Below are 144179 nucleotides of genomic sequence, written 5' to 3'. Positions count from 1 at the left end.
ACGGGGAAGCCAGAAGGCTGCTGAGATGTGGTTTCTCTCGGGAGTGGTTGCTAAAGACGGAGATCTGGACTGACGGGAAGGGAGAAAGGCAGCGGAGAATCCTAGGAGAAGGAGAAACGGTAACCGACGCAATCAGTTCGCCTCCACCATCAAAGGAAATAACTCTCGTGATTATGTGGATTAAGTGGCAAAAGACTGGCCACGCCCGCCTACCACGGCCCGGCCGGCGGCGGCGGCGACGCGCGCGTGTGGCATGCTTTTGTTCTTTTCTCAACTTCTCAATTTAGATGAATAATTTCCAATCATATAAGCTGAGTCAACGTTCAATCAAAATCTCGTATGATATTAAACCATACAACACTTAATATTACGTACCATAGAGTTTTATTTAATTTATTAAATATTATATGGGCTAAGCCCGTATTATATCCAACATCGTACGCATCGTCCTCCTACAGGTTGTACCACGCTGCCCCATGCGGTCTACAAGGGACCCTCTCCGGTCTGCGGCCGGCGATTTGGTCGCACCTGTCTCGACGGCTCCGTACCACCGTCCGCGTAAGCAGAGGCGTAGGGCATGCCGCGAACGCCAAACTGGATAAGGCCATGTTTAGTTCCCCCATTTTCCAGAATTTGGCACTATGCAAAAAGAAGATTCCCCGTCACATCAAACTTGCGGTACATGCATGGAGTACTAAATGTTGACAAAATCAAAAACTAATTGCACAGTTTGGTTGTACTCTACGAGACGAACGTTTTGAGCCTAATTAGTCAATGATTGGACAATTATTACCAAATAAAAACAAAACGCTACAGTGCATGAACAGTGCCGCCGAATCCGCCGGCGCCGAATCGGCCTCCAACTAAACACGGCCTAAACCCATCCTATGAATAATAATCGTTGTGTCACCATTGTCACGTATGAATAATAATTGTACTTCATGTTTAATGCTTGATGACTTGTTTCATATTGCTTGCCGTATGTATTCACAAAGGGAGAAAAAAAACTAACACATTGTTGTTACATATGTATATATATTATAGGGCGTGACAGGTTCATGAATGAACCCATCCTAGCTCGTATCTAGGGGCTAGGCTCTCCGTAGCATGGCTCAGTGCATGATATGGTGTTTGATTGTTTGCACAAAGTTAGGCTGCCTCTAAAAAGTTGTTTGGTTGCTTGCTCGGAGACGGGCCCACTGAAATAAAACGAATCTATTACCACCTAAAAAAATACAAAGGTATTTCATCAACCATATCTTGGTGTGCGCGCCTCCACCAAAAAAATTCCCAGTCTGCGGCCTTGTTTAGTTGGGTGAAGTTTGAGATTTTAGCTACTGTAGCACTTTCGTTTTTATTTGACAATTAGTATTTAATCATGGACTAATTATGTTCAAAACGTTCGTCTCGCGATTTTCAACTAAACTGTACAATTAGTTTTTTTTCGTCTACGTTTAATACTCCATGCACGTATCGCAAGATTCGATGTAATGGCTACTATAGCACCTTTTGGGAAAAATTTTTAGAGCTAAACATAACCTGATACGAGTTGTTACCGGTATCGTACGAAACTGCAGGCCCCATGGCCCCACCACTGATCTGTTTCCTGTCGCGCAGGTGCTCTCGGCAATCCCGCGCGAAACAAGACCGTGTGGCTGCTGCTCGTTTGTGCCAAAATACACGTCATTCTCGTTGTTCGAGAAGTCAATTTTTATTAACTTTGACTAATTATATATTAAAGAATATTAATATTTATAATATATAATTCGTATCATTAGATAGGTCGTTGAATATACTTTTATAATAAACTTAATTGGAGATATAAATATTACACGTATTTTTTATAAAACTAGTTAAAATTAAGAAAGTTTGGTCTACACTATTCCATAACGACTTCTATTTTGAGACGTGGGAGTACGTCTGCATGCTCACATGCAAGGGCAAGGCATATACCGTTTCCAAATCCAGTGGTGATCAGCTCACCCGGGCCAGGTCACGTAGATCAAACCTGGCTCCCTGCAGGCACCCATAGTACTGCCGTGTGCCGCCTCGCCGTCGATGCTGCTGACGCCTGGACGTGGAGTTCCGAGTGCACGCCGATGTGCCGTCGTCGAACCAAAACAGGTACCGCGTGAGGCCGCCACGATGGCCCACCGAACGCGATGTCGATGTTGACGTCGGTGTCAGAAAAGATTTGTGTCCCCGTGCAGCGCACATGTATATATCTAGTATATAAACAATTATCATCATAAAATTTTCGTGCAACCATTATTTTGTTGCTCTTAATTTATCTTATTACTCTTAATATTAATAAAAAATATGTTAATATCATTTAATGGCTCCGTTCGCTTGTCTTAAATTTGGCTTGTTCGGCTTGTTTTTTCAGCCGGAACAGTGTTTTTTTTTCACAACAATTCAGCCGGAACAGTGTTTTTCAGCCAGTTTCAGCCAAAGTTCAGACCAGCGAACGGGGCTAATATGTGCTAATAATGCATAAATAACATCATCAGATGACTAATTACTCGCATCCCACAAGCCTAGCATGAGAGAAACGGCTACTATCCTCGGACCCTTTTTGCGGTTGAAAGCCAAGCCCAAAGTGATAGTACAGCAAACCAAACAAACAAAAGTCACATCCCGTAGACGTAGCCAAGAAAAATCCAAGCAACCAATCATGCCGTATTTTCCTTTTTTTAGATAAAAAAAGACTTCCATTCAACACGGTGTCCATGCAAATCATTGGACACAAGAACAACTACATGATGTGGTACCTGGTCCATCCACATTACAGTTCATACCCAGGGTTACTAAAGAGAGTGCTACTGAATTACATTCCCATGGCTGCTGAGGCAATCACACCCTACTATTTTGATGTTGAACGACACCGACATGCTGCAGAACAGAACTGAACATTACAGCAAACAATTTGTACGGATCTAGATAACACTCTACAGTTGCAAGCATCATACATAGCCACATAGGTTAGGGTCATCTAAAAAGAAACATTGTTACGGAGCGGCAAAACTGTGAGCAACATAAAACCAATAACTATGTCCTGAAAGCAACATAAAACCAATAACTATGTCCTCGGCAGTCGTTTAGTGTTCAGTATTGCTTCCTCTTTCAGCTAGTACCGAGGCACAAAGTCACACAATATGGAGGCAGGTTAATGGGGAGGCCATAGAGTTTCAGATTGTTTGACAATACAAGTTGAATAGCAAATTAGCAATGCACCGACAACAGTTACATACAATGAATCTACCTGACTCCATTTTCCAGAGCTCAAATACTGGGAACAAGCTACATACTACATTGCTACAAACAGTACACTTTATGCCGGTTAAATTGAAAGGAAACCATGGACATGTTGAGCATCAGGCTATTAACATCCTAAACTCTAGGCTTAGTAACTTTGCTTTAGCTACAATTCACAGCCAATGGGCACAGCCAAATACACACAGAACTACGTCAACTAATGAGTTTAACTTGATACAGGAGAGATCTAGCATGGAAGAGTCTTGAAGCATTAGGATCAGCAAGGAACTAGTTTTTGACGACGGTCAGGGTGAGAACTCCACCCATAAGGCAAACCTGAAAGAGAAACAAGTTGGTTAGGGGTGTGGTAAGCACAAAACAGGCGCTGAGTTCACAGCTGGTTCCACAAGAGTGCACACAAGTAATCTTGTAATTTTGGGGGCCTAACACAAGCAGGACAAAAGAAAACCCTTGCATTCAATAAACAATAAATTCAGAGGTGTACAGTCTTATTAAAATAATCAACTATGCATTTCTCCATTTTAGTATCCATTTTTATAGATGAAAGTTTCAGATTCGGAATGATAAAACATAGACCTAGCAGTCTACCATTGGAAAACAAGGGCATACTTGTATTATTGAGCTTCATTGTGGCATCAACATTATTTTGATTGTTCAAATGGTGCACGCACAAATAGCTGCCCATGGAGGGTGACAACTGCAGAGGTTTGGTGAGGATCAATGCGGGAAGGCAAACTAATGACCTGCAAAGGATGCACAAGTTTCAGTAAGGAGTATATCATTAAAAGCGAAAAACATCCATCAGGATACAATTCAAAGAGCTCACAGACCTTCTTGAATGGAGTGACACCCCATGGGTTATCCAATTGCTCAGGCTCTCCAGTAACTATCAAACGACCAGCAGGGTCAGATTGAACATGTACCTGCATCAAAACATGCATCAGCGACTCCAACTTTTGCAACACATAGAGGAGATCATGATTGAAGGACAATAACCAACCATTATAAAAGATTTGCATTTACTTACCTCTTCCCGCAGAAGGCCAGGAACCAACGCATAGACTTCATAGCAATCTTTCTGAAAGAAACAAAATTGAATGAAAATAAATAAATTAACCAAAATATAATCTCTTTCACGAAATGCCCTCAAGTGATCATAGTTTCACTGATTCCTGGCTAGCCTATATTCTTTACGAAAATTTCCATAATAACCACAAGACCTAACTGAGATATATGTATTTCATAAAGAATCAGTGTCACACGTTCACTAGCACAATTTCAATGCTTCAAAATTTCCTTCAGGAATTAATGGAACTGAGAACTATGAGGAAGCAACAAACAAATAAGCAGCAGCATAAAGCTATAATAAGATTTAACAACAGATAAAGGTGAGATACAGATACTCACGGTTTTCCTAACGTTTATTTTCACCCAATCAGCGGGAGGGCCCATGTCAATGACCATCGAGTCATTTCTGCCAGATAGCAATATTTCATCCAATCAATCAAAGTCCAAGGAGGAAGGAGGAAAAAGGACTAGTGCCATGCCAAACCTAAATAGTTATTCAAATGGATATTATGCCCTGTAGGACTATTATTATCCATGCAAAAGAACAGAATGAAGCTAATTGTGTGAAGCCGTGTTGCAATTCTTACTGATTTTTTTGACAGCAATAGATAGGAAAATGGAATGCAGGATTTGCGTGAATATTAAGTGCTCAGGGGATTTACTGTAGCTTATCAGACTTATAAGGTATCACCCTGTCATCTTCCAGGGATGGTGTCCTTTTCCTCTTGGCAGAACCTACACAAATCCAACGATTAGTAAGTTTTTTTTTCTCAAACAATGCATGAGAGCTGCAATTCATTTCATTAAGAAGAAAAATATAGTACAAGGAGAGATCAAGAGGCCTGTCCAAGACCCAATCCACTCACAACAATTAGTAAGTAATGGCATAACGGAAGTAAAATGAAACAGAATGCAGAAAGGTACCACTGCTTTTAGGAGTTTTATCCTTCTTTAAGACAATTGGCCCTTTATCCTAGGGGAAAAAAATTATTATTATACAACAAAATGAAGATCGCTAGTAACCCTTGATTTGAAAGCAACAAATACCTTAATTACAGGATCAGTGATTTCACCATTGCCTAGTAGGCGCTGAGAATGCCAACCTTGCATTGCACGAGTTGCAGATTCTCTTCTGGCTCTTCCAGAACCAGATACATGGCTTCCACCCACCTGGGCAAACATACAGTGATACAACCTGAACTTTAGTCTCCTTGCGCATCTTTCCCATGTTTTAGCACAACTGCTTGAGCATCCTGTCAGCACTTAGAAGTACTCTCTCCGTCCCGAAATACAAGGTGTGCACATATCTCAAACTCAAAATTTGTTATCTTCGACCAACAATTAGTCTAATCATATGAAAAAGCTCTTAAAGAGTAAAGTCCACTGGCTGTCCTTAAACTTGTTAAGTTGTATCATCCCGGTCCCTAAACTCACAAATCGTGCATTTAGGTCCTCAAACTTATTCAGTTGTATCATCCCGGTCCCTAAACTTACAAATCACCCGTTGAGGTTCTCAAACTTGTTCAGCTATCATCTTGATCCCTAAACTCGCAAATCACCCATTTAGATCGGAACAGAGATTGAGAGCCTAAATAGGCGGTTAGCGAGTTTAGGGGCCAGGATGACATAGCTAAACAAGTTTAAGAACCTAAACATGCAATTTGCGAGTTTAGGGACCGGGATGACACAGACGAATAAGTTTAAGGACCTAAACGGGTCATTTACAAGTTTAGGGACTGGGATGACACAGCCGAACAAGTTTGAGGACCGCCGGTGGACTTTACTCTTAAATCTTAAACTACAAAAGTTGTTACAATGGATTTGTATTTAGAAATACTCTCTAATGACCAAACTTTTGTTGCCACAAATTAAACTATATTATAAGAGTGATCTTGAAAACCGCACCAAGTCAAATTGTGCCTTATATTTTGAGATGGAGGGAGTACATGGAAATATCACAGATCTTTATTCAAAATGAATTTCATCACATTGAAACTAGCTTGTGCTAAGTTATATACTAGGCCACATAAAACTGTACCTGGCTCTCAGAACCAATCCGATCTGGTAGAGCAGATGAAGCTACTTGGAAGTCTCCTGTTTCGATTTTGTGTTTCTCATATTCAAGGAGTGCCTGTAAAAGAGAGGAAAAGAAAGATAAAAAGGCCAGTATCTCGCACTACAAATTCTACCACTAAGAAATCCACAATATAACCTTAAATTTAATCAGCTCTGTACCAATTAAGGAGATTAGATTAGATTTAGGGTATAATCCTATGTTAACAGCTTGGTAAAACTTCTAAATAATGGCATGTACTTGAGCTGGCAAGACTCAATTGACATGCTCACGAAGAATGTGCTTAAATGAAAAGTTTTTTCTATTCAACAAACTGCCATGGTAGGTATCACATGGCAACACTCAAGTGCTAAAACAGCGCTGAAACTAGAAGCTATAAAGGCTGAACAGGTATCCCAGGAACCATGAATGTAAAATTACCTTCTCATAGAAGTTACGGAAAGTCCATGAAACAGTTGTGCATGTCCTGCATAAAAACATGCAAGTCACATCATGGGATAGAGTACAGAAAGAAGAGCTTATGTGAACTATGTCCCAGTTTCTGTTAAAATGACAATTGAGGATCATCAATTGAGTTGCAGACTATTAAAGTCATACTTTGGAGGTTTGAATGACTCTCCCACTTGACGCCACAGCTTGCATGATGTCACCTGTTCAGTGTTGATGCAATTAGTTAGCAAGCATAGCAAGCATATGAGGCAAAATATCTCTCTTCCTCCCCCTCCCCCATACAGCAAAGTTAATCAACCAAAACCACTTTCCAGGAAACAGGGGGAAAATAGTCACGACCACAAATCAACAGATATATTTCAGAGTCACACAAAGAAATAAAATAAATTAAATGTCAAATTGGCGCAGGGAAAAGTTATGTCATCAATTTGGTAGAGAATATCAACACAGAGAGAACTTTCCCACTTAAGCAAACCATATTTGCTAGTTTATGTCTACAAACACACCATGGTTACATTTAATCACTAAAAGTTACTAGCAGTATAGCTATTTAATCTGCAAATGGTGCTTTTATTATATAGCGTTCTGTGTAAAGTGTAAATTATACATTTAAATAAAAAAAACAGTGCCAACCAGGGTAACAAGAGCAGGGATGGTGCATCACTGACTCTCAGAGTCAGACAGGAGCACTAGCGTTTCATAGGCAGGCTACACAGTAGTCTTTTTGAACATCGACTAGAAGATTTTAACATGGACACGAACTGCTACAAACAAGGTGAATGGCTAAACATATTACATGCCAAAGAAAGATAACAGCATCAATGTTTTGAATCGTCTAATCGACCCTAGTCCCCATGGCACCGATTAGCCCGACTAATCGTAATTAATCGGGACTAATAGTAACTAATCGTAGTGCATAACTGATCACCCGACTAATCGCAATTAGTCGAACGACTTGATAACCGTGAACAGAACTCATAATTCAACCATTCCCATACGAATAGAATCATTTGTGTTTTCTTCAACAAACCTAAAAGGCATAATATTGAAGACGAGTACCTGATCATAGCCACCCAATCCAGTAACTTGTCTCCACAATCTAATGACAATAAAGATACAATTACTTAATTCAGCGTGGTCATAGGACAATGAGTAATTACAGAAAAAAAAAGGTTTTGTGGTTTGTGTGCTTACTTGAGGCAATTCAATCCTTCACCATAAAACTTTGGGGGCTTGAACTCCAACATTTTCTCCCTGTGGAAACGCTCGAGCTCCTTCATGAAGGCAGCCTGCTCCTCCTCAGGCCCCGAGTCATCACCACCAGTGGTGTAATCGAACATGAAGGAATTATTTGAGATCTTGGTCAATGCCAGATCCTCCTCAGCCGACACCAGCACAAGCTGGTTCACAATAGGCTGATTCTGACCAACCAGGCCCTTATCATCACCGCCATCTCTGGCTCCACCCTCATCCGCCGAGCCACCCACCGTCACGGGCCCATCCCCGTTCTCCAGTTTCACAACCTCGCCAACCAAATCCGCCGTCGGGCCACCATTCAGCTCCTCCCCCTCCCCCTCCTCCGCGCCCTCTGCTTCGGGCTTCACTGAAGCCTTGACGGAATCAACGGCGTCGGTGGCCCCGTCTGCACCGCCCTCCCCCTCCCCCATGACGGGTTCCTCCTCCTCATCCTCCGCCGCCGCGGCCTCGCTCATGGGGACATCGGCGGCCGGCTGTGCCTCGCCTTCCGCCTGCGGCGGCGGCTCCTCCACACCTTGCTCTTGCGGCATCCTTGGTCCCGGCAGCAGCGGAGGCGAGGTAGACGTCGGACGCGGTGGTAAGGGCAAACCCTAGCCGGAGATGGGGAGACGACGAGAGAGAGGGAGCGGAGGGAGAGGACAGGAGGAGCAACAGTGGAGAATGGTTTTGAACTGAGACCGTGCTTACGTGGGCTAGCGGGCTACTCCCCATTTTACCATTTGTGTGGTTTTCCAAGTTCCAACTGTCTGAGGGCGTAAAAAATTACCCAGTGGTGGACATCCAACGGTCAGAAAATCAGGCGTCTAGTAGCTAAGAGCACTTTTGGATGATGCAAGCTACTAGGTTTGTGGATTGTTGATATTACCTTTTTTCTATAAAAATGTGAATTGTTAAAAGTTTTTCTCTTCTTTTCAACGTAGTATATGACATACTTGGATTCAACAATGTCAAATTTCAAAGCTTTTCAACCATCACTGGTTTCACCCGTATAAAAAATTATCTTTATAGCCAAGCCGGTGATCCAACGGTTATAAAATCAAGTGCCCTCATCTCAAGTTGAGTCCGTGGATTCTAAAAGCTAGATCTCAACCTATGTAGTTTGGATCAAAAGCTAGATTGTAATGCTCCAAATAAGACGTCCGGAACGGAAGGACGCCTCACTCGCTCACTCCCGCACCCAGTCCCTCGCTTCCTCCTCCCTTCCGCGCTCACGCCCCGCGCCTACCCCGACGCGCGGCCATGGCTGCCTCACTCGCCGGCCCCACCCCGGCGTCCTCCTCCCCACCCCGGCGGCCTCCTCCCCCACCCTGGCAGCCCCTTCCCCCACCCTGGCGTCCTCACCCACCGGAACCGCCCTACGTCCGCGGATCCAGTGTCCCTCTCCCCACACTCCGGCGAGATCTATGGAGCAAGAGCGAGATCCATGGAGGTGGTGCGGCGGTGTTGCAGGGGAGTGGGCGGCTCTGCCCCACCCCGGCAGGTGCCCTCCCCACTCCCGGGAGCGCCCTCTCTCACCCTGGCGACCGAGCTCCCCCCCCCCCCCACACACACACCGGTGGCTGGAATCGACCGGCCCAGCCTCCCCCTCCCCTATATTGCATATGTATGTTTCAAGTGTTTCGAGCGTTTCAGATGTATGTTGTATTTGCTTCATATGGATGTTGCAAAAGTAGATCGGAGGATATTACAAAAGTAGATAGGGGGATGTTGCACATGTTGCATTTGTTTCAGAGGCATGTTGCAAGCGTCTGTTTTGAGTGTTTTAGATATTTCAAAGGTATGTTTCATCTATGTTTTACGAACACATGTTGCAAGTGTGTTTATCTGGATGTTGCATACGTTGCATGTGTTTTATTTGGATGTTGTGTATGGTTGCAATGGTTTTCAAGTGTGTTTCAGGTGTTTTTTCAAGTGTTCCAGAAGCATGTGCCTTCAGATATATGTTGCAACTGTTATATTTAGATGTTTCAAAAGTAGATCGGGTGTTGCATCTCTTCTCCCCACCTTCTGCTTCATCGTCTCTCCCGGTGCTGACAGGGCATCCATATGACACGCGGTCGGGTCCTTCCAAATCAGAGGCGCCGCGCGCCCTTCCCCTCTTGTCGCTCAGGCGTCGTGGGCCGCGCGTGAAGCGCGAAACAAAGTGCAGCGCGCAAGCGTATGTTTGGACGTCCAAGCGCTAGCACTACCATTCTATAATTTGGATGGATCTAATTAGGGCCTCGGTGCTTCTTTGGTTTGACCAAACCTTTGTCACATTTTGCCATATTTAGGCCCCCTTTGAAATGAAGGAAAAATATAGGAATTTTGAAGGATCTAAATTCTATAGGAAAAATTCCTACGAGGCCCTTTAGATTTTAAAATAGTATCTCCTTTTTTAAAAAAAATGGGGTCTAGAGGTCAGGGGTTTGATACAACTGAGTGGAGCATAGCAAAATGGTAATATTAACTATCTAATTTAGGTTGTTTTTTAGGTCAATGGGGGGATAGGGTCCCTACTCTGATTCATTTCGTAGTGGCTCAAAACGACCCCTAAGTCACGGCAAAGGTTATAGTTGTTGATTTTTGAACCAAAACTATTACTACAGTTTTACATTGCCGATTGGAACAAGGGGCACCATTTGTCAGCTATTTCACGACTCTTCTTTGGCAATCTTTGCTTCTAGAGATTTGTTTCTTGTGTTGCATGCTATTAGCACCTGCTGCAATGTTGCTACTTCATTTCTGAATACCACCACGTTTCTTCCTTTTCCATAGCTGCCAAAAGCACAAGATAATGAGGGTGCCAAAAAAAAGGTATGTGCATTGCACAGTCAATGTTGTAAAGATCCTCCATGCGAGTTAAGGCCATATCAATCCCTTATAAGTTGTCCAAAACTAGGAGGAGAATGTGTGCGCCTATAGATGATGTGCGTGGCAGTTTCAACCTCCTGACCGCAGATATCACATGCTATGTTGTCCACGATTTTCTTCCAGAACAGGATGGCTTTGCACTAAATCCTTTCTTGCAGCGTTAGCTAATTAAACGAAGAGTCGCACTCTAGGCGGCACCGTATTTTTTCAAACAAACTCTGTTGTTGGTGTTGGAGAAGCTCTCTTTGATTGTAGTAGTTTGTATATAAGCATGAAGAATTCAACTTTCCTGGTTCAATGCAAAAGGTCCCTTCCTTCGGTCGATCTTGTTGGACAGCGAGGAAGCTGCAATGACTCCTTGTATCTCGACATTTCTGCCTATGCTTGGTTCTACAAGTGGGGACGAGGTTGACCCAGAGTCCACCACTTGTCGAACAATGCTCCGTTGATTTCTGCAGTGCGTGAGGAGGGTGGGGAAGTGATCGGCAAGGGTGTCGTCCCTAGTCCAAACATCAAACCATAATGACGTGTCCATCCATCTCCAATCGCCACCATGGTGATGGCCTGGTAGAGAGGAAGCGGTGACCTGAGTACTTCCAGTGTTGCCCAAACAACTTTCCCTCCAATGTTGCAATGTAGGCTTGTTGATTCGCCCACATGGCCCAAGCCGAGCTCTCGCCACAATGTAACCAATGAATTAGTTTCAAGAGCAAGCAAATATTCCGAATACCTAAATTCTTGATGCCAAGCCCACCTAGGTGCTTTGTTAAACATACTCTGCCCCACGCCACTAGGCACTGAGAGGGAAACACTTTGTCTTCTACCCACATGAAAGATCTCTGACGCCTATCCATTTTCATGATGATTACAGGTATTTAGTAGTGAGCAACTCTTCCAAGACAACTCTTCCAATGGTATTTAGTAGTGAGGCTTACCCCCTATCAAATGGTGATCGGTATTTTGTATATACGGTAGGAAGCCAGACATCGGTAGCTTGGTGATGGAGAGTGGCATCCCGAGGTATGTTTGTGAGAAACCTTCCCACCGATAGGCATTGTGATGCATTGCAAGATCACATTTTCAGACATGCAGATCGGCACGACCGTGCTCTTGAAGTAGTTGATAGACAACCCTGTGCAACAGTGAATTGGACCAACATGATTTTGAGCTCTGTGACATCTTCCACCTCCCCGCTGACCACAATCAATGTGCCATCTACGTATTGGAGAACTGGGCAAGGGGAATTCTCATCCATTGGGTGTTTGATGGTAGACCGTTTTTTGCTTGATCGGGCTTTGCAAAGTGTCTGTGGGTAGGAGGAATAGGTATGGCGAGAGAGGGTCACCTTGCCATAGCCCCCGCGGACAGGTGATCCATGGTCCTGGGCAGCTGTTCACCAAAACCGCAGATCGCGAGGAGGACAGGATTTGGCACATCCACTAGCACCATGTACTGTTCAAGCCCCGTTCCTGTAGGATTGTAAGCAGACCATCCCAATTCACAGTATCAAAGGCCTCGGCGAAATGTACCTTGATCACCATTGAAGGAAGTTTCCGCGCTTGTGGCAGCATCGCACCATTTCGATCGCATAGACGAAGCTTTCTGATATTGATCTCCCTCGTAAGAACCCACTTTGTTGCAAGTCAATCAACTTGTTGATCTCACGCTAAAGTCATCTTGTGAGTATTTTTGCTAAGATTTTAACATTGCAGTTTTGTAGGCATATTTATTGGTCAAAAAGCGTCGACTGCAGGTGACCATTTTTTTGGAAGTAGTACCATGTAAGTGTCGATGTTTTACCACCGATAGCCTGCCACAGGGGTACCCGGGACAGTTGTTTGGGCTTCGACGGGTGCGGAACTCAACGGTGAACGCAAGAGACAGTTGGTGATGTAGACTAGGCCCGATCTTCCGAAAGGTATGATAGCATCGATTGGTGGAGACTTGACGTTCACGATCTAGGCTTCGAACCAAGATTGATTTGGACCCCCGCAACCGTTACACCACTGCTCCGTTGATTATCAACCACGCGAACGCGATGGACCTCGCCGAGAAGGCTTTCCTGCAAGTGAATCGAGAACACAAGCAAGAACGGGATGAACGTAATCTGAAATTGCAAATAAATATGAGGCTTATGAAATCAAGAAGGAGTTCAAGTCTTTATTCGAAAGGACTAATCGCCACAGGCGAACAAGATCAAGAACTGGGGCCCTGGTTCACAGCAAGCGGCCTTGGCGGCGACAGTTGCAGCAAAACGATGTCTGTTTCACGAGGAAATCAAGAACTAAACAAAACTCAAACCCTAATGAGAGCGACGGCTGGTATTTATAGAGTCTTGGGCGTCACCCCCCCTGGGCGCGGCCCCTAATGGGCCCAAACACGATACACGGTCCAACGGACCAAAAGACGGTGTCGTAGCACCCTGACAGATTCTGGACGCTGACTTGTTTCGACGATTCCCGTTGATTCCGAAGGCCTTTTGATGTGAAACCAATTGGGTTGGTTTCCTTATCCAATTAGCTTTCCATCCATATGTGGATCGTCGAAAACGGAGTCCGGATACGTCCTGGGTGACCAGTTTAAGGCAGACTGGTCCTGGAGCCCGAACCGGACTCGAACTTGAGTTGGACTCGGCTTCCACCACGAAAAAGATGAATTGGACGCCCATGCTGGACCTCCTCCTCTACTTGGCTTGTATGCGATGAAGTAGTGATGTCCTCATCAGTCGGTTTATACCGGTTCAAGCCCTCGTGATCGAGTAATAGTCTTTACGTCCAGTCGGTTGGATGGGTTGTGTATCAAGATCCGTTACAGGGGTGCCCTCAGCCTCTCTTTATATCGGTAGAGAAGGCTGAGGTACTGTTACAATCCTAGTCAGATCCACAGAAGGTGTCCTGAATTAGTTACAGAAGGTACTTTCCTATAGGAGTCCGGCTAGTCTGGTCTATTCTACTCGGATTCGGTGTCATTGTATCCACACCTCTTCTTGCTCGGTCCGTAGGCCAGGCCAGGGCCCACGGCTCATAGTCATATCGCTGGGGAACCCTGTGGGTCCCGCATCGACAAGCCCCCGAGCGTTTTATGGTTGAACTCGAAAGCCTCCTTGTTTTCTCTGGTCTTGCCTGGTGAAACAAGCTTGGTCTAGGTTCTTTCGAAGAGAAGCCTTGAGGTGGTCCTTTTTAAAGAAATCTCTTGAGTGGTGTGCGCTTTTTCGGAGAAAAAGGGCACTCACTGAATATAGCTCCCGAGCCTCTTGCTGTTTGGAACAAAAAGTTGGAGGGTTTTGAATCTTCAGAGCTGAAAAAACTAAAAATCTTTCCTGGGGATATGTACATGCAGCCCCTGAACCTCTATTCGGGTTCTTTTGTTCAGAAAGAACTCGGACAGAGGGTCCATTCGTCGTATTCTCATGTAGTCTGTCGGAGGTCGGTGGTAGTTGGCCGCTGTGTGGTGAATGCAGCATGGTTATGGGTCGCACAGTGTTGGAATATTCCTTTGGATATGCTGTCCCGGTGTACTGTAGCTTTCACATGTGGTCACTTTTTCTGACTTGCTTTCACTGCCTCATACTTTATGTTTGTTTCCTTTCTTGAGGAGTTCTTTGGTACCCTGTAGGCCGTCGTCGACGCCTTCCAGCAACCCCTAGCTGAGTGCTTCGCTGGAGGTAAGGCCCCGTTGGTTTGGAGGAATCTGAATGAATTTGGAGGAATTAAGGAGAGAAAAATACTTATCCTGTTCGTTTGGCTGTGGCTTGTAAACGATCGTAAATTTTCAGCCGGAACAGTATTTTTCTCTCACACAAACCAGTCAGCTGTACTTCTTCACGAACCAGCAACGATACGAACCAGCCAACCGAACAGGCTGACTGTTTCAGATGAAAAAAAGTGGATCAAGTCGGGTTTAAGGACATGCGAACGGGGCCCAACCCTCTTCCGCTCACCGGGTCCCTAGACTCAGAGCGGACGGTTAGTGAGGCGGCGGTGGGAGAGGTGGCGTCCCAAGAGGCTGTGACTTCAGTCGACCAACCTGCCGTGGAGTCCACCCATCTTGAAGAGGCCGTGACCATGGTGGAGCGCTCAGCTGTGGACACAGCTGGTGCTTCTGCCGTGCTGGATATGGCTTTGGTATTGGCGTCGACTTCTTCGCCGTCTCCCTCCCTAGCTGGTCAATTTTCAAATCGTCTGGCGGAGGATGTGGTGTTGGAGTTTGATGCCACCCATCGACTATCCCAATTGTCCACGGCGTGGGAGATCCTGGCGGCTGGGACAGCTTCCTTTAGTGAAAAGCTTCAGGTAAGCGTTCTTTCTTCTTCTTTCTTGTTTTGGTTCTGTGCTTTCCGAGTTCTTTTTTCTTATCTTTTTTCTTCTCTTTGTGAAAAAGGCTTTCTCTCGGGATCAGTCTAGCTTCTTTGGCTCGGGCGAGGTCGAGAAGAAGCTTTTTGAGGTGAGTCAGCTGAAGGCAGAACTGGCTTGCAAGCATGTTGAGTTGGAAACGGAGCGCTAGGGACGCCGAACAACTGAAGAGGCCCTCCGTGCTAAAATTGGTGAATCGGAGCAGAGGAAGGAGGACGCCCTAGCTACTTTGAAGGAGGTGGCCGAGAAGTCTGAAGGTATCCGAGTTCTTCTACGTTCTTTCTTTCCTTCTTTGCTTTCTATCTTTCTGACTTGTATTTCTGTTATAATCAGCTCTTCAGAAGAGCAACAAGAAGCTCTCGGATGACCTCGAGGCCATGAAGTTGACGGTCCAGGCTGAATACAACCGGGTGGAAGAGGTAACTGAGCGTGCCGAGGAAGAGCTTGCTCTTGCTAGGTTGATTAGACGCGGAACTGATCGGGATCTTGTGCAGGCCAAGAAAACTATCAAAGATCTGACTGGCAAGCTGGCGACGGCTATGCAGAACTGGAATGCCTTGTGGCAATCCTTCCGTTCGGTGGCCGACTTCCTCTGAACTCCGACGGACGACGGGCAATCTTGGGCTCAATTTATCCCCCTGGTGCCGACTCGTTTCTAGGAGTTCGTCAAGAAGTGCACCCAACTCTGCACTAGGAACGTCTTGGCCCAGGTCTGGGTTCTCGCTCTGGAGGTCCCTTTGGCGAAGATTGCGGAGGAAGCCGAGAGCCAAGAGTACCTGGACGCCATCGAAAAAGCGGAGCCTGAAGTCGATGAGCTGGCCGGGAAGATTGCTGAGAATCTGAATATCAACATTTCTTCTCCCGATGATGGTGCTTGACTTGGTTGTAATCAACTTTTGTACTCCGGCTCTTTGTAAAGAACAATATACTCTGCTGCCTTCTATATATGAAGATTTTATGTCTTTCGATGCAGCTTCCTCTTGATTTTCTGTGTGGATGTCTTCGCCTTGTTTTGTTCTTCAGACGAATTATCCGAGTAATCAATCTTAGATTTTGCACGTATTCATAGTGCCATATAAGATTTGTGACTTGAGTTTTGGCTTAGCATCCTTATCCAAAGTTGAATAACTCCGATGTTGGAAACAACCTGGGACAGGGCGAGCGTCAGTACTCTCATCTAAGTTAAAAAAAACTTAGGATAGGGCAAGCATCAATACTCTCATCCAAGTTTGAAAAAACTTGGGATAGAGCGAGCGTCGGTACTCTCATCCAAGTTTGAAAAAACTTTGGATAGGGCGAGTGTTGGCTAATTAGCCTTCTTACTCTCATCCGGCGTTGGAAACAACCCGGGACAGGGTGAGCATCAGTACTCTCATCTAAGTTAAAAACTTAGGATAGGGCGAGCGCTCTTTGGCTCTCATCCGTGTTGTGAAAACAACTCGGGATAGGTCGAGTGTTGGCTTAGCAGCCTTCTTACTCTCATTCAAGTTTGAAAAAACTTGGGATCTCTGATTTGCAAATCAAGAGTTGATGCTAAACATAATCTTTATTATATGAACCATGAACCTTGATTACATAAGATTTTTGAGAATAAATCTATCTTTGCATCTTTTAAGCGTAGAATCTCCACAATTGGTTGATGTGCCATGAGTTTCTGACTGGTATATCGTCTTCGGTCATCAACTCATATGATCCTAGCCCGGTGACCTTGGCAATGATAAAAGGACCTTCCCACGGGCTGAGTAGTTTGTGGCGTCCATTTGTTTTTTGGATTCGTCGGAGTACCAGATCTCCAACTTGGACGGTGTGAGGTTGCGTGTTTTTATCATAGTGGCATCTTAGACCTTGGAGATAGCGAGCGGATTATAGAGTAGCATTGACTCTAACTTCTTCTGTACTGTCTAGCTTTAGTCTTCGAGTATGTTCAGCTTCTCCTTCATCATACTGCTCTATCTTTGGTGATGTCCAGATCAAGTCTGCTGGCCGTACTGCTTCTGACCCATATACCAGGAAGAAAGGCGAGTATCTAGTAGCTCTGCTTACTTGAGTCTGTAGCCCCCATACTACTTTTGTAACTCTTCGATCCACTTGGAACCATAGTCTTCTAATTCTTCATATAATCTGGGCTTTAAATCGGCTAGTATGAGACCGTTAGCTCTTTCCACTTGCCCATTAGCTTCAGGGTGGGCAACTGATGCGTAATCGATGCTGATACCATAGTCTTGTGCCCAACTTCTGAATTCAATGGCTGTGAAAGGAGAGCCCAAATCGGTGATGACCCTGTTGGGCATACCAAAACGATGCATAATGTCTTGGATGAACTCAACTGCCTTGGTTGCGCTAAACTTGACGAGTGGTTTGTATACGATCCATTTGGTGAACTTGTCAATTGCCACATAAATGTACTCGAAACCACCCTTAGCGTTCTTAAGAGGTCCTACCTAATCTAGCCCCCAGTAGGAGAACAGCCAAGCGGGCGGGATGCAGATAAGATTGTGAGCTGGGACGTGAGCCTATCTTGCAAACATTTGGTAGCCTTTGCACTTTCTGACGAGTTCTTCCACGTCTTTTAAAGCAGTCGGCCAATAGAATCCGGAACGGAAAGCTTTGCCAATTAGAGTTCTAGAGGTGGCATGATTACCATAACATCTTGAGTGGATTTCTCCTAGAATCTCTTTGCCTTTTTTCTGATGAGACGCATTTGAGTAGTACTCCTGATGATGCGGCTCTTCTGTAGAGTTTATCTCCCACTAGAACATAGTTCTTGCTTCTTCAAATTATCTGGGTAGCTTCTTCTTTGTTTGCTGGCAACTTGTTTTCTTTGATGTAATCGGTGAAAGCCTGAGTCCATGATGGAGTAATTAGCAAGATTTGGGTGCCAGGAGCTGGGAGTTCAGGGGTTATCTCACTGGGTTGTTTGATAGAAGGAGCTGACAACTCCTCTATGAACACACCGGGTGGGACCTTCGCCCTATCCGTTCTAAGCTTGGCAAGGACGTCTGCTGCAATGTTTGAATCGCGCAGAACATGTAGGATTTTGAATCCTTGAAAATGCTTTTTGAGCTTGCGTACTTCTGTGCAGTAAGCGTCCATGTTGTCTTTGGTGCAATCCCAATCTTTGTTGACTTGGTTGATGACTACTGCTGAATCGCCGTAGACGAGTAGTCATTTGATTCCAAGAGTGATAGCTACTCGGAGTTCGTGGATAAGTGCTTCATATTCTGCTTCATTGTTTGTAGCTTGCCAAAGGATTTGAATAACATATTTGAGTTGTTTTTCGTCTAGGGATATGAAGAGGACACCAGCACCAGCTCCTCCTAGCTTGAGTGATCCATCAAAGTACATTTTCCAATGATCGAGGATAGCATCTGGTGTTGGTTGTTGGATCTCAGTCCACTCGGCTACAAAATCCGCGAGTGCTTGAGATTTGATTGCTTTATGAGGAGTGAAATCTATGTTGAGTGCCCCAAGTTCGACAACCCACTTGGATATGCGTCCAGTCATGTTCCGATTGCGCAAGATGTCTCCAAGTGGAAAATCAGTTACACCGTGATCTTGTGACCATCGAAGTAGTGTCGAAGCTTGCGGGAGGTGATCAGGAGGGCGTAGAGTAGTTTTTGTACATGTAGATACCGGAATTGAGAGTCTGACAGTACCTCGCTAATGTAGTAGACAGGTCGTTGTACCTTGTATACGTGGTCGTTTTCTCTCTCTATGACAATCGCTGCACTGACCACCATGGTAGTTGTTGCTATGTATAGCATCATTGCTTCATGCTTCTTTGGGGGTGTCAGAACAGGCGAGGAGGTGAGGTATGCCTTAAGCCTTTTGAAAGACTCCTTGGCTTCCTCTGTCCACCTTGTAATGAAAATGGACCCTAGGCCCATTTACTTTGGATTTTGGTGTTTGATGACCAACACAACCAAATTGGACTAATGAATTTGTAAGTGTTTGTTTTGTAGTTCAATAGGGTGCAAGGTGTGACTTGGATGAAGGCGACGTGATGATCCGAGGATCAACACCACAAGCAAGACCTTAGGAGCACAAGAGAAGACCCAAGATATCAAGCAAAGTCCAAGCATGAAGATAGGAACCAAGCCGTACATAAGATCACTAAGAAACGAGCTCACAGAAGTGACCGGACGCTCCAATCAGTGGCTCGGCATTAGCAAGCAGCGACCAGACGCTGAACAAGTGAATCGACCAGATGCACCGATGGCACTGTTCATCAGCCCGACAACACACTCAGCAAGTGACTGGACGCTAGCGGCAAAACCGACCGGACGTAGGATAGCAGCGTCCAATCGAGTACAGAGAGGTTCCAGAGCGACGAACTTATGACCGGACATGTCCGGTGGCAAGTGACCGGACGCTGGCAGCGTCCGATCAGTTGTTCGCGGCTCCAACGGTTGGGACGACCGGACACATCCGATCAGGACGACTCCAGCGTCCGGTTAGTAGCAGAAAAGCGGGATTTCGTCCCCAATGGCTACTTTCTCAGTGGGGCTTATAAATACAACCCCCAACTGGTCATTTGAGTATGGTGGAGCTGAGGAAACATACCAAGGGTATTGATACACCATTTTAGTGATCTCCACTTGCATAGTGCTTAGTATTTTATTAGGTGATTAGCGTAGGTGCTTTGCGAAGTGCTTAGGTTGATTAGACCACCGCTTATGCGCTTGCTCTAGGTTTAGGCCTAGTGTTTAGTGAGGTTTGCATACCTCTTACCACTCGGTGCTTGCGCGCACCATTGTTGTACATCGGAGGGGCTTGTAGTCTTGCGAGATCACATCAACCGCGTTTGTGGTGTGGCTGCCACCGTGTACTGGAGGGAACAAGGCCCGCGACGTTTCGGCCAAAAGCTTGATAGTGAAGACAGCGGGGAGCATCCGGGAGAGGCTTGCCGGAAGGCACGTCAAAGACCCACTTGCGCATGGGGAAGCCCCGAGGCTATCCACGGAGTTACCCAACCAGGAGTTTGGCCCTTGCGAGAGATTCCTTGTGAGCGGCTCCAACGAGGACTAGGGGAAGCTTGCGCGCTTCTCGATACCTCGGTAAAAATACCAGAGTCATCGATGGGAGTTTGCATATCTCTACCTTGCTCTTTAGCTTCCGCATTTACATTGATTGCATTACTCCTTTTGTGGTAGAGATAGCAACACATTAGCAAAACTATAGTTGCACATTTAGATAGTTTGTCTTTTGCATAGGTTTTGCTAAGGTTAGAAAAAGAGGCCATAGTTTAGAGTTAGAATTTTAAGTTGCCTAATTCACCCCCCCTCTTAGGCATCATGATTCCCTTCAATGTATCAGAGCCGGTTGGCTCAATTTGGACCTTTGGCTTAACCGCCGTTGAGTCGACGCTATTTAGAGTGGTTGGGATGGATACCTCTAGGCCTCCGCACTTTGACGGCACTAACTTCCCTTATTATAGAGCTAGAATGGCTTGCTATCTTGAGGCGGTTGACTTTGGAGTTTGGAGAGTCACTCGTGACGAGATAAAACCCATTAAGAATCCCAATAAACCCACGAAGAGTGATGAAAAAGAAATTCATTTCAATGCTAGAGCAAAAAATTGCTTGTTTGAATCTTTTAGCATGGATGTGTTTAACCAAGTATTCACCTTAAATACGGCAAATGAAATATGGTTAAAACTCCAAGAGCTCCATGACGGCACAAGTAATGTACGTGGGCAAAAACATTGTCTAGCTAAACAAAATTATGATTCCTTCGAAATGAATGATGATGAGCTTGTTCGTGATATGTATTCTCGTTTGAATCTAATTATCAATGAGCTCCATTCTATAGGATTAACAAAGCTAGATGATGCGGATATCGTGAGGAAGATTATCTCCGTGCTACCACAAAAGAAATATGCAAGCATCATCACCATCCTTCACAACATGGAGGACTTGAGCACCATGACCCTGGCCATAGTCATTGGCAAGATAGTGGCATTTGAAATGTCACGAAAGATGGGTCAAGAAGAAGCTTCTTCATCAAGCAAAGGCAAAGCTCTTGCATGTGATAAGAAGAAGATGAAGAGCAAGCAAGTTGAGACAAGCTCAAGCTCCTCAAGTGAAGAAGAAGAAGATGAGGATGAGGATGATGATGAAGATTCAAGTGATGATGATCAATCTTCCTCCTCCACCTCCGACCTTGATGAAGAATCAATCAAACTAATCAACAAGGTGGAGAAGATGATCCAAAAGCTCAATGTCAAGGGTGTGCCCATCCAAATCTAAGATCTCATTTTCACTAATCAAAGAAATGAGCAAAGAAAGAGAGGATGCTATGGATGCGGCGAGTTGGGGCACTTTGTTGAAGTTTGTCGAAACAAGCCCATACCCAAGACAAAGAAGACATGCAGGAACCAAGCCCTCACATCAATAAGATCATGGGATGATTCTTCAAGTGAAGAAGAACATCATCACAAGAGGCAAGGGCGCAAACACTCATCATCAAGCTCTTCTCGTGTGTGCCTTATGGCACGAGGTAACGAAAGCTCATTCTCTAGTGAGAGTGATAGTGATGATGAAATGCCTTCTTATGAAGAAATTGTGCAACAAAACCTTATTTATGCTAAAGTTTGCACTAGTCAACAAAAGAAGCTCGGGAAAATAAAAGAAAAGCTAGATAGTTCACAAGAAGCATACAAAACTTTGCTTGAACAATATGAGAATTTTGCTAATCTTAATGTTCAACTATCTACTAAAATTGAGCCACTTGAGGCTAGTGCAACAACAAATGCATGCACAATCAATGATGAGCAACTTGTAAAGAAAAATAAAAAATTAAAAGAAAAAATAGCTAGCTCACAAGATGCTTATAAAAGTTTGCTTGCTAAAATAGAAACCATGTGCAAACATTGTGATGAGCTAACTAATAAAGTTGCTAATCTTGAAGCCGTTAGCACAACCCCCACCAAGGCATCTAAAAAGAAAAGTTATATCATTAACATGTCTAAAAATGATGCCTCTACTTCTTGTAATGATTTATTTTTAGACTCACCTCTGTGCAACCAAGTTTGTGTTGAGAAAGTTGTTGTAGATACATGCACACAAGAAGTTGCAAAGGAGAATGAGCAACTCAAGCAAGAAGTAGCTTGCCTCACCAAGGACTTGAGTCAAGTGAAAGGCAAGGTGAAGCAAGCCCAACTTCATCAAGATAACACCATCAAGGGAGTGAAGAAGTTTGATGAAGGACAAACCGTGGTTTGCTACGTGTGCCACAAGGAAGGTCACAAGTCCTATGAGTGCAAGGTGAAGAATCGGGGAGGAGCAAAGAAGAAAGAGAAGAAGCAAATAAGCAAGCTCTCCAACACCTACACCAACAAGGTGGACAAGAAGACCTCCACACCTTATCTCTTGAAGAAAAAGAAAAATGACAAGGTGGTGGCCATCAAGGTGTACAAGCAAGCCAACAATGAGGTCAAACGTTTTTGGGTGCCGAAGCAAATCATTTTCAACATGAAGAGCACCAAGAAGGTTTGGATCTCGAAAGGGAAGTGAGAAGTCCGATGGACAATGGGGAATTTGGAGACTTGGTAAAGTATGGATGCATTTCATGGGGTGCATCATGATGGACAAAATCATTGCCAAGTGGGTTAGTGAATACTATGAACCCAAATTCCCCTTCCTATGTTAGGTAACTAGATTCAATTTACCTCAATTGGTATTAGATTTAAATTTTCCAACAATTGAAATCTTTTAGCATCTAGTCACTCCTCATGCCTAGGTTTGCATTTGCATTCTTATATATTTGGTCATGCATACACTAGGTATTTTATATGGTAGGCTTGCTCGGTTTCATTCTTATTCCTTGGAGCGATCCTACATGGTTTAAAATTGTTTAGGAGCACGGCACATAACTTGTCTTACAATTGTTCATCTAATATGTGCCAAAGTCCAAATTGTAGATAATCTCTCCCGGATATCACCTTCAAAAATGACTCTCACATTCATATGATGTCATCTTTCAAGTGGTATTTTTTATTCTAAAATCAATGTGCATGTTTTCTACAAGTATTCCACACTTGTGTGCACAAATATAGGGGGAGGTTACTATACAAGTTGGATACTTTGAGACTAACACCTTTTCAAGCTTATCATGTGTGTAGTAGTCTCATTGCAAGGAAAATGGAGTCCCCGGAGTTAAGCATCATACTTCAAACATCCACCACCTATTGCAAATGGTAGAAATAAAATTGATTTCCACATATGGTATTTCTAAACCGATATCATTTGGATATTTATATGCTTTCTCCATGCATTATATAGATTAAATTCCCTTGTGCAATACTTTGCCAATTATACATATGCTTTGCCTTCTATCATATGTATGCATATATTTAGGGGGAGCTTAGTCTATATAATGTGAGAGTCAAATTTTGTGATCTATTTCACTCTACACACAAAGGATCACAAAGTTTGACCCTCTCTTGTGCTACTAATGTCTTCCTTTTTAGTGTTTGATTCCAAAGGGGGAGAATGTAGAGGACCAAAAGCAAGCATTAATTTGTAGTAATAGTCTAAGAAATAGAGGATAGTGGATTATGGATTAGCCTATGTGTCGGGTTCATAAACCCAGGGTCCCTCGAGGACCGGCTTCCACGCTAAGGCTCGGCCCGAGCAGACATCACGTAACTCATGGGCCGGCCCAAGAGTCTAAAATGACAAGCCAGAAGGGTGGCCCAGTCACCAACCGGAAGGTCTGGTCGAAGAGGAACAGCGCCCTCTTGTCGGCTGCTTTAGTCTACCTCTCCGACCAGAGCGTTTGCTTCGAATCCAGCCGCCACCGGACGGCCTCTCCGATCAATAGGACTGGTCCAAAACACTACTTCCGACTCCGACCCCGCGTCTCCGACCAGGGATCACAGGAACCCTGCTCACCACTCTTCTCCGACCAGCGCACTCAGAGCGACTGGAGCCATCCGACCGGGGATGCCCGCTCGGTAGGAACCAGAAGACGTGCGGAGAAAAGCAAGGCAAGGCGCACAAGTCAAAACCACTATACCAGGGACCATACCCTGCACGGAACAGTACTCTGCAGCCACCCTGACACAAATAGTATTGTAGGCGCCAACATCTCCCTCTACAGTATTGTAGGGGCCGCTAAAAACTCCCATACGGTAAGGCCCCCCACGTGCCTCTGGGCATCGATAGTGGTATGGGTGCTAGGATTTGCCATACCGGGTCAACATAGCGAGACTCCTCACATGCCTCTAGGCATCAAACAGTATTTGCAGGTACCGACGTCCACCATCCCTGAAAAAGGCAGCACGACCTCCCATATGCATCTGACATTCTACAGTGACATCAACGGTGTTGTAGGCACCTACCATTATCTTGTACCCGTCGGTGTGGGCAACAAGGCTCAGTAGGCATGGGCAACAAGGCTCGGTAGCATACATACCCTCACCCTCTCACTTGTAAAGCCATCCCCTTTATCTATAAAAGGGGACACACCCCCTCCAACAAAAAGGGAGAGCCCTTCTTGAAGATAACAAGCACCGATCAAGTTCACTAGCTCACGACCACAGAACCACCAGGTTTGGACTCCAAGCACACGCTTGAACACTTAGCTCATAGCGTAGCTCCTGTCACTCTTAGCCCTTCCGACCGGAGCTCCTGTACACCCCTTCTTCTTCCTTCTCATTTGTAACCCCACTACAAACTTCAAGCACCTGGGCTCAGGAACTAAGTCACTGACCGACCCAAACTGGACGTAGGGCATGTTGCCTAAACCAATATAAATCATGTGTCATTGAGTGCTAGGCCACCTCCGATCACAACGTACGACAAAACTACAAATATTCACTAGTTGGTCACTTTCTGCACCGACAGTTGGCGCCGTCCGTGGGGAAGACGCTATACGTTCAACACTTTTTTGGTCATCGGATGGCCCACTTTTCCGCCACCCTCGCCGTGGCGGGCTTGGGCGATATGATTCGCTTCGGTTCGCTAGAGTTTCCCGCACTCTCACCCGCTGAGATGCGGGTTCCACCCGTCTTCGAGCCATCCCAGGCCTTCCTCTTCGGAAGCCTAGACTTCATCACCGACCGGCTTGGTGTGCTACACCTCCGTGAGGAGGCTCATGTCCCGGCACCCATCGGAGGGGCGCCCTCCATCAACTCTGGGATGCACGACTTCGACGACGCAGCATCTGCGCTTTTTTCCAAGCAAACTCTCTGCTCAAACCCCGCTGTAAGCAATATGCGTACTGTTATTTACTCTTTGCTTACTGTCTCCCACCGATCACCCAGAGGGACTGTATCACCCACACCACAAACACTGTACAATCGATTCCCCAATGGCCTCGCATCCTCCATAGATGCGTACACTCGGGGGCTCCGAGCGATGCTGGCGTCATACCCCCTCGCATCTGAATTCGTGGGAATGGCAGGTTACGCTCCTGCTGAACTCCCGGATGGCGAGGGTGAGAGCGACGGTTCCAGCATCGATGACATGGCACCCCACCACCATCCGTCCCAGGAGTGCGCTATGGCGGATGCTCTAGGACAGCCACCGGTGGTTGTGGAGTCCGCACAAACTCACACCCCTCTGGACTCGCGTGCAGGGGCCCTCGCGTCTACACAAGCGCACACCGAGGAATTACAACAACGGCGGTAGAGCCAGCGGGTACAGCACGTTGCGCCCCATGCACGTGGCCCGACGGGTGGCGTTCGTGGTCATGCCTGTCAGGTCCAACACAATATCATGAACGAGGGGAATGATCTCCCCAATTCACCTGGGTGAGCCAGAACATCACTGCTGTGGCAATGCTTCTACGCGGCGTTCTCGAGCCCGTCGACCCCCGGGAGCGCGTAGTCCACCAGAACCTCTGGGTTCTAGTAGAAGCCGCCGCCGTCCAATAGGCGGAAAGCTCCGCGTCGTGACTCCGACCCACACCCTCTCCCCCCACCGGGGGAACAGGGACACACCAGACGGATTGATCCATTCGCTCACCGCTATAGCCGTCAGGCGTGGCTCGGAGGGCGGCATCCCCGCCATGGTCTGGCCTGGCGCCTACCCCACATCGATCGCCGGTACCTGAGTGGCCCGATCCACACCAGGACGCTCATAGCATCGTTAGCAACTGGCATCGGGCCCGACACGGTCATGACATCCACCGTACGGCGGTAGGCAACATGGATCCTAGCCGAACCCTCGAGGGGAGCGGTGAAACGCGCCCCAGGCGCGGTCACCGGCCAGATGACTGGAACCCCAGCCCTGAGGGCCCGGGACCATGGGCCTTCAGCCGGCATATCCGAAGAGCACCGTTCCCGCAGCGATTCGGCCAGCCACCAACATAGCCAAATACACTGGGGAGACAAATCTAGGCATTTGGCTCGAAGACTTCTGGCTCGCCTGTCGGGCTGGAGGAGTGGATGATGACTATTTCATGATTCAGTATCTTCCCATTTGTGTGGGGGAACATGTTCAGGCATGGCTTGAATTCCTCCCGCACGACAGCGTCCGCAACTAGGCGGATCTCAATAGGGTTTTCGTCGGGAATTTCTAGCTGACGTATGTCCGTCCTGGAAACTCCTGGGACCTCAAGAGCTGTCAGCAGGAGCCCAGCGAGTCCCTGCGGGATTACATCCATAGGTTCTCCCAATGATGCAACTCCATCCCTGATGTCATCGACACAGACGTCATCAGTGCATTTCTCTCCAGGATGAACTGTGAGTCCCTGATCCACAAGCTTGGTTGCATGAAACCCCGTACCACCTGCGACCTACTCGATGTCGCCACTAACCACACCTCTGGCGAGGAGGCAGTTGGAGCAGTCTTCGGTGGAGGCCGGGACAAAGGCAAGGCCAAGCGCGCGGACCTAGATGAGGGCCCCTCCACACAGAGGGGCAAGAAGAACAAAAAGGATTGGTGCCGATCGGACAACACCACGATGGTAGCCATGGCTGATCGCACGGGCAAGCAGCCCCAACAAGGGTTGCCTGACCACTTCAACAAACTCATGGACAGCTCATGCACCAACCACGCCTACCCTGTCAAACACCTCTATAAGGACTACGAGCTCCTCAAACGTTTCCTCCGACAGACCGGCGGACCAAAGGAGGGAGACGGTAAGGAGGCGGCGGCCAAGAAAGGAGGCACAGCAGGCAAGGACGGGAATGTTTTCCCTGACCTAGACGAATGCATCATGATCTTTGGTGGGTCCGATGCCATCTGGTCCAAGCGACAGCACAAGGTTCGCTATATAGAGGCATACGCCGCCGAGACGGCCATCCCTCCTTCCTCAGCTGGTCGGAATCTCTGATCACCTTTGATCAGAGGGATCTCCCCCCCACGTCACAAGACTAGGACGCTACCCGCTCATCATCGACCCCATTGTCCACAAGAAGCGCCTTACCAAGGTGCTGATGGATGGAGGTAGCGGCCTCAACATCCTATACGTCAACACCCTCGATGCCATGCGCATCCCCCGATCGAAGCTCTGCCTAGCGGGCTCCCCCTTTCATGGGGTAATCCCGGGAGCGTAGGCATACCCATTCGAACAGATCGATCTGCCCGTCACGTTCGGTAGCTAGGCCAACTTCTGCTTGGAGATCCTCACCTTCATGGTGGTGGACTTTCCAGGGTCCTACCATGCCATCTTGGGGCGGCCATGCTACGCAAGATTTATGGCGATCCCCAACTACACCTACCTCAAGCTGAAGATGTCGGGACCAAACAGCGTCATCACCATGAGTATCACCTTTTCGCATGCCCTTGCATGCGACTGCGAGCACTACGAGCTTGCCACCGTGGTTGTCAACTCGTCCGAGCTCCCACAGCTCAGGGAGTCATCGGCTCCGGCAGTCCCAGACTGCAATAAGCCAACTTCCTCGATGGCCTTTCGTCCGCTCGAAGAAGCCAAGGTAGTGGGAATCGACCCCGCCAACCCAACCAAGATGGTTCGGATCGGGACCTAGCTCCCAACCAAATAGGAATGCGAGCTCATCGACTTCCTACGCACCAATCGCGATGTCTTCGCATGGTAGCCCTCTGACATGCTGGGGATACCGTGAGAGGTCGCCGAGCACGCGTTGCGCCTTATCCTGGGCTCAAAGCCCACCAAGCAGCATCTGTGTTGCTTCGACGACGAGAGGCACAGGGCCATAGGTGAAGAGATCACCAAACTCCTGGCAGCAGGATTCATCAGAGAGGTATTCCACTCCGACTGGCTCACCAATCCCGTTCTTGTCAAAAAGAAGATCGGGAAGTGGAAGATGTGTGTTGATTATACTGGGCTCAACAAGGCATGCCCAAAGGATCACTTTCTTTTGCCGCGCATAGACCAGATAGTTGACTCCACCTCAGGTTATGAGATCTTCTCCTTTCTGGATGCCTACTCAGGCTATCACCAGATCGCGTGAAAGAATCCGATCGGCTCGCGACCTTGTTCATCACCCCATATGGTTCGTACTGCTATGTAACCATGCCTTTTGGCCTAAAGAACGCTAGCGCCACCTACCAAATGTGCATGCAGCAATGCTTCACCGACCAAATCGACCCGCTCGATCACCCTGATCAAGACGAACGACCAAAACCAACAATTGTCGTCTATGTTGATGACATAGTGGTCAAAACAGCCAAAGCTTGCCACCTAATCATAGACCTGGCCACGACATTCGTGAACCTCTGAAGGCTCAACATCAAGCTAAACCCCGAGAAATGTGTTTTCAGGGTTCCAAAGGGGAAGCTGCTCGGATACATTGTGTCCGAACGCGGCATCGAGGCCAACCCCGAAAAGATCACGACCATTTCCAACATAGGCCCCATATGCAACGTCAAGGGCGTACAGAGGCTCACCGGCTGTCTGGCTGCCCTGAGCGGCTTCATCTCTCGGCTCAATGAACGGGGGATGCTGCTCTACAAGCTCCTCAAAAAGACAGACGCCTTCATTTGGACTGAGGAAGCCCAGCAGTCTCTGGAAAGCCTCAAAGCGTCCCTGACGTTGGCCCCAATCCTCATCGCTCCCGAACGGGGAGAACCCCTACTCCTATACATCGCGGCAAGCAACCATGTCGTGAGTGCCGCCCTAGTCATCGAAAGGGAGGAACTAGGACACCAGCTCAAAGTTCAGCGACCCGTATACTTCATTGGGGAGGTACTCACCGACCCAAAGGTCCGGTACCCCCAGGTGTAGAAACTGCTATACGCTGTGCTAATGGCGACCAGGAAGCTCCTACACTACTTCACTGACCATGAAGTTACGATCGTCACTTCATACCCACTTGGAGACATCATCTGCAACCACGATGCCATGGGATAAATCTCCAAGTGGGCGCTCGAACTCATGGGCCATGACATCAGATATACCCCTCGCACCGCTATTAAGTCTCAGGCCCTCGTGGATTTTGTCGCCGAATGGACGGAGGTCCAGCTACCGACCCTGGACGTCACCCATGAGTACTGGACAATGTACTTTGACGGGTCTGTAATGGTGCCCGACTCAAAGGCTAGAGTGGTTCTAATCTCTCCGGACGGGAGTAGGCTCCGCTATGCCATCCGCCTCCATTTTTCAGCCTCAAACAATGCCATGGAATATGAGGCCCTTATCAATGGACTGCGCATCGCCATCGAGCTCAGTGCTACATGACTCTACGTTCGCGGTGACTCAGAACTGGTCGTGGATCAAGTCATGAAGGAGTCCTCCTGCAAAAGCCCCCTCATGATAGCATACTGCCAAGAGGTCCACATGCTCGAGGACAAATTCTAGGGGATCAAACTGCATCATGTCCCTCGAAGGGACAACAACGCCGCCGATTTCCTTGCAAAATTGGCCACTAGACGGGATCCATCCCCGAGCGGGGTCTTCATCAACGACATCCATGAGCTGTCCGCCCGCATCCCAGAAAGTTCAATCTAGAAACACCCTGACGCCCAGCCGGCGCTCGGGGGCTCCAATCTCAGTACCTCTATGACGACGTCACCCGCGAACATCGCCATATTGGCACTCGATCAAACCGACAAGCGAGTATAGCTACTCGCCTACCTCCTCGAGGAGGTTCTCCCGCCTGAAAGAACCGAAGCTCGATGGATCGCTCGGCGTGCCAAGACCTTCGTCACGCTCGGTGATGAGCTCTACAAACGGAGTCTGTCAGGGGTACTCATGAAGTGTATCCCCACCACCCAGGGGAGGCAGCTCCTCCTCAAGGTCCATGTCAAGATTTGCGGACATCATGAGGCCCCATGGTCGCTGGTCGGAAAAGCCTTTCGCCAAGGTTTTTACTGGCCCACCGCGCTATGAGATGCAGAGGAGATCGTCCACAAGTGTGAAGGATGCCAGTTCTACGCTCGACAAACACATCTGCCGGCACATGAACTCCAAACCATCCCCATCACTTGGCCATTCGCTGTCTGGGGCCTCGACATGGTGGGACCCCTCAAAAAGGGCCCAGGCAGTTTCACTCACCTACTCGTAGTAGTCGACAAATTCACCAAGTGGATAGAGGCCAAGCCCATCACAAACCTCCGCTCGGAAGAGGCGGTCAAATTCTTCCTCGACATTATCTACCGGTTCGGCGTTCCTAACTGTATCTTCACTGACCATGGAACCAACTTCACCAAAAAGAAGTTCCTAGACTTCAGTGATGGATACGGCATCAGGATCGACTAGGCCTCGGTCGGACATCCACGAACCAACGGTTAGGTCGAGCACGCCAATGGCATGGTCCTCCAAGGACTCAAGTCACGCATCTTTGACAGACTCAACAAATACGCCGGACGATGGGTGGCAGAGGTCCCAACAATCCTTTGGAGCCTAAGAACAACCCCGAACCGATCCACAAGGTTCACGCCTTTCTTCCTGGCTTACGGAGCTGAGGCAGTGCTGCCCTCCGACCTTGACCACGGTGCCCCAAGAGTGAAGGCTTTCGACCGCGACCGAGCCACGAAGGCTCAGCAAGACACAGTCAACCTGCTCGAGGAAGCCCGTGAGACGACCGTCATCCGCTCCGCTCGCTATCAGCAAACTCTCCATAGGTACCACGAAAGAAAGATTAGGGGGAGGATCCTTGAAGTCAGCGACCTCGTACTCTAGAGGACCCAATCAACAAAGGAAAAACACAAACTCTCTCCGCCATGGGAAGGACCCTATACGGTGACTAAAGTAATCCAACTGGGCACCTACCGACTAGAGGACGACAACGGCAACGCTATCACCAACACTTGGAACATTGAACAGCTATGTCGTTTTCCCCTAAAATTTGGTATTACCGCTTTTTTAGTCAACACTTACTCCTAAAAAGCGCCCCGGCCCAAACAGTTTCGGCCCAGGTCGCTCGGGGGCTATATAAGGTCATAATACCAAATATTACCTCTGTGTTTTATTGTCATGTGGTAAACAAAATTTTCCCCGAATGGAAGCACTTTTCCTTTCCTTCAACTATCCTATGTAACTTTGTTCTCACTCCTAACAGAACGCACCCCACCACGACCTACGGCTACGAGCAGCCGAGCCCCGTGGGCCATGCCTAGGCTCTTAAAAAAGCTGCAGCCTACGGAACTAACGGGCAGGTGTGAAAAAGAAAGGACAAAAACAATAGCTACGCCAGGATAAAAAAAGGGGAACGGATAGTGATCCTATCATAGAGAACAGGACTGATGTGTTCATTAATACAAAAACTATTCACATAGGGGCTCACCCACGAATGACGAGCACAGGTCCCGGTCGACCATTTCCGACTGAAGCTCTCCAAACCCCGTCACTCAGGCCATCAAGGTGAGCATGTGTTCATTAATACAAAAATTGTTCACACAGGGGCTCACCCACGAACGACGAGCGCGGGTCCCGGTCGGCCATTTCTGACTAAAGCTCTCCAAACCCCATCACCCAGGCCATCAAGGTGAGCATGTGTTTATTAATACAAAAACTGTTCACACAAGGGCTCACCCACGATTGATGAGCGCAGGTCCCGGTCGGACATTTTGACTGAAGCTCTCCGAACCCCATCACTCAAAGCCATCAAGGTGAGCACTACCAACCCCCTCTATTTCCATACAATCATTTCATACATCCATATGCACATTCATTCCATACGCCCAAACCTCCCGGACGATTCGGGCCCTGAACCGTCCGGGGGCTCGGGAACTAAGCATCGCACGTGCAGCGAAATGCATCACAACATTCCGTGTTGCATCACGAAGCGGCGGTTGCCTCATTCGACATGAGCAACCAACAGAGCCAGGGGAGAAAAACATAGATGAGCCCCATGTGGCCCTCGCCCGGTCAGGCAGACCAGGTCATCTCAACCTTCTCGTTCAATCTTGAACCTCTCACCAAACCCACAGAATCTCCATCGAGAGGAGGCCGTTAGGCCACCCAGGTCGGTCTCTGGAACGACCCAGGCATCTGTCGGGTTGCAGGTAAAGGAGTAGTGGAATGTCACAAGAGGGCTATGCGGACCCCATCATGAACGACGGACCCGGATTCCACTCGATCACACCCGTTAGCGAACTCACCGAGCACGTCACTCGAGCCCGAGCGATCAGGACAAGTAACAAAACTCAGCCCCTCCGGTTGTGAGGAACCAAGGATGGGGTAACGCACACAACTCACACCGACCCCTACTAAGGCCCAACAGGGCTTGGGGGCTCAAGACAAAAAGCCTGGGACTACGACCCCGAACTCGCCCCTTACGACTATGCTCCAAAAACCTGGGTTTACGACCCCGATCTCACCCCATCAAACTATGCTTCCGACTGTGCTCCAAACATCCAGGTTTGCGACCCCGATCTCGCCCCATGACTCTGACTCGCTTGATCCCATGGCGTGCATCGACGCCAGCATCAGTGAACTCTGGCTCATCCAAAACACGACTCTGACTCGCTCGATCCCACGGCGTGCATCGACGCCAGGATCAATGAGCTCTGTCTCGTCCAAACCACGACTCCGACTCGCTCGATCCCATGGCGCGCATCGACGCCAGGATCTAATGGAGACGGGGATCCTGATCTTTCGTCAGGTGATGGTAACTATCGTTCTGGCGGAGAATGACACACCGATCCGGCTTCGGATCGAAAGATCGAACCCTGCAATCTTAGCACCACAGCTCCTCTGGTTATCAACCAAGTCACGGACCAGGTTGACCTTGCCAATAAGGCTAATCCCTACCTACGCAACGAAGAACACAAGCAAGAACAAGAAAGAATGCAACCAAATTGCAGATGAAAGATTAATCTCACGAGTTGGGGTCTCACAAACCGATGAACGGCGAAACTGTTTCTGGACAGAATAATCTAAGCAAAACCCAAACCCTAAAGGAGGGACGGCGGCTGTTTATGAAGACTCTAGGGTCGTGCAAGACCCCTAGATGCGCCCCTAATGGGCCCAAACTCGATACATGGTCCAACGGACCAAAAGACGGTGTCGCAGCACCCTGGCAGATTTTGGATGATGACTTGTTTCGATGATTCCCGTTGATTCCGAACAGCTTTTGACGTGAAACCACTTGGATTGGCTTCCTTATCAAATTAGCTTTCCATCCATATGTGGATCATCGAAAACGGAGTCCGGATGCATCCTGGGCGACCAGTTTAAGGCAGACTAGTCCTGGAGGCCGAGGCAGACTCGAATTCTTGTTGGACTGGACCTCCGACTTGTGTTGGACATCCTTGCTGGTCATCATCACCTCCTCCACGTCCTCTTAGTCCCTCTTGACCCTCTCCAATGTTCCTAAGCAAGATAACATCATTAGGTAGTAGTCTATTCTCAAAAGTATAAAAATGATCGCTTAAGAACGAGCTCACCTGTAAATTGAGTTGACGCATTCGAGCCCGGGTCATTAGACCTTGCATGACGGTTAGAGGATCAGCTAGTACATCCGAAGGAGTGATGTCCTCATCATCCTCCCCCTCTTGAATTAGAGTCGTCCTCGACTCAAGCTCATCTTCTTCTCCCAAATAAGGTTTCAAATCTGCAATGTTAAATGTGGGACTAACCCCGAACTCGGGTGGCAACTCAAGTTTGTATGCATTATCATTTATTTTCTCAATAATCTTATAAGGACCAGCTGCTCTTGGCATTAATTTAGACTTATGTAGCTCAGGAAATCTATCTTTTCTTAAATGTAACCAAACCAAATCACCCGGTTCAAGTTTAATCTCTTTTCTACCTTTACTACCAGTAATTCTATACTTTTCATTCATGCTTTCAATATTTGCTTTAGTTGTTTCATGCAACTTACGAATAAAATTAGCACGCTCTCTAGCATCACTATGTATTCTCTTAGTGGTAGGTAAAGGCAAAAGATCAATAAGAGCACGGGGGTTAAAACCATACACTACCTGAAAAGGACTTACCTTGGTGGTGGAATGTTCCGCCCTGTTATATGCAAACTCCACATGCGGCAAACACTCTTCCCACATCTTCAAATTGTGCTTCAAAATGGCTCTCAATATGGTGGACAATGTTCGATTCACAACCTCAGTTTGCCCATCAGTTTGGGGATGACAGGTTGTAGAAAACAGTAGCTTGGTCCCCAATTTATTCCACAACGTGCGCCAAAAATGACTCAAGAATTTTGCATCGCGATATGAAACAATAGTAGAAGGCATACCATGCAAGCGAACAATTTCTTGAAAGAAAAGGTCAGCAATATGAATAGCATCGTCGCTCTTATGACAAGGAATAAAATGTGTCATCTTAGAAAAACGATCAACCACCACAAAAATACTATCCCTCCCCTTCTTAGTCCTTGGCAATCCCAACACAAAATCCATAGATATATCTGCCCAAGGAGTAGAAGGAACAGGAAAAGGCATATACAAACCATGTGGGTTCAACCACGACTTAGCTTTTTGACATATGGCACACCGAGCCACATATCGCTCTACATCTCGCCTCATCCTTGGCCAAAAGAAGTGTGTGGACAACACCTCCTCCGTCTTCTTGGCACCAAAATGTCCCATCAATCCGCCTCCATGTGCCTCCTGCAACAACAAAAGGCGAACAGAACCAACTGGAATGCATAGGCGGTTAGCTCTAAACAAAAAACCATCGCTGATCATAAACTTATTCCATGTGCGTCCCTCTCTACAATTAAGCAACACATCCTTAAAATCAGGATCAAGCGCATATTGTTCTTTAATGGATTGAAGACCAAAAATCCGGCAATCAAGTTGGGACAGCAATGTATATCTTCTAGACAAAGCATCAGCAATCACATTATCCTTCCCTTTCTTGTGTTTGATAATATAAGGAAAAGATTCAATAAATTCAACCCATTTAGCATGCCTACGATTCAGATTATTTTGAGAGTGAAGATACTTAAGCGATTCATGATCAGAATGAATAACAAATTCTTTAGGCCACAAATAATAACGCCACGTCTCTAAAGAATGAACAAGTGCATACAATTCTTTATCATACGTGGAATAATTAAGAACAGGACCATGCAATTTTTCACTAAAGTAAGCAACAGGTTTACCATCTTGCATCAAAACACCACCAAAGCCAACTCCACTAGCATCATATTCTAGCTCAAAAGTCTTACCAAAATTTGGAAGTTGCAGCAATGGTGCATGTGTAAGCTTGTCCTTCAAAGTGTCAAAGGACTCCTGATGTGCCTCTCCCCAATGAAACACCACTCCTTTCTTCGTCAACTCATGCAATGGGGCAGCAATGGTGCTAAAATCTTTGACGAAGCGGCGGTAGAATCCTGCAAGACCAAGAAAACTCCTCACCTGTGTGACGGTTTGGGGAACCGGCCAGCTCTTTATGGCTTCAATTTTCATCTCGTCCACCTGAATTCCCTGTGGAGTTACAACATAGCCAAGAAAAGAAACTCGATCCGTGCAAAAGATGCACTTCTCAAGGTTACCAAATAAACGTGCATCACGTAAGGCATTAAAAATAGCACGTAAGTGATCCATATGTTCATCAAAAGACTTGCTGTAAATCAATATATCATCAAAGTAAACTACCACAAAATAACCAATAAAAACTCTTAAAACCTCATTCATTAAGCGCATGAAAGTGCTAGGTGCATTTGTCAAACCAAAAGGCATAACTAACCACTCATACAACCAAAATTTGGTTTTAAATGCAGTTTTCCATTCATCTCCAAGTTTCATTCTAATCTGGTGGTAGCCACTTCGCAAGTCAATCTTAGTGAAAATTATAGAACCACACAACTCATCAAGCATGTCGTCTAGCCTAGGAATAGGATGATGATACCGAATAGTAATATTATTGATGGCTCTACAATCAACACACATACGCCAACTTCCATCTTTCTTAGGAACCAAAAGTACATGAACGGCACAAGGACTAAGGCTTTCACGTACATACCCACGGTCCAAAAGGTCTTGGACTTGCCACTGAATTTCCTTAGTCTCCTCAGGATTGGTTCGATATGCAGCTCGGTTGGGCAAGGTCGCTCCCGGAATCAAATCGATTTGATGCTCTATCCCTCTCATAGGTGGCAGCCTCGGGGTATCTCAGCTAGAAAAATGTCCTCATACTCCTGCAAAAGGTTAGTGATAGCAGGAGGTACCGAGCTAACAATATCATCAAGTGAAAACATAGCTCGTTTGCATACCAAAGCATAGCAAATATCATCATCAGAAATTTCAGCAAAGTCACATTTTGTTGCAAGCATAACACCACCCTTCAATTTAATCCCCTCAGCCTTAGAAATAGATGTAGACTTATCCTTTTTAGGTGGGAAAATAGAATTAGCAACTTGCTAATTTTCAGATTGAACATCATTCAAACTAGCAACACGTTCTCTATCAGCTTGTACAATTTGAGCAGGGGTCAAAGGTACCAAAGTAATTTTCTTTCCTTTATGCACAAAAGTGTATTTATTACTTCTACCATGGTGTGTAGCATCATTATCATGTTTCCAAGGACGACCCAATAAGAGTGAACAAGCTTGCATAGGTACCACATGTAACACCCTAGGTGTTTGTCACCAGTTAAGCAATGGGTTTAAACTCAAACATGACATGTTAAGTGGTGATGAAAGTTTCAAGATCAAATCTACAAAATGAGCGACCACTTAAACATTGGACCATGCACCATTGCTTACATGTTGCCCTTTCCAAAAAGTATGCTTGAGTAATGTTGGATCTACTTCTTTCATGTGCCCCACATCAATTTCCACCCACATGGATGATTGGAAAAGTTTCGTGAAGTTTGGAATCAAAAAGTTACATGAAATGATAAGTTATAATCTTTCTTGGATTGCTTTATTAAGTGAATGGAATTATAGATCGTCAACCAAACCTTGCTACCTTGCCCAAACGACTCAAATTGAAATCTACAACAAAAGTCATGAAGGGTTCGTGTTGAGCGGAGGACAAGAAAATACCTCCATCGGTCTAAAACTTGGATTTAAGCTTTACCGCGATGCTACTTTGACCGATGTTGACCAATTGCTTATAGTGCTTGCATGGAGTTACGCCTTAAATAAAAGTTGAAGTTTAAGTCGAATAGAGCCAAATTTGTTTGATGCTCAAGAGCTAGTTCAGTGCATAGCTAGGTCCAATGGAGCTCACAAGATTCAATGAACTGCTGTTTTTGGAACCCTGAAATTTGGCTAAGTGTAGATGACGAACTTTCCGTTTTCAGTTTCAATGTACCCATATTTGGCGACTTTTAGTTTGCAAACCATTTCGAGTTTGGGAAAACTCCTTTAAGGAAAGTTAGAGTACTCTTGTAGCCCTACACAACGATGTAATCGATGGAGCAAATAATCGATCGGTTTAGGAGATATGAGGGGAGGAAAATGGGATTTCAGCTTGTATTTTCACGGTGGAATTGAAATTTTGAAATTTGTTGAACAGTGCCGACACCGTGCATGAGCTGCAGGCCGCGTGTTGCATTGCTCGCACCGCGTGGCCTCCACTGTGCTGCGCCCGTTCGCCAGCTTGCCTCCTTGCTGTGCATAAGTGCAGACCCGAGCTTCCCTGCCCTCTCCACACTCTCCCTCTTCATCCTCTGTTTCTCTTTCTCCTCTGCCATGACCGCGTGAGCTGAAGCTCGGCCGCCGCCGCGTCCTAGTGCTCCACCCCTTCTCCGCCCAAGCCAAGCGCCGCCGTCGCATCCGCCTCGACCTCCTCCATCACAGAGCGCTGCTCGCTGTTCCCAGCTCCGCCCTTGCGCTGCTGCGACTACAGGCACCCGCCATGGCCGCCAGCATGCCTGGAGCTCACGGCCGGGCCGCTGCTCACTGCTGCCGACCGAGCCCGGGGCAGGGCATGGCCGCGGCTGGCCACGTCCAAGGCCGGCGGATCTCTTCCGCTGTCTCAGGTCATCAGCCAGCCGAATTTTCGACGCCCCAAGGCCGGCCCCGGCGGTTCCTCTGCTCTGTTTCGCGTGAGGGGCTGCGTGCAACAATTTGAAGAAAGGGGAGGGCCTAAATGCAATGTCATTGACTCAAGTGAATAGTGCCTCGAGGGACCTATTTGTTGTAAATCGGGTGAAACTTTGGAAATTCATAGTAAATCGTAGAAAATTCGTAAAATAGTAAATGAGGACTTTTTGGAATCCTTGTGAAATTCTCTATGCACTAGATCTATAATATGTCAGGTTTTAGTTTAAAGTTGTAGCTGTAAAAATGGATTTGTGCAGTTAGGGTTTGAATGCTAGTCTTATTTGTTTTTTTTATAACTGCAGTTGTTGTACTCAAATAATTGTGAAATTTTTGTGGAGTGCTACTAAGATGATTGTTGTTGTCTGGTAAAAATTTGATGAGTTTAGGATTTATATTTTAAGAGTTATAAAAATAACAAATGCCCTGTAATGCTTTGCTCCTACTCTGAATAGTTCTGCATGTTTAATTAATTGGCTCAGTTAAGTTATGAATCATGACTTGATGAAAATACATGAGTTGTAGTACTTTTCTTAAGCTTTCCAAAAAGTTAAATATCATGATTTTTGGCTAAGTAAATCTTGAGTTATACTTGCTTAAATCTCTGTGGCTGTTTCTGCCCAAACCCAGACAGGGTTTCCTTGTTCTTACTGTGGGGCCTTCTTACTTGTAGAATTAGCTTTAGGTGTTTACAACAAAGTTGTTTATAATTTGATAAGCTTTCTAAAAAGTCCAGAACCACATTTATTAGACATGTATAACTCCATTTATAGCTGTTTAAAGTGGCATGTTAGTTTCTGTCTATGTTTTGGACAGAGATGCAATTATTGGATTAGTTAACCCTTCTAACTGTAGAATCATCTTAATATGAGAATAAGAAAGTTGTAGGTAACTTCCTAAGCTTTTCAAAAAGTTATGGTTCATGTTTGTTGGGGGTCTAGAACCCCAGTTATGCTTCTCTGATGATGCTATCCGTTTTCTATACCACTGCTGTTGGGTTGGATTTGCAGTTTTGCTTGTGTAATTATTTTCATGGTGTAAATGATGTTTATTGTAGTTTTGGTAAATACACAAGTTGTAGATGATTATCTTATCTTGCTTGTGTTAAATTTTCATGATCCCAGGTCTGATAGTGTAGGAGTTACATGACTTTTAAGTCTTCTAGCAAGTTTTGATTTTATTCTGAGCAGATCGGAAAGATGCTAGTGTTTGATCTAGTTAGGATTTGAATGAGCTTTTCGTGATAATAACAAAGTTGTATATAATTCATGTATCTAGATTCTGTTAAAATTTGGTGGTATTTGGCCAAGTAGTTTGTGAGTTATGCCTGTTTAAAGTTGGGTTACAGAATTGATTACTCTCTGTCTTGTTTAGACCAGTTTCTGTAAATGGGTATATTTGACTTAGTTAACTTGAGAATCATGCTAAGATGATTAAATATGAATTGTAGATAATTTCATAAGCTTTCCAGAATGTCTTCTTGCAAGTCATTTGGATTTGTGTAACTCCAGTTATAGCTAAATCTTGTAGCTGTTGTTTGCACGTCCAGAAATTGATAGATTCCAATTATAGTTGTTTGCTTGTATATTGCTAAGTGTGGCTCATACCTTTGATGATGGTTGAGTTAGAGTACCTGAGATCTTAGGAAACTTGTGTCATGCTTGGTGTTGTCATCTTCTTTGCTATCGTGGCATGATAAATTGTGCGATATTTATAGTAAGCAATGCGAAGTGCTTGTGCATGTTAACGTAACCTTGTGCTTGTCTTACTTACTGCCTGCGATGCATTGTCTATTGCACTTCCATGTATTCATACACATGCATCTTGCATCTCATTTAGGTACGCTAGATGAACCTCGTGAAGGATGTGATGTGGAGTCAAACCCGAAGACGGTGTTTGGTGGATCTATCCCGAAGATGGAAGGACTAAGCAAGTGCTAGGACCGGAGATGTCACCAAGTCGGTACAAGCTAACTGAACTGACTTGTGTCGGATCCCAGGCAAGCCCCAGAGCATTTTAAGTCTCCTAGTATTTTACAAATGATTACTTAAGTACTTATGATTGATGCATTAGGTTATAAGAGTTGAATGGAACCACTTGATGCATATAAATTCCTTGTCCAGATATTACACCTTTAACCGGTATAGGTCCAGGATCGAATATATGCTTGGCCATGCTTAGACCGGTAGAAGTCGGGTGATATCCTGTCACCTGCGAGATATAGGTGGATACCGGAGCACGGTTGGCTATATTTGCTATCGTGGAAAAGAACCATGGGGTAAAAGTAAATCGAGGCCGGGCGGAGTCTATGTCTAGGTTGACTCATGTGATTCCATCTATGTCGATTAAGGACCATACCGTTGTTGGCGCTTCTGACAAGATTGAACGCATGCCTATCACTTAGCTGGCCGGATAACTCGTTTCGACCGCGAAGCCGAGTAGCTCAACTCAGGCCGGGACCCGTTCTGTTGTGCGCTCCTTCCAGGGGACGATCAGACTGAGCCCAAGTGCAGGCTAGGCCTGAACGTCCTGGCATCTGGTGTCCCAGATTGTGCGGCGCGGTACGGACCCGCGAAATGTGTACCTGAGTTGTACCAAAGGTGACCTAAGGTGACCGTTGATCTGGTCTGCCTGGGTTTGTGTTAGGAATAAATTCCCAGCTGGTTGAAATCGATTCGAATCGCCGTCTCTCCCGGATAGTGAGAAACTTGGCTAGTCCCAACATCGTAGTAATTGGATTATGGAATGTGATGGTTCAGATAAACATGGAGTTATTATACCTGCTATGGTTACTATTGTATGCTCTAAAAAGATATACCACATGTTTGGCACAGGATAGTTGCTAATCTAGAGATGGATAGTTCTAATTAACTTGATGACATAATTATAATTGTATAATTGAGTTAATCACTTTTTATGCAAAAGGTTGTCGAGCTATCTCCACTTATAAAGCCTTGCATACTCCTTGGAGTCAATTTTATTTCTGGTTATGACGGGTAAGTCTAGCTGAGTACATTCGAGTACTCAGGGTTTATCCCACCATGTTGCAGGTAAGGTTTTGACCTGCTGAGGATGGTGGCTAACCACCGGTGGGCTCGGTGACTCTATATTTACTTCTCATCTACATGCTTTTGTCTGAGGATGTCACTTATGCTAGCAACGTATTTGGAACTTATATTAATGTAATCATTTGAAAGTTATGTTGTTTTCACTAATCGGTTTTGAAACCCAAACTTGTACTTTTAATTGCGAACTCATTGTAATATTATTTCCACTGCAACTCTATGTATGTGATGTGTATTTGCTTAATCACGCGATCTTGGTTGTGATGTTGATTTACCGAGGTCCTGCGTGACACTCGGCGGACTACCGGGTTTATATAAGTGAGAGTATGCGCGTGTCAACGTGTTAAGCGGGGACATCCATACTTGATCTTGTATAAATTGGGCGGTTCTGTCACACCACATCACAATCAACAGAATCAGCATAAGAACCAATGGAAAATGAAACTCTACAAGTTTGTGTTACCTTTGCTTTACCAGAATCATTTAGCCACTGAATATGATATGGACGTGGGTGTGGGCGTGTGGTCAAGCTAAGCTTCTTGACCAAATTAGAACTCACCAAATTGTTGCAGCTACCTCTATCAATAATGACACGTGCTCGACGGTCGCTGATGACGAAAAAAATCTAGAACAAGTTATGGCGTTGTAGCTTCTCAGGTTGCTGGACTTGTGAGCTGAGCACCCGTTGTACAATGATGCTCCTATAGGACGTCGTGGCCTCGTCACCAAGGACTTTGCCATCATCCTCATCTGCATCTCGGTCTTCTTCATCCTCAATGTCAGAGATGCTGATGTAACCATCTTCTGTAGCAATATATGCCCGCTGACTTGGGCAGTCCTTCTGCACATGGCTAATGCCATGGCAGCGGTGGCACTGAATACCCAAAGTGCGTCCCGTCGATGCAACGGATGAGGCACTTTTGGTAGGCACCTGCAAAGAATTTTTACCTAAATCTGAAGGTCATGCGGGAGGTGCCTTAGGTATAGCGGAAACTCCAGAGGCTGTTGGTCGCTTGCTCGCTGGTGGAGGCGTCCGAAAAGTGGTTGGCTTGGTCAGCCCCGAAGATGGTGCCGAGCGTGGCATGTAGGTGCTGGTGCTGACCTTGCTCTTGCCCTGCTGTTCACGCCCCTGCAATTCCTTTTCTGCAAGCATAGCAAACTAAAACAACTGGTTGATAGTGTTAAATTCTTTATAATCAATAATGTCCTGAATGTCACGCCTCAAACCCGAATAAAAACGACAAATGGCATCTTCGTTTCCCTCCACAACACTACAGCGCATCAATCCCTTTTGGAGCTCACCATAGTAATCCTGTACAAATTTATCTCCTTGTTCTAAACGCATCAATTTCTTACGCAAATCTCTATAATAAGAAGGAGGAACAAAACGATCACGCATAGCTACCTTAAGTTCTTCCCATGTACTAGGTAAAGCATCCTGTGCAGCTAGCCCATTCCACCAAATAATGGCAAAATCCTTAAACTCACTAGTATCTTGTCTAACTCTATGCTTCTCAGGTACAAGGTGGGCACTAAACTTTTGTTCTACCGTCATCTCCCAATCAAGATATCCCTCAGCATCATAATGACCCGAAAAAGATGGTATTGTGAACTTAATTTTAGCATAAGGATCATCGAGCACACGGTGATTATTACCTTGACGGTGGTGGTGGACACCACCCATACCTGTCGTGTTGCGGCGAAGACGTTGTCGTAATCTCTCTTGTCGGACAGCTGCTCGACCTATGTTTCCAGCGGCATCATGCACCGTGTCTTGACCATCGGTGTTGCTACCGGAAACGTCATTGTTGCCCGCCACAAAGGTTTCCAACTCAGTAACCTTGTCGGTTAGCGTGGAAATTCGCTTGTCCAATCTCTCCACGCTATTGCCAATGTTGAGTTCAATGAGTGCGTCAGTGACAGCCTTCCTAACGGCCTCATTCATCCTTTTTTAGGCATCCTCTACAATAGCTTGTAGTTGCTCTTGGCTAACACACTCGTTGAAACCCTTAGGATTGTTATCTTCAGTCTGATCACCTCCTGCCATTGTAAACACAAAAACAGGAACAAACGGTGAAAGTTATCCCTACCAAATGACTACGTGGTTGTAGTGGTGTCACTTTTCACAGCAAGTGGAAGCATCTTACCAAGTTCTTACCAACAAAAGCAGTGGGCGGTACAACCGGCGGCTGGTTCGTGATACCTGTGAGGTAGTGGTACCGAGATTGCAAGACCCTTTGTCTGTACTGATCTGAAGAATTTGTGGAGCTTAGAAGGCAAACAAAGAGTAATATGTATATCTAGCACACAAGTCAGTAACAGAAAGTAATGCTGAATTATAGTCCCAAGTACTTGTTCTCGTTGCTGGTCTAAAGTGTTGCAAGTACCAGGTTGTGAAAAAAGTATGGTGGATAGCAAGGTGATAGGTATGAGAAAAATAAGTATGGTGGATGGAAACAGCAACACAAACAAGGAACCAGACAGCACACGCAAACACAGCTCACTTTGGGCTTCTCTATGTGCTCCTCTAGATATTATTCCTCTTTTGCCCCTCTTTTTTTCTATTTTTTAGGCTGTCGTTGTTTTTTTGGGAAAATTCAACTTTTTTATTTTATTTTTTTGATATTTTTCCTTTACTTAGGAGCACAAAAGAATTAACCACAGAAAATATGAGCTCAAACAAGTGTAAGACGTGGCCTATGGAATTTTCAGAAAACTGGATGAAAATCGACAAAAAAACCTTGTGACCACGAAACGAGGATCTTGTGACCACTTTTTGACCAATCTAAAAATTCCAAACCCCAATAGAATGGGGATGGACGGATCCAAAAAAATTTTCTGATCGATTTGCATATATGGAACGTCGAAAATGGAGTTCGCATGAGAAAACTGGACCAGTTTTAAGAATTGGCTCTGAATTAGAGGACAAAACGGGAACAATGTGTGCAAAATTGGTCACAACAGCCAAGATTTGATGGAAACGATGGGGGAAAACACACGAACTGGACTCTAACATGACCTAACCAACAACAAAACCTTGACTAGGATACAAACTCAATACGACAAACTCTGAAACTGAAATATACAAAGGCTATGGGCGCGGAAGGTTCTAGGATAGGAAAAACGAGTATGGCACTGGACTATGGGACGAATACGAAACACTCAAACTAGGGAATAAAAGTAAACCTGATGGTATACCTTAGCTCTGATACCACTTAATGGAGACGGGGATCCCGATCTTCCGTCAGGTGATGGTAACTATCGTTGTGGTAGAGAATGACACACCGATTCGGCTTCAGATCAAAAGATCGAACCCTGCAATCTTAGCACCATAGCTCCTCTGGTTATCAACCAAGTCACGGACTAGTTTGACCTCGCCAATAAGGCTAATCCCTGCTTGCGCAACGAAGAACACAAGCAAGAACAAGAAAGAACGCAACCAAATTGCAGATGAAAGATTAATCTCACGAGTTGGGGTCTCACAAACCGATGAACGGCGAAACTGTTTCTAGACAGAATAATCTAAGCAAAACCCAAACCCTAATGGAGGGATGGTGGCTGTTTATAAAGACTCTAGGGTCATGCAAGACCCCTAGACGCGCCCCTAATGGGCCCAAACTCGATACATGGTCCAACGGACCAAAAGACGGTGTCGCAGCACCCTGGCATATTCTGGATACTGACTTGTTTCGACGATTCCCATTGATTCCGAATAGATTTTGATGTGAAACCACTTGGATTAGCTTCCTTATCAAATTAGCTTTCCATTCATATGTGGATCATCGAAAACGGAGTCTGGATGTGTCCTGGGCGACCAGTTTAAGGCAGACTGGTCCTGGAGGCCAAGACAGACTCGAATTCTTGTTGGACTGGGACTCCGACTTGTGTTGGACGTCCTTGCTAGTCATCATCACCTCCTCCACGTCCTCTTAGTCCCTCTTGACCCTCTCCAATGTTCCTAAGCAAGATAACATCATTAGGTAGTAGTCTATTCTCAAAAGTATGAAAAGGATAGCTTAAGAACGAGCTCACCTGTAAATTGAGTTGACGCATTCGAGCCCGGGTCATTGGACCTTGCATGACGGTTGGAGGATCAGCTGGTACATCCGAAGGAGTGATGTCCTCATCAGGATCAGTGAGCTCTGTCTCGTCCAAAACATGACTCCGACTCGCTCGATCCTACGGCGCACATCGACGCCAGCATCATTGAGCTCTGTCTCGACCAAGACTGACAACCTCGCTCGATCCCACGGCACGCATCGACGCTAGCATTAGTGAGCTCTGTCTCATCCAAGACTGACTCCCTCGCTCGATCCCACGGCACGCATCAACGCTAGGATCAGTGAGCTCTATCTTGTCCCAAACACGACTCCAACTCGCTCGATCCCACGGCGCGCATCGATGCCAGGACCAGTGAGCTCTGTCTCGTCCAAAACATGACTCTGACTCACTCGATCCCATGACGCGCATTGACGCCAGCATCAGTGAGCTCTATCTCGACCAAGACTGACTCCCTCACTCGATCCCACGGCACACATCGACGTTAGCATCAGTGAGCTCTATCTCGTCCAAGACTGACTCCCTCACTCGATCCCACAGCACGCATCGATGCCAGGATCAGTGAGCTCTGTCTCGTCCAAAACACGACTCCGACTCACTCGATCCCACGATGCGCATCGATGCTAGCATCAGTGAGCTCTATCTCATCCAAGACTGACTCCCTCACTCGATCCCACAGCGCGCATCGATGCTAGGATCAGTGAGCTCTGTCTCGACCAAAACTAACTGCCTCACCTGATCCCATGGCGCGCATCGACGCTAGGATCAGTGAGCTCTGTCTCGACCAAAACTAACTACCTCGCCCGATCCCATGGCGCGCATCGACGCCAGGATCAGTGAGCCCTGTCTCATCCAAAACCCTTGATCGACTCCCTCGCTCGATCCCACGGCGCGCACCGACGCCAGGATCCACAAGCTCCCTCTCACCCAATCTCTCAAAACAAACTAAAAAACCGCCTCGGCTGCACAACGACGCTTTGGGCGACAAAACTCTGTCTCAAAATAAAAACTCCACCATTGGTAACACAGGAAACCCCCTAGACGGTTCTGCCCGAACCGCCCGGGGGCTCAGGGGCTACACCGGCGGGTGCGCTCGCACGCACCCGCCAGCAAGACAAAAATCCCTCGGATGATTCTGCCCGAATCACCCGGGGGCTCAGGGGCTCCTGTCGGGTTCATAACCCCGGGGTCCCTCGGGGACCGGCTTCCATGCCAAGGCTCGCCGCGAGCAGACAGCACGTAACTCATGGGCCGGCCCAAGAGTCTAAAATGACAAGCTGGAAGGGTGGCCCAGTCACTGACCGGAAGGTCTAGCCGAAGAGGAACATCGCCCTCTTGTCGGCTGCTTCGGCCCACCTCTCCGACCGGAGCATTTGCTTTGACTCCAGCCACCACCGGACAGCCTCTCCGATCGGAAGGCCTGGCCCAAAACACTACTTCTGACTCTGACCCCGTGTCTCCGACCGGGGATCGCAGGAACCCTGCTCACCGCTCTTCTCCGACCGGCGCACTCAGAGCCGACCGGAGCCATTTGACTGGGGACGCCCGCTCGGTAGGAACTAGAAGACATGCGGAGAAAAGCAAGGCAAGGCTCACAAGTCAAAACCACTGCACCAGGGACCATACCCTGCACAGAACAGTACTCTGCAGCCACCCTGACACAAACAGTATTGTACGTGCCAACATCTCCCTCTACAGTATTGTAGGGGGCGCTAAAACTCCCATACGATAAGGCCCCCCATGTGCCTCTAGGCATCGATAGCGGTATGGGCGCCAGGATTTACCGTACCGGGTGAACATAGCGAGACTCCTCACATACCTTTAGGCATCAAATAGTATTTGTAGGTACCGACGTCCACCATCCCTGAAAAAGGCAGCACGACCTCCCATAAGCATCTGACATTCTACAGTGACATCAACAGTGTTGTAGGTGCCTACCATTATCTTGTACCCACCGGTGTGGGCAACAAGACTCGGTAGGCGTGGGCAACAAGGCTCGGTAGCATACGTATCCTCACCCTCTCACTTGTAAAGCCATCCCCTTTATCTATAAAAGGGGACACGCCCCTCCAACAAAAAGGGAGAGCCCTTCTTGAAGATAACAAGCACCGATCAAGTTCACTAGCTCATGACCATAGAACCACCGGGTTCGGACTCCAAGCACAAGCTTGAACACTTAGCTCATAGCGTAGCTCCTGACGCTCTTGGCCCTTCCGACCGGAGCCGACCGGACCTCCTGTACACCCCTTCTTCTTCCTTCTCGTTTGTAACCCCACTACAAACTTTGAGCACCTGGGCTCAGGAACAAAGTCACTGACCGACCCAAACTAGACGTAGGGCACATTGCCTGAACTAGTATAAATCCTGTGTCATTGAGTGCTAGGCCACCTCCGATCACAACGTACGGCAAAACTACAAATATTCACTAGTTGGTCACTTTCTGCATCGACACTATGTAATGGGGAGAATTTATTGGAAGCAGGGCTTAAATCCATAATACCAAATGGGGACATTTGCAAGGGCAAGATAAGTTTTTATGTAATCTTACAAGTAGTATCTTTTAGCATCATATAATCTTGCCTCTTGCATTGCATCCTAGCAAGTAGGTAGTTTTTAAAATTTCAAAATTCTATTATTTGCTTGCTTTGGTCGTGTTGTCATCAATCACCAAAAAGGGGAAGATTGTAAGGAAAATGGACCCTAGGCCCATTTACTTTGGATTTTGGTATTTGATGACCAACACAACCAAATTGGACTAATGAATTTGCAAGTGTTTGTTTTGTAGTTCAATAGGGTGCAAGACGTGACTTGGACGGAGGCGACGTGATGATCCGAGGATCAACACCACAAGCAAGACCTTAGGAGCATAAGAGAAGACCCAAGATATCAAGCAAAGTCCAAGCACGAAGATAGAAACCAAGCCATACGCAAGATCACGAAGAAACGAGCTCACATAAGTGACCGGACGCTGGAGAAAAGTGACCGGACGCTCCGACCAGTGGCTCAGCATCAGCAAGCAGCGACCGGACGCTGAACAAGTGAATCGACCGGATGCACCGATGGAACTGTTCATTAGCCCGACAACACACTCAGCAAGTGACCGGACGCTGGCGGCAAAACCGACCGGACGCAGGACAGCAGCGTCCGATTGAGTACAGAGAGGTTCTAGAGCGATGAACTTGCGACCGGACACGTCCGGTGGCAAGTGACCAGACACTGGCAGCGTCCGATCAGTTGTTTGCGGCTCCAACGGTCGGGACGACCGGACGTGTCCGATCAGGACGACTCCAGCGTTCGGTCAGTAGCAGAAAAGCGAGATTTCGTCCCCAACGGCTACTTTCTCAGTGGGGCTTATAAATACAACCCCAACCAGCCATTTGAGTATGGTGGAGCTGAGGAAACATACCAAGGGTATTGATACACCATTTTAGTGATCTCCACTTGCATAGTGCTTAGTATTTTATTAGGTGATTAGCGTAGGTGCTTTGTGAAGTGCTTAGGTTGATTAGATCACCGCTTATGCGCTTACTCTAGGTTTAGGCCTAGTTTTAGTGAGGTTTGCATGCCTCTTACCACTCGGTGCTTGTGCACACCATTGTTGTACATCAAAGGGGCTTGTAGTCTTACGAGATCACACCAACCGCATTTGTGGTGTGGCCGCCACCGTGTACTGGAGGGAACAAGGCCCACGGTGTTTCGGCCGGAAGCTTGATAGTGAAGACAGCGGGGAGCATCTCGGAAGAGGCTTGCCAGAAGGCACGTCAGAGACCCACTTGCGTGTGGGGAAGCCCCGAGGCTATCCACGGAGTTACCCGACTAGGAGCTTGACCCTTGCGAGGGATTCCTTGTGAGGGGCTCCAACGAGGACTAGGGGAAGCTTGCGCGCTTCTCGATACCTCGGTAAAAATACCGGAGTCATCGACGGGAGTTTGCATATCTCTACCTTGTTCTTTAGCTTCCGCATTTACATTGATTACATTACTCCTTTTGTGGTAGAGATAGCAACATATTAGCAAAACCATAGTTGCACATTTAGATAGTTTGTCTTTTGCATAGGTTTTGCTAAGGTTAGAAAAAGTGGACATAGTTTAGAGTTAGAATTTTAAGTTGCCTAATTCACCCCCCCTCTTTGGCATCATGATTCCCTTCACACCTGAACTTACCTGTTTTCTTTAGTAGCTTAAGAAAGGGTAGTCCCTTCTCGCCAAGTCATGAGATAAAGCGATTGAGAGCTACCATGCAACCCGTTAGCTTTTGAACATCCTTGACATAGCGAGGGGGACCCATCTCTATTATAGCTCGAATTTGCTTGGTGCTGGCCTCGATTCCATGATGACTAACCAAGAATCCAAGTAGTTGTCCTGATGGAACACCAAAAACACACTTGTTTGGGTTGAGCTTCCACTTCCACTTCTTTAAGTTCTCGAAGGTTTGCTTTAAGTCTTCAATGTGCATGTCTAGATCTTTTGTCTTTACTACTATGCCATCAACATAGGCTTATGCGTTCTTGCCAATCTACTCACCTAGGCATGTTTGGATGGCTCTCTAATTAGTAGCGCCAGCGTTCTTGAGTCCAAACGACATGGTCTTGTAGCAGTAGGCGCCGAATGGTGTGATGAAAGAGGTCTTGCTTTGATCTTCTTTTCTTAGTGCAATCTGATGGTAGCCTAAGTAACAGTCAAGAAATGATAGCAGAGCAGATCCAGCGGTTGAATCAATAATTTGGTCAATGCACGGTAGCCCAAACAGGTCCTTCGGGCCTGTTGAGGTCTATATAGTCAACGCACATGCGCTACTCTACTGTGTTCTTTTTCTGCACTAAAACTGGATTGGCCAACCAATTTGGATGGAGGATTTCCCTTATGAACCCTGCTGCCATTAATTTCGCAATCTCCTTTTTGATTGCTGCCTTCTTGTCGGGTGAAAATCGTCGTAGCCATTGCTTTACAGGTTTGGAGCCTTCATTGACATCAATTATGTGCTCAGCCAACTCTCTTGGGACACCTGACATGTCGGCCGGCTTCCAAGCGAAGATATCTTTGTTGTCCCAGAGAAATTTGGTGAGCGCAAGTTCCTTTTTGCCGAGAGGTGGGCACTGATGGTCGCTGTCTTGGCGGGATCACCAGTACCCAAGTCAATTTGCTTCACGTCGGCTTCTTTTGGAGGCGCAAGGATGCTAGGTCTCTTAGCCGAGATCTCTAGCTCCTCTGGGTTCATTTCTATAGCGACGGTAGCTATTTCTTCCCTTCCGCTGGCTGCCTGTGCTTTTGCTGCAATTTAGATTGCTTGAACATCGCAGTCGAAAGCACGCTTCAAATCGCCTCGGAGAGAGAGTACACCGTTGGGCCCTGGCATCTTGAGCAAGAGGTATGGGTAATGTGGTACTGCCATGAATTTGGCTAATGGTGGTCTTCCAAGAATAGCGTGATATGATGACTCGAAGTCTGCTACTTCGAACTTATGAACTCGGTGCGATAGTTGGTAGGTGTTCCAAATGTAACCGGTAGAGTAATTTGACCGAGTGGCATTTGTTCTGCGTAAGTGACAGGGTGAGTGATGATGCCCACAAAATTTTCACAGAAAGCTCTCTACAAGTCTTCCCATTCTCTGATTGATCTGGGTCTTAGCTTATCGAACCATTGGAGCGGCGTGGCCTCTAGTGCCATGGGGAAGAAAAGTGCTTTGATGTCATCATCACCCCCAGCTAGTTCAATCGACTGAGAGTAGATCCTGAGCCACCGCTTGGGTTCGGTCTTGCCATCATACTTGGAGTGGTTTGAAGGTTTGAATTTGTGAGGCAGTCGTACTAAGAGAAGTCGGTTCGCAAAACAAGGGAACACGTCGTGTACTCTGGCTTCTTTATATTCAGATTCAGCCCCTCCCTCCTGCAACTATTGATCCGGCGAGAGTAGTTTTGTGGAGCTGTTTGAACCGGTAACCTACTCCTATTTTCCCTTTGTTGCTCAATCCGATTGCTCTGATTTTGGTCTCCCCTACTTTCTCTGTTGCTGCTTCCATTGGGTCCTAGTCTTTCAAAAGCAGATCTTCTTTGACTTTGGTTCTCTTGTCTCTGTGATTCTGATCGGGCGGGTTGTCTCGAGCTGGTCCTTCTACCTTGTACTCTTAAGGATATTGATCGAAGAACTTCTCGGAAACGTTCTTGTTCTTCATTGGGATGTGAAATAGCTTCGAGTTCTTCAATTATTTCTCAGATCTTGTCATACGGAGAATTGTGTGCCCTCCCGGCGATCCGTCTTTCTTCAGCCTCATGTTCTGATTTCTTCCTATTGTACTCGGCCAGGTCAGATTCATACTTAACCCAAGCTTCTTTGCATTGCTGGGCCTGGCGTCTGCGCCCTTGCTTCAGTTTATTCCTCCTTTCCCTGGCTTGTTTCTGGCTTTCAGTCTCGTCGTCGTACTCCTGAGCGTTGGGTGATATGTTGGATTCTGACTCATCCGAGGACCTGATGTCGGGTGCTTTTGGAGGGACCAATGGCGGTCGGCGAATCATTAATACTTCTCGCGTGCGTGCTGCTCCTCCATTTGTGACCGTGCTACCAGAGTCATTGATGATCTTGGTGGAGACATCAGTGTCGTAGAGCATCAGCCTGTTTGTTTGGCTGTGGCTTGTCGTAAACGATCGTAAATTTCCAGCCGAAACAATATGTTTCTCTCACACAAACCAGCCAGCAGTATTTCTTCATGAACCAGCAACGATACGAACCAAGCAACCGATCAGGCTGCATACTTCCTTCTTGGTAAGGTAGAACCGCAGCTGTGTCAACTAGTCGGGTGTCCTCACCTTTGGAGATAGAACCCGACCAGTGGACGAAGTAATCTTGGGATGTTATGGTCAGTATGAGGCCCTTCTGAGCTCCTGTCAGAGGTACCCTCTGTACTGGACTGGCTGATCCTTGGAGTAGTGCTTGATAAGATGCTGCCATGCTGTGTAGTCCGAAGGGGAAGGAACTCGGTTGCCTGGAAGAACTCTATAGGCCAGCTGAGTTGACTCCTTGATGTATCGAAGCTGCGTTGCGGAGTCCTAGCGGAAAAGAACTCGGACCGCCGCAGGGAGAAACCAACTGTGATTCTGGCTTGGAGGTGCATCCTGAGTCAGAGTCGAAGTTGGTTGATCGTGAAATCTAAGTTGGATCAGACATCGTGAGCTGTGAGAACTTTCCGGTGAGTTCTTCTGTTGAAGTCGCCGAAAGAGTGGGGTCTTCGTGGTTTTCTTATCCTTGAGGAGGCGTCCCTGGAGCTTGCCATCGTCGTCTGCCTCGTAGATCCAGAAGATGAAAATTGATCCCGTCGAGAAGATCATGTTATCGAGGCCCATCAAGCTCTCGGATATAAAACCGTCGAAAGCCCCTACCTAGCACGCCAGCTATCGATGTTTTACCACCGATAGCCTGCCACGGGGATACCTGGGACAGTTGTTCAGGCTTCGACGTGTGCGGAACTCAGTGGTGAACGCAAGAGACAGTCAGTTTATACTGGTTCGAGCCCTCGTGATCGAGTAATAGCCTTTACGTCCAGTCGACGTTAGACTTTTTGCGTTGGATTGGTTGTGTATCAAGATCCGTTACAGGGGTGCCCTCAGCCTCTCTTTATATCAGTAGAGAAGGCCGAGGTGCTGTTACAATCCTAGTCGGATCCACAGAAGGTGTCCTGAATTAGTTACAGAAGGTACTTTCCTATAGGAGTCCGGCTAGTCTGGCCTATTCTACTCGGATTCGGTGTCATTGTAGCCGCATCTCTTCTTGCTCGGTCCATGGGCCAGGCCAGGGCCCACAACTCATAGTCATATCGCTGGGGAACCCTGTGGGTCCCGCACCGACAGTAAGAGCGGCTGATTCTTCCTAAGTTATTGGAGCTATAGTAAATAGCATCTAGGAAATCCATGACTGTGGCTTGATCGTTCCCCATGCTGCTCGATAAAAGGTTGGACTGAAACTGTTCGACCTAGGGGCGCTGGAACGGTTCATCATCAACATAGCTTGGCTTAATTCTCTAGTGGCAATTAAGGGCCTCTTGGCTGGCTTTCAAAATTTATCAAAGTCAAAGTTTGTCAACCAAAAGTTAGGAAAAAATATCTGCCACAGGTTTGGCATACTAAAAGTAAGATATTGGCAAATTTTGGCACTAAACCAAATAGAGGCCAAAACATTAGCTAACCTAAGTTTTGGCAACCAAAATTTACTATCAACCAATCAGGCCCTAAATTAGCCCTCACGCTGGATCTTTGGAAGATTTTACCGGTAGAGAACTCAGGTTGGATGGTTGTATTCACGAGGCCTTTCTATTTTATTATGGTATAAAAAGTAATGAAAGCGTCCTATGAGCTCAACGAGTGGAATGAGCAATGAACCAATGGCCAGAAAGAAGCAGAAATTATAGCTCCTTTTTATACACACGAACTACGGGTTTAGTTGGACGATACGAAGTTCTCTTGAAAACGTATTATATATTAGAAACACCTAGCAACGCATGGAAACAAACCCTATATATCTTGATTTTATCTTGGCATGGATTCTCAAACAATATTAAACATCTTATAAAATATTTATTGCTTCCATTGCAATATATGGGTAATTATCTAGGACGCGTTAGGTAGAGCTCAAGCTATAGCAAAAACAACTTTAGCTGTAGTTTCTTTGATGAAAGAGTTTTTTTAGATCCAGCTTCATTAGTTAGAGAATCGTCTAATAACACAGCTTCTCCTGGTTGTTGAAAAGGATGAAATCCGTAAATACCTTTTTTTCCTTTTTCTTTTTTTCTTTTTTTCTTCTTCCTCCTTATGTTCTCCCATGCTCGAAAGTCCTAATCTGCAGGTCTGCACCGCACATGGCACATCTCTTCTCTTCCTCTTCCCACGCCTCCATCGTCCGCCGCCGGCGGCTCACCCCTCCTCCCTCACCAGCGTTGTGCCACCAAGTCACATTGTCACCATCTCCTTGGCCCGTGCCATGCCGCCCGTCTTCCAGTTCAGTGCCGTGCCGCGCCTCGTGCTTGCCCTTCCCCTCCCTAGCTTATGCAGACGTGGCCTCACCCATGCAGGGTAAATCGATATCAATACCACGCTAGACTTGCGGGATTGAGAAGAAAACCGAGGGAAACTATTTTTTTAGCTCCTTATCTCTCTCATGGGTTCTCTTGTACGATTCATGCAGCCGTTCGATGAAGCGGAATGACAAGAGAGCGTTTGATTAGCGCTTGCACTAAACTGCTCGTGTAACGCTACCAAATACTACCTCGTCTACAAACGAATGCAATTTTTATTTTTCGAGAAGTCAAACAGGTTGAATTTTGACTAAAATTATATGAAAAAATGCTAATATTCATGAGACAAAATAAGTACAATTATATTAGTTATAGAATATATTTTTATAATAAATTCATTTAGAGACATAAATACTAATATTATTTTCTATAACTTAATCAAACCATAATTGCATTATTTCGTGGGACGAAGAAATCGAGGCAAAGCACCACACCAGTAACCCACCGCACAAGGAGCCAGTCACGGGCGACCTTTTTTTTTTTTTTTGACCATTGTGATTCACATTTACCACACACACAGCAAAAAGCCCGAAGTCCGATGGAGTGGTAGCCTCCCGTGGATTACAATTTACAACCAATCCCGAGGGCAAATCCGTCACGCTCCACAGTATATATCGTCGGGGCCAGCCAGCCTGTCAGCAACAGCAACCGCCGTTCCGGCTTCCGCTAACTCTTCCTCCGCAGCGTGTGGCGTGGCCCTCCGAGGCCTCCGTCCCCCACTCCCCCTGATACGGAAGCACCCAACTCGCCTGCCTGTAAACCCACTCGCGCTTGCTCCGCCTTCGCCGCTGGTAATGCTCCCAATCATAGCCCCGATCCTGCTCTCCCTGTTTCGTTTCAGTCTTGACTCTGAAGTGACCGCGCGACCGCGCCGTCGATTTCGGCCTTTTCTCTTTTCCGGCCTCGGGGGCTCGTGGGTGGGGGTGACTTCCCGCGGCGCGCGGCGGTGTTCGGTTACTCTTCGTCTGCGATGTTTGGGCGTGGCTGATTGTGGTGCCTGCTCGTTGCCCTGTTTGGGGTTGGGGTTTTGTGGCGTAGTGGTGGTGGGGTTTTTTTGGGTGGGGGTTTGGTGCTTTCCCTCGCCTCGACGTCACTGTACGTTGCTTGCGTAATGTTGGGTGCGTAATCGGTGATCATTTCCTCTCTTAACTAATTTGTTTTAGTGACTGCGAAAATCTGCATTTAAGTTTCGAAAATGGTTGCAGTTCTTGTGAGGGACTCCGCTTTGTAAGAGTTTGTATGCGTTAATTTCTCTTTGTTTACCTGGTTTAGATTGGTGCTCGTGGATGCGTTTATTTTCAGTTGAATGCTGTGTTTCCTGGGATCTCGGATTCGGATGGAATCAAACAAGCGGCCAATATTTCCTTCCTTGGTCGTGAATTCGTGATTTCGAGCGCTTGCCGCTTGGTGCTGATTTTGATGCGTTATTGGTGGAATTGGTGCAATGTTGAAGGTGTATTAGGGGCACGTTTGGTGGTTCACGGCCTTTTGGCCTTATTTGTGGCCTTGGGTTTTGCATTGGGCGCCTACCTGGGTCGGGGTTGTACTTGACTTATTTAACTTGTGCAGTACGAGTATGTGATTGTGATAGTTTGGTGGGAATGCCAAAAGTTATTATTGGTTCGATATATGTTCCATTTTGATGTTACTTTGAAGCATTTGCCTGGACACGGAATTTGGCACTTAACTGTAAAAATGATCTGCTGACATTTGTGTCAGTTTTGTTTTTTTTTGCAATTTCTGCGATAGAACTTCTATGGCTCCATTGGTTATGAAAAGGAAAATTCACCTAGTAGCCTGCTGACTTGATCTAGTAGGAAGAGTAATTATGCTATATCTTAATAATAGTTGTGGACTCTTTATGTTTTACTACATGCCTCTTGGCTAGGAATGCATTATGTTTGGGCTTCATTTTCTTCTTCAACTTTGTATAGTTGATTGACTTTCAATGCAATTCGCAGGCTTGATTTCAGTTTAGTTTAGATGGAGGTTTATTACCTAGTTTTTTTTATTGGAGGTGCATTACCTTATCTTCGAATATAATCAATTGTCATTCCAATGCTCATGCTGTTCTAGCAGGTGAAGTAAAAAAGATGGGAAGTGAGACATTTGATTTGAATGAGCAACCACATGAAAATCAAGGTACGAGAGTCATTGATAATTGTCAGTTTCTTACTTTGTTATAATGAAATAACATACTTTTGTGTAGATTGGGTTTTCCATAACAAATTCTTATGACATTTCTGCAAATCCTTGTACTGCTCAAAATTATTTATTGCACCCTTCTGTATGAACTGTAACTTTAGTTTTCATAATTTACCACATTTACTTTGTGCATATTATCAGTTGTAAGTTGTAGCCATGTACATTGAATTGCTCATGGACGGAATGTGGCTTGAACTTTGGGATGGGTCTAAATTCTCTTATGAAGTATGGACATGTATTGTCCATCGAACTTCATTCACAATCTGTGATTTTTGTAGCACCCGGTTTTAAGAACAAAACCAGATACACACCATATGTGAGTTCAGGAAGTCAGATCTTACATATAGTTACAAATAAGGGTAATATCGAAAGACAATGCTCAATATATAACATACTTGGTATAAAGGATATCATCTTAAACAGCAAACTGCGGAAAGACAACTCTGATCTTCGGGTGAAGACTCCAATTCCACAGGGACAACTGACTTGTTGATTACAAGCCTAATTCCCTAGCAATCTGGTACCCATCCGAGATTTTTTCAAAGATTTAAAAAGTAAAGCAAGCGTAAGTACATGTCATACTCAACAAATATAACATGGGGTTCATGAGGCTCAAGTGGCTAACACTGGTTTAACTACGATTAGCTTTTAATGAGTCATGATTTTAGCAGTTGAGTGGCAACAAGTTTATCACAAACCCATGTAAACACATGATCAGGTAAACATGAATAATGAATAGCATAAACAATAATCATTATTGAGCATATTTATCATCAGTATCATCAGTGTTCATCATCTATTCCGTAAATGTTCCAAGGCTGCTCGTGACTGTGAGCACGGCTGATATACCAGTTTTATACTCTGCAGAGGTTGTACACTTTCACTATGAGTCGTGATTTACTCTTTCGTCCGAGGTGATCAGCCTCTTGACCCACTACCTAGGAAGGTCGGCAGGGTTTACTATGAAGCCTTTCAAAGGTTTGTCTAACAAGTTAGGGCCATTAGATTCACTCGGCAAACAGATGTAGAGCTCCCCTTCCCGATGGCATAATGACGCGCAGCCTATACACAAGGGGACAAAGGCCACACTATACCCGATTCGTCAAGCCATTCTTACGCCATAAAGGTAACCACTAATAAGCTAGAAAAGATCCTCATACTGAGCTAAAGTTAGAGCCATGTAGCTCTCACAATTGTAGTGTAAGTCCCGGATGTTCGCTTACAGATAAGTCCTTAGGGAGATGAATCTAGAGCATTTAGAGTAGCTAAACACTCCAGGCTTTTGTTTCCATGTTGCTAAAAAGTCATGTTTTAACGTTTATTGCATACACTATTAGTCAAGTTACAAGATCATGGTTTAGTTGAGCACTAGCATAGCTACCCAATACATAACCCATAGGAGACAAGGTATAAGTCCAAATCTAGGAAATCCTTATCAAGGTGACACATGCAATCATGGATTAAATGTATTAAGGTGAATAGGAAACAAGGATAATCCCATGCTATACTTGCCTTAAACTCAGATCCTTCTTCTAGTCCAAATCTTCCAAAAACTGCTTCTTTGTCACCAACGCAAAGCTCACCGACTGGACATGATCATAAAACACCACACAAGTATCCATGCAATCATACACGAAGCAAACAATAGAACTAAATTAGAACAGTACACAAAACATGTGAAATAGCAAGTGAAAAGGTTTTAAAGATGTTCTGCACGTTGCTATGAACACACAGGCGCGAAAAGCACACTAATTGGAGCTATGGTTTGAATGAAACGGCCACCGAAAGATCTACTCATAAGAGAAAATATAAAACTATAAGCTTCATATGTTTTAACTATATAAAAGCATATATAAATTGAATTAAGTCAAATTTATATTTGAATTATAAAACTAAAGTAAAACAAATCATATTTTATTTATAAAATCCAGCTGCATAATTTTTATTCAAATTAGAGTCTAAACTATGAAATTCCAGAAATAGTGACATGATAACATTGTTACTAACGCGTAGATCTCGTTGTAATGAATCTAGCGCAACTTGAACGGGTTAAATCGGAGCTAAAATGTAGAAGATATGAATTAAACAAGATTTCCTTTAATAAAATAATAGATTAAATTTAGCCTCGAGTTTTAAAAGTTGAAAACATATCTAACAGTAGGATGAACATGTAGATTACGGAATTATGAACCTAACGCAAGTTGAATGGATCAAAACGGAGTTAAAACGAAAAAATTATGGCCTAAAGAAAACTAGTGGCAAAATTGTAAATAGATGAAAACGTATTTTGAAACTAATCCCAAAGAACTACGTTTTCAAAAGAAGTAAACGTATTATGTGAATACGCAATAGACTGTGGGTTGAAATTTGGAAAAGTAGAGGGGCTCTTTAGCATAATTGCATGACGAAGGGGTATCAGCCGATCTCGGCCGTTAGATCTGAGATGAATGGCTGGGATTAGATGGGAGAGGGCGAGAGAGAGGAGACCGGCCGGAACAGGGAATCCAGCAAGGCGACTGCCATTGCCGGCGGTGAGAAGCTCACCGGCGAGCACAGAAAACAACCTACGGACCACGGTTTTCAACGGGAAAAGCACAGGGGTGCGTATCTTGAGCTCGCTAACTCGATAGGGGCCTCGGGGATGGCTGTGAGGGCACAGAGGCGGCGGAAGGCTTGTGACGGCGGGTCGGGTTCGACGGCGAAGCTACGGCGAACTACTACGCGAAGCAGAGAGCGGGAGAGAGCTCGGACGGTGACGTAGGTCTCCTTACCGTATTCCGCAGCGAGGCAACGAGTTCACGGCGGCGGCGAAGCAGCGGGCGGCGTCAATGGCAGCAGCGGCCGTGCTCTGCCTCGGCGAGACCCCGGAAGCGGCGCGGCTAGCTAGGGCAAAGGCGGCGGCTGCGAGCTAGGTAGAGGGAAGGCGGCGCAACGCAGGGGCGCTATTTATGAGCGGGGCTAGCTTGTGGGTCACACCAGGCGCGGCGTAGCGGAGGCGGAGACGAGCTCGGTGTTCGGCTCGAACACGAGCGGGAGGTAGGAGGTGACGGCGCCGCTGACATGCGGGTCCAGCGCGTCAGCGAGACAGGCGAGAGAGAAGAGAGAGCACGGGTGGCGTGGCTTGCTGGGCCATGGCTGCTAAGCGGGCCGCGCGGGAGAGACGGGCTGTGGCTTTGGTGGGGAGAGGGGAAGCGGGAGCGGGCCGGCCTGGAGGGAGCTGGGCCTGTAGGAGCGAGGAGGGAGCAGGCCAAGAGAGGGAGTTGGGCCAACGGGCCAGAAGTGAGGGAGGGAGTGTTTTCTCTTTTTATTTAGTTTTTTTCTTTTATTTCATAGCCATTTCAAAAGCAAATTTGAATTCGTTTTATGTTTTAGTAAAACCCCACTCAACCAAATAAATAATATGCATGGCATGAATGCACAAACATGTTGCTAACCCTAAGGTAAATTTTAATTGGATGAAAAGTTTTATTTTCCTATGTTTTCATGAGCACAAAAATTCAAAATCAAACCAATTTAGCTATATTTCCAAAGGAGAAATTTTTAGGGTGTTACAATTTTTCTTAAACTTGAACTTTGCTTCCCCTTTGTGGCTTGTTGTCCAACTATATTTATATAATAGAATAAATTTATCCAAGATTTGGCCTGAAGAACACAGTTTTTTATGGTAGGTGACAACCTGAATTATGTGCTGTTGCAAAAGGATTGTAAGAACATATGCCGCACCAAAGTTTGTGATCTTCCCATAGAAGTGTAAGTTGACATTTTTTCTGACAAATTAGTTACATTAAGTACTTTGTATACTTGGACCAAACTGTTGGTGAAAACATGGGATGGTTCATGTTTATGTAGCGTATTATTGCACATCAACACCACTTAAGTTAACTTGGACACATGATCTTTTCACCGGTTCAGTGCAATGTGCAACACTGTTGTCCCTATGGTCAACACTAGCTCCGAACCATTATATCTGTTCTAATCATGCCTATATGATTATTTTACTTGCAACAGTGCTCTACAACATCACAATTATTCTTTCCTTTTGCAGGCCGACCATTTGGCCAATTATTTCATTTGTGCCAACTAAAGCATACCAAAAGAGTGATTTCCCAAAATTTTCGCTGCTTCCTGATCCCGAAGACGGTCGTCAGAAATCTGAATGGAGAAAGTTCATGCGCTTCCTTTCGGATAATAAAAGGGTAAACTATTTTCTACATAAAGAATAAATATGCTAAACAAGAAGGCTACCTTTCGTTCCCTTAATTTTCTCTGAAAGAATTAGGGTCAGGATTAGGGACCAACCAACTTACCATCCTGGAGTTCTCACTTTGGATGCTGTGAGTAGCTAAAGTTGTTACAAAAAGTGTATGACATGGACATCTGGATTAAGATTTAAGAAGAATAAGAGATTTTAGTGTTGGTAGATATGATGTCCAAACAAGGTATTTGGGAGGGCATTGGATCAAGCCAGGTTCTGGAAGGCTAAAGAGGACGGTGTACAGAATCCCATAGCAAAGTACATTCCCTGGCAATGAATGGATTTCACATTAGGGGTCTTGGTATTTATAGCTGAGGACACTTAACTTTCTGTGTATCTTTACAGTCTCCGGTATGGAACTTACCGAGGGCATAATACTCTGGATATGCAGGGGTATCCCTGACCTTTGTACAACCTATCTCTTTGCGGCTCCCCTGTAGTGCATTCCTACGTCTGGTGAGGGATCCCCTGTAGTCCTGTACGCCACATCATCTGCTGATGTGGCCTCCTGTCTTCTCAAGGAGGCTTCGGGAACCATCCTCCCTGAATCAGTACATCTTCCATCCTTGATCTGCCAGTAAACTTCCAGATGCTTCTGGAAGTCTACCTCCTTCCTTGTTTTGGCCGTCCGTGCTCATGGGTTCCCTGGGAGCAGGTCATCTGGCCACCCTGTGGACTGGATTCTGTATCATGGGCTACCCCTTGCTGTCAACTGCAACATCGCGGATACGGTTGGTGCCAATCTGTTTCCCCAGCAGGTGGTGAGGGAGAGGGGTCTGATGTGCTGTATGAAAATTATCTAAAATACTTTTGGCAGGTTTTATGTGCTGTATTTTGTTGTCACACAATCTAGTAAATCTGTTTTTTTCTACTTGTGAAGGCTGCTATTGCTAGATGTGGGTCCTCAACCTTCCACATACTTGCTCCTGAACCTGATGAATGCTCAAATTTTCCGCATGCGGTGTTCTTGTATGACAACAACAACAACAAAGCCTTTAAGTCCCAAACAAGTTGGGGTAGGCTAGAGTAGAAACCCATCAGAAGCAATCAAGGTTCAGGCACGTGAATAGCTGTCTTCCAAGCACTCCTATCTAAGGCTAAGTCTTTGGGTATATTCCATCCTTTCAAGTCTCCTTTTATTGCCTCTACCCAAGTCAACTTCGGTCTTCCTCTGCCTCTCTTCACGTTACTATCCTGACTTAGGACTCCACTACGCACCGGTGCATCTGGAGGTCTCCGTTGCACATGTCCAAACCATCTCAACCGGTGTTGGACAAGCTTTTCTTCAATTGGCGCTACCCCTAATCTCTCACATATATCATCGTTTCGAACTCGATCCCTTCTTGTATGACCGCACATCCAACGCAACATACGCATTTCCGCGACACTTAGCTGTTGAATATGCCGTCTTTTCGTAGGCCAACATTCTGCACCATACAACATAGCAGGTCTAATCGCCGTCCTATAAAACTTGCCTTTTAGCTTCTGTGATACCCTTTTGTCACATAGGACACCAGACGCTTGCCGCCACTTCATCCACCCTGCTTTGATTCTATGGCTAACATCTTCATCAATATCCCCGTCCCTCTGTAGCATTGATCCTAAATATCGAAAGGTATCCTTCCTAGGCACTACTTGACCTTCCAAACTAGCATCTTCCTCCTCCCGAGTAGTAGTGCCGAAGTCACATCTCATATACTCAGTTTTAGTTCTACTGAGTCTAAAACCTTTGGACTCCAAAGTCTCCCGCCATAACTCTAGTTTCTTATTCACTCCTGTCCGGCTTTCATCAACTAGCACTATATCGTCCGCGAAAAGCATACACCAAGGGATGTCCCCTTGTATGTCACTTGTGACCTCATCCATCACTAAAGCAAACAAATAAGGGCTCAAAGCTGACCCTTGATGTAGTCCTATCCTAATCGGGAAGTCATCCGTGTCTCCATCACTTGTTCGAACTCTAGTCACAACATTGTTGTACATGTCCTTAATGAGCCCGACGTACTTCGTTGGGATTTTATGTTTGTCCAAAGCCCACCACATAACATTCCTTGGTATTTTATCATAAGCCTTCTCCAAGTCAATAAAAACCATGTGTAGGTCCTTCTTCTTCTCCCTATACCGCTCCATAACTTGTCTTACTAAGAAAATGGCTTCCATTGTTGACCTTCCGGGCATGAAACCAACTTGGTTCATAGAGACCCGCGTTATTGCTCTCAAGCGATGCTCGATAACTCTCTCCCATAGCTTCATAGTATGGCTCATCAACTTAATTCCCTGGTAATTCGTACAACTTTGAATATCCCCTTTATTCTTGTAGATCGATACCAATATACTTCTTCTCCACTCATCAGACATCTTGTTCGATCGAAAAATATGGTTGAACAGCTTGGTTAGCCATACTATAGCTATGTCCCCGATGCATCTCCACACCTCGATTGGGATACCATCCGGTCCCATCGCCTTACCTCATTTCATCCTTTTCAACGCCTCTTTGACCTCAGATTCTTGGATTCTCCGCACAAAGCGCCTATTGGTGTCATCAAAAGAGTCATCCAACTGAAAGGTTGTGTCCATATTTTCACCATTGAACAATTTGTCAAAATACTCTTGCCATCGATGTCGGATCTCATCCTCCTTCACCAAGAGATGCTCCCTTTCATCCTTAATGCACTTAACTTGGTTGAAGTCCCGTGTCTTTCTCTCACGAACCCTAGTCATCCTATAAATGTCCTTCTCCCCTTCCTTCGTACTCAAATGTTGGTAAAGATCCTGGTACGCTCTACCCTTTGCCACACTTACAGCTCGCTTTGCAGTCTTCTTTGCCACCTTGTACTTCTCTATGTTGTCCACATTCCTGTTATGGTACAAGCGTCTATAGCATTCTTTCTTCTCCTTAATAGCCCTTTGGACTTCCTCGTTCCACCACCAAGTATCTTTAGCCTCGCGTCCCCTTCCTTTGGTAACTCCACACACCGCTGAGGCTACCTTCCGAATGTTGGTTGCCATCTTGTCCCACATGTTGTTTATGTCGTCTTCTTCCTTCCAAGAGCCCTCTTTGATAACCCTTTCCCTAAATACCTCTGACGTCTCCCCTTTCAGTTTCCACCACTTTGTTCTTTCAATCTTAGCTTATTTATCCATACGGACACGCACCTGAAAACGAAAATCTGCCACCAAAAGCTTATGTTGAGAAACAACACACTCCCCCGGTATCACCTTGCAATCCAAGCATGCTCGTTTGTCCTTTCTTCTTGCGAGGACAAAATCAATCTGGCTACAGTGTTGTCCGCTACTGAAGGTCACTAGATGAGATTCTCTCTTTCTAAAGAAAGTGTTGGCTATCATCAGGTCAAAAGCCACCGCGAAGTCCAGAACTTCCTCCCCCTCCTGATTCCTACTACCATACCCAAAACCTCCATGAACTGCCTCGAAACCTGCGCTTGTAGTACCTACATGCGGTGTTCTTGTATGAGTGTGGACAAAATGGCCCTGGAGATTGCAAACAGATGGCAAGAACATCTGGTGAGGGTTTTTCGGTGCTGCCTCTTGAGAGCAACTCTTTTTGCTAAGATGATTCAGTAGCCCTACATGAGTACATTTTGTCAATTTGTCATCTCAATTTCATCATTGACAGTTTGTTTTAAGTGGCTGATGTCATGTCATTTCCTAAATGTTGCTTTGTTGAGCTCTCTTCTGTTTAATTCCTCATTTGGATCATTACTTTTTCGTTGTGTTGGGTCATACATGGTTGAAGTCGATGATACGCAACATACTATACCATATTTCCTTTGAACTTTGGATGATAAAAATTGATTTTGCTAATTGATCATTCTTTTCTAAACTGTCATGACACCAGGGAAACATGTGAATGGTCCTGTGATGAATGCTTCAAAGTGGCCTTTCAAGAGTGACTTTCAGTATGGCTCAAGAAACTCTAAGCCACCATACTTTAAAGAGGAGGTCTGTGATAGTTTACCGAAGCCCAAGGAGATGGAAACTTCACCTAAGCATCATGATCCAATTGTCACATCCTCTCCATGTGAATCTGTTGAAGACGGCCCTAGAGTTTTGAATCCGGTGGTAAACAAGAGAACGGCTTCTCCTACCAAAAATTTCATCGTTGCAGACCCTAGCTATCTGCGAACACTTAGTCAGACACATGCTAGCTGGATATTTGGAGCAATAGCTGAGCTCATTGATAATTCCAGAGATGCTGGTGCATCCAGGTATGCTCATATCTTCAGGATTCTGTAATAAGAATATATTGTTTTTTTTTTAATTTTGCAATCAGTTTAGGTCCTGTTTGTAATCTGCGTAGTGTGTTGTGCTGTATTATGGAATCTAGTTAAGAAAATCTTTACCTTTTTAAAAATTAAAATATTCTCATGTGCCTCTAAGAAAGGTTCTCAGTTTGTTTATATTTCAAAGAAAAGGAATATGTTCTTAACAGAAGAATCAAACTGTAGATCGTAGATTAAAAAATCACCATAGTGTCAACATGTTCTGTTTGTAGTTTTCAGAATCCTGTTGCAAGATGTTTTATTAGCATAGTTTATTTACTGTTTTCAGTTATTCCTATTTGACTGTGCTAATTACTTGTTTCTTATTTATTGTTGTTTATCATGGAAGGGTGAGTATTTCCATCGAACATTTGTTTTCAAAGAAAGCACAAAAGAAAATTCCTGTCTTATCTGTAATTGATGATGGACATGGAATGACTTATCCTGACATGATGAGAATGATCTCTTTTGGCCATAAACGACCAAATGAACATCGTGAGGATCAGATTGGGAGATTTGGAATCGGATTTAAGGTAGAAATCTTTCAGTTGAAGATGGCTTCATCTTCTGTTTCAGTGTTTCTGTCTGCTCAAAGGCACAGTTTTAGATTGCACTCTCGTTCTATCCTCATCATTGATGTGGTCTATGCTTTATCTCACCTAATAAACCCTTCAAATCCCAATGATGAACACAATATGTTTTATTATTTTGCGCGACTGAAACAGTTTTATCTGAAGGCTCTTATTTGTGTGACGCTGAGAATTTGTTTGTATGTTATTCAACAGTCTCAGATGATATGTTCATTCTACTATGTCAACGATTTTCCCTGCCTGGTGCTAACCTTCAAGTTGATGTATGCTCCATCATTTCTGCCCTAAAAGCTGATGAAAATGTCTATTGTTTAAATATACTAATATAAGACCTGATGAATATTAACATTATCACTTCAGAGTTCCTGTTCATGATTCATAGCTGTCCTAGCGCTGCAAACAGTACTTCAATCATGCCTACAGTTTTGCTGATCATTTTTTTGCATACAGATTTATATTGTATGAAGATTGATGTTGTTACTATTTTCTGTGTGGTACATGTAGACTGGCGCTCTGAAACTTGGAAAAGATGCAATTGTTCTCACACAAACTAAATCCTCCAGATCAGTGGCCTTTCTTTCTCAGTCTTTTAATGAAGAAAAGGATGTATGTATTGTTCTTATTGCTCCCCCATCCCCCCTGCCTCCCTCGTAGTGTATTGCATTAAATTGGATAATTCGCTGCAGAACCTTGAGATCCCTGTGGTGGCATATCGAAAGGAAGGACAATACATGGAAGTTGATTTGAGCGTTCAGTCTGATGCTACTGCAGAATATAACTTGAGTGTTATTAAGAATTTTTCTTCGTTCAATGAGTATTTCATTGGAGAAAAGTTAGGCCTATTTGGTGAAGATCGTACTGGGACACAAATTTACATATGGAATTTAGACAGATGGGGTACTCAATGCACTTTGGAGTGGAATTCTGGTAAGTCTTCAGAAAATCCTGTGCACCCTGGTCGTGGAGACATATTAATCCGTTCAAGAAGAGTCAGATCACGTCCAGGACAAACAAGTAACAAGGTATGCTCTGTAACTCTTCATCAATTTACTTTGATCTCTTTGAGGCAAGAGACAACCATACTAAACATGACCTCTAGGGGTGTATTTTGAATTTCACCTTGTAGGATCCAGAAGTTCATTGTAGCTTTCTGATGGGATACTGTAGCTTTCATGTTTTTATATATACTGCTTGTTGTGGTTTGGTAATGATGCATGCCATGCACACATTGATATTCTGAACCTTGTGCATGGTTGATTTGGAACCTAACCATATTCTTTGTCCATGTCATGGTTTGCAATGGTTCTTAATATTCTGTGCATTGAATCACTTCTTTTATGGATCGTATTCTTAGGTGCTGTTGGACTATTCTCTTCAGTCCTATCTGGAAGTTATGTTCTTGAATCCTCGGATGAAGATATCTGTCCAAGGGTCTTTGGTAAATATTCTTTTCTTGAGCACTCTTTGTTATTCCAGTGTCATTTCTTTCTATGTTATAGTTGCCTGTTTTCATTTGCTGTTTTTTTTTTACTTGGCAGGTCAAAAGCCGCCCATTGGCGAAGACCCTTAACAAGACTTCTGTTGTGTCTGGTGAAATTATGGGAAGGACTATTCTATTGACTCTGGGAAGGAGCAAAGTAGAATGGGACAGAACAAACTGTGGAATCTTCTTATATTGGCATGGTCGTTTGATAGAGGTGAGGTTAGCTGTTCTGGCATTAATAGTTAATCTGCCTTCTAGACTATAGTTGAGACTCGAGAGTGAATTGTGGCTCCATTTATGTTGAAAATGGAAATAGACATGTTAGATGTAACATCTAAGCTGCAGGAATTACATTGAAATTTCCATGTCCAAGTTTATAGCTGTAAATGTTTGCTTTGTTGTACTTGTGATTATGTGTTTCACTTTTCAGTCTTACAAGCGGGTTGGAGGCCAAAAGCATAGTACTGACATGGGGCGTGGAGTAATAGGAGTTGCAGATATCACAAATCTCATTGTATGCTTACACCATGACTATCCTATTTTTTGTTTTTCGTTCAGAGCAAGAAATTCAGTTCTCCTTTAGCCTCATATCCATGGAATTAACTTCTCTGTTCTTCTGCAGGATGATGAAGATGGTAATTCATGGGTTCTGAACAATAAACAGGGATTTCAAGATTGTGAAATGTATGCTAAACTGGAGGAGTGGCTTGGTAGGAAAGTGGATGAATACTGGGATACAAAATTTGACAGTCTCGAGCTGGTATAGATTATGTTTATTCTGGAATAAATTAACGTGCCTTACTGCTCATGCATATGGGGCCATGAGGTGCTAAATGTTCATACTAATATCTTAAACATAGTGGGATGGGGGTGGGAGGATTGAGAGTTTCTTTCCAATCTTTGTTTATACTTGTGCCATCAGAAGCTCAATGTCTATATATTATATATGGACGAAGTTCTCATTGTAGATTCTTTCATAACTGTTTCATCCAGAGAAAAGGGGATGAGCGCCACAAGCCTGATTCTGACTGGGTTCAGTGCTACAGCTGTCGTAAATGGAGAATGTTGAATGCAGGCTTCAATGTAGACAATCTTCCTGAGGAATGGTTTGTATCAGGCAGGCATGAAGGATTTTCATACATGATGAAGTCACGATTTTAATATTGTGCCCTTCTTACTCTTAAGCTGTAATGACACAATTGATTGGTTACATGGTAACACTAGAGCACTTCTTTTAGTTAGTGTTAATCTTTCTTTTACATATTAATAATCAGGTGATTATGAAGTAGTAATTTTACCATTGAGCACTTAGCTACCGTTAAACCACAGTGAATAATTAGTGATTTGACTTGGTAACCACACTATATCACTTCTTTATTAATGATGATCATCTTGCTGCCTTCTCACCTTAGTGGATAAACATTTAGTTGTTCATGCATCAGTTTTAGTACTCATCGTCTGAATAATTGGATCTCAATTCATTATCTGTTCCAAACTATTTGTAGATACTTACATGTAACATTGCAGTTGCGTGGTTTATACAATGGGAGTTTATGATTTTGGTTCACTATAGTTTATACATGGGCATTACTTTTTGATAGTTTTTAAGCCCTGATGTTCTGAATTTCAGGTTCTGCTACATGCCACCATTCAATGGCAAATGTGAGATTCCTGAACAACACATGGGACGAGGCGTCATCGTGATAGGTGAGAAGAGATCTGGACATGATGAACAAAATAAGGCTGCCCTGCAAGGAGGTGCACCAAAGAAGGAAATGAGGCCTCAGAACCTCGAGATTCAGGTGATTACTCAAGATGAAGAAGATGCGAAGGTAGCTAGTAACCCTGAATCATATAGTACACTTCCTCTGTTCAAGATCAAAACCATGGAGATAAATAGCTGTTCACATTCTGTACTCATAATGTACAGGGTATGCCAGAGGTTGTCAACAAGCGAAAGAAACCTTCAAGTGGCACCCCATCAAAGCCCAAGAACAACAGCGATGGTAGGACCATCATACCAGCTGAGATTCCCTAATTTTTGTCAATTGTTTGTCTTGCATGAACTAAAAAAAAATCCCTTTTCAGATGATCTTGAAGGCGTGTCCTCACAAACTGAAGATGACGTCCCTCTCCTTAAGTTAAAGAGGCTAAGAAGGGGGCCTGCAAAGACTTCCAAATGTTGACAGAAAGTGAAACTACACGGTAACCATTCTGTGCCTTTCCTTCTCTTTTGTTGGGCTCTAAAAGTTACATGCCAGTAATGATCACTCTGCTTCATTTCTCTATAGTTTCTCTTCTTGTCTCTTGTTAGATCCTTCGACTTAATGCCTCTGCTCTTTCCCCAGCTGGTGTAATGCTTCGTTTGGACTTTGGACGGACTTTGGACTTCGAGACTGATGCATGAGGGTACGAGGCCTTCGTTTAGCACACTGGCAGCTATAATTCTCTTGCTTTTGTGCAGTAGAATTTTGAAACGTGCGTGTTTGTAAATAGAATTCTGCTGTTGGATTAGGCGTCTGTTTGTAAGTAGGTGTTTCTCGCATTCAAATGTTCCAGCTTAGGCCCTATATGGATCTATTAACTACTATTTGATCCATTAACTACTAATAGTTAGCTAGCAAATAGACCATAACTAATATTAGCTAGTTTTGTTCAACTAATGAAATAGATGTTAGAGCATCTCCAATAGTTCTCAAAAAACCAATTGATAAATCAAGAGGTTTTCAAGTGGCTAAAAAGAAGTTGGGAGTATATCGTCGGTTTCCAAAATTCTGTTCCTAAAGAACAATTTTGCATTAGGAATCCTGCACTATTTTCAAATCACCATAACCTCTTGTGTAAGATGCCAGAGACGCTGCATGTTGCTGCTGGATTCGCGACAGATGTAAATGGTTTGAAATGAAAATTGAACAACCTAAAATTGTTGACTCACATAAATCATTAATATGGGTAACTTAGTTTCCATTAAGAGATATAGACTATAATAATTGATGTTAGTGGATGAAATGACTCATTGATGTCAACCAAATGCACGCTAGTGGTGATAGTTGGATATAGTTGCCAGGCTCAGCGGTGGGTTTCATTTCTCTGTTTCCAAGACTGACAGGGGTTTTATTTCACTATTTTCAAGACAATACGTAGCAATTATTGTGTGCATGTTGTTATGATCCTATGTGCCATGTGAATTATGTAGCCATGCGTCATATATCTTAAATAAACATAGTCACTTTAGTAACTACAAGATATCTCATCCAAGATATTGTGATAGGACATGTTTGGCACATGATTAGATACGAGTGAAGGAAGCTTTCAGAATAGATGTATGCGGTCCCTTGTACAAGGCCAAAGCAAGGTTATATCATCGGCCATTTCATATAACTGAATGCTGGCTTTCACACTAGACATGTCAGGCTTTCACACCATAAATATCTGCAATGATGCAGTAGCAGAAACTGAATGCGGCAGGTTATATCATCGGCCATTTTCTGATAACTGAATGCCGGCTTTCACACTAAACATGTGAGCTTGATTTCACACTAGAATTATCAGTCACAACTAAGTTTCAGATAAATAAATTTCAGATTGCAAGTTTCAGATAACTAAGCTTCAGATAGCAAGTTTCAGATAATTCTAGTGCACATATTTGGACTGTCACTTTCTCGGCCATGGGCTCCAGTGCACATATTTGGACTGTCACTTTCTTATATAACAAAAAGCCTCAAATGAACCCAGCAAGAACCCACCTGTATAATTCTACTTTACATTCACCACCGGCCAGAGACTGGTTTTTGGGCGTCTACTCGGCGAGCTGCTTGCCCTCAAACGTCTGCGCGAACATCCAGTCCGCCGGCGCTACGCTGTAGGCGGTGACCGTCCTGCCCCTCCCGCCGGTGACCTCGAACGACAGCGGCTGGCCGCGGAGGTCGGCGTCGCACTGCCAGTTCTGGCCCCAGTTCCGCCCCATCGGGATCCACCCCGTCCTCGACCCCTTCACCTTCACGGCCGCCACCTCGCCGTCCGCCGCCACGTTGGTGATCAGCACCTGCAGGAAGTGGGCGCTGCCGGTGATGGTGAACCGCATGCCGCCCGCCCTGTCGCAGCTCACCCTGCACCACCACCATATTATGCCAAAAAATTCAGCTGCATTATATCGCGAAAAAAAAAAGAAAAGCTCCATTTGTTGATGGTGGTGATCGATTCATAGTGGGATGGGATGGCCTCTTCTGAAAGAGACGAACAGGTGTTCTTTTTATACAGATAGAAAAGGTGATCAGTAGGCTCAAATGGCAGGATAAGTTAATTTGGTATTCTGACATAATAAACTCATATAAAGGATACTTGCTGTGCACTCTTGCAGTAGTTGGAACACACTCATAGCACTTGTCTGGAAACGGGCAAGTGCTCATAATTAAACACGCAAGTCAGATTTGAAAACAAAAAGGAGGACCACTGACTGAAAGCCGATGTTTTCTTTTCTCTGTGCTTTCGAGAGCCTGATGCTTCCTACACCCATTAGTTAGCATTCCAAAGTGGCTTCAGACAGACCGAGCTGCGAGCAGCCCAATGATTTCTCCTAATTAAAACGAAAAATAAGGCGTGAGGCATGTAACGTGAGGCAACGTACCTTCGGAACTGCACCGGCACGATGTCGGCCTTGGCCTTGGCGACGCGGAGGAACGCGGCCTCCGACACCTCGAGGTGCTCCCGTGGGAAGTTGCACCAGCCGCCGGCCACCTCGTCGGCTAGGCCCATGTTGGCGGGGCAGAAGTCCGTCGCCGTCACCACCACCGTGGGGCTACCCCGGAGGCACCACTGGATGTGGTTGACGCACCGGAGCTCGTAGCAGCGGCCGCAGGCGCTGCCGCGGCCAAACAGCGCCGCGCTCAGCCCCGCCGTGTACCGGCCGTACCTGAAGATGTCCAGGTCGCCGTACCCGCAGGCGCCACCACATGCAGGAACCAACCACTGCATCAGGCACAGCAACAAGCAGCGTGTTTCCTTTTCCTAATAACTAATAGAATTTTCTCAATTTTGTGAGAATTGAACTGTTTCAAACGAAATTGTAGTGAAATTACTAAATCCAAATAGCCTGGACTGGATCTTTTAGGACCTGAAGTACATTCGCAATGAATGAAGTGTCTGTCAATATGTTTTTGTACAGTTTTGTTATAGAAAATTACTGTATGCAACCTCAGCTCCATGAGCAACAGGGTAACTGTAAGGAAACCTCACACTGTAGTGGTACTTAGTACTAGCTTGCGTGCCTCTCGTAATTTGTCAATGCACCCATTCAATGTGCGTCAACTACAGCTTTCTCAAAAGGCAAAGGTCACAAAACTTGAAAGCCCATTTAGCGCCGAAAATGTACTCCATAACTTGTCCTAAAAAAATAAAAGGGGTACTCCATAACCCCTTTCCTTTTGGCCGTTAAAGGATAGCAATAGCATTATAGTGCACTACCATCAACCCTTCTGAAAAAAAGGGTTTTTCTGCAGTACCTTTGTCAAATCAAGATAGTGCTTCTATCATGTATTCATGCTTGGAATGTTCAGTTCCAAGAATCACTCAATCTGAAGAAGCCAGGAAGGAAAGGGGAAGAAGTTCCATTGGTGAATCTCCCCTCTTGTAGTCGTGTGTGTGTGTGTTTTGGCGACTTTGCAGTAAGCAGCTACGCCCGGATCTGTACAACACTTGGCAATCTCCATTTCTTTGTTGGAAGAGAAGGGAAGCACTAACTACCCATCCATCGAAAATGCAGAAAGGCCGGCACCCGGCAGGGGGAAGAAGAGGAGGGGAAGAAAACCGACTCTGACGACCGAGCATCGCTGATGCTCCTCCTGATTGTATTTGTACTACGACTGCGAGGCTGAAACAAACGCAGGCACATCACATACCGTCGTTGAGAGGGTGCGACTGGAACTCCTTGACGTAGGTGGCGGTGCCGAGCCTCCAGTCCTCGTAGTCGCCATTGCCGAGCCTCACGCCGCCGCCGAAGCTGGCCGCGGAGAGAAGCAGCAAGAACAGCGGCAGGGAGCTCACCATGCCGTCCGCCCGTCCGCCCGCCTCTGTTGATCAACCAGCGGCAGGCAGGGAGCTCTCCTAGTTGAGCAAGAACAGCGGCAAGGAGGCTTTCGTTTCCTGGTGCTGTTCTTGGACTGTCTGAACTGAAATGTGCAGTGTGTTTGTTTGCTTGGCCGGTGGTGGTGGGAGTGACTCAGGGGAGGAGACCGGATGGGGGAGTCAAAGGTGACCGGCGGGTTGTGTAGGAGTAGAAGGGAAGGCGGGGCTGCTTTTGCCCGCTTCCTTTCTGCACTGGCTTTATTGGGATTTGCGGCAGTGGGGGTAGAGGCCGTCGCAGTGGCAGGCAGCAGCCGCCGCGGGGGCTGCCCTTTTGAGGACATGGCTGGCCCGGGCCGGGAGGGAGAACACGGGGCAGATGACTCGAGAGAACAATGTCTTTTGCACTGCCGCCCTCTCAAACATGCCATTTACCAAATCGGCACCTGGCTGGCTGAGTCAACTGATCCAATCCAGTTCATCGAATCGAGATTGCCTCACAAGTCACACCGATTGCAGTCAGTCATTGTGCCTGTGTGAGTTGCGTACTTCAGTGGCATTTTTTCACTTGTGTTTCAGTGGCTGTGTCGTGTGCAGCTGCAGCCAGCCTGCGGAAGCAAAGATTGAGAGAGGATGAGAGGTTGGGGCCGGGCAAGGGCCTTTATTAGGTTCGAGTGTCCTTGATCTTAGGGAGTGATTGCTGACCTCGTGCCGGTGGCAGCCTACGGACTGGCCTCTTAAAATTGGGCATCAGGGACGTGAGCCAGATACACTGCGACGAGACACGCCTGATCCGAGCGCGATCTCCGCCTGGGCCTAGCAAGGGGCAGTACCCTGCCTCACATTAGTCGCATGGTCCCGGACAGCCGGCCGGCACGTACTGGCGCAGAGATGGCCTGTTTTTTTCGAAGCAAAACAAGCTGCTATACACGGTACACCCAAGAGGCCAAGACCAACTCGAATATATAAGAACATCTCCAGCGGACACTCTAAATTTCACCCTCCATATCTCAATTTAGCTGTCCCACTCCATAAAATTTTCTCTTCATATTTCAGCACACTCTAGCAGACTAGTTAAATCTCGCTGTCCATATCCTCTTGATCTATATTTTATTTGCATATATAAATTTAAATGAATTGATACATTTTCTTCCTTGATTTTTTTAGAAGTAAATCATGCTCTGAAGTTCAAATAGCTTAGGAAAACAGTCAAATTTGAGGAATTGTAGTTTAAAATCCTTACGGCCTCGTTCGGTTGGTTGGGAACAATTCTAGCCAGAGGCTTCCTTCAATAATTTACGTAACATTGAAATGGTTCTAGCCTGAAACGACCTGGAACGGCGCTAACCGAACGGAGGCTCCGTGGTTGCGGCCTCTGGGAACGAGGATAGACGCCTGGGAGATGGCTGTTTCGCAGTGCGTGGGTTGCCGCCCGCCTGCCCATTAGGTAATGGTCTAAGATTCCAAGTCCCCTTCAATGGTCTAGCTAGAGCCTACACCACTGTCATTTGAGGTTGATCGCTTTTCCCTAATTTCTTAACTACAAAACTGAATTAGAAGTTGAATCATGATTAATTTTATGCCCAACTTTGTACTCAAATTACAGATTTAGACTTCAATCCTTATATATATATATATATATATATATATATATATATATATATATATATATATATATATATATATATATATATATATATATATATATATATATATAATCTACATGGCATGGCGAAGAGGAAAGACTTTGACATGTTATTCTTCCCGTGTTCATGTTGCACAATTCAATGAACTGATGTCAGATCTAATCAGATCAGACCAAAGTTGATAATTTCGCTACTAAAATTTAGTCCCAGTCTTGATCAAATCATGGGTCAAATGTTTGAGACAACAAGGGCATAAACTATTATTTACGCTTATTGGAACCTTTGGATTCTAGTGAGAACGTTGCCGACGCTCATTTGATCACAACGCATACGCCACAGCAAGTCTAGGCCTGGGCAAAAAATACCGAGAACCGGGCAAAAAAATATCGAGAACCGAACTAAATTTTTCTGTTCCCTATTCGATTCCTAATTCTCAGAAACCGAAATTACCGAGGTAAATTCGGTTCTTTATCTTGGGAAACCGAATTTACCGAACTATGTGAAATGTATTGAGCTTGGGTGTTGTTATATTATTGGTTGTACTATTGTAGACAATTATATTGCGTATCTATGATACTCTACTCTTATAGTCTCGTGGATTTTTATATGTATGTATTTGGCACTATTATTCTCTATGAAATCATGTCAAAATTAGCTTTTGAACCTGCTATTACATGTCTCTGCGATTAGTTCAGTATTTTTCGGTAAGTACCGAAACCGAACCGAAAATACCAAAACCAAATTTTCTCGGCACCAATTTTTGGAAGGAACCGATCGGTACCTATTTTGTGAGGAACCGAATTTTCATGGGAACCGAAGTACCGAACAGATCGGTTTGGTAATACCGAATGCCCTATCCACCAGTGCACTCTAATACCGAACGACAAACTTTTTTCTTTCCTTCCTTTTTATATTTTTGTATGGTAAATGCTACTCCTTCCATCATCCTGAAATATAAGATATTGAAATATTCAAAATTTGTCTCAAATTATAAGGTATATTAAATGAATTAGCTCTCCAAAGCATCAATTACATGTGTACATGCTATTAGTGTCAACCACTAGTTTTAACATATGGTAAGAACGTTTGTGCCATATTTTCTTTTCTAACAACCACTATAAAATTTCTCCATAAATGGTAGCTTATTTTGACTGCCGACTTGTGTGTCCCATAAGGGAAAAATAGAAGGTCGAATGTAAAGTTTCCAAGGGACATGTCAGTGCGGTACGGAATGGTAGCGGTAGCGGACTGCCGATGGCGTTGATGAAGTCTGTCGTGGAAGGAGTCGGCACGACCGCTCTTGTGGAGTACGCCAGGAAGAGCTACCGAGCTCCGCGAGGCGCGAGCGGCTGTAGCAGACGGAGACGGCCATGGCCCGTTTTTCTTTGAAGAAGGTAACAGGAGAGGTTGCCCGTTCGTGGGAGGAGCTAGGACGGAGGAGACGTGCAGTGTAGCTGATGATGAGCTGCTGAGGCAGTTGTTCCAGAAGACGCACGCCTGCACCTTGCGCCTTGACGATCCTGACATCCTCTTGCTGACCTCCCTTCGGTGCTCTCTTGGCAAAGACTTGGGCATGCACTCGACTCCGGGCGAAAACCGGCGAGACACGTCCTCTGATCCGCAACGACAGCATCCACGGCGACCGCTTCATGGCGAGTAGTCGTTACTCGTTAACCAACCCCCTGCGTCCACCCATCATCTCGATTAAAAGAGAGAACTTGTACACGGCGACACGCCAACACGACGCTTGCTCGGCAGGGACGGAGCTGCGATCATGCCGGCGTTGCCCAGCTCTCCACTCCGCCGCGCTCTGCATCTTTGCACCCTAGCGATAACCGTGCTGCTGCAACAAGCTCGATTCGTGCCGGCGGCGGCCGTGGCGCGGACCAACCTCACCGCGGGAGCCGCCCTGACGCCGCCCGGTTACATCACCTGCCCGTCCGGCGACTTCGCCTTTGGCTTCCGCGCACTCGACGCCGACCCGACCAAGTTCCTCCTCGCGACATGGTTCCGCTTCGGGGACGATGCCGCCGGCGCCGGCAGCAGCTCCATATCGTCCCAGTCCCAGCCGCAGTCCGTGGTGTGGTTCGCCAAGCAGTCGCCCTCCGGTGGCACGGCCTTCGCCACGGCGGGGTCCGTCCTCAGCGTCACGCCCGACGGCACGCTCGTGCTCACCGACGGCGGCGGCCGCAACCAAGAGCTGTGGAGGGCCTCGACGTCCAGGCTTAGGCGCGGGTCCGTCCTGGCGCTCCGAGACTCGGGCAACCTCCAGTTCCACGGCGACGGCGGCGGCGGGGACGTGCTGTGGGAGAGCTTCTGGTTCCCGACGGACACGCTCCTGCCGGGCCAGTCCTTGGCCCTGGACACCAAGTCAGAGGGGAAGCTCTTCTCCAAGCGGGCGGACACGGAGTTCACCACTGGCCGGTTCAGCATGGGCGTCCAGCCGGACGGCAATGTGGTCCTCTACGTCGACCTCCTCGAGGGCAACAACCCCGGCAACGCCTACTGGCAGGAGTACACCAACAGCCCCCATGGCAACACAACGGTCACCTTCGACGCCCAGGGCCGGCTCAACTACACCCTCACCAACGGCACCGTCTACAGCTTGATTTCGCCACCGGCGAGCTTCACCGCCGGCGTCGACTACTTCCAGTTCGTCAGGATGGACCCTGACGGCGTCGTCCGGACCTATGTCCGCCACAAGACAGGCGGCGGCAACACGTCCTGGACCAGGCTGAGTCAGTGGCCACCGGACGGCTGCAACAAGAGAACGTCCGGGTTGCAGGGCATGTGTGGCCCGGGGTCTTACTGTGTCCAGACCGACGACCGGCTCAGCTGCGTCTGCCCGAGTGGGTACAACTACACCGACGCGCAGCACCCGGACAGCGGCTGCACGCCGGTGTTCGAGCCGCAGAGCTGCGGCGGCGACAACAGCTCCGACGAGTTCACGCTCGTGGAGCTCCCGAACATCACCTGGGAGACCTCGATATACTACAAGAAATTGTCATCGGTATCGGAGGAGCAGTGCCGGGAGTACTGCCTCAGCGATTGCTTCTGCGCGGCCGCGCTGTTCCTCGGCGACGGCGTCTCCGACTGCAGGGAGGTCGCGGTGCTCACCAACGGACGGCGGGCAAACGATGTCACGATGAAGGCGTTCATCAAGGTGCGCACCGGGAGTGCCCAATCGACAAGGACAAGGACCGTACTACGCCCCTACAAAATCATCACCATCTGCTTGGCCTTGATCGTAGTGATCACCATCGGTGGCCTCCTGGCACAGCATTACCTCGGCAGGAACAGAGACAGCAAGCAGCTGCTGAGCACAAGTGTGAGAGCGTTCAGCTGGAAGGAGCTTTACCAAGCCACCAATGGCTTCGAGAAGCTGCTGGGTAAAGGGAGCTTCGGCGAGGTGTATAGAGGAACGATGAGGTCGCCGCAGCCGCACGCCATCGCGGTGAAGAAGCTCGTCGCCTCGAACGAGTACGGCGAGCAGGAGTTCACCAACGAGGTGCAGTCCATCGGGCAGATCCACCACCGGAACCTGGTCCGCATGATCGGCTACTGCAAAGAAGGCAAGCACCGGATGCTGGTGTTCGAGTTCATGCCGGGCGGGTCGCTCCGTAGCTTCCTCTTCAACCCCGAGAGGAGGCGGCCTCCGTGGCGCTGGCGCGTGGAGGCCGCGGTCGCCATCGCCCGGGGGCTCGAGTACCTTCATGACGGCTGCAGCGCCCCCATCATCCACTGTGACATCAAGCCCGAGAACATCCTAATAGACGGCCATGGCGTCCCGAGGATCACTGATTTCGGGATCTCCAAGCTGCTGGGAACCCAGCAGGTGCACACCACGGTGACCCATGTCAGAGGCACCAGGGGATACATCGCGCCCGAGTGGCTTCTCGGTGACGGGCACGTGGACACCAAGGCGGACGTCTACAGCTTCGGCGTCGTGCTGCTAGAGATGATCTGCTGCCGGAGGTGCCAGGAGCCGGTGGTGGTTGATCCACCGCGTGGCGTGGAGGACGACGAGACGGTCACCTTGTTCGGTTGGGCGGCGCAGCTGGTGGGGGAGCGGAGGACGGAGCTGATGCTGCACGGCGACGACGCTGACGTCGACAGCGCGGAGGACATGGAGAGGGTGGACTGGTTCGTGCGCGTGGCGCTCTGGTGCATCGAGCCGAACCCGCTGCTGCGACCCACCATCCACCAGGTGGTGCAGATGCTGGAGACCAGTGATCGGGCTCAGGTTCAGGCACTACGTATACCTGACCCTCCAGACTGTTACATGGAATCCTCGCCTTTAATTTCTCAGCTCAAAGACTGAATAATATTCCCTCCATCATAAAATAAATTAAATTGAATTGTTCTGAATCAAATTATTGTAAGTATGACATCAAGCAAGTGCATTATAAAAAATATATTTCAAGATATATCTAATAATGCAAATTTAGTGCCATAAACATCTGTGCACCTTTTAATAAATTCGATCGAAACTAAAAAATGTTTGACTCCAAATATCTTTATAAGTTGATTTATTTTAAGATGGAGGGAGTACACCGATCATAGTTCTTTGGTTAATTTGATTAGTCAGACTAGTTCATCAAACCATACTCCTCCACAAGGTAAAACCTTAGGAGACATAAGGATTACTAAATGAGATAACACCACTCACTGCAAATTGGTTGTCGACCTTTGACTTCAGGACCAAACATTGGAAGCTATCTAGCACATCAACAGCACCGTAAGGCTCTGTTTGGGAGAGCTCCGCTCCCTGATTCTTCAGCTTTGCTCCTTGTGTCAGAAATATTTACTCCGGCAATATGGATCAGTGTATTCACGCATAGGGAATCAAATGGATAGCACACAAGACACAGATTATACTGGTTCAAGTACGTGGTACCTTGCGTCTAGTTTGAAATAGATCTCTCTCTATTGCATACTCGGTTACAGAGGTTGTTGATGATTGGTTAACGCAGGATTAGTGACATGAACTATATAGGCCAAGCTGCTGGGAACCCAGCAGGTGCACACCACGGTCACCCATGTCAGAGGCACCAGGGGATACATCGGGCCCGAGTGGCTTCTCGGTGACGGGCACGTGGGCACCAAGGCAGACGTGTACAGCTTCGGCGTCGTGCTGCTGGAGATGATCTGCTGCCGGAGAAGCCACGAGCCGGTGGTGTCCGACAACGACGTGTCGGTGCCGCAGGGCGACAACGACGAAAAGGTCATGCTCACGCTGGTTGGGTGGGCGCCCAAAGGACAGAGATCATGCTGCAGGGTGACGGCGACGTCGACACCGTGGAGGACATGGAGAAGGTGGAGCGGTTTGCTCGCGTGGCATTTTGTGGTGCGTCGAGACGAACCCGGCGCTGCGGCCAACCATGCACAAGGTGGTGCAGATGCTGTAGACCAGTGATCGGGCTCGGTTTGGGACGCTACCTGGCACTCAGAGCTGTTATACGGAATCCTCACCGTTAATTCCTCAGCTCAGGATTCAATAATTGGAGTATGATGAGTTTTACTTACGGAAAATCTAAACTGCTAGAGCACCAACGTTTCATTGGGTTCTCTTCTCATCTCACAATTCACACCCGATTTTGTGTGATTAGATTTATTCCAAGACGTGCTAAACTGCTAACTATTTAAGCTGTGTCCTTGAAAATATTGGCGTTGGATCTTTTTTTCGGAAGGGTCAGCAGGGGAGGCCCCTACCCATAGTTTTTATATAATATAAATAAATGAATGTATGTACAAAAAACACAAGTTACAGGGCTTAAAGAGCCAAAAGGAAAAAAGGAAGACCAATTCTAGGGAAAATGATCTCTCTCCATAAATTTAGAGCTCCTCTCAACTTTTGCTTGGCCTTGATACAAACCAAGCCAAGTTCTTCTTCGAAGTTTGCCTTCCAAGGCTGTAAATTGGGGGTCTTGTTTGTTGATGGTCCTTAACCATCAAATCTAACCATCAACATGTTAGCATAATGAGCATAAAACCAACATAAAAGCAATATTTATGTTATGATTTCACTTGGTTCCACTTGTACTTGGAAGAATGTGCATGCAGGACTAAAATGGTCAAAATACATCATCATCAAACTTCTAGAAGGAATCCCACACAACAGGGGGCAGAGCACACACAAGGTGGGGTCGGGTGACCCTACCTAGCCATCGCCCGACGCCCTTTCTCCCTTGCCACGTCACCAGTCCGTGGGGAAACCAAGAAACACACTTTGGAGCACTTTAGCACGTTGGTTGGTGTCGGTTTGATCCAAGGGTCACCAAGAAGCCTCCAAAGTTTTGGATGGCCCACTGTCATAGACTCCGGACATCAACCAACCTACAACCGACTTGAAGCAACTGTCAACCGCCATCAGGAGGAGATCTAAGCCATTGGTGGGCATGACACTGCCATCCTAGGGTCGACCGACCCTAGGGGGTTGCCTGACCCCACCTGGCCAGCTCCACCACCTCTGCCACGTCTACAAGTACCCCCTACCCTCTTTTACACTATATAAAGGGGTGCTGGCGCCAAGTGAAGCAACAATTCCACGAAGAAGCAAGCAATAGCATAGTTTAGCTTAGGCAAAGCCATATATCCTTAGAATTAGAAGATAGGGAGAGAGTAATGAGAAGCTTGGAGAGGAGTTGGGTCTGTCGGCTACCTTGTCCACTTGTACCTCGGTGGATGCAGCTCTGATCGAGTGAAGTCCGGGACCGTTTATGTCAATTCTGATCTTCTGCATTAATAAAGTGTTGTTATATTACTGTTGTTTATGGGTTTCACCGCTTGGTTAGAGTGCTCTGATCTTATTTCATCAGGATCTGGATCAGCGTAGTGAGTATAGATTAAGCGTGATGCTTAGGCTATAGCTTGCTTGTGTTTACGGCTAGGCCTCCAGATAGTTAGTGGTAGGTGGCAGGTGGTGATAACCCTGTCCATCCTCCGTATTCCACCATAATAGATCTAGTTATTAGTAGGGCTAGTGGCCGTCCTTGTCTTTGTGTAATGTCCTTTCAATGTAAATGGAATTGTTTAGTCATTGCAAGTATGTTTAATTAATCTTTTGCATGCTAGTAACCATGATAATCACTTGTTCAATTGGTGCATTTTTTGCCGGTAATTAGTGAGTAACAATTTTGAGCTTTGCCGTTTTGCTTCTGCAATGCTTAGAAAAATCCCAATCTCTTCAAACGATTCACGCACCAAACCGTGGACGCCCGATAGGGCCACGTCGCCCGCTCAACCCGACAACCGTCAGTTCAGGCGAGCAAGCGACGTGGTCCGTCCGATGGTGGATCGGTTCGGGTCTCCTCACATTTCATCGTGGACCCGGAACCTCTCGAGCCTTCTCGACGCTTCGCCCCGTCCGCTCGCTCGGCGTCGATGAGCAGAGAGGCAGGCCGGCAGCGCAGGTATCCGCCGCGGGCCACCACCGTGGGCATGGTCCACCGGCAAAGCCCCTCCGATCCTCGCTCGCCCTTGCGCCCTCTCGGCTCAGCTCCGCTGCCCTCACTCTCTCTGTTCGTCGCAGCAGCAAGCGCCATGCCTGGCTCGAGTGCTTGCCGCCGTCCTTCTTTCACCCGGCGGGCACCTACCCATCGCCTTACGCCCCTCCCGCGTCCCTCTAGCCGTCCCTGCCATCGTCGCGCGGCCTTGCTGCGCCGCTCCAGCAGCACGCTCGCGCGTAACCAGCAGACCACGGCCTGCCTCACGCCGAGCTCAGGCCGGCCCCGGGAGCGCGCGGGCCCGGCGCAACTCGCCGTCCGGCCAGCCGCCGCCAACATGGCCGTCCCCGGCCGGATCGACGCAGCGACGCCGGCACCCGCATCCTGCGTATCTGCTCTGCTCTGCTAAGCGTTCATGGGTAAGTAAAAAAGAATATAAGCTTTGTCAGGGTTCCCAATGCAAATATCGTGACTCTTATAGTCTTATGAACAGTTCTTTACCGTACATTAAAGCGCGATTTGATTGAGGGAAAGTACATGGACCTAGGTGCAAAGCGTTTGTCCTATTACGTTTCTCTTTTTCTTTTATTACGTTTTAATCGGCTGAAAGTTCTAAAATCTATATAAAATCAAAGCAAAATCGCAAAATGAAAAAAACAAGCTTTGCTGAGTTTCTCACTGACTACATCTATGTAATAGATACTTCAAATATTCTACATTATCGATTTATTTGGTAGTATTGTCCAAGTAGCTCAGTGCGGCTACTACCGAGAGAGGCAGTAATAATCCTGTGGCAAATGTTAACGCTTAATGAAAAATGGCTGTTGGTGTCATATATGTTTTTGGTGACATCATGAACCAAGTTTTTTTTAATACAACAGCATTTTCCAAAGTAGTTTAATAATTATTAAAAACAATAACTTCTATTTTAATAAAGCTTAAACTTTTAAAATCAAAATATTTTAAATCGGTACCTCCGATTTAGGTGGTTTTTGCGCTCACAAAATCACAAAAAACAAACTCTACGCGATAATAATGTTTTTATTACCTCTTAAAAATATTTGTTGTATTCATGTATTTGCAAAGAAAATTAGGAATTAAGCATGCTTTTTAAAAAAAAGGCCCCAAACCGACATTGTGCTAGCAAAAGCAGAGAAGGGACGCACGTACCATGCAAAATGGCGGCCAAATTCGGTGGCCACCAAGGACGAATGCTCGCGCCATCTCAGATGTGGTAGGAGATGAACACGATTTTTAAAAATAATAAAAACCTCAAATAAATACTTATCCCACTACGCTCAGTAAATCAGTTAAGAGCCCAACTACGCTACAAGCAGCCCATACACTGGCCATACGCGGAAAGGCCGTGAGCATTTCTAGTCATTTCTACGGTTGACAAATCACTAGTTGGCGTGTGTGATCTTGGCAATTAGCAAAGAGATGTATTAGGTCATAATCAGGATATAGACCAAGATCTTTCTCGATAATTTTTTTTAATCAGTTCTCATCCATCCTCCCTCTAATCGTCATTTGGGTCCTTCAAGATCGTTGTGGACCGTAGTCGAGGTCCGGCAACCGGGTGTTGGTGGCACGCGTTCTCTTCCAACGTCTACCTCACCACTCCTACAGGTCCGGTCAGGACGTCAGGTTTGGAACAGCATTTTTTTTCTTCTAAATAGTTCTTTTTTTTTACGAAATCAGGAGGAGCAAGCCTACACCTGTTAATATAGTAAAAGAGAAAATATATAAAGCGGTAGTACAAAGGAGAGTAGGGGGAAAAGGAAAACAAGCAAGAAACAAAATTGAGATAAACAAAAATAACCAAGCTAGGGAGTAAATAGTTTTTATATTAGTATAACTGCTCTGTCCTGACTCCTGAGAAGCTAGCTGTCCGACAAGCTGATCATTGGACGATCCTGATTTCGTTTGAACAAACGGTAATGCTCTGCGTTGTTGGGCCACGACGTTAGTTTAACAACCCACACTTCTTTGTTTCTCAAAAAAAAAAAAAAAAACTGTTTATCCACCTATTCATATCCACTCGGTCCTCTTCTTATCGTTGTTATCTGCTCGCCTGCTGCCTCCGAACGCATGGCCGCTGGCCCTTCCGACGTGCAGCGCGCGGCCACCTCCAAGTTGCGCGGCACTCGGCTGCCAGCCCTGCCAGGTGCGGCGCGCTGCTGCCCTCTCCAAGTCATGCGGCCACGGCCTCCTCGCCGCTTGTGCGGCCGATGCCTCCCTTCCACGATGTGCAACCACTGCTCCCGACCCACCAGTTACAAGCGCCGCCGGGCCGCTGCCTCCGGTGAACACCACACACCAACGAGCCTCCATTTTGCAGAGCGACAAGGAAATGTTTCGTTGAAAGCGCATGTGGGCAGCTGTGGGCGGATAACGAACGCGTGACCCGTGAGTGAGTTGGCTTACCAGAAGCTAGAGCGTCGGTGCTCGTGGCTCGCTTTCCCATGCACAAGCGTGTGCGGTTGGGATTCCATTCACGCTCTGGTTCCTACTTATTTAAAGAAGGGGAGGCGTAAATGGACATAATTTCATATGCGCACTGTTGAGCTTACCTCCCTTTCTTTAATTCTTCGTCTTCCTCCGCCTTTGTCCCCTTAGATCCAATCTGATGGAAAGCGTGGGGAGCTCGAGGACGGAGGTTCCTAGACGGGCGACGGCCGAGCGCTATCCACCCATCCGCCTGCCTTCGTCAGGTAAGTCCTTTAACTGACCCGAATCGGGCGATCCAGGGGTTTCTTCTCACCGAGTGTTCTTCCAGGCTTCCAATGCTTGATGATGCGAGTCCTCCTTCTCCCGATTCACCGGGTAGCACCACGGCGGTGGAGCCCATGGCTCTGCCGGCGGCCGTGGTGGTTGAAGATGAGGCAAGCCATCTTCAGGCGCAGTTGGAGGCCGTGCAAGCGGCGATAGCTAGGTCGAAGCGGGAGGCGGCGGCCGCCGGAACGTCCCGCGTCGAGGCTCAGGCGTAGCTTCTTGGTAAGTTCCTGGTGAGATTCCCTGTTCGTTCTTCTTTGAAATATCTTATCTTGATGAGTGGTTGCTTGTGCTTCCTAGTCGCCCGAGAGCAACTGACCATCGCTCAAGACAAGGTGGGGAGGCTCCACGAAGCCAACGCCGTCCTGACCGAGCAGGTGGCGGAGGCAGAGCACGACCGTGACGCTGCTGCGTCCGACTCATCCGCCACCGTGGTTAGAGCGGGCCAATATCGAGACCTCTACGCTACTTTGCTGTAGGCGTGTGGGGGTGTTGTTGACATGCTCTCGCCGGTGGGGGTGAGTGTCGAAGAATGCCTCGGTAATGTACCAAGGTGGTTGGAGGAAGTGATCCACCACATGGTTTGTCGTGGAGCTGCGTTGGCGCTGGCGGTCGTTTCCCTCTGAAGCGACGAGGACCTCCATGACATGGCGGTCGGGTTTCCACTGGTGGAGAAGCCGTACAACGTCAGTGCTCTGGCCGTGGAGTTTAGGAGCTCGACGGGTGCCTTTGCCGAATATGAGAGAGTAGAGGATGGCATTGAGATAAAGACTTGCATTTTGTGTTCTTCTGAGTAACCGCTTCGTGACTCATGGCAGTACTAATTGTAGCCCCTGAATCAACATGATAGGTTAGCATAACATATCACGGCGATTGATCGGAGCCCCATACACGTTGTGCCCGAATGCGGTCTATCCTTAGAAAAACTTTTTGATCGTGTAGCCCCTTAGTATCTCGGTAGGTCAGCATGACCTGCCAGGATGTTCAGTTTGAGCCCGGGAACATACCGATTGCTAATTGACTTTGGTGACGTAGTCTTCCCCTTTCGTGATGGGGTGGTGGTTACACCGCCCGTGAGTTGCTCCTTAGTATAAGGTTGCTTTTTTATCGCATAGAACCGTCGACGTTCCAGGCATTCGTGTAGACTTCACCTTTCATGTTTGCCAGCTTATACGTTCCCAACTCCAGTACTTCGGCCATGATAAATGGACCTTCCCAAGGAGGCAAAAACTTGTTTTCCCCCTTGGTTGATTGAACCCGATGCAGGACTAAATCGCCTTGCATGAAGTTAGTGGTCGAACATGCTTACTGTGGTACTTGTGTAGCTATTGCTGGTATTTTGCGGAGCGGACAAGTGTCGTTCCATGGTGCTCGTTGAGCTTATCGAGGGAGTCTTGTAAGGTTTCCTCTGCTGTGTCCTCATCATAGGTGCGGACTCGGGGAGAGGCGTAGCCGATCTCCTCGGGGAGTACCACATCTACACCATAGATGAGGAAGAAGGGGTAAACCCCATTAGTCTGGTAGGAGTGGTCCGTAGGCCCCATAGAACTGGCTGAAGCTCCTAGACCCATCTACCCTCGAACTTCTTGAGTTTCCTGAAGATTTGAGGTTTGAGGCCTCGAAGAATGCAACCATTCGCTCTCTCTACCTGTTCGTTAGTCTTTGGATGGGCTATTGAAGCCCATCTTACATTGATCTGTTGCTCGTCGCAGTAGTTGACAAACGCACTTCCCATGAACTGGGTGCCATTGTCTGTGATGATCATGTTCATGACCCCATACCGGTGTATAACCTCCTTGATGAACTCGACCGCCACCTCCAAGCTAGATGTGGCTACGGGTTTAGCCTCAATCCACTTGGTAAACCTGTCGATCATGACAAACAATTGATCAAAGCCCTCGGGGGCGGCCTAGAGTTTCCCGATGAGGTCGAGTCCCCAAATGGCGAAGAGCCATGTGATCGGGATCGTTTGGAGTTCTTGGGAGGGGACGTGTTTTTGCTTGGCAAAGAACTGGCACCCTTCACAGGTCCTCACAATCCGTTCCACATCTTTGACCGTGGTGTGGGCCAGTAAAACCCTTGTCAAAAGGCTTTACCTACCAAAGTATTTGGCGCTGCATGGTGGCCACAAGCCCCCGAGTGGATGTCTCGCAAGAGCCTTATCCTGTCTTCCATGGGTATGCATCATTGCAAAATTCTGCTCATGCTTTTATGATGAATTTTATCATCCCGCATGACGTAGGATTTGGCTTTCCGACGTACCCGATCGGCTTCATCCTGGTTGATGGGGAGGATGCCATGCCATAAGTAGTCGATAAGCTCCTCTCCCCAGTCTAGGTTAGAGCCTGCGATCTTTGTGATTGTGAGTACGCTCGGCTCAGGGGAAGGGTTGAGTCTCAACTTCCCAGCGGGCTGAGGGTTTGGTGAGCTCGTCGAGGAACACGCCTGCTGGCATTTCTTAGCATCACTTGTTACTAGGTTGTCATCCCTAGCATAATTCCAGAAATGCGTGGTTGGTAATTATTAATAACACTTGTAAACTTCAGAGAAAAAATATATATTAAAGTATTCGCAAGCGCATAGATAATATACCATTGTAGCATTTCACTCGGAAGTATACCAGGTATCGTTATTTATATTTTTACCACAGGGAGGAGCTTATGGAGTGGTGATGGCATAGAGATATTGACAAATATGTATACTTATGATAATAATCACTCTCATGCTATTGCAAGGGTAAGTCAAATGGTAAATAAATGATAAGTGTAAGGTAATAATGGTATTCCAGAGATAGAATTAGAGACTCATAAATATAGTATAACTAAGCAGGAGATTCGTTAAGAGCAAAAGATTCCTAAGTCATTACTTATCTACTAAGTCTTTTGTACACCCTAATATATACACTCTCATCTATAGTATAACTAACTTTGGATCTACACATAAGGAACATTACTAAGGAAGATCAAGAACAAAGCTTGTCTACCTTCGCAATCATGTCCTACGTGCTCTACAAACGGGGAGTGGACTACAAAGGACTCAACGGGAGTGTCACACCCGTGATCTACCCCATGACCCAGAATGCAGAGGGCATCCGCAGGTAAACAATATCTAAGCACCATGCTTACATAGTGTCGACCACTTAACTCATGTACGTATTGAGCTAAGCCCTTTGCGAACATATGCATAAACTCATTATTAATCATAACTATATCAAGCATACAACTAGAGTAAACTAGGAACATAATAAATAGCAACATAATAATATTGAAGTAGCACAAAGTCATAAATATAGAGATACAATGGATATACCAGTCTCCAGACGACAGATCCGAAATCTTGAGAAATAGCCCACACTCTTCTTGAACCTTGCTAGCTAATCTATACTAGAAACTTGAAGAACTAGAGCTCTAATCTCTAATCTCTAGAAACCCTAGTTTTCTATCTAGCCCTGACTTATGATCTAATGACTTCTGATGTCTCCTAGGGGAGGGGGATGGATTATATAGTCTTGAGGGTGCAACGTGAGTCCTTGGATCAAACCGATATAGCGACGAGGATGATAGGTGGCCCCCTGGGGGGCCGAGCGGCCTACAGGTGGGGCAGGGCGGCCCCACTTGGTAGCCTCTCGGTCTCCGCTTTGTCGGGGAGTCCTCCCGAGTCTTCTAGAACCTTGTGGAGTTGGTTTCATGTCGGGATTTAGATTTTTCCTTTGACATTTAGATCCCCCTTGATGGTTTTCTGATTAAACCCTGCTGAAAACATAGATTCACTAAAACTCATGGAATTTATCAGTTTAAACTCCTAAGTCTATGTTGGTGATCATTTTCATGCATTATCTCGGGTTATATTGATGTTTATAATGGTCAATAACTACCGTCAACAACGCCATGGGGGGGAGGGGGCGTGTCTCAAGTTGAGCCGATCCTGGCGAGGCTGTCAGCCTCCTTGTTATCCCTTTGAGGGATATGGCGTAGTTCGAGTCCATCGAACTTTGCCTCAAGTTTTCTCACCTCAGCGCAGTAAGCTTCCATTTTGTGGTTGCGACACGCCGAGGCTTTCATTACTTGCTCGACGACAAGTTTAGAGTCACCCAAGGCAACGAGCCTCCTTGTCAGATTGTTTTGCTTCGGCAATATCCAACAACATGATCGCATAGACGAAATCAGATGGTAGCACACGAGACACAAGGATTTATACTGGTTTGGGGTGCGGTGCATGCTAATCCCTACTCCAATGGCGCTTTTGCTCTTGTATTCATATTCTCAATTACAGGGGTTGTTGCTCCTAGCTATGAGGTAGATGGAATATGTGGTAGATCAGATGATGTCGATTCTGAGCCTGAGGTCCCTACCCTCCTTTATATAGGCAGGAGAGGTAGGGTTATAGAGAGGACGATCGGACTAATAGATTGTGTTCCTAGTTTATTGCAATAGATTGATCCTAGCTATCGTCCAGATATGCCTGCCTTGATTTACCTTGATCTCCACATTGGTCGACCACGTTGGACTCCCCTTGATGGCTACTAGGTTGATAGCTCGGTGGTGGTCATATATACGGGCGGTGCAGGTGCCCCTGGCCCATATCTCTGACAGTAGCCCCCGTAGGACTTAATGATAAGCTAGCATGTAGCTTCAAGCCCTCGGGACGTCGCAGTCTCCTCTGTAAGTTCTGCGTATTGTGAGTACACAGTGAGCATCTTCGGGTGCCGAAGCTTCAAGCAGTGCAATCAGATATTCCCAAGTATTAGGGAGCCAGTATGTTTCCATTCGAGTACCAAGAGCATTTCTCGGGTAGCGAGAATCTTCTTCAAGCATCGAGTGCGGTAGTGGTACACCGTACATCAAGGAACGTTGTTCCCTAGCAGCTACAAGTGCCTGGCTTGGGTGGTTCACCCATATCGGAAATGTAGTTTCCTGGGCGTAGCCCTGGGGAAGTTGTTAACGCCGTGTTCGGGTGGTGTACCCAAGAACCGGAAGCATAGCTTTCTAGGACATCGTAGATGCCATGTTAGGGTAGAAAATACCACTGTACTCGAGAAGTGGGTTCCCGACATATTTCGGCGCGTAAATAGTGGTTGCGCATCATTAAGTTCTAGTCGAAAACAATAATGAGGATGGGGTAGGTGCACCTCCATCGCCCGCGCGTCACTAAGCCAGTTGATTTTTAGGGTGACTTGCTGAAGGTCGTTTTTGTTATCAAGTACTAAGGACGTCACATTTTTCTTCAGGACCCGTTAAGCAATGTGGTACGAATTGTCGTGAGCCTCACTTAGTGGAAGAATAAGGACGTTGTCCCAAAGCCCTGAGGGCAATGTAACAGTGTCCCAGTGCGGGCACTACTGTGGGCGAGTAATGAATGCATGAGCAGCTGTCGGCAGTTGCGTGTGTTACTCTTCGAGCTGATAATGGGTAGAATGAGTGAATGTGCACTTCATTGAAAGGAAGCGGCAGGACAAAGCCAGACCAGCGGGGGCATGTCATAAAACTCTTTTTTCAGATTCCAGGAGCTCATACTTTGGTTACAATCATGGGCCAAACAATTTTCCGGTTTCCCCAAAGGGGCACACATCTGCTGAAATAAGGTACTTCGAGCTCGTCCGGGTATTAGGAGATTTATGTGACATAGAGTGCCAGAGGTTTTAGAGTCAGACTGGTGACCCTCCCGAATACCCCCTGACTCTAGAGTGGTAGGGTCGATAGCGAATGAATCGCTATCGCTTACACCTGCTGAGGGGGTGAGTCGGGTCGAGTGTTCGATCTGAGTATAGATCACTCGCCTGCACCGGCTCAGGTGATGGTACGTCGAGTTTTGGACCATGAGGCCCCATGGTTTTCGTGATTATGGAGATGGGTTCCTTCTCGGCGAAGCTAAAGTGTTGGTTTCGACGGCCCGTTTCCCCACGTAGGTCTTTCAGGAGGCATCCCTCCAGAAATCATGGGGACGTGGCACGACCTCAATGACAACACTACTCGGAGAGATTTATTGGAATTCCATCGGCCGTGTGCGTCCCCTGCCTATAAAATAGAGAAAGCAGAGGGGGTTAGTACATCTGTATTGTAGACTTTACACACTCACCTTGCTTGTCAAGAAATGAGTATTCGAGCGGCCATTGCTGAAGATGTAAGCGAAGGCAGCGTGTCAATGTAGATAGTGGTGGCATGACCAACTTGAGGTAGCCCCCGAGGGAGAAACCGAGGGTTGTTGCTAACAGAGTGCCCGAAGGCGGTGTGTTGATGTAGCTAGTGGCAGCGTGATGATGTAGCTAGAGGCGGCGTGACCGGCTCGAGGTAGTCCCTGAAGGAGTACCCGAGGGTCGTTGCCAATGGAGTGCTCGAAGGTGGAGTGTTGACGTAGCTGGTGGCAGCGTGACAATGTAGCCAGCGGCAGCGTGACCGGCTCGAGGTAGTCCCCTGAGGGAGTACCCGAGGATCGTTGTCGACGGAGTGCTCGAAGGCGGCATGTCGACATAGCTAGTGGCAGCGTGACGACGTAGCCAGAGGCGTCGTGATCGGCTCGAGGTAGACCCCGAGGGCCGTTGCTGATGGAGTGCCCAAAGGCAGCGTGTCGATGTAGCTGGTAGCAGCGTGACGACATAGCCAGAGGCGGCATGACCGGCTCGAGGTAGCCCATGAGGGAGTACCCGAGGATCGTTGTCGACGGAGTGCCCGAAGGTGGCGTGTCGACGTAGCTGGAGGCAGCGTGATGACATAGCCTTTGTTATTGTGCATCTTAAATCATGAAAACAAGATCAGTAAGTATTTATTCGGTAGTAGAAAAAGATAAGCTTGTAGTAATGCAGGTATTAATTTCCCTTTATGCGCTGTTCATTGTGTTATGCGCTTTGTTGACTAGACCATAGCCCCCGTGCGTAGGGTGATGACTACCGTGGCGTGACCCATGTAGCATCGAGTTTGCGCAATAGGTTGAAAGGTCCTTGTGTGGTTTTGGTAATTGAGTGACAACCTAGGTGGACTAATTGTGTTTATGTGAGATACACAGGTGATTAGTCCATAGGTACATATGTGTGAGCAACATATGCCATGAAGGTGAAAATGGCTTGGAGATGTTGCAAAGCTCACACATGTGATGATGAAGGAGCTCATTGCACATGAGACATGACATTGAGTCATGTGATCAAGGTGGAGAAGATCAAGACAAGACTTGGCTTGATGGACCGGTTGCAAGCGTGAAGGGCAAGTCGGAGGCTTTGGAGTGATGGACCGTGTGGCAGTGAAGCTTGAGCAAGACTTGGCGCCGATGGACGAAGGCAACGGTGAAAAGCAAGTGAAGTCAAGATCGATGAACCAATATGATCACATGATGATATGAAGTGGATCATATCATTGTTGATCATGTTGGTGCATGTGTTGCATCGACATTGGAGGAGATGGAATGGAATGCACAAGGCAAAGGTATTGAAAGGATCAAGATGCCCAAGAGGGGGGGGGTTGAATTGGGCTAATTCTAAATTTCTTCGCAATGATTAAATCCTATGGTTAGCCCAATTAACCCCTTGTGCCTAGAAAGTATTCCTAATTGTTCTACCGCACAAAAGACTTGCAACCTAAGTTCCAATTCTACTCTAGCATGGCAATTCTAAGAATGTGAAGACATGAATTGAATTGCTCAAAGTAAATGCTCAAAGTAAATAGAGAGGAAGGAACACGGCGATGTTTTGCCGAGGTATCGGAGAGTCGCCACTCCCCACTAGTCCTCATTGGAGCACCTGTGCAAGGGTGTAGCTCCCCCTTGATCCACGCAAGGATCAAGTGCTCTCTATGGGTTGATTCTTCGATACTCCGTCACGGTGAATCACCCACAACCACTCGCAACTTGAGTTGGGTCACCCACAAGCTCCACCGGGTGATCACCGAACTCCCAATCACCACCAAGCCGTCTAGGTGATGGCGATCACCAAGAGTAACAAGCATGAACTCTCACTTGACCACGACAAGCCTAATGAGAAGGTGGATGCACACTTTGCTACTCTCGATCTTCACTAATGAGGTCTCTCTTTTGGATTCTCAAATCTCAATCACCTCACTAGGACCTTGCTCTTCTTGGCACTCTCTAAGGTGTTTCTCAGCTGTTGGAATGAGCAAAAGTAACTCCACACACGAGTGGAGCTTCTATTTATAACATGGGCTGAAAAACGAACCGTTATGTGCCTCTGCGGGGTGACCGAACGCTCCAGTCATGTTGATCGGACGCTCCGGTCAGTACACCCCTAACTCTAGGGTTTACAGTGTGACCGGACGCTGCCAGCGTCTGGTCAGCACTGACCGGACGCATCCGGTCACGATTTACCCTCTCTGGAACCTTACTGGAAACGACCGGACACTGGCTCTCAGCGTTCGGTCACTTGACCTTCCAGCGTCCGGTAACACCAAACGATTTCACCTCAGTCAAATGAACTGACCGGACTCTGCCCTAGCGTCCGGTCACACCGAAGCCAGCGTCCGGTCAGTATTTGACCCTCCATTCACTTCCAACTCTCGATCATACGTGAATGAAGTTTGCTCCATTGGATCTTAGGCAAATGTAGGAGCTACCTAGCGCTAGTTTTAACAAGTGTGCACCACACCTAACTCACTAGACTCACCTAGGTCAAGCTACCCATCCATACCCCCCTTAATAGTATGGCCAAAGGAAAAACAAAGTCCTAAACTACTCTAAGTGTCTCTTCAACTCCAATCGACACTTAGAACTAGCTCATCCTTAACCTTGTCGTCCATTCTTTGAAAACCAAAACGATTTTCATCATAGGGGCATGACAACCATGATTGCCCAATCGATCTCCATTACCGTGACCTAACTCAATTATTTCTGCAAAACACACGTTAGTCACAGTAATCATGTATTGTCATTAATCACCGAAACCCAACAAGGGGCCTAGATGCTTTCAATCTCTCCCTTTTTGGTGATTGATGACAATACTACCTCGAGTATGTGAAAGAGTGAGTTTTTTAACATGCTTGGATCATATAAGCTTTTGTCAGTAAGAACAAAGGTGTTAGTCAAGCTTATATGAACCAAGCCAGCATGATGTACTCAAAAGGTATGAAATAAGCATGAGTACAAGTAATAAAGCTCATTTGCATCGGAGTAAAACGCGGAAGCAAAGACAAATGAGCATAACACAAGTGATATGACATATAAATAATTCAAAGTAGAGAGCACACATGTCATATATCACGATTACGTAGATATCACTATCACATATATATGGTTCAATGCATGAAAGTAAACACACAATGAAAGCATAATAGTGTATCACACATAAAAACTCCAAATGTAATATATAAGCTAATATAATAACTATACTCCCCCTAGCTAAGTAGCTCCCCCTAAGCCTAACATACTCAGATCCTCTCCCCCTTTGGCGTCAAACACCAAAACCTATGGGTCGGTCGGTGGGACTGCAGTGGACGAGCCGGGCATAGAGGTACGAGGGGCAAGGTGGAACTGGGTGTCGTCATCGTTTGATCCAGAACTCTAGGCTGTCTGACCCTCTATAGCTGGCAGTGTCGCTGAAGCGGTCTGGGTCTGAGCTAGGACAGGTGCTGCCTGTGACTCTGCTGGTATGCCTATAGTAGGACCTGAAGATGCAACTGAGGAAGGAAGCCTCTGTGTAGTCATGGCGATGGGAGCTGTTGTAGAAGGACCTGGGGCATACAGATGTGGTGGTGTAGGCTGCCCTGTCAACTCACTGAAAGAGGCTCCAAGACTCTTGGAGACTAAAGTATTTGGCTCTAGCAGCGACAATGTCTGTGTCGGTGTGAAGCCCGTACGAAACGGTGTAAACTGCAGGGCTGGCACAAACGTAGCGAACCACTAGGACACCTGCTCTATAGGAGAAGCAAACTGTGCTGGTGGTTGTCCCTGACTCTGAAGCCCACTAGGCTGTAACGCTGGAGTCGTGGAAGTGGTGATAGGCTGACCAAGCTGGGGCGTAGTCTATGGCTGTGGGGCCCCAATAGCCTGCACTACATGCTGCATGAACCCGAGAAGCTGCTGCTGCATGAGTATCTACTGCTGATGTATAGCCTGCTGCTGCTGCTGTAGTGCCTGGGTCTGCTGCTGAATAACAAGCTGCGGGCGCTGGAACTCGTCCTGCCGAGTCTAAAACTGTGCAAGTGTAGCAGCTGTCTCCTGAGCCTATCTGGCCTGGTCCTGCCTCATCCGCTCAAGTATAGCAAGAAGAGCAGGGTTAGTCTGCGGGGCAAGTGGCACTAAACTGGAGCTACTGGCCTCAGCATCATGTCATCGTGGAGGCATCTGTGGAATGGGCTGGTAATCACCATCAAAACTATCACTGGGCTCGCTAGTGACTAACCCCTCCTGCTGAGCAAGCTCCTCCTCTGTAGCTGCAATACCCCTGATGATATCATCCTGCTGGGCTACAGACTCAGGCACCTCTGGACGGCGGCGTGGTTGACTCGGTGCCTGTGGTGTACTATGTCGAATCATCTGAGACAGGTTATAAGCAGGGAACTCTGTCGTGGCACCACTGTACTCAGCAATCATCTCAGGCGACTTCACTGACACAACTCTATGGATAAGAAAAGTGACCCAGTGAGCATAGGGTAGCTGCCTGTGACCTCGGAAGCCCTCAGCTATAGTGTCCTCCATCTCTGATAGAAGGAGATCCCAGATGTCGAAGACTGTCTGCTGCATCAGAGAGTTGATAAGCCAAAGCTGAATCCGAGTCAATCCCTCTCTGTATCCCATCCTCGAGAGTAAAGTCCTCCTCATAACTACCTCAAGCACACGAGCAGTAGGCGTGAGATCACTGGGGTTCCTCCTCGAACCCTCGCCAAAAGGCTCAGTGAAGCAGTGACGCACCAAGTCTATAGGGGGTACCAAGCCACCATGAGGATGTCTAGGGGTGCAGTCTATCCATAGCACACCTCATGGAGCCTGACTGGCTGCTTCTGAAGCCTAAGAATCTCCCTGGCCCTGGTGCTCGTCAATCGATAATCTCTCCCACCGAATGCAAAGTGAATAAAGTGATGGTGTGGGTCAATAAAGAGAGAAGCATAGAACTACCGAACCCAAGATGGAACATATAATCCGGTCCGTCCAATCAAATCTGTCAGCCCCGGTAGATATGCAAGGTAGGGGCGAATATGCTCTCTAGCTGCTGCAACAATAGACTCAATGCTGCATACTCTCTGTGGTCTGAAGACCGCTCCACTGTTTAGATAGGCGTTGTAGAAGTCCTCCTGCAGGGGGTATAGAATCCCTCTAATGCTCTCTCATCCCTCCTGGGTGGAAACCATACCTCAAAGTCAACAAACCTCAACTGCTGCACCTGCTTGGCCGTGGCGGCCCTCAAGTCAAGATGGGTCACTAGAGGCGAACCCTGTGGTCTGGGCGGTGGACAAGAACCCCTCCACTGTGTGTCAGCCCTCGGCGTGACTGGGGCACGAGTACGACTAGAGCGGCGATGCTATAGCTAAGGTGCCTGCTCTGTCTCCTCGGCCTGCTGGCCCTCCTGAGTCTACTCTATCGGCTCTACTGGTGGGGGCTGCTGCTGTGGCTCCTGCTGTGACTCCCCCTAAGGCTAAGGCCCCTCAATGGTAAGACGTTGTCCTGCCATCATGACAGTCCCAGGTGGACCACCATGAAGACGCTCAATACGTTCAAGTCTGGCCTGCTCTTCTGGTGACAGATGATCTACAATAACAACTCCACTTCGTGCACCTCCTCTCTCAGCACGCTCTACGGCCTCAGCGACTGCAGCTGCTCTGGCTATCTTTGCATCAGGGTACTTGCGCTTCTTTGATGCAACCTTCTTCATCACCTTGCCTTTAGGATTTATAGGCAAGCGAGGTGGACGCCTCAGATCCTCATCTCCTGGACCACCACCGACATTCTTCGTGCGAGCCATCTAATGAATCTGAAGAGAATCAACTACCGCTAACAGGAAACAACTATCTCTAACACTTTTGAGGCTTGGCCTCGATCCTTACTCGCGAGCTTGGCCCCGAGTTAACTGACAACTGCCACACGATCTCAACGGCACCGACTCGCTGCATGATGGAATAGATAGGATATACAATAAATACAGTGTATCTACTAGATGCGAAACCCTAGGAAGCAAGCAATTTGGATACGAAATTGAAACGCAGGGCATTGCTACCTGACGAACCAACAATCCAATGAAAAGATAAGCGATGCATGGGGAACCACCGAATCTAGGGTTAGGGATTGCAGTGGAGAATCGGCGATCCAATACGGTGAATTGACGGTCCTGTGAAAATATTGCTGCGATGAATGGCTAGGTCCCAGCGAAGTTGCAATATGGATTGCTAGGGCATGACGGCAGGGCCTTACCGGTGATGGACGTGGACGACACTGCGGCATGGGAGCACAGCTGGCTCAGCTGCCGGTGGGAGTCTGGCGGCGTGTGGTGGCGCTTGCTATGGTGGCTCCGGTGGTGAGCAGTGGAGGCGGCGGCTCAGGCGAGCAGCGGCGCGGTGGCATAGAGTAGGGCAAGCGGCGGCTAGGGCACGACGTAGCTCGAGGAGGCACTGGCGGCGTGGGCTTGCGACTGTGCGAGGCACGGGAGGCGGTGATGCGGTGGCGTGGATCTAGGGCACTGGACTGCGGTGGCTAGGGCAGGGACGCCGGCGTGGAGGCGCTGGAGCGGTGATGACGGCGTGGCGTGGATGCGGCGTAGGGTAAGACAACACGTGGTTAAATAGGGTGGTCCCCCAACGTGATCGAATAGAAAAGGAAAAAGAGATCAAATCCGACACGATTCCTACTGACTGGACGCTCCGGTGGTAGCGACCGGACGCTACCACTCAGCGTCCGGTTGATTCTAGAGAGGTCCAAATCCTCTGGAATCATGACCGGACGCGTCCGGTGGACACCGGCCGAACACAGCCAGAGTCCGGTCACCTAGCCTTGATGTCTTCATCATCGATCGGACGCTGAAGCACCTTCTGACCAGACGCTGGAAGAACACTATTTCAGCGTCTGGTCACTCCTTCGGTAGCAGGTTCACCTCCAGTGAACTGACCGGACGCTGGACATCAGAGTCCGGTGCAGCGTCCGGTCACTCCTTCTTCAGCAGCTCTTCAAATTCCTTCGCGCTGCCTGTTCCCAATCAAGTCCCAACTCCAATAAGATCCAAATAAACACCAATTGGGACTGATGTGAGTGACCTCTCTCAAACCCTCAAGTTTTTCAAAATATTTTGCCTTAGGCTATAATTGTTTTTAAGAAAATAGGCAATAAGAGGGCGATTTTAAGATAAACGACAAAACAACACTCATGCATATGCAACGCAATACTTGAAAGTAAATCTAGTTGCTTGTCAAGTTTGATCCAAGGTTAAGCTTCTTCACACGCTTTTCGGCAGTTATCTTAACCATGTTAGACAAGCCCTATATGCATTATAAAGCATTAAACATGTTGTATATTACAATGCAATGCAAGGGACAACACAAGCTCAATTTTTAGTGAAGTTGCTAAAATCAAGCACATTGAGTTCATTTCGCAATCTACAAAATGTTGCCTCATCTAGTGGTTTAGTAAAGATATCCGCCAATTGATCCTCGGTCCTTACACCTTCTAGTGATATATCATTTTTAGCAACATGATCTCTAAAAAAGTGATGGCGGATATCTATGTGCTTGGTGCGAGAGTGTTGAACCGGATTATTTTCAAGTTTTACCGCACTTTCATTGTCGCACAAAAGAGGTAGTTTATCTAGAACTACACCATAGTCTAGCAAAGTTTGTTTCATGTAAAGTATTTGTGCACAACAAGCACCCACGGCAATGTATCCCGCTTCGGCGGTGGACAAAGCCACACTATTTTGTTTCTTGGAGGACCAAGACACAAGTGATCTTCCAAGCAAACGGCACCCTCCGGATGTGCTTTTTCTATCAACTTTGCATCCGGCATAATCCAAGTCAGAATAGCCAATTAATTCAAATCTAGCTTCTTTGGGGTACCAAAGGCCAATGCTTGGTGTGTGCTTAAGATACCTAAGGATTCTTTTTACAGCAATTAAGTGAGTTTCCTTAGGATTAGCTTGAAACCTAGCACACATACACACACTAAACATGATGTCGGGCCTAGATGCGGTCAAATATAACAAGCTACCAATCATAGAGCGGTAGAGAGTTTGATCAACAAGGTTACCTCCCTCATCTTGGTCGAGATATCCATTGGTTGGCATTGGAGTCTTGATTGGCTTACATTCATCCATCTTGAATCTCTTGAGAAGAACATTAGTGTATTTCTCTTGAGAGATGAAAATCCCTTCTCTCATTTGCTTGACTTGAAAACCAAGAAAGAATGTAAGCTCTCCAATCATTGACATCTCGAACTCCTTCGACATCAATTCACCAAATTCTTTGCATGAATCTTCATTTGATGATCCAAAGATGATATCATCAACATACACTTAACAAATGAAGATATGCCCATCAAGCTTCTTGGTGAAGAGTGTGGTGTCAACCTTCCCAATGATGAAGCCCTTCTCAATGAGGAAGTCCCGAAGGTGCTCATACCAAGCTCTTGGGGCTTGCTTAAGCCCATATAATGCCTTGGACAACCTATAAACATGATTAGGATATCTAGGGTCTTCAAACCTGGGAGGTTGATCAACATAGACTAGTTCATTAATAAAGCCATTTAAAAATGCACTTTTCACATCCATTTGATAAAGTTTTATTTCATGATGTGATGCATATGCAAGGAGGATATGGATGGCTTCTAATCTTGCAACTGGAGCAAAGGTCTCTCCAAAATCTAAACCTTCAACTTGAGAAAACCCCTTTGTAACTAGTCTTGCCTTGTTCCTCACAACAACACCTTGATCATCTTGCTTGTTTTGGAACACCCACTTTGTTCCAATGACTCTTGCACCTTTTGGCCGCTCTTCAAGAGTCCAAACTTCATTGCGAGTGAAGTTGTTCAACTCTTCATGCATGGCATTTATCCAATCTGGATGTTGAAGAGCTTCTTCTACCTTATTAGGCTCAAAGCAAGAGACAAAAGAGTGATGAGCAATAAATGAAGTAAGTTTTTGAGATCGAGTCATTACACCCTTTGATGGACTCCCTATGATGAGATATTGTGGATGATCTTGAAGTAGGGGTGTATTTCTTCTATTGACCACTTGAGGGGGAGGTTGTGGAGCATCAACATCTTGTGCTTGTACCACCATTTGTTTATGGGAGACATGAGTATCTTCATTTTCTACTCTCCCATCTTTTTCATCATCTTGTGGCACACTTGATGAAGAAGGTGGATCAATCACTTGTACATCATCTTCATCATCTTTAGGCTTGATGTCTCCAACCGAAATGTTCTTCATAGCCTCCCTCAATGGTTCATCACCTACATCATCAAGATTCTCATGTGCTCCTTGGGAGCCGTTAGATTTATCAAATTCCACATCATATGTTTCTTCAACCAAGCCAAGATCACATAATTGTCGAACGGATAGCAAGTTGAAGCTCAATGAAGCAACATATAGCACATTGGAGATTGAATGATCATTTGATATTGCCACTTTACCCTATCCTTTAACCTTGCCCTTTGAATTATCCCCAAATGTGATTCTTTCTTGTCCATCTACTTCTTCATCTAGTGAGGTGAACATACGAGGATCACCGGTCATATGTTGTGTGCAACCACTATCAATAACCCAATGACTTCCACCGGTCTTGTAGTTCACCTACACATAAGAGATCAAGCTTTAGGAACCCAAACTTGTTGAGGGCCCTTCACCTTCTCAACAAGTGACTTTGCAACCCAAATTTTCTTAGGCCTATTCTTATTTGGAGGTCCTAAGAACATCACTTTCATCTTTCCACTAGAATCCTTCCTAAGCATATAGTGAGCATTGAAAGCAAAGGGTCTAGCATGCTTGGGCAAGGGTTGTGGTGGTGGAGTTTGGCACTCATGAGCAAAGTGGCCTTCTTGTCCACACTCAAAGCATCTCTTTGGCTTTGGCTTTGGCTTTGATTGTTGTTGTTGAACTTGAGCCTTCTTCTCTTTGTTTGCCATGTACCCAATGCCACTTCTATCCATCTTCATGACGGTATTCATTAGAAGCTCACTTTGAAGATACTTGCCTCTAGTGAACTTGCTCAATCCAATCTTAAGATGCTCTTTCTCCAACTTGAGCTTCTTGTTTTCTTCCTTGAGAGCATCATTGTTCTTTTCTTCCTTGAGCTTCTTGTTCTCATCTTTGAGCTTCTCATTCTCAAGGATCAAACCATCATCATGAACAATAGTTTCTAGCACAATAGGCTTGGTGGCTTTGAGTTCTTCAAATTCTTTCTTGAGCTTCTCATTATCATGCTTGAGCTTGATGTACTCATCATAGTCATTGCACTCAACCACTTGCTTGCCTTTGCCACTAGATCCTTGCTCAATGCTCTCATCAATAAGATCATCACATGATGTAGCTATATCAATCTTAACAACATCATTAGTGGCATCATGTGGCTCATTGGGTAAAAATTCTTGAGCAATAACAAGGGTATCATGATTAACCTTAAGAGTAGTGTATTCATCTTTTAGCTTATTATGGCTAGTGACGAGCTCTTTGTGCACCCACTCAAGTTTATCATGTTTATCTTTGAGCTCTTTCTTAGAAGATTTGAGCTCCTTGAGTTTGGATGACATAGCATCATTTGCCTCTCTAAGCTCAACACTAGCCTTTTTGGCTATCTCATATTTAGTTAAAAGATAATCATTCTTAATCTCAAGCTTTTCATTTTTAGCTCTAGTATTTATAATGATCTTAGTGTATTTCTTTAGTAATTTAGCAAGATCATCATAAGTAGGTGACTCATATTCATCATCACTATCACTATCACTATCATCATTATGAGCATGATCATCACCACTACTATCATCATCATGTGATACCTTGCGTTCACCCTTGGCCATAAGGCATAGGTGTGTAGAGGATGATGGCGGTGAAGGCGGTGAAGATGATAAGTCAATAGCAATGGCGTCCACCTTCTCATTGTCACTTTCATCATCGGATGATCCACTAGATGAATCAATGTCCATGAGCCAATCACCAACAATGTAAGCCTTTCCACTCTTTTTCTTCTTGTGGAAGTCCTTCTTGCCATCTCTTTTCTTGTATGGCTTGTTCTTTTTCTTCTCATCTTCATCTTCATTGCTTGAGTCATCTTTCTTGCCCTTGTTCTTGTTCTTGAACTTGTCTTTCTTGGGCTTTGTGCATTGATGAGCTAGATGGCCAAGTTTGCCACAATTGTAGCAATCCATATCGAAGATTCGCTTTCTTCTTGAGCTTGTGAAGAACTTCTTCTTGCCATCGAACTTGATGCCACTCTTGTTGAGCTTCTTTAGCATCTTGGTGGTTTTCTTCACCATGAGAGCAAGGCTTTCATCATCAACTTCATCATCACTTGAGCTCTCATACTCAAGCCTTGCTTTTCCCTTCTCTTGGCTAGCCTTGAATGCTAAATCTTTTTCTTTCTTCTTTGTAGAGGATGAGCCATCTTGAGGTGTGATGTGCATATACATCTCATGAGCATTGATCTTCCCCAAGATTTGTGTTGGTGTAGCGGTGGAAAGATCACCTTGGTGTAGCATGGTCACAATATGCCCATATTTGTCAATAGGGAGGACACTCAAGATCTTTCTTACAACATCGGATGGTTGCATTTTAGTGAGCCCAAGCCCATTAACTTCCTCTATAAGAACATTCAAACGTGAATACATTTCATTAGCACTTTCTCTAGGAAGCATTTCAAAAGAGTTGAGCTTTTTCATGACAAGATGATAGCGTTCCTCACGCTCACTCTTAGTTCCCTCATCGAGCGCACAAACATCCGACCATAGTGCATGTGCTTCTTTATGGTTCCTCACACGATTGAACACATCTTTGCAAAGGCCTCTAAAGATGGTGTTTCGAGCCTTTGCATTCCACTTCTCGTAATTAACCTCATTGCCTTGTAGGTTAGTAGCATCTTGAGGTTTTGGGAAGCCTTGTGAGGTGGCTCTAAGTATACCAACATCTAGAGCCTCTAGATATGCCTCCATACGAATTTTCCAATAAGCGAAGTCATCTCCCTCAAAGATAGGAGGAGGTCCATCCCCATGAGACATCTTGCTCTAGGCGGTTAAGCCTAAATATTTGAGCACGAGGCTCTGATACCAATTGAAAGAATCAAGATGCCTAAGAGGGGGGGGGTGAATTGGGCTAATTCTAAATTTCTTCACAATGATTAAATCCTATGGTTAGCCCAATTAACCCCTTGTGCCTAGAAAGTGTTCCTAATTGTTCTACCACACAAAAGACTTGCAACCTAAGTTCCAATCCTACTCTAGCATGGCAATTCTAAGAATGTAAAGACATGAATTGAATTGCTCAAAGTAAATGCTCAAAGTAAATAGAGAGGAAGGAACACGACGATGTTTTGCCGAGGTATCGGAGAGTCACCACTCCCCACTAGCCCTCGTTGGAGCACCCACGCAAGGGTGTAGCTCCCCCTTGATCCGCGCAAGGATCAAGTGCTCTCTATGGGTTGATTCTTTGACACTCCGTCACGGTGAATCACCCACAACCGCTCACAACTTGAGTTGGGTCACCCACAAGCTCCGCCGGGTGATCACCGAACTCCCAATCACCACCAAGCCGTCTAGGTGATGGCGATCACCAAGAGTAACAAGCACGAACTCTCACTTGACCACGACAAGCCTAATGAGAAGGTGGATGCACACTTTGCTACTCTCGATCTTCACTAATGAGGTCTCTCTTTTGGATTCTCAAATCTCAATCACCTCACTAGGACCTTGCACTTCTTGGCACTCTCTAAGGTGTTTCTCAGCTGTTGGAATGAGCAAAAGTAACTCCACACACGAGTGGAGCTTCTATTTATAACATGGGCTGAAAAACGAACTGTTATGTGCCTCTACGGGGTGACCGGACGCTCCAGTCATGTTGACCGGATGCTCCGGTCAGTACACCCCTAACTCCAGGGTTTACAGTGTGACCGGGCGCTGCCAGCGTCCGGTCAGCACTGATCGGACGCGTCCGGTCATGATTTACCCTCTCTAGAACCTTACTGGAAACGACCGAATGCTGGCTCTTAGCGTCCGATCACTTGACCTTCCAGCGTCCGGTCACACCAAACAATTTCACCTCAGTCAAATGAACTGACCGGACTCTGCGCCAGCGTCCGGTCACACCGAAGCCAGCGTCCAGTCAGTATTTGACCCTCCATTCACTTCCAACTCTCGATCATACGTGAATGAAGTTTGCTCCATTGGATCTTAGGCAAATGTAGGAGCTACCTAGCGCTAGTTTTAACAAGTGTGCACCACACCTAACTCACTAGACTCACCTAGGTCAAGCTACCCGTCCATACCCCCCTTAATAGTATGGCCAAAGGAAAAACAAAGTCCTAAACTACTCTAAGTGTCTCTTCAACTCCAATCGACACTTAGAACTAGCTCATCCTTAACCTTGTCGTCCATCCTTTGAAAACTAAAACGATTTTCATCGTAGGGGCATGACAACAATGATTGCCCAATCGATCTCCATTACCGTGACCTAACTCAATTATTTCTGCAAAACACACGTTAGTCACAGTAATCACGTATTGTCATTAATCACCAAAACCCAACAAGGGGCCTAGATGCTTTCAATCTCCCCCTTTTTGGTGATTGATGACAATACTACCTTGAGTATGTGAAAGAGTGAGGTTTTTAACATGCTTGGATCATATAAGCTTTTGTCAGTAAGAACAAAGGTGTTAGTCAAGCTTATATGAACCAAGCCAACATGATGTACTCAAAAGGTATGAAATAAGCATGAGTACAAGTAATAAAGCTCATTTGCATCGGAGTAAAACGCGGAAGCAAAGGCAAATGAGCATAACACAAGTGATATGACATATAAATAATTCAAAGTAGAGAGTACACATGTCATATATCACAATTACGTAGATATCACTATCACATATATATGGTTCAATGCATGAAAGTAAACACACGATGAAAGCATACTAGTGTATCACACATAAAAACTCCAAATGTAATATATAAGCTAATATAATAACTATGCTCCCCCTAGCTAAGTAGCTCTCCCTAAGCCTAACATACTCGGATCCTCTCCCCCTTTGGCGTCAAACACCAAAATCTACGGGTCGGTCGGCGAGACTGCATCGGACGAGCCAGGCACAGAGGTACGAGGGGCAAGGTGGAACTAGGTGCCGTCATCGTCTGATCCAGAACTCTAGGCTGTCTGACCCTCTGTAGCTGGCAGTGTCACTGAAGCGGTCTGGGTCTGAGCTGGGACAGGTGCTGCCTGTGACTCTGCTGGTATGCCTGTAGTAGGATCTGAAGATGCAACTGAGGAAGGAAGCCTCTGTGTCCGGTCACTTGACCTTCCAACATCCGGTCACACTGAATGATTTTACCTCAGTCAAATGAACTGACCAGACTCTGCGCCAGCATCCGGTCACACTGAAGCCAGCGTCCGGTCAGTATTTGACCCTCCATTCACTTCCAACTCTCGATCATACGTGAATGAAGTTTGCTCTATTGGATCTTAGGCAAATGTAGGAGCTACCTAGCGCTAGTTTTAACAAGTGTGCACCACACCTAACTCACTAGACTCACCTAGGTCAAGCTACCCGTCCATACCCCCCTTAATAGTACGACCAAAGGAAAAACAAAGTCCTAAACTACTCTAAGTGTCTCTTCAACTCCAATCGACACTTAGAACTAGCTCATCCTTAACCTTGTCGTCCATCCTTTGAAAATTGAAACGATTTTTATCGTAGGGGCATGACAACCATGATTGCCCAATCGATCTCCATTACTGTGACCTAACTCAATTGTTTCTGCAAAACACACGTTAGTCACAGTAATCATGTATTGTCATTAATCACAGAAACCCAACAAGGGGCCTAGATGCTTTTAGGTATAACCTAGGGCATTTCATTTCACCGATCATAGGTGTGTAGAGAAGTTGATGACCGGGTTTAGTATAGATGGCCATACTATCAAGAGGGGCAAACTTGTTTGCATATCGGTCATCTAGTGCCACTCGAGTGATCTAACTTTGCATCATTGCTAGGATTGAGTGGCGTGGCAAGTTGAGTGGCTAATCCTTTGGGAAATGATTGTGAAAATGCTAACACACATACACATGGTGAAGTACACTTGGTGGTGTTGGCACATTTACAAAGGAGAAGAAGTTGGAGTTGATGTGCATCAACTCGGCAATGGAACGGATGTGAGAAGGGTTTGAAACTCCACCGGCAGAGTGTCCGCCCGTAGAGTGCGGATAGTCCGACGGTGCCACCGGCGCACTAGACAGAAAAGATAGGGTCTCATAGAGTGCACCGGACGCTGGTCACGTAGTGACCGGACGCTGGGGTCCTACGTTCGGTCAATGGCGGCAGACAGCGTGCAGGCGTCGGTCATCGACCGGATGCTGGTGCTGGAAGTGACCAGACGCTGACTGTGTGCGTCCGGTCAGGGTGACGTGTGGTGATGCAGGCAGAGCAGAAAGGCCAGAGAGTGACCGGACGCTGGTGCTGCGTCCGATCATGATCAACCGAACGCGTCCGGTCATGTCTGGTACCTTACTGGAAACGACCGGACGCTGGGGTTGCTGCGTCCGGTCAGTTCAAGCTACTACGTCTGATCAACAGATGACTGTTGAGATTGGGCAAACAACGTTTGAAGAAGGGGACACGTGGCGTGCATCGCACGACCGGACGCTGAGGTCCAGCGTCCAGTCGATTGGACCGGAGCGTTCGGTCGTCCCGACTTTTGCCCAGTAAAGGGGTAACGGCTCTATTTGTTCATGGGGTTATAAATAGAAGCCATGGTCGGCCTTGGGCCAGTAACTGAGCACACTAGAGCCTTGGTGGCTTGTGTAGTAGTGCTTGGGAGCCCTCCATCTCATATATACTTGATAGTGATCATTCGATTGTGTGAGAGAGCGATTCTAGTATGATTGCATCATGAGCCAGTGGTGCTTGTTACTCTTGGAGGTTGCCACCTCCTAGACGGCTTGGTGGTGGTCTCCGTTGAAGCCCGCAAGAAGCTTGTGCGGTGCTCCGGAGAAGAGCTTTGTTAGGGGCATTGTGCTCACCCCGCGGGAGTCACGAAGAGCAACTCTAGTTGAGCGTGTCATTGAGCTACCCTCACTTTCGGGGTAGGTTCTTGCGGTGCCCGACGTGCAGGCTTGGCGGGTGATGCCAATTAGCCGCTGAACCACCAAGTGAGCGGTCGACACAACGGGGACGTAGCGTGTTGGAAAGCACGTGAACCTCGGGAGAAAAATCATCGTGTCAACCTTGTTCTTCCCGTTGGTTTGCATCCTCGTTACACAAGCTTGTAATTACTTTCATATACATTGTGCTTGTGTAGTTGCTCTTGTAACTAGTTAGCTTGTGTAGCTTACTAGTTACCTTCTTGCTTGTGTAGCATAGAAGTAGCTCCCTTGCATGGCTAATTAGGTTTGTATAACCTTGTTAGTCACTTTGCTTAGTTTGTGTAGCTAAGTATTTGTGCTTTCTAATTTGGCATTGGTTGCCTTGTTATTGAGCATTGCTAGTGAGCTTAGTTGGCTTTGTGCTTTTGCTTACTAGCATGTGTAGGAGCTCCCTTGTTGCTTAAAGTACTAGTGGCATAGGTTTGTGTGACCTTGCTCCTAGAATTGGTTAGGTGAGCTCTAGCTAGCCTGGCACCTTTGTTGCTTAATTAGTATCTTTGGAAGGTGCTAGAGAACATAGATAGAGGGGTGTAGTCTTGGCTAGACCGATAGTTCTAATTCCGCACTTGTTTCAGTTAGCCGACGCGATTAATTTTAGAAAGGACTATTCACCCCCCTCTAGTCTGCCATCTTGACCCTACAAGTGGTATCAGAGCGAGGTCTCTCATTTGTGGTCTTCACCGACCCAAGAGGATGGCGTCTAGTGGGCTAGATGTTTGTGAGACACACATTTTTTATGGGACAAACTTTGCACTTTGGAAAAATCACATGCTTGATCATTTTCGTGCAAAGGGACCTAAGTTTTGGTGGATTGTCACTAATGGTCTCACTCATATCTTGGACCATAGAAATCTCACCAAAGCTCAAAGAGTTCTCTATAAACTTGATGCACTTGCTTGTTGTTTTCTAATGGATGCATTGAGTTTTGATTTGATGAAACAAGTAAACATCAAGGGAACCGCTCGTGAGATATGGGAGTCCATCAAGGAACCTTCGGTGATTCCTCCACATGGGATGATGGCAAATTTAAGATTGAGGATGAGCCCAAGAAGGAGGTGCATGAGTGTGTTGAGCATAACCACAATTTGGTGATTGTGAAAGATTGCTCCACCTCATGGTCAAGTGATGATAATGATGATCGATCTACTACAAGTTCACTTGACAAGGTTGATGATGATGCCACAAGTGTTGCAAGTGATGATGCTACCCCATGCACACTTGATGGTGATGATGGTTCATGCTCAAGCCATGATGAAGATGCTACTACAAGCTCTCCAACTACATCACCACATTGCTTCATGTCATAAGGTGACACCAAGGTAACAAATGATAATGTGGTTGATCATGTTGATTCATATGATGAGCTTGTTAGTAGACTTGCTAGCATGACCATGTCTTTAGAAAATGAGAAAGCTAAAATATTGAAATTAGAAAATGAAAACTCATTTCTAAAGAACTCTTGTGAAGAACATAAGGAATTACTTGATGCTTATAAATCTTCACATGATGAGCTAAAATTGAATCATGAGACACTACTTGCATCTCATGATGAATTATTAGAACAACATGCTTCTCTCATTAAAGTGTTTACAAAGAAACTTAAAAATAATGAGAGCTCATCACATGGATCAAATGATAAATTGCAAAATGTTGCTAACCCTTGTGATGTAGGCAAGAAGCATATATCCACCTCTTGTGATGATTTATTAGATATGCCATGCTCTTCACATATAGATGCTTGTTCTACTTCTATGTCTTGTGAGACTAACCTTTTGAAGGAGAACAATGAGCTCAAAAATAAAGTGAAGAAATTGAGCAACAAGCTAGAGAGGTGCTACAACTCAAAAGTCACCTTTGAGCACATGTTGAAGACTCAAAGAAACTATGGTGACAAGTGTGGCCTTGGCTTCAAGAAGAAGATGACAAAGGGCGAAAGAAAGAGAGAAAGAAAGATGAAGAAGCTACAACAAAGAAAGCTTTCTCATACCATGTGCTACCGGTGTCATGAAGCGGGACACCTTGCAAATAGTTGCCCTAACATTGAGAAGCTCAAGAAGATAAAAGAAGAAGAGAGGCTCAAGCATGTCAAGTGCTTCAAGTGCCGCACTTGGGGTCATCTTACCTCAATGTGCCCAACCAAGCAATTGGTGAAGCAACAAGTGAAGCCTCAACCAAAGCCACAAGTTGAGCAAGAGAAGACACACCAAGTTCAAATCAAGATCAACCATGAAGATGGCGGTGATTTGATGATAAAAATGAAGAAAACAAGAAGGGGTGAAAAAGCAAGGCATCCAATGCAAACTCAAGATGCCAAGATGATGAGCAAGAATGAGGATGAGAAGAAAGATTATGCTCACATCAAGTGCTTCAAGTGTGGAAGTACAAGACACTTTGCCTCTAAGTGTCCTACCAAGCTTGAGAAAAAGGATCAAGCAATCCATAAGAGGCAAGGCAATGAGAAGCTCCATATGAGCAAGGAAGAGAAGGCTCAATCAAAGAGAAAGTGCTACTCATGCCGGGAAAGGGGACACATAGCACATTCATGTCCTCTAGGTGACATTTCTAAGCCTATTTCAATTATTGATAATAATGTGCTTAGAAAGGATGGTAATGGTACCTCTATGGTTGCTATTGCAAAACATCCCGCTACTCATACTAAGGCGTTGCCTAAGTATGTTGCTCCTAACTTGAGAGGACCCAAACTTGTTTGGGTACCATCAAAAGGTGGATGATTGATTGTAGATACCATCGGTATTGGAGACTTGATTCAATTGATTTCATATTGATCATCATACGTTGAGTCAAGATATGAAGCCTAGTGCACATCCAAACCCAATGCCAAGTGAAAATTGAATGAAGTCCAAAGTGCTATCAACATACAAGTGCTATAATTCAAGTTGTTGGTAATTTATTGGATATATTTGATGACTTGCAAATAATTGAGTTGAAGCTTGTTAGTTGGATGATCATGAGCTAACCAAGGTATATCTCTTGTTGAGCATTTCATTTGGGTGCATATGAGTTGATTGAATTGGATAAATATGCAATGTTGCTTGCTATAAGATGATTGAATGGATAATTGATTAAGTAGTCAAGTTTGGATTGATTTGTGTTGGATAAATTCATGAGATGACTTTTAGTAAGTGGATTGAATGGATTTATGTCTTATGGAAGTATTCAAACAAGTTAGTTTCAAGTTTGATTCATATTTGATGAAGTATAGCTCAAGTGATTGAAATCTGTCCTATATTGAAAATCTGAGTGAGCTATGATCTTAGCCATGTTTGAGTGATCAAAACCTATTGGATTGACATGAAAATTGGTGTACATGCTCTAGACTTATGGTATGAGATGCTGTAGAAATTTCATGAGAATTGGATAAGAAATGCTTCGGTTTTGGAGTGGATCTTGTCAGCTATAGTGCAGCTGTTTTCAGCATATAGCAGTGGTGGAAGAATTGAAATCTGGTAGCAATCTAGAAGTCAAATGAAGATAAATTTTTTACATCTGCTAGGTAACTTAGTATTGCACACCTCCACCAAATTTAGTGGTATTTGGATTTGTACTTTGGGAGATATGCTTATTTCTTTGAAGGGTACAAAATCTGTCAGAAAAGTGACAAATGTTGGATTGATCTAGAGTCACTTTGATTGAAAGGTCCTCAAGTTGGAAACATATTTACAAGTGTTTGAGGTACCTAAGTTTGGTTTTGAGATGATCTAGAGGCATGACAAGCAAAGAGTACAAAGCTATTTGATTGTGGAGTGTACTTTGCACACATTCGGTACTTAAATTGAAAGATCAAGATCAAACTCATGATGAAGTTAAAGTTTAAGTTCTAGTGACTATTGGAAATCATTTGGTAGAAAGAAAAGGACTTAAACAAGAAGAAAGAAAAGGACTTAAAGAAGAAATACAGGTTACTCACCAAGTTAAGTCCATCACTTGGATCAATCAATCAAGTCATTTCAAGTGAGTATCAAGAATGATTCTTGGAGAGAGGTCACTTCTCCCTAGTGTAGGGGCTTGCCGCCTATGTGTAGGTGAACCAAGTGTAGTACTTGGAAGGCTAACATGGAAGTGGTGATCCGAGGAACATTTGAGATGCTTAGTTGAAGCAATGAAAATGGTTGATCAAGAAAATCAAGCAACACCCAAAAGAGAGCTAGTCATGATATTTCAAGTGGTATTCTGAAATTGATGCTCTCATGCAAGCAAAGATCAAAAGATAAAGCAAGCCAACCACAACAAGAAAGTGCACTTGATCATAAGTGGTATTCATTTCATATGAGTGAAGAATGAAATTCAACATGGTATCTATTGGTCTTCACCAAGCTTATAATTGGACTTCACATTGCTATTGGAGTAATGAATTGGAATCTATGTGACTATCCTCTACTCCAATATAGCAAAGGTATCATTGTAATGTGCATGATCATTTCATCCCTTACTAGTATGCGGTTAGTGCATATAGTACATGTTTCATAGGATCATGCATAACAAATGAAATGCTTAAATTCATATCCTACCACTATTGTTCGAATGATTACTTGATCTAGTGGTTAGTACATGAATTTGTTCATGAGCTAGTGAACCCAAGTACTTGACTCAATTTGGATTGCTAACAAGTGACAAGTACAACATTGGCAAGATAACCCTTGCAAGAGGTGTGAAGAAGCTTGTCATTGGTTCAAACCGAACTTGGAAGCTTAGGCAAATCAATTTAGTTCAAGTCAATCATAGAAGCTCATGATAGTGATAAGAGTACAAGCACAAGACAACAATGCAAATGGATATCTAGTTTGTTTGTTTCAAATGGTATCTAGACTCAAGTATTTTATCAAGAATCTACAAATGATGTCTAGATCAACTCACAAGTGATATCCTATAAGTGGTACTCATGAAGATAGCAAATGTTCAAGAAATGGTTTTTATTGAAAAATCCAACAAGTGGTTCCATACTAGAAGATTCTTTCAAGTGATATCACATCTACACATAATATCAATCATGCAAGAACATGGTTCCACAAGTGATCCTCAACTTTAAGTGATCATCAAATGAAGAATGCATCCCTCACCTACAAGAGCTCAAGTATATCAAATGGATGACCCATGCTATCACATAGGGGGAGGTGTCATACAAATTGGTATCAAGATCAAAGATCCTATGTGTGGTATCTCAAGAAGCCTTACACAAGATACAAGTGGTATGAGTTACAAGTGGTATCTACATGTGGTGTCATTCCAACAATCAAGTGATGTCCATAAAAAATGCAAGATTCAAGCCTCAACCATCTACCCCAAACGTATACCTTTGCATCAATGAGAAGCTCACCTTTTATGGAAATTGATGACAAAGGGGGAGAGATTGTACAAAGATATAAAAGCTTTGAGATTGAGATTATACAAGGGGGAGAGATAAGATATAAAAGCTCAAAGAAGTAGAAGTTGGACATGGATATGGACAAAGAGGGAGCAACATTGAAGAAAAGAGATGGATCAAAATTTCTTGGACAAGAGAAGCACACAAGTAGGGGGAGCAAGCTCATGAACTTTGATTGATTGCATTTGATATGTGCATATTCATGTGCTTGCTTGCATTGCATAAGCTTTCAAATTCAATATGCATGCTTGTGTGGTGTATGCTAGTTGTAGAACTTGAATGATGATTTGATAACTAGCATGCATAGGATGATAGCTAGACACTTGATATGTTTTTCAAGTAATGCTAGTACCTTGCTTTTAATGTTTATCTCACAAAGGTATCTAGTGCTTTTATTTCCAAGTGATATCTAGCTAACCATGGTGCTAAGGATGAACTTAAAGGTGCAACTCCGATTGGTACACGCTTCAAAGGTTTATTCTATACACCTTAGCATCATTTGGTAGTAATTACTCTTCCACAATTTAAATCTATGCATATGTGCGAGCTTCAAAACAAACACTCTAGCACATATGTAGGGGGAGCTAATACTACCATCTTGGGTTTGTGGTACTTGTCCAAAATCATTTTCACATGGTAAAATTGCTTGGGCAAACAACATGAATCCAAAAGAGCTTATTTTCCATATCTTTGTAGAGTTGTCATCAATTACCAAAAAGGAGGAGATTGAAAGGTCCTTGTGTGGTTTTGGTAATTGAGTGACAACCTAGGTGGACTAATTGTGTTTATGTGAGATACACAGGTGATTAGTCCATAGGTACATATGTGTGAGCAACATATGCCATGAAGGTGAAAATGGCTTGGAGATGTTGCAAAGCTCACACATGTGATGATGAAGGAGCTCATTGCACATGAGACATGACATTGAGTCATGTGATCAAGGTGGAGAAGATCAAGACAAGACTTGGCTTGATGGACCGGTTGCAAGCGTGAAGGGCAAGTCAGAGGCTTTGGAGCGATGGACCGTGTGGCGGTGAAGCTTGAGCAAGACTTGGCGCCGATGGACGAAGGCAATGGTGAAAAGCAAGTGAAGTCAAGATCGATGAACCAATATGATCACATGATGATATGAAGTGGATCATATCATTGTTGATCATGTTGGTGCATGTGTTGCATCGACATTGGAGGAGATGGAATGGAATGCGCAAGGCAAAGGTATAACCTAGGGTATTTCATTTCATCAGTCATAGGTGTGTAGAGAAGTTGATGACCGGATTTAGGATAGATGGCCATACTATCAAGAGGGGCAAACTTGTTTGCATATCAGTCATCTAGTGCCACTCGAGTGATCTAACTTTGCATTGTCGCTAGGATTGAGTGGCGTGGCAAGTTGAGTGGCTAATCCTTTGGGAAATGATTGTGAAAATGCTAACACACATACACATGGTGAAGTACACTTGGTGGTGTTGGCACATTTACAAAGGAGATGAAGTTGGAGTTGATGTGGATCAACTCGGCGATGGAACGGAGGTGAGAAGGGTTTGAAACTCCACCGGCGGAGTGTCCGCCCGTAGAGTGCGGACAGTCCAACAGTGCCACCGGCGCACTAGACAGAAAAGATAGGGTCTCATAAAGTGCACCGGACGCTGGTCACGCAGTGACCGGACGCTGGGGTCCTACGTCCAGTCAATGGCGGCAGACAGCGTGCAGGCATCGGTCATCGACCGAACGCTGGCGCTGGAAGTGACCGGACACTGACTGTGTGCATCCGGTCAGGGTGACGTGTGGTGACGCAGGCAGAGCAGAAAGACCAGAGAGTGACCGGACGCTGGTGCTGCGTCCGATCATGATCGACCGGACGCGTCCAATCATGTCTGGTACCTTATTGGAAATGACCGGACGCTGGGGTTGCTGCGTCCGGTCAGTTCAAGCTGCTGCGTCCGATCAACAGATGACCGTTGAGATTGGGCGAACAGCGTTTGAAGAAGGGGACACGTGGCGTGCATCGCATGACCGGACACTGAGGTCCAGCGTCCGGTCGATCGGACCGGAGCGTCCGGTCGTCCCGACTTTTGCCCAGTAAAGGGGTAACGGCTCTATTTGTTCGTGGGGTTATAAATAGAAGCCATGGTCGGCCTTGGGCTGGTAGCTGAGCACACTAGAGCCTTGGTGGCTTGTGTAGTAGTGCTTGGGAGCCCTCCATCTCATATATACTTGATAGTGATCATTCGATTGTGTGAGAGAGCGATTCTAGTGTGATTGCATCATGAGGTTGCATCGAGTGGCACTAGGTGATCGAGTTGCAAGCCGGTGGTGCTTGTTATTCTTGGAGGTTGCCACCTCCTAGATGGCTTGGTGGTGGTCTCCGTTGAAGCCCGCAAGAAGCTTGTGCGGTGCTCCGGAGAAGAGCTTTGTGAGGGGCATTATGCTCGCCCCACAGGAGCCGCGAAGAGCAACTCTAGTTGAGCGTGTCATTGAGCTACCCTCACTTTTAGGGTAGGTTCTTGCGGTGCCCGACGTGCGGACTTGGCGAGTGATGCCAATTAGCCGCCGAACCACCAAGTGAGCGGTCGACACAACGGGGACGTAGTGTGTTGGCAAGCACATGAACCTCGGGAGAAAAATCATCATGTCAACCTTGTTCTTCCCGTTGGTTTGTATCCTCGTTACACAAGCTTGTAATTACTTTCATATACATTGTGCTTGTGTAGTTGCTCTTGTAACTAGTTAGCTTGTGTATCTTACTAGTTACCTTCTTGTTTGTGTAGCATAGAAGTAGCTCCCCTGCGTGGCTAATTAGGTTTGTGTAACATTGTTAGTCACTTTGCTTAGTTTGTGTAGCTAAGTATTTGCACTTTCTAATTTGGCATTGGTTGCCTTGTTATTGAGCATTGCTAGTGAGCTTAGTTGACTTTGTGCTTTTGCTTACTAGCATGTGTAGGAGCTCCCTTGTTGCTTAAAGTACTAGTGGTATAGGTTTGTGTGACCTTGCTCCTAGAATTGGTTAGGTGAGCTCTAGCTAGCCTGGCACCTTTATTGCTTAATTAGTATCTTTGGAAGGTGCTAGAGAACATAGATAGAGGGGTGTAGTCTTGGCTAGACCGATAGTTCTAATTCCGCACTTGTTTCAGTTAGCCGATGCGATTAATTTTAGAAAGGACTATTCACCCCCCTCTAGTCCGCCATCTCGACCCTACATAGGTCGTTGCTGCCGACAAAGCATGCTATGCAGAATGTGTCATAAAAGTACTTAAAGCAGTTTTAAGGGTTGTTGTCTTCTCTCCTTGATGTTGTTTTCCCTTTATGAATTGCTCAGCGTGTTGTGCACTTTGTTGACAAGACCGTAGCCCCGTGCATAGGATGTTAGCCATGAGATGGCGTGTCCCGTATAGCATTGGAATGTGGCGTAAGTCATTATCGTGACAAAGCTTTACACATAGAACATATCATGTAGGTACTTAAATCATGGAGAAAAAAACAAACATGTCCTAGAGTATGATTATTATGTGTAGTAGCCCCCGACTTTTTGCTAAGTTTGGATGTTAACTTAGTAGAAAGTAAGAGCAGAAAATAACATAATAAAAGCAATTATAAAAATGACGTTGCATGTGTATATACACCCGAAGATGCAAATTAGCCTTGCATGGCACTGTAGATCGTGCCTCCTCCATGGCAGACTCTGGCGCCGTTGCATGCTGGGCCGGTGCCGTGGTCTGGGAGCCTGTACTCCGATCGAACAGCGTGGGGGTAGATCAGTAGAAGGCACCATGGCAAGTTTTTGACAAAGGGCCGCCACAGATCGGCGACGGTGATGTTTGTTGACGATGAGGGGCGTGAGAGGTTGCCGAGCATCACCACGGGTCGCAGCCGAATCCTATCATCAATAGTCACGAAGACAAGTACATGTATCTGGAGATACATAATAAAATTACTTGGTCAAACAAAAAACTTGACTTAGCTTTTTGATGTGGAACTGGACTGGTTGATTTCGTGGAGTCGGATCCCGAATCCATGCATGCATGCTTGCTCGATGACGATGAGACATGGCAGGAGGTACATCACACGGCTATGTCGAACCTTGTGGCCCATGCGTGGGGGTCTGCTCTACGTGCGTGTGTGCTTGGTGTGTAGATGCGTACATACATGAGCCTTATGTGCCCGTCGTGAGCCCGATAGGATTTCGACAAAGCGCCGTCATGCAGTTCCGTAGTGGAAAGCATCGACCCACGAGCGCAGCATCGTGATGCACTCCAAACGCCACCGCCAGCATACTAGGCATCATTCCTGCCGCCACGACCAGAGGTTCGACTCCGGAGAACCAGCTATGTCATCCATTGCCGCCGCGTTGCGGCAGAATCATCCGTCGAGCCGAATATTGTTGGTGAAGAAAAAATCCCATCTGAAATAAAAAACAAATCTGAACATGAAAGACTCGTACCTGGCTCGCCAACTGTTGGATTGTTTTGCTCCGGCAATATCCAGCAACGAGATCGCGTAGACGGAATCCGATGGTAGCACACGAGATACAATAATTTATACTGGTTTGGGGCGCGGTGCGTGCTAATCCCTACTCTAGTGGTGCGACTGCTCTTGTATTCGTATGCTCAATTACAAGGGTTGTTGCTCTTAACTACGAGGTAGATGGAATAGGTGGATTGGATGATGTCGATCCTGAGCCCAAGGTCCCTACCCTCCTTTATATATGCAGGAGAGGTAGGGTTACAGAGAGGACGATCGAGCTAACAGATTGTGTTCCTAGTTTGTTACAACAGATTAATCCTATCTATCATTCAGATACGCCCACCTCGGTTTGCCTTGATCTCCATGTTGGTCGACCGCGTTAGCCCTTGTGGGCCTCCCCTTGATGATTGCTAGGCCGATAGCTCGGTGGTGGTCATATATACGAGTGGTGTAGGTACCCTGGCCAATATCTCTAACACTCCTGACCCCAAGGGTGACTGCGGTTCACATCCCATGGAGTAGGGCCTCGTACTCAGCTATGTTATTGGTAGCACCCTCGAAATTTAAACAGAGCACGTACCTCATTCGGTTTACTCGGCGACGAAGTCCACTAGGGCCTAGGATTTTATGGATGTGCATGGCACATACGTGATGACATACGCCATAAGTTCTAGAGCCCATTTGGCGATCCGCCCGGTCGTGTCCCGATTGTTGATGATCTCTCCTAGCGAAAAGGAGGTGACCACGGTAATCGGGTGCGCGTCGAAGTAGTGAACCAGCTTCTTCTTTGCCAAGTACACTCCATAGAGTATCTTCTGGATGTGCGGGTAGCGAGTCTTGCTCTCGGCCAGTATTTGGCTGAGAAAATACAACGATCGCTGAATGGTCTAAATGTGGCCCTCCTCTTTCCTCTCGACAACTATAGCCACGCTGACCACCTGGGTGGTAGCTGCGACATATAGGAGTAAAGGCTCCTCTTCGTTGGGAGCCACCAGAACGGGGGGTTTGGTGAGGAAGTCCTTGATATCGTTGAAGGCTTTTTGAGCCTCCAAGGGTCCATCGCCAGTTTGGCGTCTTGCGCAAGAGTTTGTAGAGGGGGAGTCCTCTTTCGCCTAACCTGGAGATGAATCGGCTTAACGAAGCTAGACATCCCATGAGTTTCTGGGCGTCTCTAAGCGCTCGAGGAAGTCCCATATCGAGGATGTCCTTGACCTTCATTGGATTGGTCTCAATCTCGTGAGCCGATACGATGTAGCCGAGCAGTTTGCCGGATGGTACTCCGAAGGTACATTTCCCTGGGTTGAGCGAAGGTTTCCGAAAGATCTTGAACAAGGTTCCTAGCTTTTGATGACTTTACCACGATGTCATCGATGTAAGCCTCGGCGTTTCTGTTGATCTATTTGTGGAGGCAACGCTTCATGCAGCGCTGATAGGTAGCCCCTGCATTCTTTAGCCTAAATGGCATGGTGACATAGCCGTATGCTCTGATCGGGGTGATGAACGAAGTAGCTAATTGATCAGACTCTTTCATCCAGATCTGGTGATAGCCATAGTAAGTGTTGAGGAAACAGAGCAACTCTAATCTTGCTGTGGAGTCGATGATCTAATCTATACGCAGCAAGGGATAAGGATACTTAGGGCACGCCTTGTTAAGGCTTGTATAATTGACACATATTCTCCATTTGTTGTTCTTTTTGGGCACTAGGATAGGATTCACAAGCCAGTCTGGATGCAAGACCTCCCTGATGAAGCCCGCGTCGAGGAGCTTAGCTATCTCTTCCTCTATAGCCCTGCATCGCTCGTCATCAAACCGTCTCAAGCGTTGCTTGACTGGCTTGGCGTCGGCCCGGATTCTTAGGGAATGCTCAGCGATTTCTCTCAGGATTCCTGGCATATCTGAGGGTTTCTAGGCGAATATGTCCCGATTGTCAATCAAGAATTTGACAAGTTCGTCTTGCTATACCTGGTTTAGGCTTCTCCCGATATTCGTGGTCTTGCTTGGATCAGTCTTCTCCAAATGGACCTTCTTCGAGTCCTCTCCGGGCATGAATGATGGGGCCACAGTTGGTCCTGAGGGTGTGAATGGCACTGGTGACAGCCTGTTTTCTTCGGGAGGTGAAGGTTGGAAGTCGAGACGCGGTGGTGCTTGCGTTGGAGCCCCCGAGTCCTGTCTTTGCATGAGGACATAGTCCAGCTCTTGCTGTGCCAGGTCCAAGTTTTGGACCATGTTCTCGACAGCGAGTAGATCGCATTGATAAGCGTTTTGAAGATCCCTAGAGATGGTGATGATACCGTTAGGGCCTGACATCTTCATCTTTAAGTACGCGTAGTGAGGTACGACCATGAATTTGACAAAACACAGTATCCTAAGCATGGCATGGTAGGTGTCTTGGAAATCCACGTCCTCAAAGGAGAGTATCTCCTAGTGGTACTTTACCGCTTCACCAAATGTGACACTTAGATCGATAATGCCGAGGGGCATCACTTGTCTCCTTGGTACTATCCCGGTGATTGGGCCTCTTGGTGAACGCAATTTGTCTGTGCCGATCTTTAGTCTTTCAAAAGTGTCCCAATATATCAGATTGGAATCACTTCCTCCATCCATGAAGATTTTAGTGGCACGGACAGTCTCGAGAACTGCGCTGACAACAAGGGGAAACCTGCCGACATCAACCAAGTGTTTGGGTTGGTCACTCTCGTCGAAAGTGATTGGGTGCTCTGACCAAGGTAACTGGGTCATTGTCGCGAGTGCCACGGTATGAGCCTCTCGAACAGCAGGTGGGTGTCCCGAATCTGGCCGGATCACAGTGTGGGCCAGGATAGTCATCACTCGTTTGAGGGTTTGTTTTGAGTGTCCCTTGCGCCGTCGATTGTCCCCTCGAGGGGTGCCTTGTGAGGGAGTCGCTGTAGCGGCTATCACGCGGTACGTTTTACAATCTTTGGAGAGATGGACTACCGGGTATCCGTGGTTCAGGCACGGAAGATTCATGGCATGGCCAAGATTTACCCGATAACTCGGTGTTTGGGTTCGCTTGATGCTTAGCCAATTGGATCCGCGATTCCTCTTTGTTATCCGGGGTGTCCCGGCCCTGTTAGGGTTGATCATGATGGTTGGGAAAAGTTACCAAGCGTGTGCCATGGCAATGCTCTTGAGCCTATCGAAGAATCTAGGCAAAACAACATCTAGTGATGGCGGTGGTTCTGCATCATCTGGGTGGTTTGATTCCCACCAAATTTTTCGTGCAGTGTCGAGGAGGTACTCCTGATAAAATTTAGAGAAAGTAGACTCGGCGTAGCAACTTACATGACAGGCCAGCTAATGCGGTCCTACGTCGATCGCGTCCCCAAGCTTGGTGAGTAGAGTTGATCAGGTGATGACGACGTCGAAGCCCGTGCGTGAATCTTGGGGTTACTACGTTGTGGATCCCTCGGTCGTGTGAAGGTGCCGGCGCCGTGGTCGTCCTTCTCTGATCACCTCTTAATCACACCCTTGTTCGACCTACAAAGAATAGCCATCTGAGACACAAAAACAAATCTGAACATGAAAGGCCCGTACCTATCGCGCCAACTGTCGGATTATTTTGCTCTAGCAATATCTAGCAACGTGATCGCATAGACGGAATCAGATGGTAACACACGAGACATAGAGATTTATACTGGTTTGGGGCGTGGTGGTGTGCTGAGCCCTACTCCAGTGGTGTGACTGCTCTTGTATTTGTATGCTCAATTATAGGCGCTGAGCCCTACATAGTAGATTGGAATGGTGGAAGATGAATCCCGAGCCCAAGGTCCCTACCCTCCTTTATATAGGCAGAGAGGGTATGGTTACAGAGAGGGTGATTGGGTTAACAAATTGAGTTCTTAGTTTGTTACACGATATGCGCAACAGATTGATCCTAGCTATCGTCCAGATACGCCTATCTTGATTTGCCTTGACCTCCACGTTGGTCGATCACGTCAGCCCTTGCGGGCCTCCTCCTTGGCGGCTGCTGGGTCGATAGCCTGGCGATGGTCACATATACGGACGGTGCAGGTACCCCTGGCCCATATATCTAACACACATGTTTCAGAGGTATGTTGCATGTGTTTCATATGAATGTTGCAAAATAGATCGCGATGTTGCACACGTATGTTGCAACGTCCGTTCCAAATGTTTCATCTGCTTTTTCAGACGTATGTTGTAAGTGTGCTTATTTGGATGTTTCATATGTTTCACACATATGCTGCAAGAGTATGTACGAAATGTTTCAAATGTTTCAGTCTTATGTTGCAATAAGTGTTTGTATGTTGCAAGTTGCAAGTGTTTTATTTGGATGTTGCATATGTTTCACACATATGTTGCAAGTGTACATTCAAAATGTTTGATCTGTTTTAGACTCATGTTGCATTCAAGTGTTTTCATGTTGCATGAGTTTTGTGTTTCAGAGGTATATTCAGAGAGTCATGGGGGCATGGCCCGGGCGCCAGGGGAAAGGGCGCAGCGAGCCGGGGGCTGTCGGATGGGGTGTACGGCGTGCCTAGGGTTCTACGGACAGGGCGTGCTCGTCCTCATCCTGGATCCCGAGTTCCGCCCGCGTGGAGAAAGAGGAGGGGGTCAGGGGGAAGAAGTGGTAGGCGCGGGGCGGGGTGAATGGACGGGGGCGGGGTACATGTTTGTGGCGGGACGAGGTAGACGGGGAAGGATTGCAGGGATACGGTGGGAGTGTGGCATGTTTTTGCTAGGCCGGAATCCTATCCCATCGGACATTCAGGCGCCAGCAAATCCCTGGAACAAATATATTGTTTGTCCCGAGTGTTTATTTGGCAAAATACGCTGGATTGTATGGTCCTTCATCTGATTGCAAATTAAGACCTGTTTGGATCACAACTCGATTATTATAATCTGGATTATGCATTGAATTAATTAGGATTATTATTATAATAACCAGAGCATTTGGGTCTTATGGATTAGTGATTGATTATGATTGGTTAAGGTGAGAAATTCCTATTTTATCCTGTATAATTTGGCAAGTTAGATAATCAATGGGGGCAAGGTGGACTTTCAGAAACTATAATCCCCTATAACCTGGTCTCGCCTCGATTATAGGATTATGGTAATCAACAGTTTTGATTATAATAATCCATCATATAATCGATCATGTTTGGATCAAAATTTGATTATATAATCAGATGGGTACCCAAACAGGGTCTTAAGAATTGATGCCATTATACTAAATTAACCCGCAAATTAAAAGGATACTGGTTAATTTTGTATAGTTTTATGGAAACTTGTAAGAGTAATTACGTCCTCTGCTAGAAAGTACTATCAGAGACTGCTAGAAAGTACTATGAGTTGCATGTGTTATGGTTAACCGTCTTAGAAAATACTCCTAACGTCCTAAAATAAAACAACTTCTAAAGTTCTTATAAATCAAACTATTTTAAATCTAACCAACTTTATATAGAAAAGTACCAACACTTATGACATCAAATAGGTACATTATAAAAATATATTTCCTAATATATCTAATAACACTATTTTAGTCTCTTAAATATTGGTGCTCTTTTCTATCAATCCGTTAAAACTTAAACTAGTTTGAATTTGGATAACTCTAGAAGTCAGACTTATTTTGAATCAGAGAGAGTAACTAATAAGTATTTGTTTCATAAATAACTAATAAGTATCAAAGTTCAAGCACGAAATAAGCTATCCCTAAGCATCCAGTTTAGCTTTACGCTGAGTACTCAATTTTTTTGCCAAAGCATATATATAGTCTAAATCAAAAAAAAAAACTTATGAATCTCATAATGACCAGATCAAATGCATAATTCGTTGAGTTTTTCATTCAGTGAACATATTCACATAGTCAACTGAGCTATTTGAGAATCTCTAAGTAACATCCTTTTTCGCGGATGATCTCTATTCTTCTCTAAGAAACATTTGTACAAACTTGAAAACAAAATCAAATAAACAATGGCAAAAGCACTAGTGCAAAACTACTACAACCACATCATCCAACTTTCCAAAGACCTATTACAAGCACCCGGCATGATGAGAAAATTCCACATATATGTAACCTGATCTAAATTAAATGAAATACTCCGTATTACATGCAACCCCATAAAGTTGACGGTGTCAATGGCGCTCTACGTTTTTTCCCTGTACATGCAGGCCGGCCGCACCCGCAGAAAGTGGTCCTTGGCTCCTTGCATGTTACGGATGGCCCACCGTGGACTTGAAGTCGTCGCCACACCGCATGCGAATGCATAGTGCCTACCAGTCGGTGGTCCATTGCATCATGTCAGCAATCGTTACCTGCTAATCCAGATCGAAGTAATAAATGATGATCTGTCATATGACGGGCACGGAGCACCCCGTTCTGGTGCTACTCTCTCTTTTCCTTGCAACTAGGACTTCAGAAATGAAGTTTGAATGCACCACACCATGTAAAATAGCCTGTCAGTGACTAGGTCACAGTACCGTCTCTTGCCTTTATTTTTCCCACATCATGTGAATGAACAAGAGGCTAATTCTCAATTGATTTGATGATGGTAAGTGCCCCTATTGAAGTACACTACCCCAGATCTGGACATCACTGCCAGTTCAAAAACCTACTTCACTGCCGGATTTTGAACCGACAGTGGCACACCGGTAGTGATGGAGGTTGACATCACTGCCGGTCCTTAAAAACCGACACTGATCTACAGGAAACAGTGTCGGTTCCTGGCTCCGCCCGGCAGTGTCCAGTTGAACAACACTGCCGATTTATAGTGCCAACCGACAGCGACGGTTGCTTTAAGAGTGTCGGTTCTTGGCTCAAGCCAGCAGTGTTTAGTAAGCCTACACTGTCGGTTTATGGATCAAACCGACAGTGTTGTAGTAAATATCAGTGTCGGTTCATGGATCAAACCGACAGTGTTCTTGTAACTATCAGTGTCGGTTCATGGTTCAAGCCGGCAGTGTTGAGCAAGACAACACTGTCGGTTTGCTTCTAACCGGCAGTGATGGTTACGACAACATTGCCGGTTTGTTGCTCACCGGCGGTGATGGTCCGTTCGTATTTTATTGTTTTATAATTTATTTTAATTTATATTTTTTCGTGGAATCGGGTTTCTCTTTATATACGCTACGTAGACGACAGGTCCATCAATATTAAACATTACAAATGTTACGATTACAATTCAAATGTTCTTATCCACATCTCGATCCCTCAAAATAAAAAAGAAATGTTCTCGGACTTCACAGATGCTTCTCGGACTTCTTACAATAATCTGGCGAGCCGCTCTGTGCCATACTGGTCCTTGTACTTCACGGATTGTGCAATGAAAAATACTCCATCTTTTTCCAATACACTTCCTGTACTTAATCGGGATGAAGTCTCTAACAAGTAACCCGATGATAGTCTTGTATTTGGTCAAAGCTATAGACGGTGAGAATGGATCCCCGAATTCATCGAACTCAGTAATGTGCCAGTGTGCATTCCTACCAACATGAATCTTTGACACGCCTCGCTTGGATCTAGCCTTCCTGCTACCCAAACCCTCTGGCTCCTCGGCCGGCGGAGGCTCCTGCTAGAGACACCAAGTAAGCTATGACCCTCTTAATTGATTAGCATGTGTGGCTACATAGTGACATGATACCAAAGTTATCTGGCCATCTTGGTCATTTTGACCCAGATCGAACAAGCCAGACGGGGTCCATGGCTGCTCGTTCTCACTGACCTGATTGACACCGTCATCGTTTGTCGGATCACGTGGCTCTCCCGTCCCAGCAATATCAACCGCTTCTTATTGCCGATCAGTTCTTCGGCGACGGGGTAACAGACGATGATGAGTCATGGCTGTGACACGATCGTGGTTAGTTTTGGCCGCGGACAACTACTAATAGCATATGTTCATATATATATATAATATGTTTAATGCAAAGTCTAATAATAAGTCCACATACAATAAAGTCAAATAATAACATATGTTCACCTAGAACAAATTCATTGTTTGATTGACCACATACAACAAAGTTCACCTACTGTTCTACGAAACTAAGCCTACATCAACTTCCAAATAAGAAAAGCAATGACCATAGCCATAAATAAAAGCATGACATCTTTCCAAGACCAAGGAGCAATTCTCCTAATCTTCACATCTCCGGCGGGTGGCTTCTCTTCGATCTCCAGTGCCAGCGGATGGCTATAGTTTACATTCATTGGACCATAGTAGGCCGGTTGCCCATGGTTTGCAAGGTAGGCCAAATGACTATAGTAGGCCCTCAAAGCTTCAGCTTCTGTGTTGTATTTTTTGTGCAAATTACTAGGGTAGCGATTGACTTGAGCATAATAATCTTCCCAGGTTCGATAAATCCCAGGCATGTGACCAACATGCACTACATATCATGCCATGGTTGCCTATACATTTAAGTAAATTAGGCATGTGGTAAGTGGTAATGGTAACTCACTGACCAAGAGTTATTATTCAAGTTATATGGCCAAACTAAATCTATTTAATGTTATTTATCCTTGACATGATAAAAAATAACCTCAATAATTAGACTGTCTATTATTCGGAGATCAATGTGGTTTAGTAATCATACTTGCTGCTGCTGTCGAGCCAATTTTAAAAGTTGTTTTTAACTTTTTTTTCTAGAACAAACATCTATAGATGTTTTTTTAAGCATGCTATACATTCCATCAAAATCAATTGACACTCTACCTATAGCAATTATACCTGTACACATTTGACAAGAATCCATCAATTAACACTCTACCTATAGCTAAACCAAGGAGTAACAACATGTAACTCAATCGAATAGGAATCGACTGCTATTGGGAAGACAACAACCGTGGGGCATTTCATCGAACACTTAGTGGGCAGTGAGCCACGCACTCACCATGGGGGTGGGAAAGCAGCTGTCCGTGCACGCTCCTAAAGGCCTCGGCGGTGCTCCAGCGTCTGGCGGTGGACGGCGTGGGGAGTGCTCCGGCGTGGGGCGGTGCACGGGCATCGGCGTCGAAGAAGATGAGCGCGGGGCTGAGAACGGCGGCGCAGGGGGTGGTGGATGGGTGCTCTGGCTTGGGGCGATGCACGGGCGTCGGCGTCGAAGAAGAGGAGCGCGAGGCTGGGAACGGTTGGTGCGGGGTTGAATTTTTTCAACCCGCGGTGGGCTTTTATACCAGACCTCATCACTGCCGGTTCTAATTAGAAACCGACAGTGATGGGGGTACATCACTGCCGGTTATAAGTAGAAATCGACAGTAATGGGGGTACATCACTGCCGGGCCATTCTTTAAACCGTCAGTGATTGCTGTGTAGCGGTTACAGCATAAGTAACTTATCTTTTCCACACTTTTCGAATACCTCATACTGGCTCAACGGTTAAGACCCCGCAACTCAGCCCCTGATACTCATGTTTGAATCCCGGGCGGCCTAATTTTTTGGGTTTAATTTTATAATTTATTAAGCATATGTATTCCTATGTCAAAATGGCTTAAAATTTTTTTGGTTAAGTGTCTGAACTCTGTAGCCTGAGCTCAAACCCGAGGGCTAGCACAATTTTTTTTAATTTTTTATATATCACTGCCGGTTTTCAAAATAAACCGACAGTGATAACAAGCATCACTACGGTTTCTTCTCATCACTGCCGGTTTTTTGAAACCGACAGTGATGTTTATATATATTAAAGAAAATCTTTTATATACTGAATAAATAGAAGCATATGTATTCCTATATCAAAATGGCTTGGATTTTTTTTGGCAAGCTTGTACACCCAAATTAAGATCCCACACATGATCTTAGGTTTTTCTAATTATTTTTTTATTAATTATATTTTTCTTTGTGCTGAATGAGACAAAAGAGGGTGGATTTCATCTTGGACCAAATAGATTTTTTCATCCACCTCCACAAAATTCTTATCCCTAGGGCACATTAGAGTCTGTGTAAAAGTTTGGCACCATTCTGGATCTTTTCATGGGTAGACTCAGTTCAACCTATAATTAAACGGTCTCGTCGCGTGGAAATTCAATTAAACCTCAGAAAGTAGCAAACCATCTCCGGAAAATCCCAAACTTGGTGTTTCCTTCACACGTGGCATGTGCAAGCCTGAGAATAATTTTGAGACCAATACGACACCGGAATGTATATTTCTAATTGTCCAACAAATATTACACGAATTACATGCATGACAATAATTAAACACACAAAGCCGTACATATTAAAATTAAAACCCAATTAAACTATGACCTTGAAAACCTAGCTAAATAAACATTAATTACTATCGAAGTCATTGTCGGGATCGATCGGGCCACGCACACTAACATGCCTATGTAGCCATATATGGTAGTTGATGTCACAGATTATGTATCCGCTTGTATCGATGAAGTCCAATGCCCGTATGAGTGCACTCTCTCATGCCTCACAATACCGAAAGAATGGTCGGTCATAGATGTAACCTACTGAATGACCACTGCTCGTGTTAGTAATCCTTATGCAGTACTGACATCCTTCTATAGTGAGCTGGCCGAGGTTTCCATTGCAGAAGTCCCAATCGTACCCGAGTTGCTCCGTAGCTTGGTCTAGAACGGCCCACAAGCCACATGCAGCATAGGTAAGGTCCTATAGCGTAATCTGCATGCGGAGAAAAAGAAAAAAAAAATAGAGAATGCTATTACAATAATAAACAACAAATAACCACGACTCAGGTATAAGTGACTATTTTACCACATCCGCATGGTTGTAGCTTGTAAACCATTCACTTGTTTGCGGAACGATGATATCCCCAGCATTCAAAGCAAGTGCCTTGAAGTGCGAGAAATCAGGCACATCATAGCAAATACGTCTAAGTGCCTCTAAACAGATGCACATGACACTTAATTGGGCGCTTATCACGTCCGGGCTCTGTATTCCCGTCCTGTGGATATGGTTCCGATGATTTGAACCCCTCACAGGGATGAAAAAACTGAGTTCACACGTTCATAGCCGATCACTTGCATTAGATGCCGTGTTCTCGACGATGTCTGAGATAAAGAACCAGCTAAGTGCTGTTCGCAGCCAATCTATTGGGGATATAGTCTGCGACATATATGCATGCAACAATGATATTAAACTAATTACACTTATTTGTTAGCATCAAAAAACAAAAGATGTTGAAAAATATTTCATACAATAGCTAGAACAGGGAACCGTGGAATTGCCACATTAGGAGCGAATGGCTCATCGCCTGGGTGAAAACCTGGTTCTTATGGTGGGGGAGGTCCGTTGTTCATACCACCTGATCGATAAAATGCAAAAAAAAAATATGAACATAAAATATATGCACAAAAAAATTCTACCAAGTAAAATGTGGCAACATAATTAAATATAGATCGAATGCAAGGAATAAGAATATATATAAAAGTAGAATGCAAAGAAACATTAATATAAATATAGATCAAATGAATATAGATACAGTATTGGAGAAGACAACATATCAATACCATTGAAAAATGCAGGAGTCATGACCAAATCACGTAGAGAAAGAGTGGATGTCTTGAGAAGTAAGAGTGAAACGTGAGAAATGAGACTGAGAGAGTTCGTGGGTGGGTGGGATCGATGTATGTGGCCGGCAGTTTGTTTTATATAGGGGGGCATGGACATCACTGCCGGTTTTTAAATGGAACCGACAGTGAAGGTGGTAATCACTGTCGGTTTCTAAATAGAACCGACAGTGAAGGTGGCCATCACTGTCGGTTTCTAAATAGAACCGACAGTGAAGGTGCATATATGTAAAGGATATATTTATTTAGATACTACAGTGGAAAAGTTTTAACAAGAACGATATATTTATTTAGATAGTAATGAAATACATCAAAAAATTACAAAAAATTAGAAATAAGTTACATATACGATAACAAAGACCTTACACTAAAATTCCATATACGATAACAAATACCTATTTGTGTACAGGTCAATGTTACCATCAATGTGTATCAACACATTATAATTTAACCACCATATGTGTACCTCAGTATCATTCTTCTAGTACCTCATGTGTGCACCATTTTGGTGGACTACGATGCATAACGATATATGTGGTTTGCTATGAGAGAAAAATATTGTATCATGGCTGATAAGGCTTGGCTGAAACCAACATGCATGGAGAGGCTAGCTCCTAGCTGAGGGCCATTTTATAGGGGCTAGCAGTCATGGTACATTTTCATTTCTGAACTAAAGTTGTCGGGGTAGGTGGGAGCAGTGTCCAACGGTTGGTTTTAGTTTAAAAACCGACAGTGAATTGGGCCTTCTATGTCGGTTTGAGCAACCGACTGTGATAGAAGCTATCACTGCATCGGTGTTGTCCAAGCACTCGACACATCCAGTGTAACCTTTTGTCTTCTCTCCGGACAACGAACCTCGACCTGGCAGGTCGGTGATTGTAGCGATAAGTACTCCCTTGATCGTGACATGTTCCTTTTTATACTCGTCCTAAATATCCGACACACCTTTTTCAAACATCTACACTAGTTCATCGATCACTGGTTCCAGAAACACATCGATGTCATTCTTAGGCTGTCTTGGCCCTTGGATCAGTAGTGGCATCTGGATGTACGACCGCTTCATACAGACCCAAGGTGAAATGTTGTAAATACAGAGCGTCACTGGCTGGGTGCCATGATTGCTTCTAACTTGGTCGAAAGGATTCATCCCATCTGTGCCCAAAGCAAACCAAAGGTGCCTTACCTCTCCATCGATGTCCTTATAGAACACAGTATTGACAGTCCTCCAGTCATGTCCATCGGCGGGGTGCCTCGTCATTGTATCTTTTTTACGCTCTTTGCCATGCCAACGCAACAGCTTGGCTGACTTTGCACATGCAAACAGCCTATGCACCCAGAGAGCTATAGGGAAATACCAAACGACCTTTACGGGACCTTCTCTGGTCTTGGTGCCCTCATCTGACGGCCCTTCCTTGTACCGTGGAGCTTCACACTTGGGGCACTTGTCCAAGTCTTTGTATTTTTCTCCACGGTATAATATGCAATCATTGGAACACGCGTGGATATTTTCAACCTCGAGGCCGATAGGGTAGATCATTTGCTTGGCCAAGTATGTTTTTTCTGACAAGTCGTTTTTTTCTGGGAGCACTTTCCTTATTATACCTAACAACTGATCGAAGCCTTTATCGCTCAATCCGTTTGTCGATTTGAACTCTAACAGCATGATGTCGGCTTCCAGTTTGCTCATTGGACAATTCTTATACAATGATGTTTTACCATCTTGTCTCATTTTCTCTAGCTTTCTCAGCTGTCTTTCACTAAGACATCCGGTCTCTACATTACGTAGCAGCTGAGAAATGCTATCGTTATTCTCGGTGTCGTCAGCTAGCATGTTCCTAAACATATTATTAAATATGGCCATAGATTCCGTGTTGACACCGGGTTCCTCGTCAGCATCGTGGATGGCTACGTCAGGCATGTCCACATCATCATCGTTTTTCTGCAGAACATTCACACCAACCTCGCCATGCATAGTCCATATCGTATAGTTTGGCATGAACCCCCTGGTAATCAAGTGCGATCATATAGACTCAATTTGACGAAAGTTCATATGATTCTTGCAATCTTTGCATGGGCAGAAGACATGGTTCCCATTCCCAGCATGGGCTTTGGCATCGGTGATAAACTGGTTGACGCCATGCATGTACCGCTTGTCCGTTCGGAACAGATGCATCCACTCTCGATCCATCTCTGCACAAAAAAAATACTGAGACAGTAATTACAAAGAATTAATAAGAAATCGAGCTTCATGAACAACAATTGTAGCTCAAAAGGACTATTTTTGGAAAACATTATTGTACACTAATTATTGGAAAATTGAAATTGGTAGCCCCGGTCCTGTAAATTAAAAATCGTAGTAAAAAATAATTATTGCACAATATTGAAGAACAACTATTCTACTCTACTTCTAAGAACTAATTATAGCATCACATATTAACAATAATGATCTTGACCACCATAGAATAATTAGCTAGGAATTTAAATGTGTTCATAGACACCAACCTTTTGGATGATGGATTCACCATAATTTGAGCCGGGCACAAATATCCAATTGAAAAAGTGCTCTCTAAAATGGAGAAAGAACTAGAATGAGAATCAAGCAATGTAGCCATCAAAACGAAGCTAATTAAGCAACAAAATTAAATAAGTGAATATTTATTACTAACCTGAAAGTAAAAAGATCGGGTCATTCTTCAAAATCCAAGCGCTAGCCGGGCCGGTCCCTAGCCTACGAGTCAACCGGGTCCCAAGGGAAGCTTTTCGCCAAGCGCGCGGACGCGGAGTTCACCACCGGCCGGTTCAGCATGGGCGTCCAGAGCGACGGCAACGTCGTCCTCTACGTCGACCTCCTCACCGGCAACAACCCCGAGAACGCCTACTGGCAGGCGTACACCGACAGCCCCGACGGCAACACGACGGTCACCTTCGACGACCAGGGCCGCCTTAACTACACCCTCCACAACGGCACGGTCTACAGCTTGGTTAAACCGGTGGCGAGCTTCACCGCCGGCGAGTACTTCAAGTTCGCCCGCATGGACCCCGACGGCATCGTCCGTACCTACATCCGTCCCAAGAACGGCGGCGGCTGCAACGACACGTCTTGGACTGTGTCCGGTGCGTTCCCCGATTACGGCTGCATCAAGTGGACGTCTGGGTTGCAGGGCATGTGCGGGCCGGGGTCCTACTGTGTGTCTGCGCCGACGGCGAGCTCAAGGGACAGGCTCAACTGCGTGTGCCCGAGTGGGTACAATTACACCGACGAGCAGCACAGGGACAGCGGCTGCACTCCGGGGTTCAAGCCACAGAGCTGCGACGGCGACAACAGCTCCGACGAGTTCACCCTTGTGGAGCTGCTCAACACCACCTGGGAGACCTCGATATACTACAAGAAGTTCTCATCAGTCACGGAGGAGCAATGCCGAGACTACTGCCTCAGCGACTGCTTCTGCGCGGCCGCATTGATGATCGGCGGATCCGACTGCGCGGAGATGGCGGCGCTCACCAACGGTTGGCAAGCAAACGGTGTCACGACGAAGGCGTTCATCAAGGTGCGGACAAGGAAGTCTCCGGTGACCGCGTCCGCAAGGCCTACAAGGTTGTCGCCATCTGCTTGGCCTTTCTTTTGTTGATCACCGTCGGCGTCCTCGTGGCACAGCATTGCCTTGGCAGGTACAGAGAGAGGCAGCAGCAGCCGTTGAGCTCGAGCGTGAGAGCGTTCAGCTGGAAGGAGCTTTACCAAGCCACCAACGGCTTCGAGAAACTGCTGGGTAAAGGGAGCTTCGGCGAGGTGTACAGAGGAACGATGAGGTCGCCGCAGCCGCATCTCATCGCGGTGAAGAAGCTCATCGCCTCGAACGAGTACAGCGAGCAGGAGTTCACCAATGAGGTGCAGTCCATCGGGAAGATCCACCACCGGAACCTGGTCCGCATGATCGGCTACTGCAAAGAAGGCAACCACCGGATGCTTGTGTTCGAGTTCATGCCAGGCGGGTCGCTCCGCAGCTTCCTCTTCAACCCCGAGAGGCGGCCTCCGTGGCGTTGGCGCGCCGAGGCCGCACTCGCCATCGCCCGGGGGCTCGAGTACCTCCACGACGGCTGCAGCGCCCCGATCATCCACTGCGACATCAAGCCCGACAACATCCTGCTGGACGACCGCGGCGTCCCGAGGATCACCGACTTCGGGATCTCCAAGCTGCTGGGGAGCCAGCAGGTGCACACCACGGTGACCCACGTCAGGGGTACCAGAGGCTACATCGCGCCCGAGTGGCTCCGCGGCGACGCGCGCGTGGACACCAAGGCGGACGTGTACAGCTTCGGCGTCGTGCTGCTGGAGATGATCTGCTGCCGGAGGTGCCAGGAGCCGGTGGTGGTTGATCCGCCGCGTGGCGTGGAGGACGATGACGAGACGGTCACCTTGTTCGGTTGGGCGGTGCAGCTGGTGGGTGCGCGGAGGACGGAGCTGATGCTGCATGGCGACGACGCTGGCGTCGACAGCGCGGAGGACATGGAGAGGGTGGACCGGTTCGCGCGCGTGGCGCTCTGGTGCGTCGAGCCGAACCCGCTGCTGCGACCGACCATGCACCAGGTGGTGCAGATGCTGGAGACCAGTGATCGGGCTCAGGTTCAGGCACTACGTATACCTGACCCTCCAGACTGTTACATGGAATCCTCGCCTTTAATTTCTCAGCTCAAAGACCGAAAATATTCCCTCCATCATAAAATAAATTAAATTGAATTGTTCTGAGTCAAATTATTTTAAATATGACATCAAGCAAGTGCATTATAAAAATATATTTCATGGTATATATAGGAGTAAGTTACATGTCATGATTAGGGATGAAAATGGATCGGATACGGACGGATACTACTGATATTACATTTGTTTTCATATTTCTGTCCAGATTCGGATTCAAATGCGAACAGTGTCAACCATGCCGGATAGGATACAATTGGATATCGACATCATAAATATGCGATTTAAATATTCGGATACGGATACGGTATCGGATGTTGAATATACGGACTCGGATACGGACAGATCTGAACCCCTCTAAACGAATTCGGCCTTGAATAGGGCCGGAAAATATCCGTACCGTTTTCACCCATGGTCATGATTATAAATATTTTTTTTAAATTTGTTAAGTCACAAAGAAAAATGTTTTATTGTTGAAACATAACATACATATTTATTTCTCATGCATGTATGTGTACTTGATCTACATGATGATACAACATTTATGTTTACTTAAATAAAATTTTCATATATCAATATTATAGAAGTGGGCAATGTAGAAGCATATGTACGCTTTTAATAGAATAATATGTTGATAATTTATGTGTAGATTTGAGGGATATTTTAGTTTTTTTAATAATGAAGAAATGGTAATTAGATGCAAATTTAGGTTTACTTTAGAACATGTTTCTTAATATTTCAAGTGGGTAAATTTAATATAGATACATAGATAACTTTATGTTGTTTTACACAGATCCCAGAGGTGACTAATTATTTAGAAAATAGAATACATGCAATGTCTATTGTTATCAATGGTGAATAGAGTTTACCAAATTGATGGCCAAGCGTTTCTGATTTTTATGAGAACTTTTAGGATTTACCTTTTTTTCTACCGGGTTTCATGAGAATCATCGTGGAGGTTCCATTGAGACCATTAGTTAGAACATATTTAGTCAAAATCTAAGCTTAAATTATATAAGTTTATTGCATCTCTATTCGTTGACATCATTGAATCTATATATTTAGTCTTCAACTTTTAATCTAGTTCTCACAATTCTTTTATCTACATGTTAGGCCTTGTTTAGCATAGCTTTTTCCATCTCAAGCTCTAGCACCATATGGTGAAACTGTAGTGGAGCCAGAGGAGCCTAGGGCGTGTTTGTTTACCTGGACGTCGCCAGCCTGCATGTACCAGCCCAGCCAGGCTGGTAAGGCCAGGCCCAACAGGTGCAACAACACCTTGTTTGGTCATTTTTCCCAACTAGGCCAGGCCCATGCGGGACTGTGTTTGTTTGCCTGGTCCTGCTGTCAGTGTTCCCAATCACCTCCCAATCGTCAGGTTGAGATGGTGTTTGGTTGCCTGGACAGCTCGCCATGCAGCAGATGGAACACAGTTTATAGACAAGGCAAAAGAGTAGGTATTCCAACATTTGAGCATAGAACCATGGCATAGTAGTTTAGTACTACTAATTAAAGAACCGTTTACACAATTACAGTGACATTACAACATGATAAAGCACATATTAGATGTTCTAACTAATTGATACATCCAAAAACAAGCATAGATTAACAGCTCTTGCACCTATTGATCCTCATCCACGTGACAGCAACCAAACCACAAAGGAACAGTATGATCACATTTTTGTAACTGATTGGAGAGGCTCTTTCTGCATTTTCAATGACAGGTAAAGAAGAAGAAGGTTTAGTGGAAGGCATTGAGTTGATAGTTGAGTTGAAATCAGCAAGTGTTTGCTCATACGAGTTGTACTTCTTATGCACAGCTCCACGATACCCTAGTACTTGCTCACTGCACTGAGCCCAGCTGATGTACACACCAGGTTGCTTCCCCTTGAAAACCACATACCAAGTACACATTGTTTTGCAGTTAACAAGCAACAAAGCCTCAGTCCAAAAATGGTTCAGGTGCAAGCCATCAGTTTATTCAATGAGGCTGTCTAGTCCAGTTGAAGTGGTAGACAAACTCAAGAAACAAACAGTTGGATTACACATGGAAAACATGTAGTAGACATCACAGGCAGATGTACAAATGCCTCAGCTGTTCATGTGCTGCATCATAGGCAAAAAAAGGTCCGTGGCCTAAGACAATATCATGATTTAATACCCTCTCATAACAGTCCCGGGTGGCACTATGGAAATAGCAAATAAAACCAAATAGATTAGGGCGTGTTTGTTTGCCTGGAGAAGCCAAATGTAGACAGTACAAAACCAAGATTAAAACAGCTATGGAAGCATGAGACACGTCCATCCCAAGCCATCAGAGCATCAGTGACAGTGCAGTTGCTTGGGTATGGATGTGCCTCATGGTTTGATGACAGCCATGAGAAGCACATAGATGATAGCAAAAAGAAATTGCAGTGCCACCTCTATAATATAAAGTTGTGTCATCATCGGCATTAAGCAGCAGTAAACCATCAAAGTCAAAAGAACCAAGTTCATGACAGCCATGGAAGCGTGAGTGTGGTAGAACCGCCCAAAATAACACACTTTCTGGGACGCTTGTCTTCCACTAGACACTAAGCACCCCAAAGTGAGCTACATCAAACAGTTCTGTCGAGCACACCCCAAGGGAGAACTCGAAACAATCCACATTTTTCACCCAGAATCCAATAATGAGAACGAGTTTACAATACTTAGTCCATTTCATACAGCAAAGAGTACTTGGAAATTATTTATTACAATACCATAGTTCAAAGTGCAGAAATTAAATAGTGGAATGAAATAAACATCTAGTGATAAGATACAAGGATCCGTCTGTGCCCACCAGAAGAATCCTCCACACAAAAGCCACTCTTCAAGCTGCACCTGCAACAGGGGTAAATAAACCCTGAGTACACAATATACTCACAAGACTTACCCGACTAGTGGAAATAATTTTCCCGACTCTCAAAGATATGATAGGCAGTATGGCTTGCTGGGTTTCTTTTGTTTTGCGGAAAGCATTACTAATAATTTGTCCTTACAATCAGTTTTATTAGCAGTCATGATTACTTCATTAACTAACCATTCTAGGTAAGCACCTATTCTACTTTCAAGCAAGGGTTGAGCAATCAGAATCATTTTACCATCTTCGTATTCCAGTTCTTACTACGGTGCTAGACCATAGCCAAGTCATACTATCACGTAGAAATGGCGATTCGTGAATCAATGTAGCCCAACTGGGTACCCTGAAACACACGCCCCGCTTGTACCCCAGGCAGAAGCAAGACCAACCCACCACTCTCCTGTTAAGGGGTCCAGGTCCCCGTCCAAACTTGAACTCTAAGCCCCCACACCTGAGTCCCGGACTCAGTGCGGTGCTTAGACCTCCACCTTCTCTGCCTCTAATCAGTCGGTTAGAAAAGAGCCGGAACCCACGACAAGAGAGCAACAAGCCTTTCCGCTCCCATAAGCAAGTATGTGCTCAGGATAATAAGTCTGTGACCTGACTACCATCCACAACAACGGACAATCCTTAATTGACACGAACAGGGAAAACAATGTAACCAAGCTATGCCCCATGGTCGCGGGACACAACTTGTTACACCCCCCAGTACCTAAACCATATCCCTGCCCAATCACCATTTCTTTTTATCCTCTTATCATGAGAATAATAATAATATCACCTACTTGTGAGTAACGGTAGGTTACTCAGGCTACTGAAAAACCTGAGCATAGCAGCTACTCGATCTATACTAGTAGGACTCATAGGTAGATATATCTATGCATGTAGTTTCAATATAACTCCTATAATGTAAATGCACATCACACACACACATATATATACATACAATGATTATAAAAAAATAAGGGTTATGCACTAGGGCTTGCCATGGGCAGGCGCGGTGTCAGTTGTCAGTGGCTCTAGGACTCCATCCTGTATGGGGAACTCCTCCTCGTACTCCTCAACCACCTCCTCGTACTCCTCTTTGCCGGTGATCGCGAACTCCACCAACTTGTTCTCTATATGCATGTGATGATGAAGATGCAACAATTCAGTATTTAGACAACAACAACTCTTAAAATAAGAGTACACATGCTAAGCTACTAAGCTAGTTCTAATGACTAAGATACTAAGCTAATCATTATCTCAACCAAATAGATTCCAAACTCACCCTACAAGCGCTTTGTTTTTATAAACCAATATCATGCCATTATTTATTTAGTCTTAATGGGTATTTAGCTACCATATTAAATAGTCTATTCCAAGGCTACAAAAATTACAGCAAGCACCTAATAATGCCATGAAGCTACTACAGAAATTTCAGAGTTAAAGCTATCATGGTTTTGCCACAACAATTCCTACAAATATTATCATAATAATTTTAAATGCTTTCAATTGATTTAATATGTCTTAGCATCATCACAGATAGGCATAAACTAATCACACGAACAAATAGATCACACTTTTAGAAACCTAAAAATATTGGTTTCACGATTTTTGGATATTCGTACGAATTTATATTAAATATACAAATCTACCTCAGAATTGAAATAGAAAAGCTTTACTAATTCAGCTAGAAAACAAAAAAGACCAAAACGGCCCAACTCGGGCTTGGCCCACGCACGAAGATGGCCCACGCGGGGAGCCCGCAGGCGCGCTGGCGCTCTTGCAGAAAAGCCATTGGATTTTGGACAAAACAACCCACGGTCCACGCTACTATTCCTAGAGATAGCATTTATGCACAAAGGCCCTCGCATTTTCTCTTCTTTACCACGGAGAGGTCCCCGACTCCCCTCGCGCTCGCCGGTGCGGCATCGGCTGGCATAGGGTGGTCACGCCGGCCGGCTGGGGACCTCCACGCCTCACCTAGAGAGTTGATGCTCACCTAGGGGTCAACGTGTGGCGCTGGGCAGCAGTTGGACGAGCGAAGGCGTGGTAGGGTGACCTCTCCACGTCGGCGGGCAACCTGCGGCGATGGCAACCATGTTTTGGTGAGCCACGGCGTACTAGAGGTAATAGAAGTAGTGGGTGAGCATCAGTGACTCATCACGTACCTACCTAAGGCGGTGGCTTGTTCAAAGGCGCCCTGAGCACGTCTGGCCACGTGCGCACGGCGAGCTCGACGATGGGCCATGGTGGCACGGCCGCGTCAATGACGTGGGGATAGCGGTAGGGGCATGGCTTGGTGCGTGTGGCGAGGAGAGGTTCAAGGTGGTTCTAGTGGTGCGGCCAATTTGGCTTGAGGTGGTGAGATGGGGGCTGCCTATGGTGATGGGCGACTCGGCCTTAACGTCACGGTGGCCGGGGTAAAGCTCTAAAATTGAAACTCGACCGAGCACCATTCAAGGCGGGGTGGGGTCGGTTAGCAAGTTAACATGGTGGCCGAGCCAAGGACGTGAAGAATCGAGCGATGGTGACTCAACCATGCCAAAATTGATGGCGTGGCTCGGCGGCCATGGCAACAGAGAAGAGAGGGGGGCAGGTCTGGCTTGGCTCGTCTGCGCCTTGGTGGGACATGGTTGGCTACTAGCTGAACGGCACACTCGTGTGTGCTACAGGCTACTGTGGTCAGTGGGAATGTGTGCGTGGGTCCCCAGCCGACACCAAGCCAAATGTGGCACTGTGCCATAATGGCGAGGAGACGACGCAGGGTAGCAAGGGCTAGCCCACGTGTGCGGTAGCGAGATGTAGTGGTAGCAGCCACAATGCGGCTTTGCGAAGCAGGGAGGGCAACGACGTGCAGGGCACAGCTGCACGGTGACGCAGAGCAGCCGCGCGTGGTGACCACGCGCGCAGGCCAGTCAGCTAGTGACTGTGTGCATACATGAATTTTAAAGCGTCCATAGAAACTAAACTATCGGAGTTAAAGCTAAACCACCTTCACTATGCCAAAGAGGGCATATCAGGCTATCCATAAAGGCCAGAACATGGTACCAAGTTTTAGCTAGATTGCTCATAATTAATTCGTGAACTTGATGTTGTCAAACTTGCATTCAGACTTAGTAACTTCTCAAGTTCGGCTGATTTTACATTCCGAGTTCCATTTCCAAGCCACTCGACATACTATCTTGCAATATTATTTTTCTATAGCTAGAGTTGCATTGTCATATACGAAGTTCATATTTCAAACTTTATTTAAGTGCCACATGTATGTTTTATAATATTTTTGTTCAATAATAACTGGTTTACAACCTCACTTGATAATCACATGAACTATTAGAGAGCTTTTCCTTGAACATTTTTATTAGTCATTATAGGTTGCAAAACTTCATCTATTCACTTTATCACATGCAATATCACATAAATATGATGCTTATGACATGTTTTAGCAATTGGTTTAAGTGTGTTACAGCTAACACCCCTGGTGTTATGAGCTTGCTTAGTATCTAGATTAAAGCCGAAGAGAATTAACAAACAGAGTGCCTCGAAGTTTTAAAATTTTAAACACACATGAAACGAAAAACAATTTCTGTAAACAGAAACAACACATAACGAGTGTATAGTGCTTATGTAAAAATGATGAGCAAATAGCGTAGATGGGAATGCAACTTTAATTTTGGAAAGTGAACATTGTTAACTAGTGCTTTTGGGGGCTCAAAAATCAAATTTGAAGTTAAGATAAGCTCTTTTCGTTAAGTCGGCAAACACTTGAACTTATGTTTAAAGTACTATTTTTGGCGATTTATCATGGCCGAAATAAATAATTAGTGCTTAAATATATTTGTTCCTATGGGGTAGTATGAAGTATGGACCATTGCATGAAATATTTGTGGGTTGGAGTTAATAGGGTTTAGGCCTTCTAAAAATTATAACAAAAGTGTTAGTGGCTGTTAGTTCGAACTGAACCTAAACTTTTCTAAGTATGAGAAAAGTAGTAAGACAATGCTATTTTGACGTTTAAGTTCTAACCAAATACTTAAACACTAGGATAATGTTTTTGTATTGTTGGTTGCCCTTAAGTGAGTACTTGAGCATGGTATAGGTGGTAGTGTTATTGGGTATCATGTTGCCCTCTTAAAAATTGCCCAAACTTTGTTAAAACGTGTTGAAACCATGTTGTTGGCGCTTTGTTCGCGAATTGGCGTTCAGCGCGACGATCTTATCTTGGCGTCTCTCCATCTTTCTCTTGGGCAATCCTCTGGTCGTAAGCATTGCTTCGCTAGTTAGCAGTTAGCACCAGCTACAGGTTAGTGGGATTGGTTGAGTCTTAATCGAGATGCTAAGTAGTTTTGGTTCGCTTTAAAAACCGTGCTTGGCATAGTTTCGGCCGCTGGCCTAAAGGACACGCTCACCACGACACGCCATGGCTGGTCTACTGTCGCTGGCTAGCTCATGTGCCCAGTCGGTGCCACGCAGCGCCCCTAGCCTCGCGTTGGTGTCCCGGTGGGCTGCAGCCTGGCCCCGCTATCACCGGGTGTGTGCGCCACCCACTGGCCGCCGAGCCGTGCGCGGCGTTGAGGCGAGGCTACGGTTATTATCACCCTGCCATCATGGCGCTAGCCCCACTCCTCATTTCACCTACCACATCGAGCCTCTAGGCAGGTACCAATGCTGCCACGTCTGGGCCAATGACCTCGGTCGCAGGGGCGATGGTGATGTCTATCTGCTGTGCTTGCCCCTACTAGCCGACGCCGGTGTGCCGCTCGGGTCTGGCCACGCCATTCCGAGCACTTTGCGCTAAGCCACTAGGTCTCATTGTCTGTGCGCACATGCTCATACTGCTACCATCGATCGGGGTCAACTTATCTTAATCCGCTCGGGCTCACTCGTGTGACCTCCCCATAGCCGCACTGTGCGCAGAGCCACCGTTCCTTCCCCTTCGTAATCACCATCTCGGGATTCACAGCGTAATTCCCTGCATCAGTGGGTAGCATAGGTAGTCAGCTAGGCGCCCTGTTCTCCTCAAGCCTGGCCGATCACTACCAACCGGCAATTTGGCGTTTTGCTCGCCGTCGATCAGGTGCGTCGTCAAACCGGTAGGTTGGGAGGTAAGGCATGTTGGAGTGGTAGCAGTTCAATTGCTCGTAACCATGAGCTCGCCTTGACTCCCTCCATCTGGTGCTCGTGCTACTTTGGCCAAGATGCTCGACGATGATGTGGTGATGCATCGGTGCCGCGCTCAGAGCGCCGCCACATGGTTTGGACGTGGGTGGCCAGATCAACTTGGCACTCCCCAGTTTCAACCGTAACTGTAGCATGGTTCTTGGTGAACTACTGATGCTTTCCCATGATCTCTACCTTTTCATGAGGACATAGCCTCGCACGGAATGCTCGTGCCGCCGCCGTGGATAACCGCTCGCCGCTGCAACTTGCGTTAGTACATCCCTGAACCCCTAACCGCCACCTAGCCATGCGCATTTAGCCGTAGATGGTAGTCGACCCCTTACTTCCGTCTTAGCGAGCCTAGGTTGCCTGGCATAGTTGCCCTATGCCATCGGCCGCCGTGTCGGTGAGCACGGGGATTCCTCGGACCTATCGGGGGAGGACGAAAACAACCAAGGGCTTGGTCGCAAAGCCACTACCGATAGGAATAGTAGACATGGTAGTCGTACTATTACCCCGAAGCTCACGGGCTTCTCTGCAAAACCGTCATTGCGCGTGGTCTCCCCGGCCATGGGCCACGTTGGGCCATTGCGACATGCACGCGTGGCCTCGCCCACGCTGGGCTGCTGGGCTGAATTAGTCATTGCCGGCCTTTTTTCTTTTTCCTAAAGTGTTTTCTAATTTATGTTCTAAAGCAAAGTTGTAAATTCAATATAAATTTGTGTAGTGGACCAAAAATTGTGAAACTAATTTTGTTAGGTTTCTAAAATCAGGATCTATCTGGTAGTATATCTTTTTTGCATAGTTTTATAGTATTTTCAAGAGTTATCTAATTAAATTGAGATGCTTAATATTGTTAAGATATAAACTTGTAGGAATTTTTATGATTAATCAGTGCTAGTGTTGATTCTTGAAATTTTACAGTAAATTCCTATTATTATTAGATATTCACTATAATTTTTGTAGCTCTAGAATAATTAGTTTGCTGGAATAGCTATTGAGCCCTAGTTCGAATATATCTATTAAATCAATAAAATGAAATAAAGAAACACCTAGGGATTTTATATCTAAAACACTTGTGGGAAAATAGCGCCTCATTCAACAATGGGGATACATAGCCTGGTGTGTTAGCTGTTAGAGCTAGCTCGTTAGCTTGAGAGGCATCCACGTATTTTAAGAGTTGCGGTTGCCGTTGATTAATTACGTTTTCTGCGTTGCGTACACGCATATCATAATAGGAACAATGATGGATTGCGAAGTCATCTGGAGTAGCGGAAAAGATGGTGCCTGATGATTGTGTCGCCATGATGGAATGCTAACTTTTGGTTATATCTTACCCATGCAAGCTCTGGTGCATAACCCCTATTATTTTGCACTTTGTTTTATGCTTGTGCTTTAAGTTTTAAGGAGTTGTGATGAGGACATCACTTCTTCAGAGGTACCCGCTGATCCTCCAACCGTCATGCAAGGTTCAATGACCCGGGCTCGAAAGCGACAACTCAATTTAGAGGTGAGCTCGTTCTTAAGCGATACTTTTCATACTTTTGAGAATAGACTACTACCTAATGATGTTATCTTGCTCAGGAACATTGGAGAGGGTCATGAAGGACTTAGAGTAAGTGGTGGAGGTGATGATGACCAGCAGGGACGTCCAACACAAGTCGGAGGCCCAGTCCAACAAGAATTCGAGTCTGCCTCGGCCTCCAGGACTAGTCTGCCTTAAACTGGTCACCCAGGATGCATCCAAACTCCGTTTTCGATGATCCACATATGGATGGAAAGCTAATTTGATAAGGAAGCCAATCCAAGTGGTTTCATATCAAAACCTCTTCGGAATCAATAGGAATCGTTGAAACAAATCTGCATCCAGAATCTGTCAGGGTGCTGCGACACCTTCTTTTGGTCCGTTTGACCGTGTATCATGTTTGGGCCCATTAGGGGGCGCGTCTAGGGTAGGCGATGACCCTAAGACCTTTATAATCATACGCCGCCATCGTCATTAGGTTTTGGGTTTTGCTTAGATTAATCTGTCAATAACAGTTTCGCCGTTCATCGGTTTGTGAGACCCCAACTTCATGAGTTTAATCATTCATCTACAATTTGGTTGCGTTCTTTCTTGTTCTTGCTTGTGTTCTTCGTTGCGTAGGCAGGGATTAGCCTTCTTGGCGAGGTCAACCTGGTCCGTGACTCGGTTGATAACCAGAGGAGCTGTGGTGCTAAGATTGCAGGGTTTGATCTTTCGATCTGAAGCCGGATCGGTGTGTCATTCTCCGCCACAACGATAGTT

General features: G+C 45.9%; 4 protein-coding genes, 1 long non-coding RNA gene and 1 pseudogene across 10 annotated transcripts; 4 read left to right on the top strand and 2 right to left on the bottom strand.

The window, feature by feature from the left end:
* Positions 1-3183: 3183 nt before the first annotated feature.
* Positions 3184-8825, bottom strand: LOC136527050 (AT-rich interactive domain-containing protein 6-like). Its single transcript, XM_066519661.1, has 13 exons — positions 8063-8825; positions 7928-7967; positions 7016-7068; positions 6839-6884; positions 6383-6475; positions 5392-5514; positions 5269-5317; positions 5007-5079; positions 4684-4750; positions 4304-4354; positions 4107-4199; positions 3886-4019; positions 3184-3591 (listed from the first exon to the last, which is right to left on the bottom strand). Exons 1-12 carry the CDS (start codon positions 8653-8655, stop codon positions 3918-3920), a joined length of 1383 nt encoding a protein of 460 aa, XP_066375758.1. The 5' UTR covers positions 8656-8825; the 3' UTR covers positions 3184-3591; positions 3886-3917.
* A 46672-nt stretch (positions 8826-55497) lies between these two features.
* Positions 55498-70409, top strand: LOC136529155 (uncharacterized). 6 transcript variants are annotated; one of them, XM_066522224.1, is made up of 19 exons: positions 55498-55631; positions 56920-56982; positions 60714-60795; positions 61091-61241; positions 62181-62275; positions 64776-64825; positions 65160-65529; positions 65933-66116; positions 66678-66779; positions 66860-67195; positions 67528-67611; positions 67712-67870; positions 68087-68170; positions 68279-68416; positions 68650-68762; positions 69287-69488; positions 69587-69662; positions 69745-69861; positions 70005-70408. In XM_066522224.1, exons 2-18 carry the CDS (start codon positions 56934-56936, stop codon positions 69840-69842), a joined length of 2373 nt encoding a protein of 790 aa, XP_066378321.1. In that variant the 5' UTR covers positions 55498-55631; positions 56920-56933; the 3' UTR covers positions 69843-69861; positions 70005-70408. The 6 variants fall into 6 exon arrangements, with proteins under 6 accessions (XP_066378321.1, XP_066378324.1, XP_066378320.1 ...); XM_066522223.1 differs by having other exon boundaries at positions 55506-55958; positions 70005-70409; XM_066522225.1 differs by having other exon boundaries at positions 55521-55631; positions 56917-56982; positions 70005-70409.
* A 495-nt stretch (positions 70410-70904) lies between these two features.
* On the bottom strand, positions 70905-73827 carry LOC136529687 (expansin-A16-like). Its single transcript, XM_066522762.1, has 3 exons — positions 73554-73827; positions 72284-72608; positions 70905-71765 (listed from the first exon to the last, which is right to left on the bottom strand). The coding sequence occupies exons 1-3, from the start codon at positions 73699-73701 to the stop codon at positions 71456-71458; spliced, it is 783 nt and encodes a 260-aa protein (XP_066378859.1). The 5' UTR covers positions 73702-73827; the 3' UTR covers positions 70905-71455.
* A 3167-nt stretch (positions 73828-76994) lies between these two features.
* Positions 76995-80379, top strand: LOC136529377 (G-type lectin S-receptor-like serine/threonine-protein kinase LECRK1). Its single transcript, XM_066522453.1, has 3 exons — positions 76995-79605; positions 80062-80248; positions 80336-80379. The coding sequence occupies exons 1-2, from the start codon at positions 77137-77139 to the stop codon at positions 80083-80085; spliced, it is 2493 nt and encodes an 830-aa protein (XP_066378550.1). The 5' UTR covers positions 76995-77136; the 3' UTR covers positions 80086-80248; positions 80336-80379.
* Positions 80380-82699: 2320 nt separating this feature from the next.
* On the top strand, positions 82700-123919 carry LOC136525275 (uncharacterized). Its single transcript, XR_010776472.1, has 3 exons — positions 82700-83226; positions 84352-84436; positions 123824-123919. It is a non-coding gene; the product is annotated as an uncharacterized lncRNA (long non-coding RNA).
* A 4734-nt stretch (positions 123920-128653) lies between these two features.
* On the top strand, positions 128654-133905 carry LOC136526305 (G-type lectin S-receptor-like serine/threonine-protein kinase LECRK4; annotated as a pseudogene).
* The last annotated feature ends 10274 nt before the right edge of the window (positions 133906-144179 follow it).

Source organism: Miscanthus floridulus, chromosome 19 (assembly GCF_019320115.1).
Source record: "Miscanthus floridulus cultivar M001 chromosome 19, ASM1932011v1, whole genome shotgun sequence".
Classification (NCBI taxonomy): domain Eukaryota; kingdom Viridiplantae; phylum Streptophyta; class Magnoliopsida; order Poales; family Poaceae; genus Miscanthus; species Miscanthus floridulus.
The sequence above is the reverse complement of the archived record's forward strand: the minus strand, read 5'-3'. Positions and strand labels throughout refer to the sequence as shown.

Bases quoted from the DNA above. Each gene is read 5' to 3' on its own strand.
- LOC136527050 (XM_066519661.1), bottom strand. From the start codon at position 8,655: ATGCCGCAAGAGCAAGGTGTGGAGGAGCCGCCGCCGCAGGCGGAAGGC. The intron at 6,476-6,838 runs GTAATTTTACAT...TCTCTTTTACAG, and splicing joins TCCGTAACTTCTATGAGAAG to GCACTCCTTGAATATGAGAA. The intron at 5,318-5,391 runs GTATTTGTTGCT...TTTTTCCCCTAG, and splicing joins TCACTGATCCTGTAATTAAG to GATAAAGGGCCAATTGTCTT.
- LOC136529155 (XM_066522223.1), top strand. The intron at 56,983-60,713 runs GTACGAGAGTCA...TTTTTATGGTAG, and splicing joins GCAACCACATGAAAATCAAG to GTGACAACCTGAATTATGTG. The intron at 67,196-67,527 runs GTATGCTCTGTA...TCGTATTCTTAG, and splicing joins CAGGACAAACAAGTAACAAG to GTGCTGTTGGACTATTCTCT.
- LOC136529687 (XM_066522762.1), bottom strand. From the start codon at position 73,701: ATGGTGAGCTCCCTGCCGCTGTTCTTGCTGCTTCTCTCCGCGGCCAGC. The intron at 72,609-73,553 runs GTATGTGATGTG...TGGTTCCTGCAT, and splicing joins GTCGCACCCTCTCAACGACG to GTGGTGGCGCCTGCGGGTAC. The intron at 71,766-72,283 runs GTACGTTGCCTC...GTGGTGGTGCAG, and splicing joins GTGCCGGTGCAGTTCCGAAG to GGTGAGCTGCGACAGGGCGG.
- LOC136529377 (XM_066522453.1), top strand. From the start codon at position 77,137: ATGCCGGCGTTGCCCAGCTCTCCACTCCGCCGCGCTCTGCATCTTTGC. The intron at 79,606-80,061 runs GTTCAGGCACTA...CTTTGACTTCAG, and splicing joins AGACCAGTGATCGGGCTCAG to GACCAAACATTGGAAGCTAT.